This window comes from Limanda limanda, chromosome 3 (genome assembly GCF_963576545.1).
Source record: "Limanda limanda chromosome 3, fLimLim1.1, whole genome shotgun sequence".
In the NCBI taxonomy this organism is placed as follows: Eukaryota; Metazoa; Chordata; class Actinopteri; order Pleuronectiformes; family Pleuronectidae; genus Limanda; species Limanda limanda.
Genome location: NC_083638.1, coordinates 14764581 through 14908759, shown reverse-complemented (window position 1 = coordinate 14908759; position 144179 = coordinate 14764581). Strand labels below are relative to the sequence as shown.

At 39.7% G+C, this 144179-nt stretch overlaps 10 protein-coding genes across 11 annotated transcripts in view; 6 read left to right on the top strand and 4 right to left on the bottom strand.

The window, feature by feature from the left end:
• Positions 1-12890, bottom strand: part of ube2q1 (ubiquitin-conjugating enzyme E2Q family member 1) — a 15260-nt gene extending 2370 nt beyond the window's left edge. The window contains exons 1-13 of the mRNA XM_061067842.1: positions 12198-12890; positions 11696-11800; positions 7186-7308; positions 5930-5983; positions 5611-5751; positions 4882-4966; positions 4230-4290; positions 4050-4140; positions 3897-3955; positions 3748-3796; positions 3518-3613; positions 1994-2060; positions 1-926 (exon numbers count right to left, since the gene is read on the bottom strand). The exon at positions 1-926 is cut by the window's left edge and continues 2370 nt beyond it. Of these exons, the coding sequence (XP_060923825.1) occupies positions 895-926; positions 1994-2060; positions 3518-3613; positions 3748-3796; positions 3897-3955; positions 4050-4140; positions 4230-4290; positions 4882-4966; positions 5611-5751; positions 5930-5983; positions 7186-7308; positions 11696-11800; positions 12198-12356 (1122 nt within the window). The 5' untranslated portion in view covers positions 12357-12890 and the 3' untranslated portion in view covers positions 1-894. The remainder of the gene's footprint in view (positions 927-1993; positions 2061-3517; positions 3614-3747; positions 3797-3896; positions 3956-4049; positions 4141-4229; positions 4291-4881; positions 4967-5610; positions 5752-5929; positions 5984-7185; positions 7309-11695; positions 11801-12197) is intronic.
• A 19607-nt stretch (positions 12891-32497) lies between these two features.
• On the top strand, positions 32498-44261 carry chrnb4 (cholinergic receptor, nicotinic, beta 4 (neuronal)). Its single transcript, XM_061068199.1, has 6 exons — positions 32498-32555; positions 39385-39530; positions 40245-40289; positions 40456-40565; positions 41223-42276; positions 44097-44261. The coding sequence occupies exons 1-6, from the start codon at positions 32507-32509 to the stop codon at positions 44259-44261; spliced, it is 1569 nt and encodes a 522-aa protein (XP_060924182.1). The 5' UTR covers positions 32498-32506.
• Positions 44262-48043: 3782 nt separating this feature from the next.
• chrna3 (cholinergic receptor, nicotinic, alpha 3) lies at positions 48044-55111 on the top strand. The gene is made up of 6 exons (XM_061068196.1): positions 48044-48104; positions 48564-48703; positions 50829-50873; positions 52782-52891; positions 53697-54882; positions 54983-55111. The coding sequence occupies exons 1-6, from the start codon at positions 48044-48046 to the stop codon at positions 55109-55111; spliced, it is 1671 nt and encodes a 556-aa protein (XP_060924179.1).
• Positions 55112-68791: 13680 nt separating this feature from the next.
• Positions 68792-70345, bottom strand: LOC132998643 (UDP-glucuronosyltransferase 2B14-like). Its single transcript, XM_061068369.1, is given in 1 exon segment — positions 68792-70345. A coding segment is annotated over 1 exon segment (1470 nt). The 5' UTR covers positions 70262-70345.
• Positions 70346-71387: 1042 nt separating this feature from the next.
• LOC132998641 (UDP-glucuronosyltransferase 2C1-like) lies at positions 71388-82915 on the bottom strand. Its single transcript, XM_061068367.1, has 2 exons — positions 82872-82915; positions 71388-72973 (listed from the first exon to the last, which is right to left on the bottom strand). The coding sequence occupies exons 1-2, from the start codon at positions 82913-82915 to the stop codon at positions 71428-71430; spliced, it is 1590 nt and encodes a 529-aa protein (XP_060924350.1). The 3' UTR covers positions 71388-71427.
• On the top strand, positions 79752-87946 carry chrna5 (cholinergic receptor, nicotinic, alpha 5). The gene is made up of 7 exons (XM_061068368.1): positions 79752-79842; positions 84810-84961; positions 85409-85453; positions 86371-86480; positions 86687-86864; positions 86954-87649; positions 87788-87946. The coding sequence occupies exons 1-7, from the start codon at positions 79752-79754 to the stop codon at positions 87944-87946; spliced, it is 1431 nt and encodes a 476-aa protein (XP_060924351.1).
• A 1477-nt stretch (positions 87947-89423) lies between these two features.
• LOC132999088 (UDP-glucuronosyltransferase 2C1-like) lies at positions 89424-92058 on the top strand. 2 transcript variants are annotated; one of them, XM_061068872.1, is made up of 2 exons: positions 89424-89441; positions 90487-92058. In XM_061068872.1, the coding sequence occupies exons 1-2, from the start codon at positions 89424-89426 to the stop codon at positions 92056-92058; spliced, it is 1590 nt and encodes a 529-aa protein (XP_060924855.1). The 2 variants fall into 2 exon arrangements, with proteins under 2 accessions (XP_060924855.1, XP_060924854.1); XM_061068871.1 differs by lacking the exon at positions 89424-89441 and having other exon boundaries at positions 90463-92058.
• Positions 92059-93097: 1039 nt separating this feature from the next.
• LOC132999089 (UDP-glucuronosyltransferase 2B14-like) lies at positions 93098-94672 on the top strand. The gene has a single exon (XM_061068874.1). The coding sequence runs from the start codon at positions 93098-93100 to the stop codon at positions 94670-94672; it is 1575 nt and encodes a 524-aa protein (XP_060924857.1).
• An 8615-nt stretch (positions 94673-103287) lies between these two features.
• Positions 103288-133514, top strand: nptnb (neuroplastin b). Its single transcript, XM_061068406.1, has 9 exons — positions 103288-103642; positions 113619-113966; positions 118169-118343; positions 119857-119951; positions 122962-123095; positions 123183-123456; positions 132808-132829; positions 132942-133015; positions 133109-133514. The coding sequence occupies exons 1-8, from the start codon at positions 103567-103569 to the stop codon at positions 133000-133002; spliced, it is 1185 nt and encodes a 394-aa protein (XP_060924389.1). The 5' UTR covers positions 103288-103566; the 3' UTR covers positions 133003-133015; positions 133109-133514.
• A 997-nt stretch (positions 133515-134511) lies between these two features.
• rec114 (REC114 meiotic recombination protein) lies at positions 134512-141948 on the bottom strand. The gene is made up of 6 exons (XM_061068637.1): positions 141847-141948; positions 139322-139411; positions 136629-136712; positions 136103-136276; positions 134932-134997; positions 134512-134673 (listed from the first exon to the last, which is right to left on the bottom strand). Exons 1-6 carry the CDS (start codon positions 141946-141948, stop codon positions 134512-134514), a joined length of 678 nt encoding a protein of 225 aa, XP_060924620.1.
• Positions 141949-144179: the final 2231 nt, after the last annotated feature.

Below are 144179 nucleotides of genomic sequence, written 5' to 3'. Positions count from 1 at the left end.
TCCGGTGTTGCCAGCCTAGCCACCACACATCTCCTGCAGGGAGTGGTCTAGCTGCTGGTTATGATGATGACAGTGCTCGTCAACTTTAGAGCTCAGCGGGATGCTGTTCTTCATCGCGGCCTGTCCCACCCAGGCTGCAAAAGTCTCTTCATCTTCCTCCCCCACTCCCCACCTCAGGGCTTCAAGCTTTAAAAGATAAGGAGGTTTTGAAAGCAAGCTAGCCTCAGCATGTTATTCCAGAGGAGGGATCGTGGCATTACAGAGATAATATATGAGCACAATATTACAGACGCCATCCATGGAGAGAAAAGGCAGTGGTTCTTTCACCACCAGCATTTGTGTGTCCTTTCCAGCCACCACTGCATCGTATCAGGGAATGTCCCACGCCATTCCAGATCCAGTCCGTGGCCAGAGAGGCACTGTCCTGCGACTGGAGCATCACATTACCACTGCTGGAGGATAAAGCCATGCCCAACCTTTCAACTCACAGCCATCAAGTAACGTTGGCATGCTCAACGCCAAAACCAAAGAGGGTGAGTTTGCACATTATTTAGTCCATCGTTTGTCTTGTGAGTACAGAACAAAAGTCGCAAATGGAAAAACGAAGATTGTATCAGACGACAGATGCACATAGAGATAAATATCTGGGGAGAGGACATCCTTTTGAGTAGCCGATGAACGGATGTCAGATACGGGTGTGTGAATGTCTTTGTGTTGTATGTGCTAGTTTCTGGGTGGTCACTGAATTAGGAATTTGGTTTGGAGTTCAAACTCTCATGTAGAGAACAAAAAGGTTTGCAGGATTAAAAAAAAAGAAAAACATAATGGTCGCAAGAAAATGAAAAAGAAAATCTAAGACATGTGGTCCCAGTGCAGGAAAGGCAAAAGTCTGTTTTAGCCATCCTCCTTTGGGGGTGTGTACCAGCCTATGGGACAAAAAGCACAACAGAGAATGACAATACAGTAAACAAAATACTTCAATAAAACCACAATCCAGAGTAACCAGCTCTTCATCCGTGACACAATTACGGTAAGATGCAGATGATTTTTGCCAGCCTCTGGTTGGTGGGAGGACCAGAAAAAGCAGGCTTAAAAGTAGTCAGACCTCAGGCACATATGGTCCAGAATTTTAACTAAGTTTAGTCAGGCTTTCGGTTTTCCAGTTTTATATTCTGCTGCAATTAAATATGGCTCAATGTAGCCTGACAGAGTGAAAGTAATTATCATATTTTTACCCGGACCCTTTTTGAATGCAGTGTGTTTATAGATAGGTCAAGGACAACAAAACAGCTGCATAAATTAAATGCTAATATATGAGCAACTGACTTACCACTGCTTTCTCTCCCATTAAAATGTCAATGTTGATGTTTTTCTCTGTTGATTTTATTCATGTTAAACTGCATATTTATTTGACAGGGCAAATCATTTGTGATTTTGGGCTCACAAAAAATGTTAGGAAGATCTTTGACTTTGAGCATGAATCTAGATAGTTAAAGTTCAAGAACCTTTGAATGAATAATTCTTAGTATTTTTATTGTATTGCATTGTAAGCTCTTTTTATCTTGCTAATATTTTGATTTAAATTTAATTGTTGCACTGCTGAGCTGACTGGTTTATTTATTTATTTATGCTTTTCATCGTAATGTTGACCCTGTGTTAACTGAATATGACAAATAAAGCTTGGTGCAGTCAGTAACAAACAACACAACCAACGTGATGTGGTTATTGTGTAAATATGAATTTGGAGTCACTTAATTGCTATGAGTCTCAAGCATGGTGAAATTTTCTATAATGTACATAATTCTAATATAAATTCATATAGTAGGATATTGACATGAAAGTAAAAATGTGGATTACAGGAGTGAAGTGTGTTTGGAACACGAACAACAGCCAAGGACTAGTTTTCCTCAGCTTGGATGCATGGCAGGGATTTGGTTTCAGTAAACAAGGTCAACGATGCACTCTGTATGAAACTGGAGACAAATACACTCACCGTTCTTTTCATGGATCTGAACGAGGGATTTGTAGGACTGCTGTGCTCTGGCAAGATTGTACTGGTTCTGCATTAAAAGATGAAAATTAAAGTCTTAGAAATGTTCACAATGACAGAACAGGCCAGGAAATGACAGCACTTTGGTATAAGAAAAAACAAACTTATCATCCATCTCAAGAACAAAACCCTTTGTGCGGTACAATATAATGAAAACACACTGTGCCCTTGTTTGACTATTCATTCCAGACTGCTGTCACACACTTAAGACCTGGATCTGCACCTGTAGTTCTACACGTGTCACTGCTGAACCACAGAAATACACACAAGAATCTGTACGAATCCATGATTGGGGAAATTTTCTATTAAACATTTAGTAAAGCTTTCAGATTCATACCCAGGTTTAACTTGGCAAAGATCAACTTTGACTATTGAGCTTTAATGGAACTAATAGTCAGCATTAATATAGATGTGTAGATTGCTGTGAAGTTATCCAGTACTATAAAGACTTGGTAATTTTATGTTTTTTTTGTTGAATCCAAAAGGAGCTGGCTTGTAGATAAAACAAAAATAATCATCATTGACAGTGACATTAAGTAAATTAAAATGTCCTATTAGTGTAGCAGATCGGTGACACTGAGGCTTGTTAATTTGGGGGGGGGGGGGGGGGCTGACATCAGGTGTATGGCACAACCTATAGTGTGACACATGTTGAAATACAGTGAAGGTTGTGTCTAAATCCCAAAACAACCAGGCTTTCAGAAAACATACATGTTACTACAGTATTTTCATATGTAATTATGATTAGAATAATATGCAATTTAACTACTGTCCAGCATTGACGACCTGACAGTGGTTACATTTTCATTTTGGATTTATATTTCAAGCTCTTCAACTGTTGTTAGCTGTTGATTCAACATGTTTGTTAACTGTTGAGTCAACATGTTTTCCAAGATCAAAATGTTTGCTGGGTTGGTGCAATGTGTCAACAGGCATCACTGCTCACAACATGACCTGATTTCCTTACCCTGGTGGTAAAGATGCTTTTTTTGAAGCTTACAGTAATTCACTCTTTATTTTTGTGAATCTTAACATCTTAGGTTTAGACTAACTAAGTAAGAACACCATTTCAATCTAATGAGACGGACTTGAAAGTATCCATGTTTCTTCTGTACTTCACTTATCAAATTCTGAACAACGCCTGTGGCCAGAACACGTACAAAGACCAAGAGACAGAAACTGCATAATGCAGCACAATGATAATCATCTACCTTGGTCATCACAGTCGTCACACACTGCACCTCCCACCCCACTTTGCTTTGATGAAAAAATATGTACAAAGCGAGCAATGGTGGCAGCAACAAGAAGTTGTCGTGCAGCAACACACACAAGCATTATGATAGCGGAAACCAGGCCCCTGTGTCACAGCACTGCCATCGGTGTCCACATCATTCAATACACAAAGGTCACCATTATAACAGGACATTTCCTGGCTTGAAATGAAACCTCCTGTCCTTCCTAACTTACTTTATTGGCTCCAAACTGCACTCTGGCTTTTCCTTTGACTAAAGTGGCATTGATCTGCATGATGACAGACTCAATGGAATAGGCACTGCTCCAACCCTACAATCAGGAAAACACAGTCAGTAAGGGCAGGTTTTAACGTTTTTAAGGTAAAACAAATGAAAATGCAATCAAAAGCAATACAAAAATACAATGCAGTGCAAATTCCCATCAGATGAGGACATATGACATACCTGTTTGGTGAGAAGTTCCATGCACAGGGCACCTCCCCCAAGAACGTAACTTTAGAAAGAACAAAAAAAAAGTAATCCTCTTTTAAAAACAAGTTTGCTGGCAATCTCAACCTCGAACTCAAGGGACTATAGAAGCTAAATGTACTCACCCTCCAGAAAGCACAGGCGACACTACCCGAACAAAGGGTGGATCAAATGGAAAATTATCCTGTAGCAATGAAAAGCAAAACAGTTTATCTACAGACTTCAAAAACTCCCTCATCATTTTGCATGTCCAAAAATACAAAGTCTGTTTCACTCACTTTATATGAGAAGTTTAGTAAAATGTAATCCATTCCTTCCTTTTCCTTTAGCACTTGTAAGTCACTATGTAAGGGGCTGTCAGGATCCACCCTGTTGGTCATAAAATTCTTCAGTTAGTTCATGTTCACAGTGACATCAGTAAAAAAATAAGCATGGGACAAATTCCCAAAGTTACTTACGTCCTTAGTTTGACGTGCCATTCATACAGGCTGTCGTTAACAAGCTCAACTGAGTAGATGCCTGCGAAAGAGATGAAATAAATACGAGAGCTCAGCTATCTCCCATCACAAAGTCAACTAACAAATGTAATGATTTATTCTCCATTTTCACCCTATAAACTAAAAAGGTGATGCACTGAGGCAAAAAATGTAAAGTAATACCTACTGTCTCACTCATATGGTTCTTCTGCCAACGATATCACAACTACCCAACGTCTTATTTAAAAGTTGAAGTAACTGTTTAATTAACTGTTGACTCTAAAATTGATATGTGCTTCATTTTTCTGTTGCCTGGAAAGCATGTCAATGTGATTAAAGCAATTACTAAAGCCTATATGGTTATATACAGTTGGCAGTACTTCAACACAGCCACATGAAGGAAGAGTTCACCTCAGGATCAGTCACAGGGAGTTTTTCTAAATTCTTCTCAACTACATTTACTCTAAAATGCTTTCTTTTGATCGTGTAGGAGTTGTGGCTCTCAGATCTCAACTAGATGTCCACTGATACGTATCTATCATGTAAAGAGGACTGAAATGAATATCACAGTGAGTGGGTTTGCATGTATATGTTTCGGTGTTGTTTTGAGCAGACCTCTGGGTCGTGTACGTACCCGTCTTGTAACTCTGAGACCTGTAGATCTCTCTGAGCTCCTTCATCAGGCGGTCAGACGCCTGCACTGAACCAGACACAGCTCCCTGCGAAATACAAGACAAGTGCAACCGTGAAGACAGAGGACACTGTGCTTTGTAATCCACCGTGGGCGCAAACCTGTCATTTGAACTTGATGTGGACCAACGTCAAACAGAAAGCTTTATTCTGCTTGCCATCAATATTTATATATCTAGAGCCCTTCAGATGATGTCATACTGATCTTTAAAACATTTTGTAAATGTAAAGTAAGCAATTTCAGTGTGCGTTATTGGTTCTATATATATATATATATTTTTTTTTTTTCACATTTCAGATACCAAGGGAGCTCCATAGATGAGCCAGTGAACAGTATGAGCGAGTAGAGAGCCCATCCCAGAAGAAAAACAAATCTTTATTCAAATATGTTTCCTGAAAGGGCAGAAATCAAGAAGAACCTGAAGAAACTGCATAATTTAAGAGCACATTTAAAAACTGGTTACACTCTAAGCTGTCGTAACGTAGGTTTTCCCTGTTTGTCATTCACAAAAGAAAACACTTCTGATAATAGCATTAGCTGAGAATACATCAAATCCATGTACGTTCAAAAAAGGTAAGCTTCATCAAAATCTACAAAAATAATAGAAAAACATTTTCCAAACTATAATCTACATTAAATGCAGGGAATGTACTTTACCGAACGCAGACTCACATTCAAGTGGTCCTGCCTCTGGTTCTTTCTAATCTTCTCCAGGATGGCTAGATTCTCCTTCTCAATGCCATCATCCTCAGATTTTTTCCCATCGACAGGCTCCTCCTCTTTCATTTCATAGTGGTCCAGATCCTCGATGTCCTGTTTGTTTGTTTTTGATATTTTAGTGTTTTTTTTTTAGTGTTGCTGGCTCTTAAGCAATACATACAGATTAGGGATCAACCTCAGGGATGAAAATATGTGTGTATATTGTAAACAACGCATTTGGCACAACACCGTTCAGAAGAATTCATGAAGCCTATAGAAGATGATAACTTACTTCTCCCATCTCCTCCTCCTCCTCTTCTTCAGAAGTGACCTCTTCTGTTCCATGCTGTAAACAGAGATGGACACAGAAGGTATATGAAAATATATTTCAAGACAGTCAAAGAAAGTTTCTAGGGCTGCAAAGCAGCACTGGGCGGGCCCGGGCACATGCATTTTGAAGCGTTGCATGCGTTTTGCCTGAAAAAAATAAATAATGACTGAGGAAATATTGAAACAAAGAGCTATTCAGGCTTGGACTCTGATCATGAGACAGAAGTTTGGTGGTGATAGGACAATGCCCAGTGGAGTTATGACAACATCATATCCTTAGGCGAAGGATGAACCTTCGTCGTACCATAAGGATGTTTACATGGTTTGAGGAAATGTTTTTAATGGCGTGTAATCAAACTTTGACGCCACGCCACGGTCACACTTTGTGACGGGGGGCACCGTTGAACCATTTTGCGACGCCCATTGAAAATTCATCCAGAATATGTAAATTTTCACCACTTTCTAACTTTCAGCAAATTTTGGTAAGAATTTGAGCATGTTAAAGCCCTCAAAAAGCCAATTAATTTGCCAATTCAGTGCTCGGGCCCTAACAATAGTGTTGACAGCATTATTTTACAAAAAACACCTTTACTGACCACGAAACAGGAAGAGGCCATGAATGAGCTTAGAAAACTATGTCAGAGAAGTTCAATTAGGAAAGTACTCCCCTTCACTTCTTTTTACATTTTGTTACACCCTTTGCCCTCAGGAACCTTGAATGCAGCTGATTTGAGCAGGTTTTCCAGCGAATCTGCAGGCAGCTTCTTTAACCCCTCATGATTTTGGCTTCGAAAAGCATTGTCAGCCATTCTTGACCAGGGTGTGCCTCTTCAAATAACACCCAATCAATGGAGGTAGACATCATTCAAGGTGTCAAAACATCTCAAAGATGATCCAGAGAAACTTGAGCTAAATTTCATGTGTTGTATCAAAGCATCTGAATAATCGTGTCAAACTGATGAGTTTTTTCTTTTTAATAAATATGCAAGAAATTATATAATTATGGTGGATTAATGCGGCAAAATGTGAACAAAGTGTGTGGGTCTGAATACTTCTTAAATCACTACAGCCCTCTTTACTATACACTATTATTTTATTATTAGTCACAAGTGGTTTTGAAGTGGGCAAAAGTGTAATAAAAAATATTTATTTAAAAATGCATGATCCCTGTTACGCCATAGGGGAGGTAAGTGTCAAAAACAAACTAGGCGGCCCTGCCTTTCGGTCTTGTCCCACAGGACCCGCAGGTAGCGGCTGGTCCAGCATCTCTACATCGGGATGTTGGGGGAGGTTGTACAGCCGACAAAGATCACAAATGAGTTTCTTCAACTGCTGCAAAAGCTGGAAAAAATACAAACCACAAGATACAGCGTAAGATAAAACATTCAAGATTTTAAATGCAGCTACACAGCAACACCACATGGCAATCATGTGACAGACCTGAAACAAACAACAACACACACGTATGAGAGTTGGCTTCTCTAAAATGTTGAACATCACAGGTTCCTGAATCCAAACATCTGATTTATGATATCTAAGACAGAAGACAATATTATGCTTGGTCCGGTCACAAAGCAGTGTGTGGCTGAAACTGAAATAATAAAACCTTAATATAACTTAGAAATCTATGTTTTATTAGGCCTAATTATTCAAATGACTTTAAAATAAGGATTTAAACCTAAAAACATGATTGTGCTGCAAAAGTCAGCAGGGACACTAAAACTGTTTGTGCTCATAGAAACAGCTGCAATCAGCTACCGTGTTCTGCCACATTTGGTGCAATGCAAATACAGTGAACCACAAAACATCTGTGCAACGGAAAGACAGATGAGTGATCTCATCTATCCAAAGGAAGACAAGGTTTGCCCTTTACCTAAAAGACAACATAACCAATGTAATTTTCTTTATATACACCTACACAAAACTACAGTCTAGCAGAGGCCAGTGCTTCAGCCCCTGCAGCATCTGAGGATCTCAGTGCCATGACAAGCTCAGGACTGTCACAGACTCATGATGGACCATAAGCTCAGACATATCCCAACCATGATATTTCAATTTAATAAACTGCCCTTCCTAACTCTCGCAGGAGGAGCACAGCCAGCAGAAGGCAAGCTAAGGTAAAGGAGCAACTCCATCAGGGAAGAAATGAACCTCCTGCACCTCTAGAGGGAAAAGGGGTATCTCTCCGATAGCTAGACAAAGGTCAATGAGATGAACGTATACTCAATGGTGAAGCTTGAAAGACAAAGTACACATTCTCTGAAGGAGAAGCTCAGAAAAGAGGTTGCTGACGGAGAAGAAAGAAGGAGAGAAGCTCTTTCTGAAACTGCGGGAGAAGAGAACTTTCCGGTCCAGCAAGAAACTGGAGGAAAACAACAACGTGTGAAGACAATGATCATGTAGAGGAGGCTGCATGTTCTTTAACTCGGTCAGGACAACAGTAGCTCCACACAGTGGCTTCACCTCTCCCAGAACCGCTTCACCTCTCCCAGAACCACTCGTAATAAAGATATACGGTATAACTACTACTTATATAAAGAAGATACAATGGTACCATATCTATCATCAAATCAGGTTTGAAACTAAAATAATGTCCTGTTATGAATAGATGAATGTTACATAACAGTTGTGGTATATTACAGAAGCTGCTTCTGAAATAAAATGTAATATTCTGCAGGAAACCATCACTGATGAGCTTTTGCTTATTTTAAAATTAACTGAAGTTACTTCACTGAGATTAATTATTTACAGATGAGGAATGTTGCTTTTAATGTGGATCAGACTGTAAACTGTAAAGAAGTAAATAACCAATAAACTCTTCAATTAAAGTCAAGTGTTGCTGGAGTTTAGACCTCTTATGACTTCTTTCCCCTTCTTCATCAACCTCGGTTAATGGAGATGTGCCAGAAATCTCTAGTCTGCTTATACAATAAAAAAAAAGAGAGACTGGGATATAAGTTAAATTCTTCTCACTACACGTCGGACCAGGCTGTGCCAAACTTAAACAGCAGACACATAATCCCCTGCAACGTCTTTCAAATCTAGGATCAAATGTTATAGTTTCCCGTTCTGACTGATATGTGGAAACACAACTCGTCAACAAGCAGAAATCGCTAATAAGTGCATTTCTCTAGTTTGTGGACAGTTGTCAACTAAACATATCGGATTTCATCACCTTGGGAATCTTGAAAACAAACATTTCACGGCTTTCACTTTTAACATGAAAGCCCAATATTAAAAAAAATTAGCAAAGTTAGGATAAGACATATTATCCAGAAGATTAGTATTCAAATGAAATGCATTGGGTTATGTGGAAAGTAGCCATCAGATCAAATACTCCAAACCCAAGTATAATTTATTTACATTATTATCTGTATTAAATCAAACAAACAATCCAATCTTTATAACCAAGCATAATCAGACTTCAGTGTCAACAGCATGATCCCATTGAAGCCAACCCTGTTTGTGTCCACACTGCTGGTGGTGGTGTAATGAAGTAGGGTTCATGTATACTTGACATATTTTTCAATCAATCATGGTTTGAATGCCAGAGTCTATCTGAGTATTGGTGCTGAGCATGTGCAGCCCTTTACCAAAGAAATACCATCTTCAAGTCTACTTTCAGCATAATGCACCATGAGTCATGACTGAGAAAAAAGTCATCTAAAACTGTTCAATGTACTACAGTAGCTTACACATTCACCAGATCTGAATCCTACAAAAAGTTACGTTGGGATGTGGTAGATTGAAAGATTGGCAAAAAAAATGATGCAATGCAGTCATGTCAACATGTCATGAAAAAATTTCAACATGTTAGGAAATCCATACTTCAAAGAACTGAGGCAGTTTTCAAGACATAAAGAAAAGTTCCTTATGAAGTGCTCGCTGAATGTACAAATAACACTTCATCTTGAAATACACAGATAATGATGATTTTATACGATTCCTAACCAACTCTGCATTTTTGCAGAAGATGATGGAGGTTTCAACTAGAGACATACCGACCCATTCTGAAAAATACTACACAGTATGTCATGCTATGGGTCAATTGAGCTGTCATCAATAACCCTTTAATATCAATAATATTTTTTCCTCAGCTAATAATGAATCTACTGTAAGTACCATTTGACAAAACAAGCCAGCTATAGAAGATGTGAAGTGGCAATCTCAAAGATTTTAATTTAAATAAGTTATTATTTATCACCAAAAGAGTAAACAATGGTGCTTGTGATTATGATGAAAGTACAGTGATGTGGGTGTCTTGCACCATTCCCAGAAAGAAATGCTGTATTAAGTTGCTGCTAATGCAAACCAAGCATTTCAAACTACTGCAGCTTCACACAAATATTATTTAACTGGCAAAACACATTTTGAGTTTCATTATGAAAATGTCACTGAAATTGAGATGTGTCTGTCAGTCAGCTAAGGCCTTACCGCTTTTGTTCAAAAAGCCATCCACAAGACATTGGTCATTATTTGACATAAAAGTGTTGCAGAGAGCGACAGATCATGAAGCAGCAGCCACAGTGAGGCTGCTGGATGAAGAGCTGCAAGCCACACACCTCCAACTTCTCAGTGAGCTGACCAACTCCTTTCACTGTGCCCTGCTGTTCACAGACTCATGCTGTGCGCACGATGAACTCAGATCACATTTGCCCAAAGAGATGGAAAAGGCATCTAAATTCGCAATTATGGTCTGACTTTATCATTAAACCATCATTATATGGTTCATCCAAATCAACAAGGTCTGAATTCTTTGAGATTTCCCCTTCAAACAACAACTTTCACTGAGCATGACTTCACAGGCCTGCGTTCAACACAGTCTGTCCAGAATAGTGTGGAGTGAAATATGAAACGGACTTAAAAATAATATTTTTGTCCTACAAAACAGAGCATGCAGCTTGAATAATCAGGCTAACTAAGCTCAGGATGTCTTCACATACATATTTTTACATAATAAGATGCTTGTCATGGCCATTTTGACACAAAAGGTTGTACTAATGATCCAATGACATGACCGTTTGGCCAGCTGAAAATCGACCTGTCTGTGCTGGCTAGTTACACATGTTCATCCTATTCCTTGAGCACAAAGCCACGTGGTTTTTTTGCAGCACTTTCAACATTTTTGTTTATGTTTGAGAGCACATATGAAAACTGTCAATAAGCCCTGGGTTGTGTAACTAACGGAAATGCAGCACCAAAACGGCAAACATTGCATCACTATCTAGTTCAGATTGGTTGCAAATAAAGTCTCAACTTGTGTACTCTGATATAACAGCTGCACAGGAATAACACCGTCTAAATAATAACCAGCATTTTAAATACGTAGGAATAAAGGAGTGCCAGAAGATTATTTCGCAGCAGAATGATCTGCCTTTTCAGAAGGAGCTCATCACAGCAGGCTGGCATTGTGTCACAATAATGCACAGAAAGGGCCCCTGCTAGGAAGCAGCCTGGTCAATACTTGTTTAACCAATATATTCAGCCTTTAGCAATTTGGTGTATTTTATTTATTTAGTCACATGCTAATACGCTCCTGTCTCTGATTTAACCTATCAAAAATACTTTATACCTGAATCCACTGGGCATCGATATCTAAAGATGATGTATTCTGGCAAAGATTTGGGTTGAAAGACTGAACATCGTAAGTGGATCCTCACACGGTGCACAGATATGAGCACGTTTTCCTCTCTGATACGTAGTGAAAGAAGAGAGTGGGGATAAATACCAGGGTGCTGCCTTTCCTCACATCCTCCAGCCTCTCCAAAACTTGCGCCAAGCTCGGGTCATCAGAGTCCACAAACCATATAGGTGACGTAGATGGATAAGATTCCTAGAGACAGGGGGAGAACAACAGCAAAGAGACAGTCGCATCAGCACGTTGACAAATAGGGGCTTCTCTCATGTCGCAGGGGTAAACAGAGCTGGCGAACTACGTACATTTCGGGGGTTGAAGACATTAGCATTCAGAGAACAGTGCTAGCTTACAGCTAGTTTGGCTTATAATCGTTTTAATGTCGCATTTTAGGAGAAAAGGCCCCACGAATGAGACTGCGTAGCTCCCACTGACATAAACAAATCCACGCAAAGCCCGTCCCGCAGAGCATCAGATCATATCGTAGTGTAGTTAGCCTGCTACATGGCTAGCTAACGAACAAGCTAACTTTAGCTCGCTGACGACCCGACGGGGAAGTGAATTAATCCGGGCACTTGTGTTACCCCCTCCTCACCGTTATGTTACAGTGGATAATTAACAGCTTCTCCCCAGTCACGTTGAACTGGCAGCTCAGCTCGTCGGGCTTCCAGTCAATGATCCGGAATCGTTCGTGGTTTGGATCAAAAATGGACTCCAAAAACTTCAGTTCGGCCTTCAGCCCCGACACCGACATCTTCCGTGCATCTCCGGCCGGGCCGCTGGGGAGGGGGAGAAGTCGGGGCTTGGCCTGGTTAGCCAGCTGAAGCCCAAGTTCCCGGGACACAATTTGGTTATAAATGTGGCGAGGGGGTGACGGGATGTCCCGCTGGATGTAACTGGATACCCGGCCGAGAAGCAGAACCCGGTCAGGTTTCAGCGCGACCGGACAGATCTGCTTATGAAGCGGCTAGCGCTAGCTGTAGCTCCCGGTTAGCGTGAGGGAGCAGCGCAGTGCTCGCAGAGATGCTAGCGACAGATGCTAGCGAGCGATGCTAGCGAGCCTGTCCGTTGTTGTTGTCTTTCCGTCTATTGTTGTTGGCTGCCTATCACAACAACATCCCGGGGCTGTCGCGGTGTTCCCGTGGCCGCCTCGTCACACACCCACCGGACGGTTCCCCGTTGTTTACTTCAGCGGGAGACGATAGCACAGTCCCGGCGATCGGAACTTGTATCCCGCAGCAGGCTCAGTGTTTTCATCCCGGTGTACAACTGTAGCTGCTGGCCTCTGGTGGGGTTTAAAAATGGCGTTGTGCGATCTGCCCGCTCCCGCAGAATCCCAGCATTCAGCGCGTCCTCCTGGTTGATCTCAGGGTGGGAAAATAAAGCAAAGTTTCCTACACTGATCGAACATTCAGTCGAGACAATGGGTATAACTATAATATTTACTTTTTGTTTCCAATTCAATCATGTTATTTTATGATTGACCCAAAATCCATTATTAATAAAAAAAAAAAAGAATGTGTGCTTGCCTAAAATAGACAACTGTCATGTTATGTAAATAATCTTTTGGCTTTGTTTGGCAATTCAATCTAATTGTATCAGGCTAATCTCATTTACTATTCTTATGGTTTTGCTGTGTTTATTTTCAGTTTAGCACAATAATCTGCTCCGGTCTGACTGAAGCCTGATTTCAGTTTAATTTTAACAGGAATTAGTTGTAAATAAATCCAAATCTAAATTCTAATTGGCATGTTCTTTATTCATCAGATTAGTCATAAATTGTAATTGCATTATTTTGTTTTATCTACAGTCTATCTGGACATTTCATCAGATTATTGCATTGAAGTATTTGTTTGACAGAGACTCTATATGAAGGTCAATATGTATTTATACTGTATACAAATATATATATACAACATACAGTAGACATAATAAACACACATCACCACTGATTGTTGTTACGTCTAACTTCCCAGGACGATTTACAGAAGAAATTTGTGAAATACTTCATCTCAATAAACATAAAATATAGGTATGAAATGCAACGAAGTATTCACTATAATATCTTTCACCACTATATTTTAATTGTTGCTCAGGCCAATAATCATTTCCCACGGCCTTATGCCAGGGAGTTGTAAATATATCCACTCTGGTCGAAAGGACCCAGGGAAATAAACTACTGTGGTCCACATAGTGTCACTGTCATTGGATGACTTTTCTTTTGAAGAAACATCTGATATGATATTCAATGTTTCTGCATCAAATCCTCACTGTAGACGTATATGATGTCCACACAGGGGCAGTGTTGCCTTAAATACTTGAACACAAGGTTTGGGTTAGAGTATGGGTGCTTTGAAGACTGTGTTGATGATCATGCTCTGATGTTTTTAAGCCTTCATAGATATGAGTTACATCTCTAGATAATTCATATGTTTTCTACAAATTTCCTTTTTTCAAGATTTTTTGGGCCAATTTCTCTAAACATTTAAGTCTTGGTATATTTTGATCTTTATATTGAAAGTCGGGAATGTTCAGAACTGGGGAAATGACACACAGTCTTTAAGAAGCGGTCTTTTCAGTGCTGTAAGTCCAGATACTGAGCAAAACCCCTTTGTAATTCATCCTACTATTATACATTTATTTGGAAGCAGCTGTTTTGCCCAAAATGCTGTCACCTCTTCTCATGACATCCCCCTTTCAACAGGGATACATTTCTGTTATTTGGCCTTCAAATAACTGTCCTGAGATACTCTGTGGGGGACACAGGCAACTCACAGAAACACAAATGCTACTATAGTGCTTACATTAGTCATATTTTCTACTTTAAACATGCAACACTTAGTGGACTTCAGATAAGATGACTCCAAATGCTGTAAAGGTTTTAGATGTAAACTACAGTAGCGTCAAATCTTGAGCTACATGTGCTGCAGGTGAAGCTTTTAATGTTGAGGGAAAACGTATTGATTTGCCATTTTAAAGGCCAATAAATTAAAAGGGTGGGGTTGTTTGACCCCTTTGTCCAAACCTGGTGATGTGTGTTGGTCTCCAGCTGCAGACCAGGGCCATGTGAGAACATTGATGGCCAGGATCTATAAAGAGTGTTCTCAAATGAACACAGCTCTGTCTCCTTCATCCCTAAACCACTCTGCCGGCCTCACATGCCAACCTGTGTGTATGAGCAGAATATTGCCACTGTGTGCAATAAACTCTTCCAATCAACCTGAACTCAATGAAGTGAGGTGAGGGGATTTGTTAATGTAATGGTTTCTCGGGAAAGGTCAAGGTTCCAGTCTGGAAAATGTTGTAATTCATTTTTGGGGGGTGAGTGACGGGGGATGGAGGTGTAGCTGTAAATTCAACCAGGGTGGTTGTGGTTGAGGTAAAGTGTGCCTAACCTTTCTTTGTGTGAAAATGAAATTGCTGTTTGTGTTGTGCATCAGTATTAATGAGTGTGCACTGCTGTTCATGTGTGTGGCTTTGTGCAGCGAGAGTAGTGACATTCAGAAGTCAGGTTATTGGCCACAACATGATGATATATTCTTAGTAGGACACAAATGTCTACAGAGGAAATATGTAGATGATCAGTTCGATTATAATATAAGAGACTACTTCCAGATATGATGGCAGATTTGTTGAAAAGTTTGTGAAAATTAGGAAACATACTTTATTCACTCAGGGGCGTTGTAACAGGGGGGCCAAATCGAGAAATTCCCTGGGGCCCCGACAATATATATAGAGAGAGATTTCATGATGTAGAGACGTTCCAAAAGGTTGACTCACATAAGCATTGTCCTGAAAGGTCGGAGATGGATTGAAACGCTGTGGGCATGTTTAACCAAAAATTAAGTTTTCTTATAATGTTGGTAGAAATGGACATTCAAACCAGCATTAATGTATTTCATCAGAGAAAAGTCGTATCATTTAGTTCAAAGGGCAAAAAACTCATGAACGTGTGCAGTATCACTTTAAGTTTAATTATCTGATAGTCCTGATCGGTAAGTATGAGGAGAAATTAGAATTAGAAGTTTACTTTCTCCATCGCTCACATACCTTCCTCTCTTTCACCTGGTCAGCCTTATTTCATTTAACTGTCGAATCTGCTGACCTGTGTCGCCCAGGTTGACTTTTCACCAGCAGGTTAAATCAATATTATCCATCAGTGTTGTTGTGTAATTACTCTGTATTGACAGCGTGCTGAGGAGACAGTGGTGAGGGACTGTCCTCTACATGGGTCTGATGTTAGGACGTTGTGTTAGAGAAGATTGCAGTTGTATAACATCCTGCCAAAAGCAATTAACCCACCACGGTGAGCACGCTGCTTCCTTCCTCCGCCGACAAGCTGCTGAGAGGTTTACTACTGCTAGTGTATTCATTACAGCGACATTTAGCCTTTTACTAACATTTGACAAGCAATTTATAAAACACACCATGCAGATATATACTGTGTATTTGCATGAGGAAACACGATCATATTGTATAGGGTTCCTCATTGATTAAATGTACATGCATTTAATTGATGAAGAGGAGCTGTAAATGAAGGGGAGGAAACAAACAGCTTAGAAATGGATTGAAGACCTCAGTGCTATAATTATGTTCCATCTATTTTAGCCTGGGTGTATGTAAAACTATTTTATGTCTTCAGGGACGTCACACATGCTCGAACCCTGTCAGGAAGTCAGAGGATAAACTAGAAATAAATCTCTGGCTTCATTCAGATTGTCTTTTCCGACTTGTTTTATGATAGAGCAGCTGACGTATGGTTGGTCACAGCGTGCCTGTGTACGCACTAATAAAGAGGCAGATTGCTGTTGTCCTCAGAGATTTATCCCGGCCCTCTGTCCTCCATTTGCACCATTCGACCAAAAGTTAATTAAACCCCTTGCTCGTCTCCTCAGTCCATCCAAGACAGCGAGAGCAAATAATTTCCCACCATTTACAACCTTTATTATTTGTTCATGTCACAGCATGACGGCTCCACATGCCTTCATTCCAGCTTGACCTTAAGCCTCATTACATGATGTAAAAGCACAAAAGCATGTTGAACTTTTAAATGTGTTTAAGTATGTACTGGCGTCACCGTTTGAATCCTGGTCTGACCCAAGTTTTTCTATGTGGAGCTTCCCCCCTAAATCCAACACAAGCAGATAGGTGTTAGGTCAATTGGAGACTCTAAAGCGACTGCATTTGTCAATGTGAGTGCAAATGATTGAATGGTCACTGTATGTTGGTCAAGCGATAGGCTGGCCAACTGTTCAGGGCGTATCCTCCTCCTGTCAGTTGGGATTGGCCTCAGCCCTCCAGCGACCCTCAAATGATAAAGGACCTCTAAGTACCTGAATGTTTGTATGGCAAACCTTCGCCTGCCGTTTATTTCCAATCTACATTGAGGAGGCAAATGGTTTGGCTTCACATGGAGGTCAGTTTTGGTGAACTTTGACCAAGGATATTTCCTTTACATTCACGTCTACTTGACCATGCCCAAAGATGTATAAGAAGATGGACGGATGGATACTGGGGCCACATTGAATAAAATAAAAAAATAATGCATTAAGAGTGAGACGAGATCTACTGCACCTCATTGTCCTGTTCTGTCTAATGCTCTTTGTCATAGAAAAGTGTATTGGATATCTTAGATATCTTGGTTTTTTAACCAATTCAGTTTATTAGGCTTACACATAACTGTCTTGATCAACAACATCCATCAGGGCAGATATTCATGATTCATCCATCATTTCTAAAACAACAACCACAGTGGTGTTAAACCAACGTCTTGGAGGGGTTTGAATGTTTAGCTGTGGAGAGCTGAAGTAATTCCTCAACCGCCTACACTGTGCTGACTCACCACATACAGCACGGGGCAGTTTGTCAGGGGAGACAGCACCATTTCCTCCTCCTCCTCCGAGGAGCACTTTTTTTCTTCTGAGGGGAGGACACTTAGCATATGTGAGCAGACACAGAGAGAACAGTTCACATCCAGGACATCTCTGAGTGTACCGTCTGTCCCTCAGATGCCATTTCACTTACAGATAATCTTTATTTGTCTCACACTAAAGGTTGGACAGAGGCCATGTGCTTATTCACGGTACATGACTAAAGCCTCTGTGTGGGATTCACCTCCAGTATGTCTTTACATGTTTATGCTCCAGTTAAAGTTGGGTTACATGTATAGTACAGTCGATTATAATTACATGTGAGAACTGTCCTTGAGACCAAAAGATTAATGAAGCTAAATTAGACCTTTTCACCACTGCACTTCAGTCTGTGTATGGGCCAACAAATGTTAGTTCAGACAGTAGTGGACATTTTTCACCTTTGGAAAATGTAAAAATAGTTTTTCCATCAGGATAAACAGCAAATAAACAAACACTGATGAAACCCTCTTTGTGGAGGCATACAACAGTTCTATCAAGTGCTGATCGTTATTTAATGGGTGTCAAATTAATAATAAAAGAGCCAATGGAGAATACATATTATTGCACAAATTTATTAAATTAAAAAATATAACCTGACTATAGCATGGAAAAAGTGACAGTTGCAGCCTTAACAGCCTACTTTCTTTCTGGAAGGTATAATTTTTGCAAGCAAGCAGAAATTGTCCCCTGGAACGCTTGTCAAGTTTTTGCAGAAAAAGGTCGTCAAGCAGACTGAGTGGAAAATAAAGTGAAATCCTGATATGATGAGACAGGAGGTAATGTACAAAGTGCAACAACAGAAATTATTTTCGGCAGAAAGGTTCAAGAGGTAATGTTGGTAGATCAGTGTTGGTGTGTCCTTGCTGAGCCATAGACATAAAAAGAAAAAAAGAATATGATATGATATACAGATATTAATTAGTGTCATACACTTTTAGAGTCTTGCAAAACATAATTGCACTATAAAGGAACTTGACAGTTCCATGGTTCTTAGTCAACTTAAGTGTTTCTTTAATGAGCCCAAAGAGGACCATTATTCTAAAATAAAGAACAAATCTCACCTTGAACTGCACTAGTACAGCTTGAAGTATCTCAGCAGCTCTTACTCTTCATCAGTAAAAGATTTAAGTTATAGATGGAGTCTGGTTTGAAGGAGGCGTGTACGAGTGTGACACTTTTTATCCAAAAGCACATCAAATAAAAATGTTAGTCAGTAACAGATGTGTCACATTGGTAATTATCACATCTAACACAGTGAATGTAGACTCTCACATGGACACCAATGTTCTGATATAAACCTGATGAAGACATTAGTCTGAATGAGACACTGCCATCTAAACACCATTTTCTGATTACCCTCACCCAAATAAGGTCATAGTCAGAATAAACAATAATCAAATGATGACCTGAAGTATTCTGACCTTAGTCACATTATGAAGACATGTACACGTTTACACATTATAATGTCCTGTTGGAGTTTTAACAACATTCAGCGACATCGACATAAAGAAGTTACCAACTGAAACATACCCTAGGTGTAAACAAGGAAGGAATTATAGCTTCTGAAAAAACACCCAAAATGGTATAAGGTAGCATCGTACATTAAATGGAACAATGTTGGACACAACAGTGGAGTGGACATCAATATTTTAAGTCTTATTCTTAAGGTCCATTGTCATAATATTGGTGTCCATGTTAATGTCATTATGTGGAACTGAATTGACTTTCAGGTGAGGAAAAACAAATCAATCATCAATGCTACAACAAGCGAAAGATGAGAGGGAATCAGCATTGACAACACTATCTATGTCCAGAATTAGGATTTAAGTCTTGAGCTCAGAACAGTACGATGTTCACATTTTCTTTCCATCATGGAACTCAAAGCATGAGTCAATATTAAACCCATAATCCACATTAATGTATAGAGTGGGGAGTTAAGAAGATATTTATTGCAACAGCTATGCTACAGAAAATGAAGACGCAAAGAATAGGAATAGTATGATGACAGCTGTAATATTTTCTAAGTCATGTATTTTTCATAGGTTTTACAGTGTAATGGATAAATGGACTGTGTTGGCTCAGTCTAATTGGATAAGGGTTATCTGTGGAGCATCACTGTTCAGTGGGATCTGTTGTTCCTCATATGGTCTAACCAAGTAAACTGCTGCCTAATCACATTCAAGCCAAAGTGTATTTACTTCCTGGGGCACTGCTGCTCTGGCAAGAGGCAAAATGGACGAGTGGAGGGGGTCTTCTAAATGAGTGCACCACTGCCAGTCTGTCCGTCCTGAAGCTAATACTGTTTCCAGGGCCAGGGAGAGGCCCTGACAATGGGGGAAGGAGACCCAGCTTAAGTCAATTAGCTAAGAGGACAAATATCATCTAAATCATACCCTTGCCTTGCCCTGGGCAACGTGCCTGAAAATGCAAGACACATGCAGCCAGTGACTAGCACTTACTCAGTGCTGGCCAGAGTTATGACTGAGATGCCCAAAGTTAAGCATTCTCTTTCTGCAGCTGTGAACAGAGCACTCACCAGAAGAATTAGAGATCAAACTTAACATAAATCATGAGGGATGAAACCAATAAATTCCATTGCCGAGATCCAGTGTTTTTGTTCACAGCACATCAACACCTGCAGCCCTTATCACCAAAAGCTCCACTGACATTGTTGTTGTTGTTAATGTCAGGACATTATCTGGAGTTCAGTGGATGTTTGAAAGCAGAATTACTAACATTGGTTTATTTGGGATACAACAGCTAATGGGGGAGGAGGAGTTTCCTGAACCAAACACTCCTTGTTGTTTTGTGGCATTATTTTACATACAGATCTGTATGAAGTCTGGAGCCTTGGCTTTAGCTCAAGTTGCACTTGCATTAACTGATTGGCTTCAACTGCTTCATTCATGCCTCTGTATCAGTGGCTCATTCATATTCTGCTTGGATACCAACTGACTAGCGACTTCAAATCATACACTGTATGTATGGGTGCAAAATATACAGCAGCCTTTATAATCTGACATTTCTTAATGATTACTTTGCTAATGGTCAATGCTGTTCACTACAGCTTCTTCCATAGCCCCAAACACCTTACTTGGTATTGTAGTCTTAATTTTGATATTATTCTCAGTTAGATAAGTCTGTTTGAGGGAATTTCTTACGTAGAAGCTCGGGGATGGGACCAATCGATCGGGAGTGCCCTAATTGCAAACATTACCCTAACACTTCACAACAATCATGCTTGTTTAAACTGGCTGTTTGATCCTTTCACTTTCTTTCAAAGGAGATTAGGAGAAAGACAACCTGGAAAGTTCCTGCACCTCTCCTGCTTCTCCTGTGACTATGGGAAGTTGTGGGAACACACAGGGATTTCATACTATGAGAAAGTTTGGGGACATATGGTGTCTGTGCTGGGAAGCTGTATGTGGCAGTCAGATAACATTTCCAGCCAATGATCTGTGATCACAGTGGAGACTTCAAGACGGAGTGGGTCTCAAGGGGAGCAACGTACCATCTGGAATCCTGGGAGCTGGGACACATCCAATTTACCTCTACCTGTGGACCAGTCGGTGGCACCTCTGTAGTGCTCACTAACGGCTACAGAGAGAGTAGATTGGGTCAGACTTGACATTTCAGACTGGTCAAACATCTCTCTGAACTTGAGCAGAGAAGATTTAAAACTTGAGAATACAAGAACAAGCCACGTGGAAAATAATAACGTCTTGGTGTACAGTTTCATACCATTGGCATATATAGATAGAAAATAGTTTGTTCAGGATTTAACCTGAGGCCATGTCAAGCTTTTTTTTGCATGTCCTCATAACTGCATTCTGAATGACCAGGGCCATAAATCATTTTAAGATTAGCCGTCCAGGTTAAATTATGCAATGCTAAGATTGAGACACAAATTTAATCAAGCTAAGGACATCACCCTAACCTTGCTCTGTGCTCTAAGGAGAGGCTCTTACCATGGTGTATAAGTTCATCATCGGAGAATAGAAAATCATTGTTACATTTTATAGCTGGAAGGTTCTTTGTAAGAAATAATTCAGCTTCTTTTAAACAAATATTTATATATTAGACAAAAGGCAATAAAATGCCACATTAAAGAAATAAATTATCTACAAATTACACAACAGGTCTCAAATGTCCAATCAACACTTAAGAGCATAAAACGTTGAATTTATTTTTTTTGTATTCCAAGCAAACATCTGCGTGTTCTGTGGACACTATTTAAAAAAAAAAAGAAGTATTTAATGACTTTTAAAATGAAACAGCAATAAAGACCAGTTTGACATTTTCGCAAGTTAAATGAGTGTATTGCCACATATTCATGTCAGTATAGCTATTCTGAAGCTAGACTCCTCAGCTAATGAGGTTAGCTTGGCACAAAGTCTTGAATAGAGTTAACACATACCTTGTTACATCTGCAAGCAGGTGAGGAACCAAATGTAAATGCCCCATGAGGACAATGTAGAGGTAAAAGTTCAGTCAGACAACTCACGTTCGAACATTTATTGCAGCATTGCAACAGATTTAGTGTTTAGTGTCTGAGTGATGTGATGAGCAAATACTTTTTGACATGGAGCCTATACAAAAATTCACAATGGAAAAATAATTTCTTGGATTAAATTCCCAAGAAGTATATATTGCCTTACCTGTGTCATTTTTATTAATAGCATTTTTACAGTATCAATTATGTGATTTTACAAAATAAAAATCACACATTATTAGCTTCAAGTAGGTAATTTCTGGAAACTTCAAATTTCTATAAAAAACCTTTTGCTCAATAAATTCCGAGTAAGACTGATATGCCTGTGTTCATCTCTCTGACTACCTACATACTGAATATCAAACATTTTCACTGTATCGGTTAAGAGATTGAAAGACTCTCTTTGTGTTTGTTAATTGTCTCTAGCTTATGTTTATTAACTTATCCTTTTATAGGGTTAATGCTGAGGTTAGATTGGGGTACCCCTTTACACTACACATAAAATCTTTTCTTTGTCTGTGTATGAAAGGGTGACCCAAAACAAATATTTTTGCCTCTCATAATATTACCAGCTGCAAAAGCAACACTGGTATTGTTTTTACTTTGTGAGTCTGTGTGCAAGTCCCCAGGTGTTTATATTGCTATCTCTCTGTGGACAGAATTTTTATATGTATTTGATATCAAAGTGAAGGCCGAGTTTGAAGATGGTTGTGGCCCAACAATGGCACCTGAATTACCAGGTGTTTCATTGATAAAAACAAATTTTCCCTCCATTGTTGGCATTATGTATTTATTTTGTTATATGTTACTAACCCTAACCCTATGTACTTACAAGATTTGCAATAGTGAAGGTGATAAATACTCAAGCTCGAAGGGAGCAAAGGAGCCACAGCTGGTGCCAAATCAAAAAAATATTACAAAATACAACACTACTAATTGAACAGAGCGTGATTCAACGTAATCAAAGAATATGAGGGGACAAAACTACATCTAAATACTCTAAGTGGGACCCAAAGTGAGCAGTAACCTCCTCAATGTAATATTTTATAGAAAAATTTAATGAGTAGTGTCAAGGGGTACCCCAATCTAACCTCAGCATTATCCCTATAAAAGGATACGATAATAAACAAAGAGCTAGACATAATTAACAAACACAAAGAGAATCTTTAGCGCTGTGATCAAAATAAATGGAAAATATCGCTGTTGGACAGTTACAGATTCCAAGAAAGGGGACTAGTCATAGAAGTGGGGATAGAAGCATATCAGTCTCACTCTGGACTTTTTGAGCAAAGGGTTTTTACAGTACTTTGAAGTATCCTGAAATGATCTATTCCACAGTGAAAATGTTGGACTTTACTTTGAAAAATCTCCAAATCTATACAGTAAAAATGTTTGATCTCCAGTATGTAGGTAGTCAGAGAGGTCCTCAACACAGGCATATCAGTCTCTCTCTGAACCTTTTGAGCAAAGTATTTTTACAGTACTTTGAAATATCCAGAAATTAGCTACTTGAAACTAAAAATGTGTGACTTTTATTTTGTAAAATCTCTAAATTGATATTCAAAATGCTGTTATGCTATATTACTTCTTGTTAATATAATCCAATCCATTTACTTTTCAATTATGCATTTTGTATATGCCCCAAGTCAACCGTTTATTTTGAAAAAACGCATTGGATGCGTTTACCATAAATGTCAGTATATGCGCGCAGTAGAATTTCTGTGTCGGCTGATTTGACCACAGGTACGCGAGTGTCAGCTGGCTTGACCGCAGTCTTTATCGTCGTGTGATATCACAGACAGAGACAGGATGGAAAGCCTCTATGTGGATATATTTTAGAGCCGCTCCACCACTAACAAACTATCCTCTCTGGCCTGAGGGTATTTGCTTTCAGCTAATTGATGGATGGTCAGATTTCCATCTGAGGAAATGTTGCATCACATCCAATCTGTTTCACTTATTTTGGAGTAACTACCAGCCACAATGCCCGTGGTTGGTTGATTATCTATGCCCTGCGTCATTAGCAGCGGGTCCAGACAGACATGAAGCAATCAGTCGCTTCACCATCTGAACCCAGCCCCCCTCTAGGATGACATGTCTGGGATGATGAGGGGCATCTGTGGTCTCTTGGGTACCATGGATGTGACAAAGAGGCTTCCTCCTCTGCATCCTTCTCCCTGGAGAGTCGGTTTGATGGTAACACAGACACAGAATTGAATCACAGCAACATAATCCTGGTCAAATGTACAGTCGCATTAGCCCAAGCTATCCCCTGAGAGACGGCTGAGATGATACAACATGGAAGCTCCAGCGCCGTCAGTCATACAACTGTTCCAGATAGTTGGTATGACTTTGTCTGTTTTAGTGCCTCTAGTGTTTTATTGTGGTTGCAAGATTTGAAATTGACGCAAGATTAGATCAAACAGTTTGTTTCACAACTGGAACATCTTTTTATCAGTCAGACTGAAGCCATGTTCTCTTTTACAACTATGTTGAACTGACTGATAATGGGTTTCTCCGTTCATCCAGCTGTGGACTCAATCATGTGATCAAGCCTCCCAGTGGGACCACGGTCATCGCAGCACATTACCCATCTCACACTCCTGGTCGGGCCCAGGCGGGTCATTTCCATGTCCAGCATTGATAGCCATTGATTGGATCTGCGCAGCTCTGACCCTACGAGCCCCAGGAGACTTAAAGGTCCAATAGGAGCAGAGTTGCACTGTCAGTCCTATTCTATCATAATTATGTTGAGCCAGGACCACAGTCTCCTGCTCTTCCTGCTCAGACAATTGAGTTTAGCAAAAAAAAAATCTTGATGCAATATCTGTGGCAGACACAGGACATTTCCCATCCAAAATGGACAGAGTGGAACAAAGTACTGAGAAATGCAAAGCAATGCAACCATATAATTTAAAACATTGGGTATTACATTGTTGTGATAAAAAAACAAGAGCCATAAGGCTGAGGGAGTTTGGTTTTGAAGCTTTATTATCTTGTTAGTGGAGTGTGTAATCTTTACTGCTCACAGAAATTGGTAGCTGGCTTCATTTATGGTTCCTCATAAAACACCTCTATAATTTGGGCTGGGTTTAATGCTTTTGTCAATTTTTGTGTGTAAAGAAGCCACACTCTGAAAAAGAAATCATTAAATGTCTTTTCAATATTCAGATATTTATTGGTTTTGATGGAAATTGATATATTGGATGTTGAGGGGCAATGAATGTTTGTTGAGGTGAAGACGTGTGCAAGAGGCTGGTCTGGGAGGAAGCAGTGGTGACTGGGCGGAGGGAGGCCGTCTCATCATTTCACCCAAGCTTATTAAGCCCCCCCCCTGTACCAAGAACGAGACCTGCAAGAGGTATACTGCAACTTGAATAAGAAAGGGATGAGTAAGGGAAGGTGTGTGGTAAGAGGCGTGGCCCTGCTCCTGAACTAGTTAACTTCATCTCAACAAAATTCTTTACTGCTCACTGTCTGTTTTCTGGAACAGGCAAATAAAACCATGAAACAGAAGTTTGGGAAATGTACTGATTCTTTAATATTTCCCTACATCGACCTACATGCAAAATCACAAGATTTGTGTTACTATGACTGACTCATTAACTGATAAATTGATTGTTATTCAAGCTGTCTGATCGCCCCACTAGTTTTTGTTTTTACCTCACGATGACATTGTCGTGGAGGATTTTAAACCATATGCATTTTATGGGGCTTCCTCAGAAGTCTGATGTTTTTCCAGCAAAGGTATTCCAGTTTTGATCATTTAGCATTATCTCTATCTATCCCTATCTGTGTCTTTATCTGTGTCTTATCCTTCTCTTTCTCCGGCTGCTTCCTTTTGTCTGTGTATCTCCCGGATATTGGGTTTATTTCCCCCCCACATCTAACTCTTTCCTGTAACCAAAGAAACAGAAAGAAACGATTTACAGACAGACACAGTTTGCATGTCTTTGCTTCAGTCAATTAAGATCTCTCTCTTGGCCAGAGAGAATTGATTCCAGACGGCTGCGATTGCAGGAATGCATGACAGTAAATAGTGCCTATGTCAAAATGTACAAGTGGAATCAAGTTTACAGCTCTCTTAACACAGGAGGACTGTGGAGGTGGTGTTTTTTTTCTGGTGTCACTTGCAGAAAAAGTTGAACAGTCTCACATATTATTCCCAACACCTGCAGACACACATGTATAAGCATATATGTTGTAATCTCTACTAAATGTTTCAATATTCTGGTTTCCAGTATTTGCAACATCAGCATACAACAAGGAAGGATGACATTTCTTTATTTCCTATAGTTCCTACCGTGTGTCTGCCTTGGACTTTCCAAACTGTGACTTACAATTTGATAAGTCAGCCTTTCAACCTTCAATCCAATTCTGTGCAGCCTTTGCCGGCTAAAATGACCGGTAGAGCTCCTTGACTGTGGGCGACCGGAGAAGGCCATCTCTAAATCAGACTTCTGGGGGGTATGAGATCAGGGATGGCCCAGAACAAATCGATCCCGTCAGGATTTGTGGGGCTGCGCCTCGAGACAGGTGTGCTTTAAAACCTCTCGCTTCGTTGTGACAAAAAACTGAAAGGGCACTGCAGAGTACATTGGGGAGGTCACAAAAACTCCTGCTCTATCTGCAGCTGTCACACAAAACCATTTATCTCAGTCTCGTTGTATGACGTATTGGACGCGACACTCGGGAGCGGTCTCACCTTCCTGTCTATCACTGGGAGGCAGAATACATTAATGAACAAGCTAATCTGTCTTCTCCAGAGACTATTCATTACTGACCACTCAGTCTGACACAACCGATATGGTTCACTGAGATAAGCCCTCCCACCGGCTGCTTATTGCATTCCGCTCACTCCTACAGATTCTGTTACTGTTCAGAAAAAACATCTAATCATTTAAATGTGTGCACAAATGTTGCCCAGCTTGTCCACTATATGTACATAGTATAGATGTGATATGTCAGTCAAAAGTCCCACTGCACTGCCTTTTTAGAAAACATCCTATAACATGGTTTGCTTGCAGGAATATGAATCAATGAACAACGACTAATTACTTTTGTGGTTGCTGTATAATGCATTTTTGTGGTCACATACAATTTGTGGATGGTGCTAGTGACTCAGGCCAGAAGGATGTGCCAAACATCAAATATCTGCCAACGGACAAACCGTGTGAGAGGCCTCAAACCCTCAGAGAGCTTCCAGTGAAATCGGGAGAGAGGAGTTGTTCAATATATTTATATAAGAGCACAATTTCTTCAGGCAGGAGAGAGTGAGAGCTGGAAAGTGACAGAGGTTATAGCTGAAATTGCATCAATTGGCATCTCGTCTGTCTTTACTGGGATTCTGTTATGTGTTCTCTGTGTTTATGTTATAATGTCAAAAAATTAAGGGGGAAGTACTGTTTACTCATGCATCATCCTGTTACGTAAGCACAAACACTCCATTGCCATAAACATTCCACTTACACTAATTCAAGGCTGTTTGTTATCGCAGGTGGTTTAAGATTTCCGACCCAGTTGATGTGATGACACCAGTGTTTTTTTTTATTAGCAACTAAATCTACTTAAGACCTGTCATTTTCTGGGCCACCAAACACAGGATAAGAACACAACATTAACATTTTAGCTTCAGAGTTGATGAAGCAATTAGCAAACAGTTGTTTATTTATTCATTAGTAACTGCACTGCAGACATTTTAATGTCAAATGTCTGCAAGAAAACACATTTTCACTAAAAGCATTAAAAGCAAACTCTGTTTTAAGCCTCACAGAGAAATAGTGAGCCACAGTTAAATCCAACCCAGCAGTTGCTTGTCTTATACCTCAGAGATGTGATTCTCCTAATTGCATGTGCAGGGATCTTTGTGGAAAAGACCTATTGTGTCAAAAGTGTTGCATTATCACATATTGAAATATAATCCATATAATTAATATCAGTATTCACGATGCTAGTTTGCAAATTGGTTTTTACTCTGCAGGTGGAGCCAATCATGATTACTTAATCTGGTCCTATGTTGTCAGTAACAATGCATTACATTCTACAAGAGATATTAATCATCAAGTTGTTTTACTCATTTTAATCTGTAAAGTAACAAGTAACTGTACAACAGTGGAGTAAAAAGATCAGATTTACTTATTGTATACAAAACAAAGTATAAAGTATAGTGAAGTACTTAAGTAAATGCAAGTAACTGTACTTAATTGTACTTAAGTACCTGAGTAAACGTATCCAGATACTTTCTACCAAAATGCAAATTTACTTTTACATTTAATTTCCCCACTCAATATTTCTGAAGTTTGACTGAACTGAAATTAATAGATTTGCATGTCTGTGTGTGTTGAAACAAAAATTGCTCACAGGAATATGTTATGTACACACAAAGTGCTACAGAGTTGCCTTGTTAATGTTGCATTATTAAATATAAACATACATGCATACATGTATGTTTATACACACATGCATACACAAAGAAATTCAACAAATAAATGATCATCATTAACACCAGAACAACTTGCATGAACCAACGAGCCGTGTTGATCCCATGCAGGCTGATGGGTGGTGTGTGATCGATACCATCACATAGGGCTGAGACCCACTGGTGAAGGAGCCAAGCACTCCAGGTAATGAACTGCCTGCGTGATATATATCCCTCACAGGATGGGACTGCAGTGGTTCAACATGGTACTGCAACAGCAGCATTTCTTTGATTAGCCCTTTCTCCACCATCACGCTTCCCAGGCTCACAGAAAAGTGTCTCACTCTCATGCTCTCAGTGTGTGTCCTTGTGTCAACAGGTCCACTGTCACACTGTGTCGAGGCTCCTGCAGGAAGCTCACAGCTCGTAACTTGCACACTGCAGAGCAAAGACAGACCTAAGTCATGTATGTCCCCTCAGATTTATTTGATGTAACCTTTTTTTTCAATTATAATAAAGTTGAATGTGAAAGAACAACACAAGAGAAATGCCTGAGAAGGATATGACACGTGATAAAAATATTTTTACCTTGTTAAAGTTTTTATCCATGTACACATGTATCATGATCATTTTAAGGATTGGATCTGGAAAGTTTTCATGGACCTCCCAGTAGTGTGCCATGGTCCACCATTTCAGAACCACTGCTTAAAAAGAAAAACTAAGATGTTTATGTTTAATTTATGGTGTTTGTTTGGCAGAATACAAAAATATTTTGAAGTAAGTGTTTTTTGTGACTCTTATCTACCTCATTGCCCCCCCCCCAGTGGCATTTTCAGACCCCAAATTGGTAATAGTGACTGAAATGTCTGAATCATCAATGAATAACCACTGACATTATATAGATATTTTATCAACTCGCACGAACTTCACTAAAATGTTCATGGCAATCCTTTCAATAGATTTTAAATTGTTGACCCACTTATGTAACCTAAAAGCAACTGATACTTTCTTACCAAAATAATGTGTCTGAATATTAAGTACAACCATGTAGAGAAACACTGTCAGGGAGTAAGCAGAGTGGGATTGGAACATTCACATGTAGGATCATGACACAAATAAAAAAATACAATTTTAAATAAGATATTTTAATATATATTTCTTATTTTTTTACAGTCTGTATTCCAAGTTAAACAGCATCTCAAGAAGTTTTTTGCAAACCAGATTTTTGAAATAATGGATGATTTTATTCACTTATTCATTGAAAAATTAGTTCCTCGATCCTTTAAGTGATGGAATCCTTGGTTTTGATTCAAAGCCCAAACAATCTCTCTCCTCTCTCCAGAATGATCCTGTCAAGATATTTTACAAAATGTGTCCCTATAAATTGTCATCACTGAGAAATATGATCAAGTAGATGGTCATTTACTAAATGAACTGGCACATTGTTCATTTCAGACCGGCCATGTTTCATAACTCGCCTGTAAATCTCTGCCCGTTCAAAATAAACCGTCAAGATGGCTCCTCGGTGAGAATCAAACTTCAAATCTCAAGTTGATTCAAAATATTAGAGACGTTTGAGCTGATTAGTTTTTTTCAGTATTTGGTTTTATTGAAACAAGATTCTGATCAACAAAAGAATGAGTCACAGTCACACAAAAGTCATATGGTAGTGATTAGCTTTTTAAATATAATTGTCATATGTGGGCTTTCAAAGAAAATACAATTCATCCCCATTTCCTCACTACATGTGAACAGGATGCAGTCACAGTGCAACGTAATCCTGCTGTCTTTCGAATAAAAACATTCCCTATTCCTATATATTATCAAACTGTCGTGCTGCTGTGGCAGTTTGCATTTGGTGTCAACTCCTACTTCCAATGAAGGGAGTAATACAGTTTGCATACAGTGAGTGAAATGTGATTGCAGAGGTCAGGGGTGTGGAATGGGATTATATAGCTTAAGCCTCACAAAACCAGTAAGATGAAGATACATCATATTTACAGAAAAACATCAAAATGTTGCTTTGTCTCTTGTTGATGATGAGCCTACAAAGTCACTTCCGTATATGTCCCAGGCCTATATATTTATATGTCTTGTTCTTCCTCCACTTTAGTGCATGACTTATTTGTTATTGTTGCCATCCATAAGCCCTACAAATAAAGGTTGTTAAAAAATGTCCACAGCAAGAATGCCTTGGTTTATATCATGTTTTCTATCAAAAGTAACACCTGTGCCAGTCAGGTCATTACTTTTTACACATATTTGTCCAAACAGAGGCTTTCCATTGCCTTTCTGTGCAATTCAAAATAGTTGTTACTTTTGTATAATGTTCAAGCCTTAAACTAACCTTAGGTTTTATCAATTTGCAAGCAACTTGAGAACACTTTATAGTTTGAGAAATGTGCATGTACGATGGTACATATTCCATCATTGTGACCAATATGTCTGCTTATATTTTTCTTAAAATATGTCATTTGGTTGAATTTCAGCAATCAGTTAAGGCTGGTGAACTGGATTATTATTCAACAGTAATGTAACATCTTGAAACTTACTTAAATACACTGTGAAGGAACCTTGGATGATTATGAGATTAATCTAAGGGGTCACAAGATGAGTACCAGTGCAATTAATAAGAAAAACCTAAATTTAAAAAAAGTGTTGCTTTATTTTATAAAAACATGTATTATTGGTAAAAACAATACCTCTGACACATTTGCAAAAGAATGAACAAACTGTGAGTCCACCAACTGCCTGATAGAATAAGATCTAACTTCATCAGCCCCTATTGATCTGCTCTCATTGATCCAGAATAGAAATCTTGGGGGGTTCAAATTTATAACCTCAGGAGAGTCCTTGGGGCTGCTCCTGGTGCCTGATACACTTCCTTTACTGGCCATTATAATGAGCCTTTAAGCAGCTAGGCCACTGTAAATCTGCTGCCCTTTAGATTGCACTGCTCCTGGTCTGACTGGACGCAGTGGCACAGGATAATTTACGGCCCTCTCTGGAGCAACACTCCCCACAGCAGTGTGAAGTTGGTGCATTACACTGAAAATATGGTTTCCTTTGGCAAATAAAAAAATGACCTAACTTGAACTAACACACAAATTAGTTCTTTCAAATGAAAGTTTGCAATTGTGTCGATTGTTAGCAGTTGGTTAAACTTAATTAATTTGTATATTGCCAATTAAAGTCTTTTTTAAAGTTGCTCCCTCCAATAATTAAATATTTTCAGTGTAGGGAACAGGCTAATTTCAGCAAGTACTTTTACCTTAAATACTTTAAGTATATTTAAAGGCAAGTTCTCACTTACTTTTACTCAAGTATAAAGGTCAATGTGCTACTTGTACTTTTACTTGGGTATATGTTTGTCCATGATTTGTATTTAAAATATTTGAGTACTTCCTCCATCACTGATTATTTCTAAGCACATTTCAGTTGCTTCTTAAACCATTATTTTCTGTTAAGATGCAGAATCTGCACATATTTGCACTTTATAACCATTTAACAGCGTGTGGGGGCAAACCGTTCAAAAGTGGTCATACTGGAGCAATAACTGCATAAGGGACACATCCTTAACAATCAGTATCATTTCAATCCCCTTCAGACTTGACCTGAACAAAGCCTTTAATCTTTTATTGATTAAATAAATGAATACAACTTTCTCCTGATAGAAAAATAAAGCAAATGTAATATCCAGTGTCTCAATCAGCTGCTGAGCGGGTGTAAAGTTGTAGGAGCTGGTCAGGGGCTGGTGCAGGACCTGCAGGACCTGCAGGGGGACGGAGGGAGCAGCGCGCCAGGGCTGGACACTGCGTGGAGGCGGCGGAGCGTGAAGACCTGAGGTGGTTGCATGGATTTCATGAGGATTTGTATAAAAGCGACCCAGCGGTGTGGCAACAGATCCCGGGTAAAGCATCCGGTTAAATTGTGTCCTTCTTTTCTCCAGGCATCAGCAGCGCAGGTAAAGTGTCCAGACTTTGAGCGCGCAGGGTCCGGTATGTCCGGGGGGAAGAGCGCAGGACGCAACTCCGAGGCATATCATCCCCGAGGACCCCTGCGGAGCAGATGGTGCCGAGAAAATGACTCGGGCTCTCTCCATCCTCGCGTACCTTCTCCCCCTGCTTCACTGTGAGTGTGTCTGGCTTTACTTGTTCATTTTAGACACTTCAAGCATGTGCGTCCAAATGTTTGCGTCAGCCTCCGATTCATTTGGCTGAAACTGCTTCTGTGCGAAGAAGAAGATGTTTTTCGTGTCAAAAAGACGAATAGCAGCGTTTGATTCTCAGTGCTGCAAATTGACAGTGACTGAGATTACCGAATTACAGAGTTGCAGATACCCCACATTTATTGTTTTGGGCTATTTTTAATGACTAAAAATAAGAAATTGCATGGTGATGATGGAAATTTACACAAATGCATGAATATATATCCTCAGAGAATATAAATATAATATGAAAGTGGGATTTAGATGTGATACTTTTGTCTTCATTTAATTCAAATGAATGAGTCAGCTCTGTGATCAAATGTGGCCTGAATTCACCAAATCAGCAGCAGGCTCTCATGAGGTTTAATATGGAAGTTTGTATCACAACTAAAAGCAACAAATACAATCAATGAGCACACATTATTAGAAAGAGCTACCTAAACCTAAATTATGACTTAAAATAACTTTTTAAAACTTTTGTTCTTAAGATGCTTATCTTAACTTCTACAGCCTCACTATTTCACATGATCTATTACCTTGGTGATATAAGTCCCACCTATGGGACCTTACAGTCTGCAACTACTCTGTGGTCTTCGTTAATTGACGCTATACCTAAAAGGTTGTGCACACATATATAGTTATATCAAATTGAATCTTAATCATGTTACAAAGGATGTTCACATATTGCTGTTCTCCTGTTATCTTCTTCATAAAAAGGTGAGAAAGAAACATAAAAACAACATTAATACCTTTATCTTGTTAGTTCTGTTATCACAGAGGAGTAGAAATAGAAAGAAAAAGTGTTTATACTTTAACTCAACATTTATCCAGAGTCTTCATTTCTCTCATGTCGCAGAGTGAAGTACATTTTTGTAGAATATTTTTTTGCAGTGTACTGCTCAGAGTGACCTTATCAACTCCCTCTACAACAGCAGACTGCATTGTATTAACATGCCTGACCTTAGTCTCAATCAACGCAACGTCAGCGGCACACTCAAAAGTTTGTAAAACAACACACACACACACACGCACACACACACACACACACACCCACCACCAGTGGCTATCCACAGCCGGTGATCACAAGTTAGGTTGCTTTGTAAGTGGCCTTCACCTGTGGGTGCAAGGCAGCACTTGTTTGACTCTGGTCTCTGGGGATTTGACCACACACCATCTGCTCAAGTGTCTGTGTTGTGGAGGTCTGACTGTGTTGGATGGGACCTCAGCCAAATGACTGGCAAGGGCACAGTCCTGGCAGCGTGTATTGACCCGGGGGGCCAGAGTGTCAGAGTACCACGCCCTGCAAAGCTCCAGGAGATTGTGGGCCAATAATGACACACACAGTTTGATACTGAGGAAGAGGAGAAGCACAGGAGCTGGGAGTCTAATATCATTCTCCCTTTTACTACTATGCCACATCACCACATAACTTAAAAGAAGCATGCAGTATCAATCCCTTTTGCAGCCTTGAATATCTTTCTGCTGAATATCAACAACAGCAGTGATTCTTCTTCAACGGGCCAATCAGTAAGAGTCTCACCTCATTGCAGCGGTTCCCATGAGTAAGCCGACTCAGCTTCTCTGGACCATGTGGGGGCATTAATAACAGGCTGCATGTAAAGGGGGCAGTGCTACATGTATTCATTCTGCTTCAGAGGGGAAGAGCTCATCAGTTTCAATCAGCCTTGTCTTTACCCTGAACGTGGGCATCATTTATCAGGGATGAGGGAAAGAGTTGCAGTGTAAGTAATGTTGTCATGTTATTCTAAGGACACATCCAGTGGTTTGGTTTTAGGCAACAGCAGAACATGCTGTGAAAACATCTGCCCGTTTCCTAAATGTATTTTAAAATGACTTTAGGGCCCTAAAACTTTAATCGACAGCTGCTGTTTCCTGTAGATGCATGATACGATGATGCAGACTGTCACAACAGAGGAGCAACAGCACTTTATGAGCTGTTCCGGAGATTTAGCACAGGAACAGGCTGACAGGGTGAGGCTGTACTTTTTCAGCATGAGGGATGCTCAGAAAACCAATGTTAAGATGGAGTAGTGGACAGACTTGTAGGTCCCAGACTTTGAGTTCATACTCTGTCAATGTGGGCTTTGTAAAAATGTGATGTTCAAATTCTGACCATGAAAACAAGCAGCATGAATGAACTTTATCTTTACTTATTCCTGAAATCTCTCTCTATGTGTGTCTCGCATATCTCAAGAACCATTCATCTTAGCGGCTTCACACTTGTGATGGGTAATGTTAATGGCTAAGGGGACGTGCAGTGTTGAATCTGGTGTGATTTGGACATGCGATAGATTCAATATTAATAAAACAATTGAATAAACACAAGACCCTTATTGCTTCCTGAAATGCTATATATTGAGCTGAATTTCAGAGCTTTTATTTTGAAAAGTTGTGAACCTGGGTCTGTATCGATTGCTTAACAGACCTCTGAAATAACAAAATAGAAATAGAAATCAATCATTCAAACGTATACATCAGCCACGCATGTAATTCTGTCTCATTTTATGAAAAACATTATATCCTACATAAAACCTTCATTGCAGATAAACCAGGTAGGATGAACACAAAGTTTTCTAACTTGACTCTGCACCACAGTCTTTTTATCAAAACCTCAGCGCACAACGTCCAGAACACAAACAAAAAAATAAGTGACAGTATTTTGAAGAACTGTTTGAGGAGGACTCAGCTTTGGAGCACTAACCTAGGACAAGCCAACAGTCCACTTCAAACAAACAGGCAAGTTTAGAACAGGCTTTTCATAAGTAAATGCAATTACTCCTATGTACACAAGACATCATACCCTACAGCAGGGATGCCAGGGTGAAATTGGACAGGGGGCCAGATTTTTTCAAGCAAGACCTCAGGGGGCCGGATTACACTTTCGGACTGAAAATAAGAAATTGCATCGGCACCAAAATAGCCTCACAATGAGGCCTAAAATTACATAGCCTAAAGCAGGAGACAGTTACCCTCTAAAAACGTTACATTTTCCTATCCATGCAAGTAGCCTACATTTATAAATTAGAAATGCAACAAAATAGACTAGGTGCCAACAAAACACATTTCCTATAAATAACACAAGTGTAAACTGTTAATTACTTTTATTATATTTATTGAAGGCTTGCACATGAAAACAAGTCAATGCAAAATAAGGCCAATTAAAAGAAGGCCAGGCCTAAACGAGTCACAGAAAGAAAGCGCCAGAATAAAGTAGTCCAACATTAGACCATGTGATTGAATATCCAGTAGGAATTAGTAAAACAAAACGGTTCTTGAAAAAATAGGCAAATATGAGCTATCTAAAAACTAAATTGGCTCAATAACAGATGAGGCACATTAACTTTGCCAGTCATCACCAGTCACCAACCCATATTTCCACACACCCATGTTCCTTTATGACACTAGCCTGGCTATCAGTCAACCCCAGCCCCTTTTATTCCCTCCCCCCCCATATCACACTGGAAATGATAAATTGGGAGACCAGCCTACTTCAGCTACTTGTCGAAGCCAGACACCTTTTAATTTTCACCAGCTTGTCCATATCGGGGGACAGTTTCTGGGCAGTGGCTATTTTCATAACATCATTCAGATGTCCGTGCGTCAGGCGATTGCGCACTTTCGATTTATTGATATTCATCACAGAGAAGGCCTGCTCACATAAATATGTTGTCCCAAACATACAAAGTATTTTACCTGCAAAGGCCGTGAGCATTGGGTACTGTGGTGGCAAGGATTGATAGAAGGATTCGATTGCAACAGATGCGTAGTTATCCTTCAACTGTGCGCAACACTGCAGTTCTATCAGTTCCATTTGGATCGCCTCTGGGACCTCGGAAGCGTCAATGGTGAATGGAGAGCGAAAAAGCGCAAAGTCCTTTTCCAGTTCATTAAAAACCGTGAATCGATTGTCAAACTCATGCCTGAGTCCGGAAAGCAAGTTTGCGTACTTGTCCATACTCTGATGATTGACAGGCAGAGATTTTAGACAGGGGAAGTGGGCTGCATTGCGCTTGGAGAGCTGCGTCTTCCATAATGCCAGTTTACTTTGAAAAGCACGAACACTATCATAAAACTCTGTGACGACTTTGTTGCGGCCCTGCATATTAACATTCAACACATTTAGGTGTTCTGTAATGTCCACTAAAAAGGCAAGATCCCTGGTCCATTCTGGGTCGTCCAATTCAACCACAGGCTTCCCTTTACCCTGCATGAACTCGGCTATCTCTGTGCGTAATTTGTAGAAATGTTTGAGCACTGCGCCTCGGCTCAACCAACGCACATCGGTGTGATAGGGAAGGCCATGATGAATGTCGTTTTCCAATAAAAAAGCGTCGAATTGTCTATGGTTAAGTCCTCTTGCTCTGATAAAATTCACAGTGTCAATAACAACACGCATGACATGGTCCATTTTCAGACTCTTGCAGCACAAAGCCTCTTGGTGCAGTATACAGTGAAAGTTCCAGAATACTTGCTCTGGATTAGCCGCATTTACCTTTTCTCTGAACTTCACAACTACTCCTGCCTTTCTTCCTATCATAGAAGGCGCACCGTCGGTAGCCACACTGACAGCGCGACTCCAGTCCACCTCCAGTTTGTCCAGGGCCCCGACAAGGCTAACAAACAAGTCGTTAGCTGTGGTGGTGTCTGTCATTGGCACGACTGACACAAACTCCTCAGTGACATTCAGGGAAGCATCCACTCCGCGAATAAATATCGCTAATTGAGCTACATCAGTCACGTCAGTGCTCTCGTCAAGAGCAATAGAGAATGCGATGAAGGACTTAACCTTGTCTTTTAGTTGACTCTTCAAATCACTAGAAAGTTCTTCAACCCTCTCCGTCACTGTAGGCCTCGATAAGCTTATGTTAGCTAAAGCTTGTCGCTTGTCAGGACACACTAGCTCGGCTGCCTTTAGCATGCAGGTCTTGACAAATGCACCCTCTGAGAAAGGCTTCGATGCCTTAGCAATTTCCCAAGAGATGATGTAGCTTGCCTTCACTGCCCCTTGAAATGAAATAAAATGTATTGTCATTATAGGTATAACGAAATTGAGACACTCCTCTTTCAATAGAGTTGAAGAAGATATTGTAACATCCCCGCTTCACAGACGACACAGAAGTTCTTCTTATATTTGTAACTTTATTAAAGTTAACATGAACATGTCCACTTCTTATTCCTATCTCTTCACTCCTAACATCAAACTCCTAATATTGTCTTTTGCACACTCTGTCTACATATTCTTACACTCATAGTATATTATATGACCTATTGTATAGTCAAATACTTATATTCATATTCATACCTCTACTATATATCATATATTATATCATACTCTCTGTATATTCTTTGTATACATAAGTCTATATACACATATTTATACATGTGTACATGTTATAATTACTATTATTATATCACTATTATTATTATATATACTGTTGCTGCCATTATTACTATATACTGCTTTTATATTGGTATAATTACTATCATATATAAATATATATTATGTTATATTATATACTGTACTATTCTTATATACTGTCTAACAATAACATTACCATCATATCATCAGTACTATTACCATCATCTTGCCACTGCACCTTATCTACCTATTTTATTTTATCTTGTGCTTCTGTTTTTTATTCTTTCTACCTCAATATTTTTTATTTTATTCTATTGTATTGTTTTTTTGTATTTTATTGTATTCAAATGTACCGGCTGCTATGACAACTTAATTTCCCTTCGGAAAGTAATCTATCTATCTATCTATCTATCTATCTATCTATCTATCTATCTATCTATCTATCTATCTATCTATCTATCTATCTATCTATCTATCTATCTATCTATCTATCTATCTATCTATCTATCTATCTATCTATCAACACTCGTCTTCTCCCTCCACTTCCTCATTCACCCCTGACACGCCAACGAACCAGCCAATGAGAGCCTGTCATCCCACACAGCCATTGGTCAAGAACTGTCACATGTCCGGCCCCGACCTATTCACAGACACTCAGGACATCTCAGTACTTATTCAACACGGTGTACTTAGCGGAACATTCATAACAACCACATATCAATCAGTCAAACAGAACAGAACTCAACTATCAGTTCGTTACATATGTATTCAAATAAAACGAACCTTCGTGTGTATCTCGACATTTGGAGAATACGGCTTGCTGTTTCTGTAGCGATGATGCTAGCTCGTTTAGCTTTTGAGTCCGGAGTTGCCCTGTGTACTCGCCGTATTTCTCGGCGTGGGTCTCGTAGTGTCGTTTGATGTTGTACTCCTTTAGTACAGCCACTTGTTGACGACAGATAAGACACACGGGTTTGCCTCCTACTTCCCAAAAGAAATAATTTTCTCTCCATCTATCCTGAAAGATGCGAGCTTCAGTGTCGACCTTCCTCTTCTTTGACATCTCGATCAGCACTACCGGCGCTGCTGCAGCTGAGGCGGGCAGCAGCAACAGACCAACTAACGGAGTCCACCGAAAATTTTAATTTTTTTTTTTTTTTTTAATTCCATCAAAATTAAATTAAAATTTATATTCTCCCCTTATCACCCGCGGGCCGTAACCCTGGCATCACTGCCCTACAGATTCCCTCAACCATCACAAGTTGTAGCATCTCTGTCTGTGCTTTCCTATGTCTCTCATTCGAGCACTACTTCTCTAGTTCTGTAACTTCTGTGTGTGACTGTGAATAATAACATGGAGGATGTATCTCCAGGTAGCCACAGTGCTGACTCCGAGGAGCGGCTCATGAACTGGCTGCTGGGAGAAGATCGCTACAATCCCCTCATCCGGCCGGCGCTCAACAGGGCCGAGAGAGTCACCGTGAAGCTCCAAGTATCTCTGGCACAGCTCATCAGTGTGGTAAGGCACTGGGAGGGTGTGTGTGCATTTATTTACGTGTGTGTGAGGGTTAGACGAGGTGCTGTAGCGACAAAGAGGGAGACGGAAAAAGAATGGCAGAGTGAAAGAAAGAGGATGATAGAAAAGACAGGAGCAAGAGCCGCAGAGCTTTTGAGAGAGCAGTTAATTTCCCCTCCAGCCTGAGAGGCCGTAGCTCTGAGGCGATGGATGAAGTCAAGGATGGATGTGGTCAGCTGTGATCTCTGCCTCTGTCATGTCCAGATTGAAATTTCAGCACATTGCATTAAAAGTGGCCATAAAGCTGTTTAACCCACAGTGATAGAGGCTCCTCTCAGATTTACAGTAGAGGCTCCTCCCTGCCGCAGTCCAAGGCAGCGAGCCACATTCAGAGTCTGCGTTTATGAGCTTCTATTGTTCTGCTTGGGGTAATTGGCATTTTGTGGAATCCCTTTATTAGAATTGTATGTCATGGCAGTGTAATAACAGTGCAGGCACCTTTCACATGCAGCTCCTTGGATTGGAAATTTGAACTTGGAAGAAAATTTTTTTCATCTTGAGTGAAGTGTTACAAACTCTTGATGAGTTATGGTTTGCAATGAAATCAACTCAAATGTAAAGTGCCCCTTCTGCAGGAGATACTGATTCATTCATGTGCAACGACCTCTTTGTAAACTGTATTGAAAAATAATTTTGATCTCACTTTCTTATTTCCAGAATGAAAGAGAACAGATAATGACCACAAATGTCTGGCTCACTCAGGTGAGTGTGATACAACTTGTCTGATGTCCTTCTCCCGACCTTGAATTAAACCATGTTAATTCTTACTCTGCCTCTGTAATTGTGCAGTAAAACATATTTCATTGATAATGTAGCATGTAATTAGAAATGAGCGGGTTTTCACGGCCTGGTCTCTCTGTCTCTGTAGCACTGGGTGGATTACAGGTTATCATGGGACCCGGCAAAGTACGAAGGTATCGACAAGCTGCGTATTCCATCAAGACACATCTGGCTCCCAGACATTGTTCTGTACAACAAGTAAGCACTGACATGAACATTTCTGTATTACTGTGCAATATTTGATCATAACAATATCATAAGGGAAGTATGGGAGTAAAGGGGCCAAAGATTGGAAAGTTTAGCCACTGGTAGGAGAGTATAGTGGCATCTAAACTGGCCACCCCCAACCTGTGGGGGACCTCAGGATAGACCCAGAACTTGGTGATGCCAAGGACGAACTGGAAAGCATAGGTGGAGAGAACGGGACATCTGAAATACCCTACCTGGCCAGCTCCCTCCCAAGCTTGGTTTGATTGAAAACAATGGATGAAAGGAAATGGATTGTATCTAATTTCTGGAAATGATCTTGCGACCCCTCTGTCAGTGCCCCATGACCCAAGGGTATCCCAACCCCTAGTGTGGGAACCACTCGCTGGCACATCTGACTAATAAGCAGTCTCTCCATCCTCACTCTTCTAACTTCTCTTGTTGGGTTTTAATAAACGTAAACAACCGACTCTCTGATGCTCATCAAGAATTTCAATTAAGTGAAGGTGGATTTTGACTTTTACTATCGATTACAACGCTTATTTATTTTATCTTTTCCACTGTGATTGCAGTGTTGACAGCACAAACCTCAGATATTTATTCGTGGGCTCTCTGAAGTTTTCTCTCTCTTTCCTCTGTTTCTTTTAGCGCTGACGGGACCTATGAGGTGACAGTCTTCACCAACGCCATCGTTCTCTTCAATGGCAGTATCAACTGGCTTCCTCCAGCCATCTACAAAAGTGCATGTAAGATCGAGGTCAAGCATTTTCCCTTTGACCAGCAGAACTGCACCCTCAAGTTCCGCTCGTGGACGTACGACCACACCGAGATCGACCTGATCCTGAAGACTGAGGCAGCTAGTATGGATGACTTCACTCCCAGTGGGGAGTGGGATATCTTGGCACTTCCAGGCAGAAGGACTGTCAGCCCTCTGGATCCCACCTATGTGGATCTCACGTATGACTTTATCATCAAGAGGAAGCCTCTTTTCTACACCATCAACCTAATTATTCCCTGTGTTCTCATCACCTCGCTGGCTATCCTGGTCTTCTACTTGCCGTCAGACTGCGGAGAGAAGATGACCCTCTGCATCTCCGTCCTCTTGGCGCTCACTGTGTTCCTGCTTCTGATCTCCAAGATCGTTCCCCCAACCTCACTGGATGTGCCTCTGATTGGCAAGTACCTGATGTTCACCATGGTGCTGGTGACCTTCTCCATCATCACCAGCGTGTGTGTGCTCAACGTGCACCACCGCTCCCCCAGCACCCACACCATGCCTTCCTGGGTCAAGCTGATCTTTCTCGTCAAGCTGCCTGCCTTACTCTTCATGAGACGCCCTAACAACAACTCCGCTCGGCAGCGGCTTCGCCAACAGCGGTGCTTGAGGGCGAGGAGATCAATTTTGGGTCCGGGTTACCCAGTTGAATCCAAAACAGGTATCAACACGTCATCTTCTGCCCTGCTCTCCTCTGACTCTACCATCTCCACCCCGGGACACAAAAATGTAGCTGCTTCAATAGGCTACAGCTACTTCAACAGGAAGGAGGAACTACGCTCCACAGATTATCTTCCTGCTGGTTTCAACTCCACCAACGTCTTCCAGCAGAGTAGGAGCTCCGACTGGGCTGCTGACGTCCAGGAGGCCGTGAACGGGGTTCGCTTTGTGGCCGAGCACATGATGGGAGACGACGATGATCAGAGTGTATGTAAACACATCCATCCATCCATCCGTCAATCCATCGTTCTAGCTTAAATGTGAAGGATAAATGGGAAACGGACAGTATTTATATGGAGCTTTTCTAGTCGTATCGACCAACCATTCACACACTCATTCATACATTTCATGCACTGCTTTGCTCAGACCATATTTGTGCAACTACACATTCGTTTTTTCGGCTTTGATTCCCAGTTCCAAGTTGTGTCTTTTTCATTTTGTAGCTAAAAAAAAAAAATATCACAAAAAAACTCCCCATACACTCTATAGTTGTTCTATACTATTATACTATTGCTAAAATATAGTCAACTAAAAGAGTTTGTCTTCATGGATCGATAATGTAAACAGTAACATAACTTGGTGATCATCAAATTAGTGTCCAGGGTAAAAATTACTTAAAACTGTGTTGATGTGACAGGATAGTTCAATATTTGAGAAAAATATAATAAGAAATATTTTCCTATATTTTGTAAGAATTAACATAAAGACTGGAAACTTGGGTAAATATTGAATCTGCCTGAAGTTTAAAATGTGCATACCAGCCTATGTAAAACACACATAAAATACAACAGGCCTATTAATGTAAAATGAATAGTTTGTGGCTTTAGTGGAGATATGTGCTAAAACTATTCCTTGACCAACAACAATAAGATGCAGTGACCTCCTGACATAGTAATTAGTTAAGTTGCCAGGCAACAAGTGAAGGATAAACTGTTGAGCATTCCTCTGATTGCCTCCTGGCTCTGGCTTCATAGACAAAACATAGACATAAAAGTGTTATTAATAAATGAGACAAAGCAAATAAACACATTTTCTAAAATGCAAATGTTAATAAAACAACTGTAGCACATAATTTTACGTGTAAATGTCATAATAAAATTATCCAGGGCACAAATTTGTCGCTTTAGTTTGGAGTTGAGATACTTTCTCATCAAGCATCCTCCATCTCTTCATCCAAATAAGCTGCATGGACCAAAGGTGTTTGTATTGACGTGATAACATTAACTTTACACTCTGTGACCCCTTGAGCTGCACCATGGAAATCCACTAATCTTAAGTACTGGCTGTGACCCAGTAAATGGAAGTCCGACTTTGGGTAATCAATCGCTTTCTCTGATAAAATCAATAAAGTGGGGGAGGGAACCAAACATGAGAAATGACTAGTTTCAAAACCTACCAAGGACAGAAATTAAAATGGGGTGAAAGGGTCACAAGCTATTTCAGAGTGTGTTTCATCAACATGACCCTAACAGTGACAGAAATTAAATATTTCAGTACCTAGTCAGCATCCTTAAAGGAGACATATTATGCCCATTTTACTGCAGTTGATATGGTTCATTGGGGTCTTAATGAAATGTCTGAAACATGTTTTGGTCAAAATACCACAAGGATCATTTAAAACAGCACCCTTTTACCCTGTCTAAAGCAGCCCTCCTCAGATTGACCTGTTTTGAGTTTGAATGAAGTTATGAAAAAGTACACTGCCCAATAAAGTGTGGGCTAACATTGTACATTATCTGCATGATGTGAGATGTGGAAGCAGGGATATCAATGTGAAGAAAGTGAAGCACACACTCACACACACACACACTCACACACACACACTCACACACACACACACACACACACACTCACACACACACACACACACACACTCACACATTCACTCACATTACACTGTCTCCCCCCTTTTGGCTGCACAGAGACACGACAGACACCACAGCGTCCACAGAAAACACTGATAAAAGATTCTTCAGTCATACAAACCCACTAACTAACCATTTTTGTGATTTCTGTGTATTGTGCAGGTTATAGAGGACTGGAAGTACGTGGCCATGGTGGTGGATCGTATGTTCCTGTGGATCTTTATCATAGTATGTGTGGTGGGAACGCTGGGTCTGTTTCTGCAGCCTCTGTTTCAGAGTCACAACTTTCCAAACCAGCAGCCCAGCTCTGAGACTCCTCGCATCTGAGGAACAAACAAAGACTGAGCAACTTTTGGGTCTTTTTTTTTTTTTTTTTACCTAGCATGGCGCTTTGATGGCAGGGACCAGAGACACTGACATCTGTGGCATCTGTGAAAATTCCCACCAATAAGGCACCTTAGATTGCAGGAGAAAAAGAAAATGTATCATCGTCGGAATAAACAGACTGTAAAAATGTGAGGTAAAAAGTGTGAGGTAAAAATTGATCAAATATCTCCTTCCAGTACTAACCTTGTGGCCTGTAGCCATATAACCCTGCCCAGCCTCCTCTCCACTCAAGTATGCAAACATAACATGTGCTGAACTGTTGCAGGAATATAACAAATACAACAGTTACTGACATTCTTCTGCTGTAAAATGTTACCTAATAACCTTATTTGTATTAAGTTACTGCCATATCAATGAAATGTGATGTGAGATTAAAGAATGAAATAATAAAGTTAAATAAATCAGTGTCCTCTCAGTTTTTAATTAAATGCACAAAGTCCCTCAATAGTGTCTTATAATTGTCATGGGTCCTGCCAAAGAGCTTGGTTAATCTGCTGCCAGTGATTAAGTGATAAAGGAGCTGGTGCTTTCACTGAAGATGTGCCAGTTGGGACATTTCATCACACACATAAAAGACAGCTGTTCACAAAGGATGATGTTCACAAAATCAAAGCTCTCTAGGTGGAGCTGCTGTTGGTTACAGTGTCTCGGGCCACAGACTGTATATAAAGATGGATGACACGTCTCCACCTCCTCCCACTACCGCGAAAGGAAGCCAAACTCTCCGAGATACAAACGCTGCCATATTGCCCATTGGGAGCCAGAGACTACATAGTAGCAATCTGGGGCGGTGGAGCCACAGTAGCATGGTACCGTCGATAAACACATTTAATCACCGTAAGTCAGTGTCAGCTGTCAATAAAAGCAACAAATAACGAATTAAAGCCAGACTTATCATAAAATGAACATACATCAATGTGATAAGAGCTACCCAAAATTACAGAGGCCGTCGCTGAGAAAAATCATCCTATCCACTAACATGGAGGAGGTTTGGTTTATGACCTATACCGCAGCAGGCCACCAGGGTTGGATCAAGAAACTTTGGCTTGATTTTTGGGAGCTTTCATGTCGTCCATCTTTGTTAAGTGTCTGAGGGCTTGTGTTGTTGTGATAAATAAAGCTCTTTACATAAAACATGAGCAAAGAGTATTTGTTTCAGACAATGTAATCTTACTCATCTGTGCATTTACAGCACAGTTGATTTCTGTTTGTAGTCATATTTGCTGTGGAGGCGCAAACCACCATTAGAACTCGATAAACAGTGCTGAGTGGGTTCGTTGGAGATTCTGCAGAATGGTTCTTTTGTGAGAGCTTCATTTAAAATCAACAGATAGCAATCAGCATCTGTGTTAACGACCCGCTTTACTCTAATATTGCATTTCTTCATCCATTGTTTTTTTTTTCCGACTCACCTGTTAATCTGCTGTCAGAGGAGAGAGGGGAGACAGTGCGGTGCCACAGTTAATCCATCAATAATCAATCATTTGCTTCAATCCTGGCAATGGTGGAGGTGGTGGTGGTGGTGGGGGTGGGGGGGTCTTCTTTCAACACTCAGAGAAAGGTCCCATAAATCACAAGCCTTATGTCATTAGTCTTTAATAAGAGACAAACACATACCCACACACACTCCAAGCCTCTATGTTTTCTGACAACGATTTATCCTCATAGATTGTGAAAATGAGGATTCAAACGTTTCACTCCATTTCTTTTTAAATCAATATATCACCAAGTAGTTTGTTAGTCAGCTTTTTGTCACCAAAGTTTTGTGAATTAGGTTATTTAATGTTTAGTTGTAACAAACCATAGTTTTCATTCTGCCCTGTCTGAGAGTAAGAAAAATCCCCACAGCATTATACCTCCTCTCTCTATGTGATATCCTTCAATGACCTCCACACAGGGGGCAATTCTCTTTTCACCTAGTTAGGAGCCTGGTTAGACACCAGATGACGCCCCCAGCACCGGTAGGGATCAGCTGGGCTGAAATGCAATGAGACCTCCCCTTCATCCAGGCGAAGGACAGAGTTTCAAACCACCACACATCATCCTGCCAGCCAGAGGAAAGATAAATAATACTTTACTATATAGCTAGATATATCATTTATTGATCCTGAGGGAATTTAGGAACTATACTATATTGAACTTTACCATAATAATGAGAGAAAAAGCAGAGCTAAACTAACAGAGCTATATCCCAATTAGAAATTGATATATCAGCAGATATACATGTAATTTTACAAAAAACAGCCAATGAAGACACAAATAACTGATTAGCTTGAGGGACTCCAAGCTCTGAACGGTGATGTATAGAGGCTATAGATCTTGTTTGAGGGCTGTTTGGGGATCTAATATGAAATTCAATAATGTGTGGAGAACACCACCTGGGTCCATGTGAACATAGAAAATGTTTGTGAACATCGGCACATCCCTGAACTCTTGGTTTACGGCATCATATACAACAACCAATATAAATCCTCACTTTGATTAGATTTAATTGACAGAGACCAAACAATCACCAACTGTTTCTTCCAATGTTGCTACATCCTAATTGGTGTTCAAAAATGACATTGCCAGATTTTTTACAAAGCAGCCACCGCCCACTTCAACCCAACTAGATGTGGAGAAAAGAGCAGAGCTGCATAGTAACCAAAAACACTGCTCCATTTAATGGTGGTTATGTTTTCGTTGATATCTGTTTGTGTTTTAGGTTTGTTTGTTTGTTTGTTTGTTTGCTAGCATGATTATGCAAAAATACGAGAATTTAGTGACATCTAGTGGTGAAGTTTCACGTTGCAGCAGAATAACCCTTTAGCTCACCGTCTAACTCCAAACATGAAAGAGAACCTGTGTTAGACTTCAGTTGTCACAGAAGGTTTTTAGTTTGTCCAGACTGGGCTATTGTTAAAACATAGCAGCCTCTGTAGAGAGGACCTGCTCCAGATGTCCATATAAAGGGCTCATTCTAGTGTAGAGAAAACAACAAAAATGTCAAATTGAAATGTTATAACTTGGATTATTTTATAATATAATGAGTTTCTGCTAATAGATCCCTTTAACCTAAATCTTGTATACTGGACGTGTAATAGATTTCATAGAGATTTGGTGGAAAGATGGGGAAAAAGGGTCTCGAAAGAACCTATTTAAAAGGGGCAGAGCCAGGATTTAATTTCACATTATAGTGCTTCACTTTTTAGTAGTTTTTTTTTATTTATCAATTTCTCAGGTATTAATTAATTATATATGTAGAGGACTGATATCTTTGAGTGTGTTACACTTGATGCAGCTTGATTGAAGTTAAGTTAAATGGGTGGAGGTACGGGTTCGTTCTAGTTAATTTACATAATATGTAATCCAAACAAGTGCAGCAAATTGCAGTTTTCCATTATACGACTGGTCACTAGTGGTCACATATCACTGGAGCTGGTGGAAATCATCAGTCTAACTTGTAGCCTGTTGTGATAAATGAGACCTTCACACCACTGACCAGTTGTTTTCCTGGTTGTATTAGATCAGTGCACTGTGGTGCAGTGGTGTTCCTGCTGTCAGTGACTGGGTGCGATGCTGACTCTGGCTCAGTGTGGCTCTACCACCCAACCCCCCACCCGTTCTCTTTCTCTCTCCCCCCCTTTCTCTCACGGCAGCTACGGAAGAGCTTTCACTCCTCACTTTATCCTCTCGTCTGCTCCGAGGAGCAGATTCATTTTGCATTTGTCAAGTAAAACAGGATGAAATCCAGTTTGTGCGTCGTTGTGCTCACATCTTCCTTCCTTTTGTTTCTTCTGTCAGGTGAGTTGCCTGTGGGCTACTATTATAACCTCACATCTTACTTTACTTGTTGCTTTTCATAAACGTGTTTATTGCCATATCAAAGTAGGTAAAGATAAATATTATTCATATTATATACCTTGTTTTAAATACATCTCATGCATAACAATAAAATCCGACATTTTAAATAACTTATCTCTTAAATGCTGGCACTGATACTGAAAAAGAAAGCTGAGGTTGTTCATTTGAAATGATGGGTGTATTTTTGTTGTATCTGCAACATGAATCTAGTCACCACCGAATATAAAAAGATACATATATATATATAAATAGTTATTCTCGGGTTTACACACTGAAATGGGGAATCTGTGTAAAATTGGATTTTGTAGCACAAACCAACATGATGGTGAGTTGATGAGTTATATTGAAATACAGCTTTTGTTTAACTCTCTGAACACCTGACCCTCTGCTCTGATTCAGGAGGCTCGTGTTCAGATGCAGAGCACAGGCTCTTCTCTGTGATATTCTCCAGATACAACCAGTATATACGCCCAGTGGAGAATGTGTCTGACCCAGTCATTGTGCAGTTCGAGTTGTCCATGTCACAGCTGGTCAAAGTGGTAAGTAGTCTAAAAAATGTTATTTCACAGAAGTCTATAATTATCTCACTTCTGAATTCTGAACAAATAGTTTATCACAGTAAGAAATGCATCATTCTGCTTATTGAGGAGTCAGGAGCTGTGGCGGATATGAACATAATGTTCTTATTCATGCTTCAAGCCTCACGAGAAGTAGGCTGTACATGGATTTGTGTACTTTGGACAACAGAGTTTTAGACCAGGGGACTATTGGGACAACATCTGAGACACCTGTGATACCCCTATTCACTATCGCCCACGTTGTTTGAGCTATATAACACTGAGGAGCGCACCAGTCTGGCTCAGACAAGATGGGAAATGTCAGCTGTCTGGGCCCCTCTCAGCGCAGGCCGAGGACCATCACTCAATCACTGCCACTACACATGAGCACCTCTCCATTTAACGACGGGTGTACGCAGGAGCTGGTTCAGTGCAGAGCGGCGGAGGCTGGTCAGGCGGCTCTGCCGCTCAAATCAGACAGGTCCAGAGTGGATGTCGACAATTAAGCAAAAAGGCTCGCCTCTGACAAGGATGACAGCTTCACTCGTTAAAAAAGGAAAGGCTTTGAATTTTACTGCACAATAACAAATAAGTCCCTCTACCTATGTTGAAGGACAAGGATCTTGACCAAAAGTCATCTGGTTACGTTATTTAAAAAAAGAGACAAACAGACATTTATGGTTGAATTCACACTTACGGACGATTCAGAGTCTACATTAAATGCCGGCGTCCTTGGAGAAAACACAGTGAGAACTTATTAACTCCACATGGAAAGATCCCATGCAGACAAGCGGGATTTAACTGGGAACCCTCTTGTTGTGTACCTTCTATGCCACCCTACTATAAAGAAGGATCAATTTGCTTCCATTTACCCAGTGTATAAGAAATCTGTATTTGTTCTCTCAGAAGACTTTTATAAGTATTGAATACCTGTCTGAATGTAGACAAGACAATGAGATAGAGGATATTTTATTGCTCTCTCCTTAACTTTGTCAATATAGCAGGCTGTGGATCTCCTGGTGCTGATGGATGACTTTTATTCCCTCAGAACACCTGGTGCACTGCTAAATTAGACTCAATTGTTGTCAGCCTTCCAGTGGAGCTATATGGGCTCATTTAAACTTTCAATAGCTCATCGGCCAGGAAGGCAGAGACGATAGCTACAAGAGAGTCACAAAAAAGCAGTGCACGTTCATGTGTTTTGGGGGCGTAGATTTGATGTATTGGTAATGGTTGCATATTTTAGAGTGTAGTCTTGGTAGTTTTTCAAGGATTACCAACCCAAGCATTAAAGGTAAAGCATTATAGGTAATAGTCGGAAGTTAGCTTAGCATAAAGTCTGGAAACAGGGGGAAATAGCTAGCGTGTTTCTACCTGTCAAAATCTGCACAAAAGCACCATTGAAAACTGCTTATATTGTTTATAACGTACATAAATCAATGTGTAGAGATTTACAATGCAGCAATGCCACTTCAGCATTTTTAGGTTTTAAGAAATCCTGCAGCCAGACTTAATTATACATCATACTGAACCAAACCCACTAAATTCTAAATGAATCTTCCTCAGATCTGACTTGGAACATTTCGAGTCGCTGCTCTCTGACTGATTTGGTGGTGAAGCGCGGGATAGATGATAAAAAAAAAATCACCATTCTCCCCATCCAATTAAGATCATCCTGCATCTATCTACCTGTGCTTTCCAGCCGAGTAGAAGCTCACCAGGACACTAAATGGTCATATGAATTGTTAATGTTACGCACTGGGTCCTGAGATGGATTCATTCCCAGTCAAAGTCACACAAATCCACATCTCTCCTCTCTCCCCCTCCTCAGTCCCTCTGCTCCACCTTTAGCACCCAGTTGTTAGGATAAAACCTGAGGCTGTGCTCCGACCCTCCAACTGTCGTGTGTGTGTCATGCGCCAGGCCTAGAGGACTCAGGTGCGCCTCTCTCAGTCCTCTTGTCTGGGGCATACACTTAGGTCTGACCCTGCAGAACGCATCTGGACTGGATGATTGCCTGTGACACTTCATGATTTAACTTAAAATATGTCAACATTCATTTGTATTTGCTTTGATATCATCATAATCAATTCTGGTCTGTTTTCAGGATGAAATCAATCAGATCATGGAGACCAATCTGTGGCTGAGACATGTAAGTTTATGGTGCATGACTGCAAATTGACCGCAAGCAAGGGCATCAAGTATGGATCCAGCCGTCTGTCATACATTATTATTCAGGGATAGACTGACGGCTTGAATTATTCATGAGAGGAAGCTTTTTAAACACATTGATTCATGATTCATGTGGTGGTATTTTTTTTTTTGGGGGGGGGGGGTCACAGCAGCAATGGCTGCCCTGGAAACATGTCTGTTGGCTGACACAATGATTCATGTTGTTACAGTTGCAACATTGGTTAGCTGCTTGACTGTTGGTTAACATGTTTTCTTAAGCCCCCTTTTCCACTCATCCAAAAACCTACTGACATCGGGCTTTTGTATTTTGCATTGGGAATGGACACAATCAGCATTTACTCCCGGCTCAAATGACTCTGCAGTAGACACAGGATTTTATTGGCTCCACTTCTGATTGGGAGTGGAGGAAAAACTGCTTATTATTTGAGAATTTGAGAATTTGGCTGTACCAAACTACCGATATGTTAGTTCAGACAGAAGGAGAGAGGCAAAGAGATAGAGGGGTGAAACCTGACACTGATAGAGTGCAAACACAAGCTATTACCGTCATGAAGAGGCTAAATAGTGTTTTATGGTGTCTACCATTTAACAATTTTCCAAGCACACGTGAGCTACTCTCCACGTAGTTTATATTTCCCCCCACTGACCATTAATGGTGGTAAACTGAGCCTGGATCAACAAAACTGATTAAACTTCACAGGTTGGTCACATAGACCCAGTCCACTACATAAATACATTTGTTTAATGACTTGATGGTTCTACCATGGAATTGGTCCCTCGTGGTGCCTCTATTTCAAACATGCATAGTGCAGTGAACTGGTTTTGTGTAAAATTAAGCAGCAAAAGTCTTTTACTAAGCATGCATTCATCTTTGCTGGAGCTGTGTTCATGGTAAAGGGTTGAGCTGCAATTGCTCTGTGGTGCTGAGAGATGAAGTGTCCACATTTAAATGTCATCTTTTCTTTAGAGACTCTGAAAGGAGTGTACAAAGGTTTTTTCCCACTTTGCCTCATTTTACCACACTGTCGATAGTGTTGAGTGAAATCTTTACAGCTCTCCGAGGTTACTTTACTATTGTTACTTTATGTGTCTCATGAGTCTCACTGGCTGTCCTCAAGAGAGGGTCAAAAACAGTGGACGAAAAGTCCATAAAACACACTGTAAACTATAGTCTGTCTCATTCCCTGACACACACACACACACACACACACACACACACACACACACACACACACACACACACACACACACACACACACACACACACACACACACACACACACACACACACACACACACACACACACACAAATACTGAATAAGCTCTTTATATGCCTCAGTTGAAAATGACAACTTCCCATTGTTTTAGTGAGGGACATTTCAGAATAAGTCAGAGCCGGTATTTATACCCAAACATAATAATAAGAGGAAATTACTTCTACTTTTTACTTTCATAGAATAAACTTTATAACTTTAATCTTATGGATTAAAATAATTGAATTATATTTTAATAAAATTAATTAATTAAATGATACTGTTTTATAGCTTTATGTTTACAACAAACTTGTTCTTGCACAAAGATGGATCCCAGCTCTTGCTTTTGTCTTTGTTTGGAAGAAACATGGTAGAAAAGACTCACTAATTATCAGTAGGTCTTAAACAGATCTTTAGATTCATCAATGTCCAACACCAATTTGAAACCTATTTTGACAGCATTTACGAAGGACAGAAACTTGTTCATCTTCAGTTTTTCCAATACAGGAAATTGATATTCCTTAAAAATGTTAGCGCATTTGATTAGAAAATGATTTTGTATGAAATATGTACTTGTTTTACTGCAGCTGAATCATTCTGGTGTGTTTTCCAGATCTGGAATGATTACAAACTGAGATGGAATCCAAAAGATTTCGGAGGCGTGGAGTTTATCCGTGTGCCATCCAGCAGGATATGGAAGCCAGACATTGTGCTGTACAACAAGTAAGCTTAACACCACATTAAACATCTGGATCAACAAGTTTATTAATTGCTGGTTAAATTCATGACAAACTGTATCATTCTCCATTACTTGTTTTTTATATTGTATTTTTTTTTGTTTTGGATATTGTTAAGGGGAAGTCATATAGGCAATTTTGTCGAGGTTTAAGGAGCAGAAGTAAGGTAGGAGCCAAGTAAACTCACAACAGGTGTCCTTTATGATAGGTTTTTACAAAAATCATAAACTAAAAATCCATGAACGGAAAACACTGAGATCAAAAACAAAACATAAGAAAACCTCACAAGTGAGGGATAAAGTGAATGAATGACGGCAGGGCGGTGACGTAAGACGACGGACTGACGAATTGAAGCACAGAGACTTATATACACAGGGGAGGCAGGGTTGATTAAACACAGGTGAAACACATGAGGAACAAGTGCAGACCATCACAGGGGAGGGAAACTGTCAAAGACAGGAAGTCAAGGCAGAGACACACAGGGTATAGAACCTTCAAAATAAATGAGAAAACACAGAACTCAGAAAGAAAAAAATGAACACAAACCTAAACACAAGGAGACACAGGAAAAGTCCATCAACAAAAGAGTCCATAATAAAACCTAATACTACCAGTCAAATGTATGGCAACTACAAGATTTCTTAAGTTGATTCATATGTCCATGACACCATAGTCAATTTAATTGTTTATATCCCTCAATGAAATATTCACTGACTCATGTGTCGACTATGTCTGTCCCTCTCCCTAAACCTTCCCTTTGTCCTGCTCACTCTCTTTCTCTGCCTCTGCAGTGCAGTTGGAGATTTCCAGGTTGACGACAAAACAAAGGCCCTGCTCCGTTACAATGGCGACGTCACCTGGATCCCTCCAGCAATTTTCAAGAGCTCCTGCAAGATAGACGTCACGTATTTCCCCTTCGACTACCAAAACTGCACCATGAAATTCGGCTCCTGGACCTACGACAAGGCCAAGATTGATCTGGTGCTGATTGGCTCCACCATCAACCTGAAGGACTTCTGGGAGAGCGGCGAGTGGACGATCATCGATGCCCCTGGTTATAAACACGACATTAAGTACAACTGCTGCGAGGAAATCTACACAGACATCACTTACTCTTTGTACATCCGCCGGCTGCCTCTTTTCTATACCGTCAACATGATTATCCCCTGTCTGCTCATCTCTTTCCTCACCGTGCTGGTCTTCTACCTTCCGTCTGATTGTGGTGAGAAGATCACCCTGTGCATCTCTGTTCTACTTTCTTTAACGGTCTTCCTGCTGGTTATTACAGAGACCATCCCTTCCACATCACTGGTCATACCCTTGATTGGCGAGTACCTCCTCTTCACCATGATCTTTGTCACCCTCTCTATTGTCATCACTGTTTTTGTCTTGAACGTCCACTACCGCACACCACAGACCCACACCATGCCCTGCTGGGTGCGGCGTGTGTTCCTGGGACTGCTGCCCCGGGTGATGTTCATGACCAGGCCAGAGAGGGACCCTGAGAAGGTGGCAGTAGTCGACAGCGTCAACACAATGCATGCCAGACCTTGCTCCATTCATTCGTCAGGCACTCTGCAGAAACAGCACAGGCCTCAGGCCCTGGCCTCCAGCCTGACCAACCGCCAGCGGCTTTTCAACAACACAGAGCTCTCCAACCTCAATAACCTGAACGCAGACCCGAGAAAAGACGCAGGCTCTGGGTTATTGTGCTGCGAGGGCCGCTGCAACTGCTGCTGGCACCAGAGGTCCGGCAAACTGCCTACAGACTCTGGGGGAGGGACTGGAGGACTGGAGTGCCTGGCAGCGCTGACAGGAGGCAATGCTGGTTTGGTAGAGGGGAGTCAATGCTCCAGCTCCGAGTCTCTGGACGTAGGGATATTGTCCCTTATGCCGCTCTCTCCTGAGATCAGGGAGGCCATTGAGAGTGTCAAATACATAGCAGAGAACATGAGACTGCAGAATGAGGCAAAGGAGGTGAGTACAAGTATATTCAAGCTTTTATTAGAAATTACAAAAACATTTAAAAAATCTACTTTCAAGAATCTCATATGTTTCTGCTGTGATTTCCTCACAGGTTCAGGATGACTGGAAGTACGTTGCCATGGTGATCGACAGGATCTTCCTGTGGGTTTTTATACTTGTGTGTATCCTGGGAACAGCTGGACTCTTCCTCCAGCCTCTGTTACTCTTGGAGGACATTTGAGTCACTTTAACAAAACGTCCATCTTGAGATTGTTGAACTGCACAGCAGCCGTTACTTATACAAGTCTTGTCCAGCGGACAAAGGAAAAGAGAGAGTGGATCCAAAAGTGGAATAAAAAAAGAACACTTTGTCAGATGCTCAAATCCTAACGACATGTCTAAAAAAAACCATTGCAATTAAGTCAATATGTAAAAAACAAATTTGCAGTAACTTGCGGGTTGATAACCAACAATCCTTAACTTGGAAGAAATGTGGGGCCACACACAAAAACACGGGATCTGAATATTAGTGACTGATGTTTTGTCAAAAGGTGACATCATGTGGTCAGTCTTTGGAACTACAAGTGAGACAAAAATACTTTCCGGCTGTTTTAAAGGGATATGTCACCCATTTCATCACAGCCTCTATTGTAACATACTGTAATATCTGTGATATCAGTTGTAGCATTCCCTGAAAGTTTACAAATGAAAGTTAAAAAGCTCAAAATGCATTAGAGAGCTGCTGTTTGGTTTTGTCCAGATACCTTCTGGATCTGATTTACAAATGACTGAATTGTGACTAAAGATATGCTGAAAATATTTGACGTTTAAAGAGACATTTTAAGTGAATGTACATGATTGAATCCTGTTGTAGCCATGTTTTTCTGTAAATACATTTACATTGTTAATTGTTAATGTTAATGTGTTAATGTTAACATAGTTCACAGATGACGATTCAATTGTAGATTCTGACATAGTTCAGAGACCAAAGCTGTGGGATGTAGTTGTCATTCAAAATCTCTGGCCAAAACACAATTTTCTATGTGTACTAGACAGTGTGTGCTGCCGCTATAACATTAGCTCAGTGCATAGAAATTACCACAAGTCTGTTGACCACAAGTTTATCCCAGAAGAAAATTTCAACTATTATATTTTATTTATTTACTTATTTCTACATTTGGTTTATATTAATTCCAAAATCGGTAAAGGGGCTTTGGGTAACTGGCAAGTCGCTATATAAATCTAATTTATCATTATGATTATTATTTATTTAAAGAATCCATTCAGATGGGTATCACAGCCTCCATGTAACAAGCTATCAGATACACTGAATTGATGCACTACTGAGAGTCTAAGCACTCTGCAGGGGGCGCTGATTGTCTGTACGTCACTTTTTGATTCTTATCAAAAAGCAAAAAATCCAAGCAGATGGCAAGCCGTGTGATTGCAGGGAAACCAAGCCCGTATTTAATGTAAAGGCAGCAGAGAACAGACAGATATTCTCTCTGTCACATCTGATAAGAAATAATTTAATTTGAGGTGACGATGTCACAAACTGAGAGCAGTGATATATACCCTCAAATAAATTTGTTTCTAAATGCATCAGTTAACAAACTCTGCTGGTTACATCCTGCAAAAACTTCAAATAAAAGGAAAGGGAATAAAACATGTAAAATATGTTAGATGGAAGCTTGTGTTCAGTGTGATACATTTAAAAATAAATGCAAAGCTGTTTTGGAAAAGTAACTGGTGAGTTTCTTTGAAAAAAACACAGGAAGTGGTTCATTCGAGTTTCTGCACATGTGCTAATACAGCTTTTATGTAGGTGTAGACCGTGCAGAGGGAGACAGTCCATGGTTGTCACTTCACTTACAGTCATGAATACAATTATCATTCTTATGTGTGAGTATTCACAACTTTACATATTTCACTATGTAGCTGTTTGTATTTTTAATTCTGTGAATTTTTGCTAACAAATTAAAGGACAGAGATTCTACTTTTTTCCCTCAAGGCGCCCTTGTAAAGCTGGTTAAAAGCCCAATCCCCGATGAGCCTAATGGTGAGCCTTCGTTAATTAGGTGAAATCTTGGAGTATTTTGCATTGTATCGTTCATCAAAATGATGTTTGTCTCTGTCCGATTCAATGGATTTTGCAGATATTTATCCAGCGAGGGTCCTGTCCCAACAGAAAAGCATAAGCGAGAACAGTGACCTTTATGTGACCTGCAGCACCTTTGGCAACAAGAAGGACTCCAGTATTTATGTGTATTTGTGTAAGGACGGCCGAGGAAGCAGTAAAATGACGCACAAGCAAGATCAACACGATTCCACCTTCGTCGTGGACAGTGTTGGCCTTAAGGACAGTGGAAATTACAGCTGTGTTTTCTCCAAAACGGATTATCCTCCTTCTGAAGTAGCAATGATTGGACACAACATCATCCAGATCCAGGTTATAGGTAAATATTTTCTTCATTTTAAAAGGCAACATGTCGAACTCCACTCATTTTCTCCCTCTGCCATTCAGCCAATTTCCTCCCTGCAGACATTTCCGTGGCCGGGGTGTCGACAGTCAGTGAGGGAGAAGATATTGAATTCAGATGTGCTGTTTCTGACGCCTTGCAAACGCTCGGTGACTGTCAAGTCATCCAGTCTTACCTGAGGAAGAACGAGAGTTTACTACAAGTGACAGCGTTTGATGTTGCAAGGAGGGAGACAACTTTCTTCATCAAGGACGCCGTCACAAGGGACTCGGGTCACTACAGCTGTGTGGTGCTGCCGTCCCGATGCATCCAAGAGCATGAAAAAACCCTCTATGGAAATAACGCAGTGTTGATCCAGGTCGAGGGTGAAGGTGTGGACACCTCATGGGTTCAAAATGAATATTATTTATTTTTAATAGGACTTTGTTTTTCATTTCAACTGTTGAAATATTTTGTCCCATAGTAATGTTCATGATGATTATTTGTTTTCCAGGGACTTTCTTGCTCCGATTGATGGTCGAGGGTGGAGTGATCACTCTGTTGCTGTTATTGGTGCTCTGTCTGTGGCTAGTCACTAACAAACAAGGTCAGAGGATTAGAAGGGAGTCAACAAGTAAAACTATAATCAAATCACAAACAATAATAAAAAATACATCTGTTCCTTTTATTTAGTTGTAATTCTATGTTGTATGGCTTCTCTGGCTTGTTTCACTAACACCAAAATATGACTTTCACATTCACAGAATAAATGTAGTTTATATTATTTCAAATTTCCGTTTTTCTTTTCAACAGGCTTCAAAGTTTTCTTCAAATCATGGTGAGTGATTTCATGTTCAATGCTGTGCAATGAATTCAAGACTCATCCTAAACCTGTTGTCACTGCTGTCTGTATGCTCTATGAACATTTTTATAAGTACATTTAAATTTACTTCTTTGACTCTGAAGTGTGCCTACCTGTTTGTGGTAAAAATATTTAAACTTGTTAAATATCAGGGCTTTGTGTGTTGTCTTACAGCTCAGGGAGTCGGCAGGTCAAAGCAGACATGTTGGAGGAAGAGCAGCAGCAGATAGAGGGAGAATATCAGAACATACAACATGGTAGCTATGCTAAAACTGCTCCTTTTCTATCATTTATATGAAAATAACCAACAATGACTTGAAAAGAAAACATGCTGGGTTCTATCAAGTTAGTAAAAAAAAGAACAAAGATACCTCCCAAGATAAACAAATCGCTAAAATCGTTAGGAATCCATTCATCCATCATCTACTGCATCATCAATCCACCATCAATCTATGCATCACTTTTAACAACTGTTTTCCAGGTTCCTCTTAATGTCACAACAGTGTCTTGTGGTATTTGTCAAAGTTCTTTGTGAAAGTCTTAACAGAGCTATATAATATTATGGTAACTAATTTTTGTTTAGCATGACATGTAGAAAAATACATAAATTTATAATTAATATTATGAATTACATTCATCTATATTCATTTAATTTCTTCAAATGTTTTCAATTATCAGAAGCTTTCAGCATGGAGGAGGAAGAGGGGTAAGAACATTACCATTTATTTAAATATAAATTATACTTTAGTGTTTCTTTTATGGACAGGTCTGGTTTGTTACATCATGGAGATGGAATATTTATTTAATATAAAAAAGTAATCAGATTTTTATCAGTTAACATCTGTTGTGAAGATGAGATGAAATTACTCAACTTGTGAAGTTTTCCTTGTCAGGTATCAGGCCAGTGGGGCTGCTGACGACATGTCTTCCTCTGACGAATGGGAGGAAGATGAAGATGAAGAGAGAGTATACGCTTCTGTGGGTCAGTGTGTTTACGTTTTACAGTTAAGTAGTTTTTGTTGGTAAAAGGTCAAATAGACACGCAGATGAGAGATATGATGAGAAGCTATCACACAAAGCAGCTTGAGTGAAGAGTGGGAAACATGAGAGGTAGAGTCACTGTTCTTGTTGTTTAGTTAGCTGTGTGTATGTTCATTCTTTACTGGCACTGCTCACTGACAGGGGGACACAGACAGGGAACAATAACTCTACAACACTATGTTGTCCTCATTGAGTGTCTGTAAGTGAACTCAGTGCGTCTCAAAGGAAAACCACATCTCCATTATTAGCAGCAGTGCTTATGGTGCTTACAGCCTTGTGTCTAATTCTGTCATGCAACATGTTCAACTATTGCAAACTCTCTGCTTAGATGTTAACCTTTCCACCACAGATACACCACCAGTCAACCCAACAAGTTTGTATGTGTTCGTCGAGAAAAAACAAAAGTGATCATCAGCTGGTTCTACAGCCAGTTACTGTTACAACTGGAACCTGCCTGTGTTACAGATGTGCTTCATTAGAGTAAAGCGACATCACGGTTCAGAGTGAATAAAGGATGATGTTTTCTGAAAGTGTAAAGATCTCGACACTTTCACAATTCTACGTTTAAGTAAAAAAATGACTTGTCCCTGTATTCAAGTCATTAGACGATTCATTGAAAAGTATAGGTGTGCATTTCTTTTTGTATGATCAGCAATTTATAAAGTATCAATTTGTTTGTTTGTATCCTTGAACAATGAAAGTGTTGATGCCACAATTCTGTTGATTCATTTTTTTGGGAATGAAATCAAATCTGCCACAAACATTTACCAGCTTTAAAAAAACTTTTTAGATCTCTATTTTCAGCTAGCTTCACCTAATCACTTAATCTCACACTGTTTTTAATGTTCACCCTTTTTGTGCATCTCACCTCTTCAGTTTAGGCTTCTGGCATTTCTGTAAAGCACATTGAGTTTAATGAGCTCTGTGTATCATCATAAAATAAATTTGCTTAAATAGTGTTAAAATATTTCCTCTCCATGTATTTAATCAAACTCGCAGAATGTATTCTCTTTTGAATCCAAAACATGCACAGAATAGCATGTGGGTAATTATACTAATACAAATTACAATGCTGATTTTTATGAAAAAACAAACCTTTTTTTGAGTTTTTTCTGCATTCAGTAACTATAGCTCTATGTTTTCTGTGTTGGTAGCAGTGTCCTAACCTGCTGACAGGCATATATATTCCAGCAGTAGTTTGTATGTTACTGATAGCAGCCGTGCTGAAGCTGGTGCTAATGCTATCTCAACTTTCCTGATACTGCTGTTGCTTTATGTTAAAAGCTAAAATATAGGGTGGCTAGCAAAACAAGATTTTGTGTTATATCATACTTTATCTTTTACGCAGCACAGACTTTCTTAGATAAATTAAAGACCTGAATGTTGTCTATAAATAATAAATCCATTTTATTAAATGTGTATCAATTGTCTGAATGTTTCAATCTGATATAGTTTATCTAGAATACAGTATGTGATGTGATTTGTCACTAAGAAAAAATCAATCAATCCTCATTTTAGTCACAAAGGAACCTGCCTGCATTTATGATAAACCTGGTGTTTCCTCATGAAAGTTCAATGCTAGAGTTGAGTGACCTTCTTCAGGGTCAGGAGAGTTGCTGTGACTGTGACGACTCTTTCAGAGAGATCAAGAGGAGCAGCCAACAAATTAGTCAGAGCGCCTTTACCTCCCCGCTCTCATTCCTGCTGCTCTCCTGTGGAAAATACAACACCAGCATCTACGCTGCCACCAATAACAAGAAGCAGCCATGAACAAGGCTGTCTACCACGTTGTCTTTACTGATATTACCACTAGGAGGAGCCAATGCTGTAAATAATACATTCAACCTAAGCACATAGAAGATTTAATGCTCATGTAAACTTGGTATTTATATCTGCCTTGTATGTTTCCTCTCTAACATAACAATGGATTTCTGTGTAAAAACTCTATAGTGCATATATAGAAACCGGTCTTAAAGTGAGTGATTGCAGAATAAGCTAAAAACAAACTCACCAGATAACAAATGTTTCTCAGTCAGCATTCCTATGTGCTTCCTGAATCTAGATTGTGTCCCACAGTTTCCACCCTGCCCTTATCATCTAATCTGTTTGTCATAAAGCCAACTATCACTCTGCATAAAACAGTGGTGGGAAGTAACGAAGTAGAAATACTTCGTTTCTGTACTTAAGTAGATTTTTCAGATATCTGTACTTTACTTGAGTATTTATTTTCCTGAAGAATTTTTACTTTTACTCGTTACGTTTGAGCACAAATATCTGTACTTTCTACTTCTTACATTCTCAAGACTGGCGCGTTGCAGCGGAGGTTGGCGCAACGTGCATCTTTACGCACGTCGCACCTCTCTCTCGCTCACTCGCTGCCAAAGCAAATATTGGGAGTAGTTGGTTTAAACAAAAACTGTTGGCAAAAAGACTATCATTGGTTGGCCGTATCTACTTAGTCTTACACGTCCACGTAAACCATACAAACAGATTTAAAACAATTTGAGATGGAAAAACAAACAACACGACCAATTATATAAGCAAACGCAAAAACAACTTTCAGCCAACACAACAAAAAACAAACACTGTGTCGTGGACTACTGCATATTCACGCACACAATTCATGTTTTTTAATAGACCTCGCCAAATGGAACCCTGGGTAATCAGGCCCAGTTTTCCACTCACTATAATGCCAATATAATTTTTGCAAAGATATCATATATCTATATATTGCCAATTCCAATCCTTAGTCGCCCTTTGTGCTGACTCAACACAATTTAGAAGCTGTTGAGTCTTTATATATGTATTGTACAAACTGGCTAATGTGTACAACTTCAACCAGGGTTGTGTCTTCACTTTGCCGTCCCTACAGGCAAGATACCCTACAGGTGTATTGTCCCCCTGCTGGAAACAAATGCAAATACAAAAGCAGGCCCATTCAGTGAAGATAGTCTAATGATAAATAAACAGGCTTACTTGTAGATGAGTGGACAAGCTGGTGGGCAGGTAAACAGGCAGGTAAACATCCAGGCAGATACAAAATACAGCTAATAGACACAAAAGGTTCATAAACCGACGAAGAGCTGCTGACAAAGGCAGCTGTAAATACTGGTTTGGGTGATGAGGGAGGTGGGATCAGGTGCGTGGGCGAGGACGGAAGCTGCGGAACAAGTGGAATTTTGGAACCAAAATTAAATGACAAATTAAAGAAAAGTGTGGGGACATCAGGTGGAGACATGGAGAAGGGCAGGTCTGGGGAGATGACAGAGAACACATGGCCAGGGAGAAGTGGGGCTGGTTATTATTTTTTTTTTTTCAGGCAAAAGGCAAAACGCATGCAACGCTTCAAAATGCATGTGCTCGGGCCCGCTCAGTGCTGCTTTGCAGTCCTAGAAATTTTAGAAATTGTATTTTATAGTTGGTACTTTCCAGGGTTGAGCAATCCTGGTTTTAGTATATATTTGATTTCATTTAGGTAATATCTAAGAGCTAGTAGTAGTCAATAATTTGGTTGAAAGAACATTTCTGATTGAACAACTGATCGATCAAACTCTGGTTGTAAATTATTGTTTCAATCGGGTTCCAGAAAAAAACTCAGGTTTTAAGAGGTTGTTGTTAATTTGATATTAATATTTTTTATATTAATATTCTGAAAAAAAATTGATAACCAAATTTATTGAATGCCGAAAGGCACACCATTCAATGGTGTCATGTTTAATATATCAATTGCACAACATCTATATTCATTTAATTCTTCTAATGCTTTCAATTATCAGAAGCTTTCAGATTGGAGGGGGAAGAGGGCTAGGAACAAATCCATTTTAATATAAACTGTACTTAAGTGTTTATTTTTCTTTTAGTGTTATGCACAGGTCTAGTTTTTTACATCATACAAATGGAATATTTAATAAAAAAAATGTATCAGATTTTTTTATCAGTTAACATCTGTTATGAACATGAGATGAAATTACTCAACTTGTGAAGTTTTCCTTGTCAGGTATCAGGCCAGTGGGGCTGCTGACGACATGTCTTCCTTTGACGAATGGGAGGAAGGTGAAGAGAGAGTGTACGATACTGTGGGTCAGTGTGTGTACGTTGCACAGTGACAGTAGTTTTTGTTGGTAAAAGGTCAGATAGACACGCAGATGAGAGAGATGGTGAGCAGCTATCACACAATGCAGCGTGAGTGAAGAGTGGGAAACATGAGAGGTAGAGTCACTGTTCTTATTGTTTAGTTAGCTGTGTGTATGTTCATTCTTTACTGGCACTGCTCACTGACAGGGGGACACAGACAGGGAACAATAACTCTACAACACTATGTTGTCCTCATTGAGTGTCTGTAAGTGAACTCAGTGCGCCTTACAGGAAAACCACATCTCCATTATTAGCACCAGTGCTTATGGTGCTTACAGCCTTATGTCTAATTCTGTCATGCAACATGTTCAACTATTGCAAACTCTCTGCTTAGATGTGAACCTTTCAACCACAGATACACCACCATTCAACCCAACAACTTTGCAGGTGTTCGTCAAGAAAAACTAACAGTGATCATCAGCTGGTTCTACAGCCAGTTACTGTTACAACTGGAACCTGCCTGTGTTACAGATGTGCTTCATCAGAGTAAAGCGACATCATGGTTCAAAGTGAATAAAGGATGATGTTTTCTGAAAGTGTAAAGATCTCAACACTTTCACAATTCTACGTTTAAGTAAACAATTACTTGTCCCTGTATTCAAGTCATTAGATGATTCATTGAAAAGTGTAGGTGTGCATAGTCTTTTTGTATGATCAACAATTTGTAAAGTATCAATTGTTTTGTTTGACAACATTAACAATGAAAGTGTTAATGACCCAATTCTGTTGATTAATTTCCTTTGGGATCAAATCTGCCACAAACATTAACCAGCTTTAAAAAAATCTTTTAGATCTGCTCTATTTTCAGCTTCCTTAACTTAATCACTTAATCTCACACTTTAAGTATAAATCACATGTTTTCCACTGTGTCGGTAGTGTTTTTTTTTTAAATGTTTTTAATGTTTAGCACTTTTTATGCATCTCACCTCTACAGTTAATGCTTATGTTATTTATGTAAAACACATTGAGTTTAAAACCTCTGTGTGTATAATGACCAGACAAACAAAAAGTCTTAGGTGCAATTTGAAAAACGCGACAGGAAGCCTGCTATTTTGCATTTAGTGGCCATTTTGGCCATATTCCACATTTTTACTTTGAGGTTCTTGTAGGGTTGCAAATGGGCGGAAACTTTCCGGTAGATTTCCGGAAACTTTCCATGGGAAACTCCATGGGAAGTTGAGGTCGGGAATTTTGAAAAAAAAAACAAAAAAACTACGCAAATTAAACGCTGAGCAATAAAAACATCATTCAAAACTCTATTTTAAAGCTGATGGAATGCAGCACACACTGCACGTTGAATTTCAACCCTGCACTGTGCATTCTTCCATCACATGCACAGATAATTCCCAGCATCCTGCACACTACAGCACTATTTAGGCCTGCTGTAGTGTGCAGGACTAGTCAGGTAAGTTTCAATGATATTACTGGGGGAAATATATTAGCATGCTGATTGAGGATTGTTCATCTGTTCATCTAGTCTATTTCCATTAATTTATCCATCAATTGTAAAATATTTTCACAGACAATTCCAATTGTTTGGCTTACTATTTATATCTCTGGCATTGCATTAGTGTTTTTTTACAAACTTTTTTCTGATCTTATTCTACAGAACAATGCCACGTGCACTATCTCATGCGTGGAGACCTTTCACCCCATCCAATTTAGAAAGAAAGGCTGTGTACATTTGCAAATACTGTGCAAAGACCTATATTAAGAATGACATAAGATGCAGAAGCATATAGTCAAGTGTCCAAAGCTTCCTCCTATAACAAAACAAAATATTTTTATTTATGTCTGTATATGACAAGGTAAATACAGTTAGTACATTATCCACAAAATTTCCAGTTTATTCCCGTTAATTCCCGTATATTCCCGTTAATTCCTGTTAATTCCCATGGAAAGTTTCCAACTTTGAATATTCCAGGACTTTTGCAACCCTAGGTACTTGTATCAGGGCTTACAGATGACTGTCATCACAACAAGATGGAGATACAAACTAACTCAAAGATCGATTTTTCTTCACAAGGTGTGAGCGTGGCGTGGCGTCAAAGTTTGATTTCACGTAAAATCTGCATCTGGACCTAAATATTTTTTTATAAAAAGGATCATAAATTGGTGACACATAATGTGCTATTTGGAATTCTGTGAAGCCAAAAATCATGACGTTAAGAACTCTCTCAGAAAAGCTCATTTATCTGATAGCAGATAGAGCCTGGAAGTTTTTCGTGCCTTTTGTATTAGCTATATTGAGTCAAGTGGAATCCAACAGGCAGCTTATATCTATCTAACTACTGTTAGTTGATTCTTGTGAAAATGAAAATGTTCCAACAAAGTGAAATCTCCCTTAAAATATTTCAGTTTATACTTGTGGATTTCTCCAGACCGTAGGGTCAGACCTTCATCATGTCTAATCCAACAACACTTATGATTCAATCTGATATTACTTATGATTAACCTGTATGATAGCAGGGATGTAAAATCATGTGTATGATGTTTTATATCATGGCTGCAGCCAAAAGTAGGAAGTAGACACAAAATCTAAAACAATGTGTTTTTATTGTTTTGTAATAAAATTATTTATTTATTTAAGTAAAACCCTCAGGGATTTTGTACAGTCATGTCAATAGAGTATAATCTTAATAAACCTGCAATCTGGGTATTTGAGTGAGTTGAGTATTAAAGTGAGATGAACTCTGTTTACTGTAACATCTCTCTACAAATACCTTTAACATTAGACAGAACATAAATATTTGAATTTTTCTGTTTTGACATTCACAGAAAACCTTTAATGGCTACAAATTCAATACCTTAATGCAGCTCAAAAAAAAGTGCCCTTTGTTAAAAAAGACTGCAGATTCGCAGGTAAATACGCCCTTTGTTTCTGAGGACTTCCTCAGTCCACAAGGATTTTTGTCTGATTCTCTACAGCTCTCTCACAATCTCCACTTGCAGCAGTAGTTTATTTCTTTATTTCTTAGTATTTACAACATTGCCAAAGCCTCAGTTAAATCCATTAAGTTAAAAAATTGGGGCAGAACCTGTAGGTTCATCCTGTGGCAGGGCGTATTCAAAACTTATTGTATGGCCCTCAGGAAGTTGTTGTCTTTATCCTCTTTGCTCCCCACACTTTGAGAATAGGGCATCATATCCATATGCAAACAAGTGTGCACACACAACTGGAACTCATCCAACCCTTAGACAACATTATTTCCTTTCATGAGAAATTAACTTTTCTATATCCTCGACAGTGTTCTTGGTCAGAGTTCATCACTCTCATGATTTTGTGAGGTAATTTAACTAATACATCCGATACATTTTCGAATGCAAAAGGTCTCCAGAGACATATCCACATCTAAGTATTATGGACAGCTTTAGGGGACGTGTCACGAAGCACACTGGCAGCTCACTAAAGACAAAGATACAGTTCCAGGCTTCATATCCAAAATGACACAAGTGACATAGAACTGACCCTAAGTTTTCAACTCTAGTACAAAGTTTATTGTGACATTCTTAATTGTTCCTTAATTATGCAAAGGTGGACATTTCTGCATTTTTTAAACCTATATGAAATTGATATACCCACAACCTTGTTTTAATCACTTCCCTTTGTGTGTTTTTAGACTTGAAAATCAAGATCATTCTTGTAGTAATGGCAATCTTAGTGCACAGACTGAGAATCAGTAGAAATAAGTAAACGAGTATAGTTATTATTTGTTTTAAATGGTGCACAAGCCATTCCAAATCAAAGATACAGTAAGTTAAAATAAATAGAATAATTAGCATTCATTGCCTGAAGCGATATTATTATTAATGATAATAATAATCATGATAATGAAATCTCCAACTTCTCCACATCAAAATAAATGTAATTTTATGTGTTGTATTATGAAAACATTTGGCTATCAAAATACAGTTCATAATACAAAATCCTACAGAGACACATATTGAGGCCTATATTACACACAGTGTTATGCTTATATAAGGGCCCATTATAACCCTGGCATGTCACTTTCATATTTTTATATGAAGTTGGATGTTTAAATCAATTCAAGCCTATGGCTTAGATAATGTAAGAACTTTAGTCCTCAATATGTTGCAACACCGGGGAAAGAATTTATCCATTGTGGTGGAGTTGGTCAATAAACGCAGTTCTAAGACAAGCTGTCTTTGAAAGTGTAATTGCAAAGCTTTCTTCAGAAAGGATCACACAGGCAGGGTGGATCCTGAATGAGATGCAAAAGTGAAGTCTCTGTGCGTATTTAGCGAACCTGACCACAAACAAGAGGTGGGTGAATCTTTTGTTCTGTGTCTGGAACTTATGTTCTGTATTGGTATGATATGAAGGCTGCAACCGTTCTGTGTCCCAGAGGAAAATGTGTGATGTCTGATAAGGCCGCTCCTTAGTCAGCTGGGTTCCTAGAACAGGGGGGTCAAAGGCAGTTTAACCACAAGATCAATTTCTTTTAGATAACTTTCTTACTATTGTTAGAAATCTAACAATACTGTGCCACAGCGAGAGCGAATATGTAAAAAGGGTTTACACATGCAGAGGTACATTCCTTTATTCCACTTAAAGAGGACCAACAGTTTATAGAGGTACAAAGCAGATGAGTAAGCAGTTTAAAATTTAAACAATGTTTTATTTACTTCCAGCTAAAGCAGCAATGAAATGTACAGTATGTTCCTCCCTCTACCAAATGTTAAAGTTATCTTTGTGTGGAGCTGAAGTTACAGAAATCAGCTTTCATATTCAAATTAAATCAGCATGTATATTTTTTTTAAATAATGCACTAGCTAGTCTTTAAAAGAACACACACATCAAGCATATAACATGATTGTATACACAGAGTACTAAGTACGTGAAATAACAATATTGTAGGAATATAGTGAGATGACTTTATTCATCATTCAACATACAGGATGTGTTTCCTCTTGTGAATATAATAATTATCAAGCACTGAATTATTTAGATTTGTTGTTCAACTAGAATCAAACCAACCCAATGATTTTTTCAAACTGCCTTTACCTTCTGTTCTCAGACAACATTTAAAGCTTGAACACCTCATTAAGGCCACAAAAGTGCATCATCAGCACAAGTTCAAGTCACAGTAGCATCACATCTACAGTGTGGTAGGAAAACCACTGCAGTCTGAATATCTGCAGAAATAAACTGCTGATTGGTAATGTGCCCTTTTGTTTACAGGCAAAAATAAATGTTGACGCTATAACACAACATTTTAATCAAACAGACTTCACTTAACAAGTTGATAGTCAAAACTCATTTTATTTTATTTTGTCCATAGACAATGATTAATGTGATGAAATGTACAGTTAACCCAAAGGACAGTCCAACACGAAACACCTGCTCTTTCAGTGTTCAACTGATCATTCAGACTAACTGTAACATCTGAAAAATCCTTCCTTGTTAGTCAGATTTGAGTTTTCTTTTGATACACAATCTGAAGCATGACCATACGATTCCAGCAAATGATAACAAAATAACTAGTGCAACTGTTATCAAGAACAATATGACATCTACAGAGTGGTAGGAGTACCAGGGCAGTCTGTAGGACTCCGTTCTCAGGTGAGCTGCACCTTTGTGTCTCATGACAAACTCTATCCAGAAGAGGGCAGTGTCCAGTGGTTTCATTGGCTGATCTCTGTGCAGCCTGGACAGTCTCTGCATGTTCAGCCCATAGGAGGACTCAGTCAAGACTTCCTGAATTCCCTGAAAGAAGATGTCTTCATTCATAGTAAAAAAATCAATTATCTTTCCTGCTCCTCTGACTTTAATTCTGAATAGATTATCATGTTGGTCAAAAATCAGTGGAAGTCCTAGTATAGGAACTCCGTGATAAATAGCCTCTTGAACTCCGTTTGTTCCCCCATGAGCCACAAATAGTTTAATCTTTGGATGTCCCAGGAGGTCATTCTGTGGCATCCAGTCGACGAGTAAAGTGTTGTTGCCCAGAGTGGCCGGTCTGTCCCCTTTGTACCTCCAGATGACTTTCTGAGGTAATTTAGCAAAAGCTGTAGCGATCTCATCAGCTAAGTCCTGCGGAAGTGTGCTAATAAAAGTCCCCAGAGACATGATGATGACTCCATGTTCTCCAGAGCTCTGGACAAAATCCTCCAGGTGTTGAGGCAAAGGTTTTGCAGGTTTACACTGGAACCCTCCCATGTAGATAACATTAGGCATGGTGGGTCGAGGGAACTCAAACACAAAGTCCACTCTCATCAGCCACAGGTCGGCTGCTTGAAACAGTGAAAGATAATCTGCATCCAGACTTTAATATTTTTTAATAAAGGGATCATAAATTGGTGACACATAATGTGCTATTTGGAATTCTGCGAAGCCAAAAATCATGACGTTAAGAACTCTCTCAGGAAAGCTCATTTTATCTGATAGCTCAGACCCTGGCATTGGAATATAAGACAGAGGAGAAGGTGCAATTGAAAAATGGCCTTCACCTTGACCGGTCCATCTGACATTAAAAACAATTGGCAACCTGAGGTAGTGAGCAAGTATAACACCCAATGGGCTAAAAGGGTCTGCGAGGACAAGGTCATATTTGGCATCCTGCAGTGACTGTATTAGATCTTTGTTTTCAAAAAGCACCTCAAGCATTTTGCACATTTTTTGATTCATCTCAGAACCCTTTTGCATTAGTTCCATTTCCAATTTAAAACGTGTCCAGGCAGACTTCCCTTCCCTCTGGATATTCAGGAGTTGGGCCACAAACTTTGTTAAAAAATCTTCATCAAATCCGGACTCAGCATCAAGTGTGACGGAAGTATAGAATTGGGATGTTTCCTTGATATACCAGCTGTCGAATGATCGCAGAACAGAAACCTGGTGCCCCCTTGAGTATAGTTCCTCTACAATGACATTCATGTTCACCCAGTGGCTCCCGTCCACTGGAACAACAAGCACTTTGCCACCATAAACCAAAGGTGCATAGATCAACCAGAGAGTGGTCACAACCCAGGGATAACCCATCTTTATTCTGAATCGGGGGGGAAAAGCAAACGGTGACTTAAATTATATCTTATCAAACACATACTTTTCAATACAAGTAATGTTGTCATCAAAGGGAAAGTTGGTATCACTAATTCTTAAATAGAAACTGCATTTTACACAAATTAAGTCTATTTAGTACTTTTGTTTTTAATAATTTTCAATACTCAATGCAGCATGGTATATATTATAACTTAATTTTGTCCGTATTCAAGCAATTGCAACTGTACCAGAGAGAATAAAAACCATTTGTTCTTGCTGACAATAAAAAATAAAAAATGTACTTCTGTGAATACACACTTTTTGATTGCAAAACAGCTACAACGTCAGCTATTACTGTTAGCTAAAGTTTTAAACATGTTGATTCTACCTTTATTAGTAGCCGGTGTGAAGATGTTTCAGTCTTCCTCCTTTGCCAGAGAACAGATAATGTGCTCCAGCCCACCTGGAAGGACTTTACCACTGCAATTTTATGATCTGGCACGCCCAGGTGATACAATAAATTATGGAGGAAAGGTTGTTCATGGTGATTAGCTGTTAAGCAAATATCTGTTACAGAAACAAATTACTGTAAACAAGAAACTTTAAAAAATGGTCAGATTAAATTCATATGTCAAACATAACAGTTTGCTTATTTCATTGTGGGACAATGTGTTGGTGGCATGACCTGATAGTGTGTTTGTGATCTATAATATTTCTGTGTGTTTGTTGTAGAGTCTTCTAAAAAGTGACACTTTTTATATCTAATATTTTACTCACTGTAAATGACCGAAAAGCATTAACAGGTTTATTTTGTTTATAGTCAAAGTTAAATTTTAAAATGACACTGCATAAGATTAGATGACTCTGCCTAATACAAAGTAATTAGACTTCACTCAGCAAGTTGGTTGTCAAAACTGATAGGTACTTTTATTGTTTAACTGTTGTTAAGAAGGAAATTTACAGTCAACTCAAAGGACAGTCCAAAACTAAAACAAGTACTCCTTCAGTGTTTAGCTGATCATCCAAACATCTTAACCAGTTTGAAAATATATCCTCCCTTGTCAGTCAGATTTGAGTTTTCTTTTGATACACAATCTGAAGCATGACCATAAGATTCCAGCAAATAATAACAAAATAACTAGTGCAGATGTTATCAAGAACAATATGACATCTACAGAGTGGTAGGAGTACCAGGGCAGTCTGTAAGACTCCGTTCTCAGGTGAGCTGCACCTTTGTGTCTTATGACAAACTCTATCCAGAAGAGTGCAGTGTCCAGTGGTTTCATTGGCTGATCTCTGTGCAGCCTGGAGAGTCTCTGCATGTTCAGCCTGTAGGAGGGCTCAGTCAAAACTTCCTGTATTGCTTCTAGGAAGTTGTTGTGTTTGTCCACTGTGGCTAATGTAAGAATCTTAGCTCCTCCTCTCTCTTTCAGACGGAGCAGGTTGTCGTTCTGGTCAAAGTACAAAGGTAGACCCACAACTGGGACTCCGTGATAAATAGCCTCTTGAACTCCGTTTGTTCCCCCGTGTGAAACAAATAGTTTAATCTTTGGATGTCCTAGGAGGTCATTCTGTGGCATCCAGTCGACAAGTAAAGTGTTGTTGCCCAGAGTGGCCGGTCTGTCACCTTTATGCCTCCAGATGACTTTCTGAGGTAATTTAGCAAAAGCTGCAGCCATCTTGTTGGTCATGTCAGCAGGAAGTTCACTCACTAAAGTCCCCAGAGACATGATGATGACTCCATGTTCTCCAGAGCTCTGTACAAAATCCTCTAGGTGTTGAGGCAAAGGTTTTGCAGGGCTACAGTGAAACCCTCCCATGTAGACAACATTAGGCACAGTCGGACGTGGGAAATCAAACACAAAGTCAGTTCTCATCAACCAAATATCTGCATTAAGCACCAACTGTTTAAATTCATTTTCAGGCCCAAGATATTTGTCACATATCTTCTGGTATACCTTAACTGCAAAGTGGTAAAATATTTGATTGATAAGATATAAAATCATATTTTTAACTCTCTGAAAAAAGGTCATTTTATCATTATTGCCAGATCCTTTCATAGGAACATAGGATACGGGTGATGGAGCAAGAGCAAGTTGACCATCTAGAACTAGCAGCCAGCGAACATTAAAAACCAGAGGAAGGTTTAGATATTTGGCCAAAATGACTCCAGCTCCCAAAGCAGGGTCAGTGAGTACCAGGTCAAACTTGCTGCCCTCAATGTTTCTCATCAACTCTCGGTCATCTAGCAGTGTTGATACAAATTCCCCCACAACTTTGTGAATTTCAGAGAAGCAGCCTATCATTTCTCCAAACTTTATCAAGTGAAGTGTATCCAACTCAAATTGTATTGCCTTGGATAAGCAATTTGTGTAGAGCTCCTCATCCACGCCCCTCTCCACTTGGACTGTGACAGTGTTGTAATGGGAAGAGTTGTTTGGGATGTAAAAGCTTTTGCTTGAATGCACAACAGTGATATTGTGTCCTCTTGAGTGCAGGGCTTGAAGTAGAATATTCATGTTTAACCAATGGCTGCCTTCCCAGGGTAACACCAAGATGTTTCCAGCTTGACAGACTCCGGGAATCAGGATGAGCAGGAGCAAAGCCCTGCAGCAAGCGATCATTCTCATCTAAAATAAAAACAATGTAAAGTTAGTTAACCAAGGTTAAAACGATATCACTGCAAAAGAAATAAAGTCTGATCATTTCAAAGTTTGTTAACACAAATACTCGTAATAGAGTTGCAAGCCATCAATGACCAACCATTATTGTTATTTCTTCCATCTATCACATCCATTATCTATTCTGCCCTTTAGGGTCACAGACGGGTGCCTGAGCCAATCCCAGCTGATATAGGGTAGCAGGTGGGGTACACCTTTGACAGGTCTCCAGCGTATCACAGTGCCAACATACAGAGACAAACAACGAGTATCCCAATGGTCAATTGATAGTCACTGATCAACCTAATCACCAATGTGCTTGGACTGTGGGATGAAGCCGGAGCACCTGGAGAAAACCCACACATGCAAACACTTCACAGAAAAACTCCTGTCCACCTGGAATTCAAACTAGGGAGCTGCTTGCTGTGAGGCAACAGTGCTAACCACTGGACCCCTGTGCTGCTCTGTTATTTCTCACTTTTCTTATTTGTTTTCAAATCAAGTTTATTTATGAAGCACATTTTAAAAAACATCCAGGGTTGACCAACGTTCTGTACAATAGTAAGATCCATTAAAATAACAATTGAATGAGAGAAGATAACAATAAAGCCATAGAATAGTAAGAGCCACCGAGTAAGCTTGAGTCATCAATTCAAACCCTTTATACAAATAGACTTCATGCAAATAGACCACGTACAAATAAACTAACCGGGCTAAAAACAAGTAAGTATGCATATAAGTAGATAAGACTTAGTCAAGGGCAGTTATAAGCCCCGGGCAGCCACCGGTAACCAGTGAAGGGAGCGGAGGAGCTGTGTAGTGTGAGTGAATTGAGGTACTGTAGGTTTAAGACCAGTCGAGCTGCTGCATTCTGGATGAACTGCAGAGGTCGGACAGCACCAGCAGGTAGACCTGCGAGTTGCAATAGTCTTGTCCAAATCCAGAGGAGATCAGTGCAGTAGTGACAACCTTTAAATCATTTTAAGAAGAGTGGTATGGGGGAGTCTGTCTCTGCCTGTCTCTCTCTCTATCTCTGTCTCTGTCTGTCTCTCTGTCTGTCTCTCTCTCACACACACACACATACACAGAGGCGTGTGCTGAGCAAAAACCACAGGACAATGTTCAACAGGTAAAGAAAACCGTCCCATGTCGGACCACTCTCCTATGATAAAACAAAATGTTGATGTATAGTGACATCATCGTAAAAAGCTTCTGTTATTTATTTCCATTTTTAAGGCAAACCCTATGTAAACACATTTCAGAACAGGAGCTGGCAGTAGACACTCCTTCAGTCCTACTGTCATTCAATTGGAGCCAGTTATTTATTTTCTGGTGTTTCACATCTTGGAGCCAATCAAGAAGAGACCTAACAGAGACCTTACCCCTTTTTCTATCATTGCAACCCTTTACTTTCATCAGTTCAAAGTTTTCAATAATTTTTTCACAAAAAATACTCTTACTGTTACTCAACTCTCAATTCTTTTTGAGCTAAACAATCTGTGAACATGTTGAATTGATGTCTAGTCTAAGTGTATTCACAGAAATTTGCACAAATAATGTTTTTTGTTAGATTTTGTGTTAATTAAAACACTTTGTCAAATTGTCATTTTAGCTGCTTCCACCCCAGCATATAGCATGCTAGCAACATATACACATACTACATATTACATTCTTAGGGGTTCTTACTGTAGACTGCCGTATGTTGTTGCTGAATGTCCCACCTGAAGAATAACTGTGTGTCTTGGACAGGAGAAACCAGTCTGTATCCACCCACAAAAAGGGGAAGAGCTTAACTACATATTAGCCTGCACCTTAACCCAGAGTGATAATAATAATCATGATCATGAAATCTCCAACTTTTCCACATCGAAATGAATGTAATTGTAAGTGTTGTATTATGAAAACATTTGGCTATCGAAATAGTCAATAAAAAAATCCTATAGAGACACATATTGAGGACTGTATTGAGCACAGTGTTATGCTCATATAAAGGCCATTATAACCCTGGCATGTCACTTTAATATTTTTATATGAAGTTGGATGTTTAAATCAATTCCAGCCTATGGCTTAGATAATGTAAGAACTTAAGTCCTCAATATGTTGCAACACCGGGGAAAGAATTTATCCATTGTGGTGGAAATTGGTAAATAAACGTGGTTCTAAGACAAGCTGTGTTTGAAAGTGTAATTGCAAAGCTTTCTTCAGAAAGGATCACACAGTCAGGGGGGATCCTGAATGAGATGCAAAAGTGAAGTATCTGTGCGTATTTAGCGAACCTGACCACAAACAAGAGGTGGTTGAATGCAAAGGTACATTCATTTATTCCACTTAAAGAGGACCAACAGTTTACAGAGGTACAAAGCAGATGAGTAAGCAGTTTGAAATTTAAACAGGGTTTTATTTACTTCCAGCTAAAGCAGCATTGACACTGTACAGTATGTTCCTCCTTCTACCAAAAGTTAAAGTTCTCTTTATGTGGAGCTGAGGTTACAGATATCAAGGGCTTTCATATTCAAATTAAATCAGCATGTCAAACCATGAATAATTTTTTTTAAATAATGCACTAGCTAGTCTTTAAAAGAACACACACATCAAGCGTATAAAATGTTTTTATACACAGATTACTAAGTACGTGAAATAACAATATTGTAAGAATATTGAGATGACTTTATTCATCACTCATCATACAGGATGTGTTTCCTCTTGTGAATATAATAATTATCAACAAGTTAATTATTTAGATTTGTTGTTCAACTAGAATCAAACCAACCCAATGATTTTTTCAAATTGCCTTTACCTTCTGTTCTCAGACAACATTTAAAGCTTGAACACCTCATTAAGGCCACAAAACTGCATCATCAGCACAAGTTCAAGTCACAGTAGCATCACATCTACAGTGTGGTAGGAAAACCACTGCAGTCTGAATATCTGCAGAAATAAACTGCTGATTGGTAATGTACTCTCTTTTGTTTACAGGCAAAAATAGATGTTAACATTATAACATACACAGTGTTTCCCCTAGGTTTACAGCTTTTTTGGGGGGGGGGGGACAAACACGGACACAAAAACTTAAAGGAATCATGATGTTAATGTGTTTCTTTTAATGATTTTGAACTGTACATTGGATTTCGGCGCTGACAGGCTATTCTGTAGTGCTCAGACGTCATGTGTTTGTCCAGTTTGTCCCTTCTGTAGGACTGGAAGGGAGACTATAAATGGCCGGGTCTGGTTTCCTCTCACAACTGCCTGTTTATGCTGTCTACGTATTCGACAGAACATTCCTAAAACCAGTGGTGTATAAAGTACTTGAAAGCCATACTTGAGTAAAAGTACAGATATCTTTCTTGACAGTGACTCCGGTTAAAGTAAAAGTCACCCGTCAGAAAATGACTTGAGTTAAAGTCTTAGAGTGAGTTGCTCATATTAAATGTACTTAAGTATCAAAAGTATCTGGTGTTGAAATGTACTTAAGTATCAAAAGTAAAAGTACAAGTACCAAATTTTATTTCAACTGACTAAAAAATTATAACAACACTATATATATAATGTATAATTTTACAAATTTTGAACCCGAGATGCTGAGGTTAAAATAGTATTGGACAATCGATCTGAACTTCTAGCGACAACAAAGAATCAACACAACAGAATAAACAAGTGCCTCTTGATTCTACCTAAGAACAAGAATAGACCAAATTAACCTTTTGTGTCTATTAGCTGTATTTTGCATTTTAACTGCCTGGATGTTAACCTGCCTGTATACCTGCCCGCCAGCTTGTCCACGCATCTACATGTAAGCCTGTTTATTTATCATTAGACTATCTTCACTGAATGGGCCTGGGGTTGTGTTTGCATTTGTTTCCAGCAGGGTGACAATACACCTGTAGGGTATCTTGCCTGTAGGGACGACAAAGTGAAGACACTCTAAGTTGGGTTGAGTCAGCACAAAGGGCGTCTAAGGATTAATTTGGCAATATATAGATATATAATATCTTTGCAAAAATTATATTGGCATTATAGTGAGTGGAAAAAATGGGCCTGATTACCCAGGGTTCCATTTGGGAGGTCCATTAAATAAATGAATTGTGTGCGTGAATATGCAGTAGTAGTAGTCCATGACACAGTGTTTGTTTTTGGTTGTGTTGGCTGAAAGTTGTTTTTGCGTTTGCTTATATAATTGGTTGTGTTGTTTGTTTTTCCATCTCGACTTGTTTTAAATCTGTTTGTTTTGTTTACGTGGACGTGTAAGACTAAGTAGACACAGCCAACCAATGATAGTCTATTTGCCAACAGTTTTTGTTTAAACCAACTACTTCCAATATTTTCTTTAAGAAAAGTTAACCACTTGCTGCTTCGAGCTATGTATTTATGTGCAGATGTTGACACGAAGCAGGAAAGGGAAAACGAATGTGAATTGAAAAAGGAATACCTTCAAAAAATTATGTAAAGTCACCTAATAAAAGCCCTCAAAAAGCCAATTCATTTGCCTGAATAATAATCCTTACATTTCCAATAGGGCCACATGTCTGTCAGTGCCTGGGCCCTAATAATAAAGACTGAACCGAGCTCCTGCAGGAGCAAGAGAGCGAGAGAGAGGTCCGCCGTGCGTAAAGCTGCACGTTCCGCCAACCTCCGCTGCTCAAGTAACGAGCCAGTTTTGAGAATGTAAGAAGTAGAAAGCACAGCTATTTGTGCTCAAATGTAGCGAGTAAAAGTTAAAAGTCGTCAGGAAAATAAATACTCAAGTAAAGTACAGATATGTGAAAAATCTACTTAACTACTTAAGTACTTCCCACCACTGCCTAAAACCAAAAAGAAAACTGAAATAATCCCCAACTAATTCTCTATGAACTGTAATTTATCTATCTATCTATCTGGCTATCTATTTATTTATGCATGCATGTATATATGTATGTATGTAATGTATGTATTTACTGACTTCCATAAGTAACCTGGATTGCCGGAATCCGGAAACATTTTTGGATCCGGTACTTATGTTTATCTCGTCTACACGAAGCCCTTTCAGGAAAACACGGAAACGCTGCAGTGGAGTGGTTGAAGTCGCTGTAAAGACGTCATGGAGCCAGGGCCGGGTCTAGACAGGCATGTATGAGGGGGCAGCCACAAATCTTGAGGGGGCTTTGTGCTTTATTATATTATTATTATTATAAATTGGGATTTAGTTTGAGGGGGCACAACATTTATTTGAGGGGGCCAGGCCCCCTCTTGCCCCTGCCTAGACCCGGCCCTGCATGGAGCATGCGCTTAAAGTGAAATTGAAACTTCCGTCTATAATAAAAATCTTTTCACGACAGATTTGCCGGTTTTGAACAATGGTGCGATTAAAATAGATTAAATAGTGGTAGAAGGAAGTGACGAAGCGTGGTTAATAATGGTTCAGGCTGAGGTTGCGAGGCGAGGTGCGTTCACGGTTAAATGCAACAAGCGGAGAAAGCAGAATCGCGGGCTGACCGGCGCTGAGAAATGCGCGTCCCGTGAGAACAGCCAGGCGCCTGCGCGCTGGAGAACTGCGCGGCGCTTCGGCGTCCTGTGTAATACTTAAGTTATCAAGATCAGTCTCGTACAACCAGGGGGGGGTATTGCCCCTCTGACAGCCAAGCTGGGTCAGAACCTGTCATCCGGTGGTGACTGAGCAGATTCTTGTCTTCTCAATGCAGGTTTGTTAAGAGACAATTAGAGATCTTAAATCTTAAAAAAATCTAAACATGAATTTCTTTCATTTCAACATCTCTAGGTCCCACAAAATGTTGTCGCCATGGAAGCACTCACAAACAAACACACACACACACACACACACACACACACACACACACACACACACACACACACACACACACACACACACACACAGAGAGAGAGGCTGTGTAGAACTAAATGTAGCATATTGTGTGGCGTTGGACATCAGGTAACATACTGGTTGTGCACATCAAAATGTAAAACGGAATCTCAGTGGCAGAACTGCCCTTGTCGTGCTGCAGAGGAGATGCATGGGGGGGGGGGGGGGGGGGGCCGCTATCACAGACAGGCTATCCCTGTGAATACAAGGATGCTTGGAATAGGGGAGGGAAAGGTGGTGGTGGTATTCGGGGAAAATGAGGCGAGCTCTCTGAAGGAAGAGGAGGAGGAGGAGGAGGAGGAGGATGTGTTGTCTGTGCACAACTGGAGGCAGCAGGGATTGAAGCAGCATCTGTATGAGGCGAGAGAAAGAATCTGCACGGAATGGAGGAGAGCTAGAGCAGCACTGACGCTGTCATCAGGACACCTACCACTTCATCACTACCACTGGCGTTCTGGACTGCATGTTAATGGGAGAGACTCAGAGCAGGTATGTTTCCATGGCATGTTTTTACAGCATTTGCATGCTTTATTACGTGAAATATGTTTATTACCATGAAGATGGTGCAGATTATCAAGGTGAGCGTGTAGGATACTATGCTGTATATTAAAAGGTGTGTGATTTAGGTTATTTCGATTTGTTTGTTTGCTTTATATAGTTATTCACTGAGATCCATAGATGTGATTGAATCTAGATTTTCCAAAGGGGAGCAGAGATGTTTGATTTGAGATTTGAAGCCTTATCTTTAGGCATGTTTAAAGCTCGGATGATAACTCGGTGTACACAAAAGCTGCTGCCCCATTTAACATTTATTTTCCAGCTCTGTGATGCCCGAGGGACCAGTGGAGTGGATCCATTTCCAACCTCTGATATGATGCTGAGAGCAGGAGGGGCAGCCACCTTCCTCGCACTGCTGCTGCTGCTGCCGCTGCTGTGCTGCTGCCACCTGTGCCACTCACTGCGTAAGTGTCCCATGGACTGGGAACTGTCACTCTGGAACATAATGGGCTCAGTGTGACAGATGGGATAGTGGAAGATAAGTTGGATAGACAACGTATATGTTACCAAGAAACCAAGAGAGAAGATATAAAAATTTCCAGATGGACGGTGAAGAGTGAAGGTAGCTTGCTGAGTTACTCAAACAAAATGCACTGACTTACCTGATGTTCAGTGCGCCAATATGGTTTCCAGCAATTTATCCATACAAATATATATATATATACATATATATACATCTACTATAATTTTAATTGAAGTAATGGCCTGTTTAGCTCAGTCGCATGTCAGTAGCATCATATGCCCTTTGTTCATGCTACAGCCATTCAACTGATAGATTTATACTAAGTCCTTTAAACTTCATCTTTTAACCAGATGAATGATTCATTATGATAGTCATCAGACGACTGGATCTTAATTTATTTGAAAGCGAGCTGACAAACGTGAGCAGCACCTGAACAGCAGGTAATTACATATTGTCTATTAACCGCTAACCCCTTCATATCTTGAATTTCCCCTGAAAAAAAACAGAAACTCAATAACTGAAAATTTGCAAGGGAGATTTCTGCAACATTTATAATGCAGGATCATTAATGCAGAAATCCAGGGAGTTAATAATAAACTAATATAATGTTCAATCTATATTGGATAATGGTAGTGATGGGAGATTTGTGGCACTTTAAAATAATGAGCTTGCAAATATTCTTACATTCCCAGTCATATTTACAACTTAGATACTAAATATCTACGAATCAAATATTTGTAAGCATTCAAAAATACCAAAATGTCTGTAAAAACCATATAGGCAGAAACAACAAAAACTAGGGCTACGTTGTAGCACTAACGGGCCCGAGCACACGCGCGTTCCAAGTCTGTTGCGGTCGGGGAAGAGAGAACGTTGGATGAGCAAGCGCTCGTCTCCGCGTTGCATGTGTTTACGCGCTGTGGCAAGGATAAACGCTTCACTTCCTGTAGCCAGCAGGTGGCGCTGTGATTTTAAGTCATGTTGTCTCTGCAGATGTCTTCAGGTCGCGACTCTTGTCTTACATGTCTAGTTTGGACTTGATTGAACCAAATATGCCTGAGATACAGTAGCTCGTGTTTCGATGGCGTGTAATCAAACTTTGACGCCAGGCCACGGTCACATGGTATGAAGAAACGTTAAAATTCCAATAACTTTAGATCTCCATCTTGTTGTGAAGACACTCGTCTTAATTTGAAGTTGATCCGATGAAAGCTCTACGACAAGTACATCAAAGTAAAAATATGGATTATGGCCAAAATGGCCACTAAATCATAAATGGCGGACTTCCTGTTTGGTTTAGCATATGTATCCAAGAGACTTATTTCTTTGTCATGACAAGGCACATGTCCCTGTTGAATTTTGTAGATGTAGGCCAATCGTAGTGCCGGGGCTGCCCTTTAGGGGGCGCTAGTCAGTTATTTTGCCACGCCCATCTCTTAAACCCATCTGACAGTCTTCAGGGGGGGGCTGTTGATACACACATGTAGTTTGAGGGAGATGGAACCTTGTACACCGAAGTTATAACAATTTCGTGTGTCATGGCGAGTTGATGAACTTTGATGCTACGCCATTAATATGGCGTTTGACGAAAAGTCACAATTATCTTATATCTTCATTATCAATCCCTTAAGACCCATTCGCCACAGTTTGACATGGTTCCGCAAAGTGGATGAGGAGAAATACTTCCAAGTGTATGACGTACCAAAAACAAGACATTTCCTGCTGCCACCAGGGGGCGCTGTAATTTTAAGTCAGGATTTCTGTGTTGTTGTCATCAGGTCGCGACTCTTGTCTTATGTGTGTAGTTTGGACTCAATTGGACCAAATATGTCCGAGATACAGACGCCCGTGTTTTGATGGCGTTTAATCAAACTTTGACGCAACGCCACGGTCACACGCTCTGACGAAAAGTTGATTTTTTTGATAACTTTAGATCTCCATATTGTTTTGATGACACTCGTCTAAATTTTAAGTTGATCCGATGAAAGCTCTACGACAAGTACATCAAAGTAAAAACGTGGAATATTGCCAAAATGGCGACTAAATTCAAAATGGCGGACTTCCTGTTACGTTTTTCATAATGCTCCAAGAGGCTTTTTTGTGCGTCTGGTGACGATACACAACTGGGTATTTTTTTTGTGAGGATCGGTGAATGCTAAATGAGGGGCTTATCCGTAGGTGGCGCTATTGAGCTATTTTGCCACGCCTATTTCCAAATCCTACAGAATATGGCCATTTTCACACATTTCTAACTTCCTGCAAAGTTTAACAACTTTTTGAGCATGGGAAAGCCCTCAAAAAGCCAATTCATTTGTTCCTTTCAATTTCAATAGGGCCTCCCACCGGAGGTGCTTGGGCCCTAAATACAATGTGTGAACACTGCAATCATGGCCATGTGATGAGCTGTTAGATGTCTGGTGGGCAGGTACGGAACAGCAAGTATGGAGAGTTGTTAGTGCAGACACAGATAAACTGTGAAAACCCGCTGGAGAGGAACGAGGAGAGGAGCTGCTGTTGCCATGACAACGTGTATATATTAGTATGCATGAATGATTCCTGTATTTTTTCTCCTCTGCTTGATTTTATAGATTTCTATCTCTCTCCTCCTGTTAATTAATCGTATTCTTCTGCACCAGGGCAAAAGCAGGAAGCATTAACTAAAGTATCTTTCAATATATCTCAATGGTAAATATGAATTTGACGCAGCACTAGGCGTAAACTTCATTTCCACAGCTACTTTAAATGGGATTATTTCATTACCTAAAAGCACATTAGTTGTATCTCTGTTTTAATGTATATCTCACCTACATTGATCATTCTTTAAAACAGATTCATGTACAAGCCCACAGCTTGGTGATTGTGGAGGTAGAGCTGAAGAGATGATGAGTAGGCTGATTATGGGGTCATTGATTGAGGGTGTTGCATCCTTGTCCCTATTGATCCAGTCACACACACCCTAACAAGGGTGACACCATACATTTGCCGCAAGTGTTTTGGTAGATTTCCAGCCACATTCTTCCATCCATAAATTGGGTTTACAACCGTGTGGGTGAGTGATTTAAAGAGCATTATGAAAGATATTGTGTGTAATTCAAACTTGTAATCGATACTTTCTTCTAGGTATTGTAGCTCTGCCTCAGCAAGACAATGCATCAGTTTCATACTTTAACTCGAATTTAGATTCATCATACAATTAGCAATTAATGTTCTTTTTCACATTGACAAACCTCCAGTAGCTGCAAAAAACAGGGAACAACTAGGCCTGTCGCGATATGCAATAAATCAATTAATTGCGCGATAAATTAAAATGAGCGATAATTTTTTGCCGGCTGCAATAAATTCAGGGATTAAAGTTTTCCGTCGCTATGACGGATTTCCGTCAACTCCGCTCGCATAAGGCTAAAAACGAGATCGATGCAGATCCCATCCGGCAGTCGGCCGCGGCTGCCGGTGGACAGACTCTTGTCTCCGCGCTGCCCACGCCCCGCGTGCGTCAGGGCTCCCGTGCAGGTGTGGGAGGATCTCCTCGCGAGCCCTCTCCCAAGCGCTGGCTGGCCCCCGCCGGGCGCATTTCCTCCGTGGTGCGCCGCGACGGCTCCGGGTCGGCTTGGAAAGGCTCGGGGCGGGAGGAACGGAGACCACGGCGAGAAAGGTTTCACAAAAGCGTTCGGGGGGACGAAGGCGGGCGGAAGCCTGCCTGCGACAGCCCCAGCCGCGGAGACACGGGGGTCTCCGAGTGGTCCACCGAGTCCACCTCGGTACACCGAGGGTGTACTTGCATTATTATGCCATTATCATTATATAAGTTGAAAATGGTGTCAAAACGGCAATATTATCGCTTATCGCAATAATTTCTGGGGCAATTAATCGCACAGAAAAATGTGTTATCGTGACAGGCCTAGGAACAACAGTGTTGCTCTCCTCTCTCCTCTGTCAGGTTTGAAGCACTGGGCAGCATCACAGCTACTGGCTGAATTACGATTTCATAGCTAGAAGTTTTTACGTAACACGCATGGCATTAAACTTGTGTGTCTGTCTCTCAGACCCTTGCTGTTGGGTATTTTCCGATAAAAAATGTAACTTCAGTCCCACTGCATTTTTCTACAACACATTTCAGCCTCGAAAGCTCTTTACACATTTGCACAACAGTTCTATAACTGCGAAACTTTATAACACACTCCCAAACCTAATTTTGTGGAAATTGTGTAGAAGCCAGCAATCACAATGTACTTCCATTGGAAATATTTTTTTGTGGTTACTTTTACTCTTGTTATCCCAAGATCCACTTGTGATTAGTGATGTTTGTGGTGAATGAAGGAAGGGCATATGGTAAAGAGTAGACCAAATCCCTGCAACAATGTCTACAATCTAAACTCACACTACTATATTTTGTAGTAGTAGTTTATGGATATACTATATATATATATATATATATATATATATATATATTTATATATATATATATAGTAGTTCCCTGGGATTACTGCCTCTGGGTATATTATGAATACAAGACTGTGACAAGGCAGAATAAAATTAAAATTGGGCTGTAGATCATAGATGGCAATCAACTCATGTAAACAACACCAAACACTCTCCACTCACGACTGCTACTTTCAAAATCATCTTTCTTTTTGATAGTGGCTCCATTAAAGAGAATGAACTGCTGTAACTGATCTATCAGGAACCCTTATCCCATTGTACTTCATATTGAGTGGGTGTTTGGTTTGATTTCTGTGTCTCTCGAGACCAAAGCTTTACCACAGAGGACATATCCAGAAACTCTCGACATAAACTCTGCAGTAAGGTCAGAGAGGTGAATGCATCGCTGTTCTAGAGAAATAATAGAAACAGAGCTGGACAGTAAATGTGGTAATTATCCGCCATGGATAATTTGTTCTTCTGTTTCAGGGGTACCAAAGATCTCATTGTATGCTAAGGCAGAGGACAAGCTGTTTCGATACCTCTTTGGAAGCTACCAGAAATGGGTTCGTCCACTTGAATATCTAAACCAGACGATCTGTGTGAAGTTTGGACTGGCCATCTCCCAGCTAGTTGATGTGGTGAGGACACAAAAGCACTGATATGGTTTATGAATATGTGTCACTGAGGTTTTAACTTCATGGATGTAAAACCTAATAAGGCTGGAAGACAGAATGCTATTTAAATTATTGCTCAATAGAAATTTCCATATCGGCCACCTATTAAAGTTGATAATTAGGGCCCGAGCACTGATCAAAGGTCAGGGAGGTCCCTATTGTTATTGTAAGGATTATTATTCTTCTTATTATTATTATTATTCAGGCAAATGAATTGGCTTTTTGAGGGCTTTAACATGCTCAACTTCTTACCAAAATTTGCAGAAAGTTAGAAAGTGGTGAAAATTTACGTATTCTGAAGGAATTTTCAATGGGTGTCGCAAAATGGCTCAACGGTGCCCCCGAGACCCCTGGAACGTGTTCACATTGACCGGTCTTCACAAAAATCGATATTTGTTTTTGTCATTTTAGGATGAGAAAAACCAGCTGATGACAACCAATGTGTGGATGAAACAGGTAAGTATCAAAAACTGAAACAGCATATTATTGCACCATTGGGAACCTTTGGGTACAGTTCTTAGCGTGTCAGTGTTTCTTTATGGCCATGTAAATGCACTAACAACATCTGGCTTTTATGGATTTTTGAGGCAACCAGTTGGCCTCTCCTCGCCACCTTTTTAATCTAGCCGGATGGCCTTTAGCTAACACCTCCCATCCATATGAATCCTTTAGGCTATGCGCCCACGCACCTGCCTCCACAGGCCACATCCTTTCCACTGTCAGCCTTATTCATGGTCTTGGCTGTCATGCATTTTATGAATTATCCCCCTGGGCTATAGGCTGGGCTGGGCTGTTCAGGTCAGTTGCTCCCTTTCACAGTGATGAATTGCATCATGCAAAAAAAGGGGTGATGGAAGGGCAGTTGCCATAGAAACAGAAAGTCTGATTTTCTTTCCCTCTCCTTTTTTGTTAAGGAAACAAATAAAAAAAATGTTTCTTCCAATAAACTAATAAACTTGCTTGAGTATTCTGTCTCCGGGTACTCATCATGTTTATCATGTGTAACCCAAATCAGATACATTTGCTATGAGAGTTAGCCAAGCTAGCTGTTTCCAGTCTGTATATCAAGTTATAGTTTAGCTTCAGCTTTAGCATTCAAGGCTCAAGATGTTTATTGTCACTCCGGTTATAAAAGTATAATCACTTGAAAAACTTTTGCAGGGAAGCTCCATAGTAATAACAAATCAAGTTGTTAGGTAAATCATAAAAGAGCGAACAATAAGAAGAAGAAGATAAAATATACCGAATATTGAGGACACATGTAAGGAACAAATGTAATTCAGACATTAGATTGTTATCAGCCTTTTTCATCTAACTCTCAAGTGAGGAAATAGGACTCAAACTTACTCATTTTTTCCTGTGTGTGTATGAAGGAGTGGACTGACATGAAACTTAGATGGAACCCTGATGACTACCTGGGCATCAAAACTATCCGTGTCCCCTCTGACAGGCTGTGGCTGCCTGACGTGGTGCTCTACGATAAGTATGGAAAAATTATACAGATGTATATTTTATAGAATACCTTCCAAATTATTCACTAAAGTATGATACACTTTTAGAATGGCTCTGGTTCCGGAAGTAAATTTCCCAAATTATTTTCACCATTGACATTTAAGAAGAACTTGATTAAAAGAATTAAACAGTTGGCAAAAGCATTTATCTCTAAGAGGATTTTTTGGTCTTTAACAGCTCTGATGGGCGTTTTGAGGGAACTGTCACCAAAGCTGTTGTTAAGTATGATGGAACGATATCATGGACACCACCAGCCAATTACAAATCAGCCTGCTCCATTGACGTCACCTTCTTCCCATTTGACCTCCAGAACTGCTCCATGAAGTTCGGCTCCTGGACATATGATGGCTCCCAGGCGAGTCTCTCCTCAAAAGCATGTGTACATTACATTTAGCGTTAGTTAAGACCAGTCAGTGACATGACATTGTCCTCCTTATGTATCAGGTGGACATCATTATGGAGGACTTCCACGTAGACAAACAGGACTATTTTGACAACGGTGAATGGGAGATAGTAAAAGCCACAGGCAGCCGTGGTCTGAGGACAGATGGCTGCTCTTCCTACCCCACCATCACCTACTTCTTCATCATCCGCAGGTTGCCTCTTTTCTACACCCTCTTTCTCATCATCCCCTGCATCGGCCTGTCCTTTCTCACCATCCTTGTCTTCTACCTGCCCTCCAACTGCGGCGAGAAGATCTCCCTCTGCACCTCAGTGCTGGTGTCGCTCACTGTCTTCCTACTGGTCATCGAAGAGATCATCCCGTCCTCCTCCAAGGCCATCCCTCTCATCGGGGAGTACCTGGTGTTCACCATGATTTTCGTTACGCTGTCCATCATCATCACAGTCTTTGCCATCAACATCCATCACCGTTCCTCCTCCACACATCACGGCATGGCGCCCTGGGTGAGGAAGATTTTCCTGCATCGACTGCCTAAGCTGCTGTGCATGCGTGGCCATGTGGACCGTTATGCCACCGCCGGAGTGGTTGGGGCGGGAGGAGCTGTAGGTCTGGGTATGATGACGGATTCAGCACCTGGACTCACCCCCCTGCTCTACACGAGACGTCACCTTCAAGCAGCTTTAGATTCTATTCGCTACATAACCATGCATGTGGTCAAAGAAAATGAGGTCAGAGAGGTGAGTTTGTTGGATTTTGTGTAATTGTTCATCTGTGAATGATTGTCTTCATGGACAAATATTCACCCTGCACTGTTTGTTGCTCAGTTGCTTCATGTTTGTCCAGCGACTGACGTGTGCTTTATTTATCTGGTGCAGGTGGTACAGGACTGGAAGTTTGTAGCTCAGGTTCTGGATCGAATTTTTCTGTGGGCCTTCCTCCTGGTGTCGATCCTGGGTTCTGCCCTCCTCTTCATCCCAGTTATTTACAAATGGGCCAGCATCATTGTCCCTGACCATGTTGGAAGTTACCTCTAAGAACCACACATTGGAGCACAGCGACCACAAATGGATTTAAAGCACATTAACAGCCTACTGTGGATCTCCTGTGAGAGACTGAGATTACTGGTGTGATTCAGGCTTGTATACACACTCAACTGTGCCAGAGGTCAAGATGCAGATTTGAGGCCTCACTCGCAGCATACATCTCACAGAGACCTGTTTTTTTATTTTAGAGAGATAATGAGATATTTATTAAGTTTAATTTAAAGATAAATTAAAAAAATCATTTAGTGTAGGTTCATTCGGCCAGCCACATTTATTGTATGTTCTATAAATAATGGCATCGCAGAGTGCAGATTAGTCACTGTGGCTGGAAGAGGGTCATTGATAAAAAATGGCAGGAATACTTCCTTGTGATGAATGTATTGATTCATTTCATTTCAAAACTATTGTATCCCTGGCAATTACAATGCAGCTTGCAGCCGAGATCAATAGACAGACACACACACACACACACACACACACACACACACACACACACACACACACACACACACACACACACACGCACACGCACAATAGTTAAAGGAGAAAACATTCATTCTCATTTGACATTATTCTCTGTACTGATTGAGTTTGGAGAAATAGGGCTTAATTCAAATAAAAGTTTAATTTGCTTTTCTGGAGGCCAATTCTATTTCACAAATCACCACTATAAGCACATGCCCCTCTACGGCATGGGAAACAGTGGGGACTCTTTTCCAGGGACTTCAAATGATCCAGCCAGCTCTTCCTTTTAGAGGAAAAATTCTGCATTCTCTGGAAGGAATGTAAGAGGAATCTTGGTAACAGGTCCGTAAAGAGATACTGTGCATTAACGATAGGTTTAGTCCACTGAAAATTAGGACAAAAAACCTACGTCCAACTTAAGCGGGAAAAACCGATCATTTAACAATTCCTTATTTGTCTTGTTATTTGATTAATGTTGCATGCAGATGCATCCAATTATTTGATTTAGAGACATGTACGAAAGGCCCTCAGGGCCACTTTATTGCTGATCACATCTCCAGGAACCAGGGTGACTCTTGTGTTTCAGCAGCTGAGCAGCTCTCAGCCTGTGTAAGACCCTGAACTGTCTCTCAACACAAAAACAACAGCAACAAAGGTTGGGGACTGAATTGAAGAAGTCTGTTCGGTTCCTTTTCCAGTTTTCACGACACTGAACCCAGAGTCTGTGAATAAAACTGATGACCAACAGACAAAAGTTTTAAGGTATTTTAACTCCTAGGTTTTCATAATGATGGGGAGTCTCTTTGCCTGAAATACAAAAGCTGTAATTCACATATAGATAAATAAATGCATTCTATGGTGCTTAATTTATTCAAAAGTAAAATTTTGACTGTAGATCAGAGAACAGTAAAAATTGGTTGGGTAGAAAGGGTGGGATTTTTGTTTGCACATAATTCCAGCTACTATAGGTAATGATAAATATGTTTTCATCGTACTAAATTTGATGCGGCTGCTTATTTGTGTTTTGCATGAATTCCTTTGTGGATTTTAGTTGTAATCAGTGCAATATCTCACTCTGCTCCAAGGATATACAGTATGTTCAGACAAAATCAAGATATACTGATGGTCATGGGAACTAGAAAGAAATGCTTTAGATGAAACATGTACAGGACTTTTTAACATCTAAATTAGTAACTATTTTAGACATATATTTGCTGGTTGTTATGAGAAAATATAATTTCAGACATCCAAACATTTTTTAATCTGTGATAAACCTTATTTAAGATAAGGTAAACCATTAATCCCTAGCCAGGAAATTAACTGAAGATAGTCAAAACTAGTTTGACAAAACAGTGACTGAAGTATAAAAACAGATGAGAATAGGAGAAAAATAGAAAACTTAGCAATATGTACATACTGTAATATGTACCTTTCACTACAAACAGAATATTATTGGTCAAAAAAGTGCAGTGACAGGCTGATTTAGGAGGATGTATACTGTAAATGTGCATATGTATAAGGATAACAAATATATGTTTAGACTGATATAGAAGTATATAGAACGGTGTAGTATACAATATGATATGAATATAAAAATGCAAATATTAGAATTGGAACATATTATAACGATAAGATATACAAGTAATGTGCAAAAGGACACATTTAAACAAAATGGTGCAGGTAATGGAGAGTTGTTGTGGTGCTGAGCAAAGTTACAGGCCGTGCTACATAACTGCAACACGTCTCTGCCCACAGCTTCAACAAAGAGATCACATTGTTTCCTCATTCCTATAGAAAGGCCCAAAGAAAAGATTAACGATAATCCACTCCTGTAATCTATCCTGGAATTTGTAGTTACGCATTCTCTGCTACCACGGATATTTCACATCCACATCTAAGGAATACGCATATGCACGCTCTGAGCTACTTCATGTAAAGCAGGTATGTTATAAATCTATCTGGCATGTAATTTAATACCATTGAATTCTCCTGAATGTATCGACGGTGAGTCTGAGTGTATTTATTCTCTTCTCAGGTTTGAGATGCAGCCTGATGGAAACACTCAGACGTTCCTTCTCCTTTTATCTGTTGTCTTCCTGACATTGAGAATATGTCACGGGGGTAGGATCTTGATTGTACCTATGGAGGGAAGCCACTGGGTGAACATGGATATCGTGATTAGAGCGCTGCACTCTCGAGGACACTCCATCGATGTGGTTCGAACCGATGAGAGCTGGTACATCAAGGACGACTCTCTACACTACAACACGAAAACATTGTCTGTCACTGAGACCTTCAATCACGACTTCATTAACCCCATCGTGAAAAAGATCATCGACATAGAGAGGGGGGAGAGCTCTGCTCTGACCTTTGCGAGTTTGCAGGTTGAGATGTTTACTGCCATGTTTAACATGCATAGAATAACATGCCAAATGGCAACTGTTATGTTTAAAGATAAAGACTTTATGAATAGTTTGAAGGAGAGAAAATATGACCTGGTCCTCACTGATCCGGCCTGGGGTGCAGGTATAATGTTGGCTCACGCTCTTCAACTACCTCTGGTTTATAACGTGCGCTGGATAACAAGCGGAGAGGGACATTTGGCAATTGCACCTTCTCCTTTGTCTTACATCCCGATGACCGGCTCTGGCCTGTCAGACAAGATGAGTTTCATACAGAGAGTAAAAAATCTTTTTTTTTTTGCCATTTGGCAAATTCAGGATAGATTTTTAATTAACGCTCAATATCAAGCAGTTTGTGACAAGTTCTTTGGTCCAGAAGTCAGATACAGTGAATTACTACAAGGAGCCGACCTTTGGCTGATGAGAGTGGACTTTGTGTTTGAGTTTCCACGACCAACTATGCCTAATGTTGTTTATATAGGAGGGTTTCAGTGTAAACCTGCTGAACCACTTTCTGAACACCTTGAGATGTTTGTCCAGAGCTCGGGGGAGCATGGAGTCATCATCATGTCTCTGGGGACTTTTGTGAGTGAACTTCCTGCTGATATGACCAACAAGATGGCTGCAGATTTTGCTAAATTACCTCAGAAAGTCATCTGGAGGCATAAAGGGGACAGACCGGCCACTCTGGGCAACAACACTTTACTTGTCGACTGGATGCCACAGAATGACCTCCTGGGACATCCAAAGATTAAACTATTTGTTGCTCACGGGGGAACAAACGGAGTTCAAGAGGCTATTTATCATGGAGTCCCAGTTGTGGGTCTACCTGTGTTCTTTGACCAGAACGACAACCTGCTCCGTCTGAAAGAGAGAGGAGGAGCTAAGATTCTTACATTAGCCACAGTGGACAAAGACAACAACTTCCTAGAAGCAATACAGGAAGTCTTGACTGAGCCCTCCTACATGCTGAACATGCAGAGACTCTCCAGGCTGCACAGAGATCAGCCAATGAAACCACTGGACACTGCCCTCTTCTGGATAGAGTTTGTCATGAGACACAAAGGTGCAGCTCACCTGAGAACGGAGTCCTACAGACTGCCCTGGTACTCCTACCACTCTGTAGATGTCATATTGTTCTTGATAACAGTTGCACTAGTTATTTTGTTATCATTTGCTGGAATCTTTTGGTCATGCTTCAGATTGTGTATCAAAAGAAAACTCAAATCTGACTAACAAGGGAGGATATATTTTCAAACTGGTTAAGATGTTTGGATGATCAGCCAAACACTGAAGGAGTACTTGTTTTAGTTTTGGACTGTCCTTTGGGTTGACTGTAAATATCCTTCTTAACGACAGCTAAACAATAAAAGTACCTATCAGTTTTGACAACCAACTTGCTGAGTGAAGTCTAATTACTTTGTATAAGGCAGAGTCATTTTAAAATTTAACTTTGACTGTAAACAAAATAAACCTGTTAATGCTTTTCGGTCATTTACAGTGAGTAAAATATTAGATATAAAAAGTGTCACTTTTTAGAAGACTCTACAACAAACACACAGAAATATTATAGATCACAAACTCACTATCAGGTCATGCCAGCAACACATTGTCCCACATTGAAATAAGCAAACTTTTACATATGAATTTAATCTGACCATTTTTTAAAGTTCTTGTTCAACAGTAATTTGTTTTTGTAACAGATATTTGCTTAACAGATAATCACCATGAACAACCTTTACTCCATAATGTATTGTATAACCTGGGCGTGCCAGATCGTAAAATTGCAGTGGTAAAGTCCTTCAAGGTTGGCTGGAGCACATTATCTGCTCTCTGGCAAAGGAGGAAGACTGAAACATCTTCACACCGGCTGCTAATAAAGGTAGAATCAACATGTTTAAAACTTTAGCTAACAGAAATAGCTGACGTTGTAGCTGTTTTGCAATCAAAAAGTGTGTATTCACAGAAGTACATTTTTAACTGCCATTATATATTGTCAGCAAGAACAAATGGTTTTTATTCTCTCTGGTACAGTTGCAATTGCTTGAATACGGAAAAATTAAGTTATAATATATACCATGCTGCATTGAGTATTGAAAATGATTAAAAACAAAAGTACTAAATGGACTTAATTTGGGTAAAATGCAGTTTCTATTGAAGAATTAGTGATACCAACTTTCCCTTTGATGACAACATTACTTGTATTGAAAAGTATGTGTTTGAAAAGATATAATCTAAGTCATCGTTTGCTTTTCCCCCCCGATTCAGAATAAAGATGGGTTGTCCCTGGATTGTGACATCTCTCTGGTTGATCTATGCACCTTTGGTTTATGGTGGCAAAGTGCTTGTTGTTCCAGTGGACGGGAGCCCCTGGGTGAACATGAATGTCATTGTAGAGGAACTATACTCAAGGGGGCACCAGGTTTCTGTTCTGCGATCATTCGACAGCTGGTATATCAAGGAAACATCCCAATTCTATACTTCACTCACACTTGATGCTGAGTCCGGATTTGATGAAGATTTTATAACAAAGTTTGTGGCCCAACTCCTGAATATCCAGAGGGAAGGAAAGTCTGTCTGGACTAGTTTTAAATTGGAAATGGAACTAATGCAAAAGGGTTCTGAGATGAATCAAAAAATTTGCAAAATGCTTGAGGTGCTTTTTGAAAACAAAGATCTAATACAGTCACTGCAGGATGCCAAATATGACCTTGTCCTCACAGACCCTTTTAGCCCATTGGGTGTTATACTTGCTCACTACCTCAGGTTGCCAATTGTTTTTAATGTCAGATGGACCGGTCAAGGTGAAGGCCATTTTTCAATTGCACCTTCTCCTCTGTCTTATATTCCAATGCCAGGGTCTGAGCTATCAGATAAAATGAGCTTTCCTGAGAGAGTTCTTAACGTCATGATTTTTGGCTTCACAGAATTCCAAATAGCACATTATGTGTCACAAATTTATGATCCCTTTATTAAAAAATATTTAAGTCTGGATGCAGATTATCTTTCACTGTTTCAAGCAGCCGACCTGTGGCTGATGAGAGTGGACTTTGTGTTTGAGTTCCCTCGACCCACCATGCCTAATGTTATCTACATGGGAGGGTTCCAGTGTAAACCTGCAAAACCTTTGCCTCAACACCTGGAGGATTTTGTCCAGAGCTCTGGAGAACATGGAGTCATCATCATGTCTCTGGGGACTTTTATTGGCACACTTCCGCAGGACTTAGCTGATGAGATCGCTACAGCTTTTGCTAAATTACCTCAGAAAGTCATCTGGAGGTACAAAGGGGACAGACCGGCCACTCTGGGCAACAACACTTTACTCGTCGACTGGATGCCACAGAATGACCTCCTGGGACATCCAAAGATTAAACTATTTGTGGCTCATGGGGGAACAAACGGAGTTCAAGAGGCTATTTATCACGGAGTTCCTATACTAGGACTTCCACTGATTTTTGACCAACATGATAATCTATTCAGAATTAAAGTCAAAGGAGCAGGAAAGATAATTGATTTTTTTACTATGAATGAAGACATCTTCTTTCAGGGAATTCAGGAAGTCTTGACTGAGTCCTCCTATGGGCTGAACATGCAGAGACTGTCCAGGCTGCACAGAGATCAGCCAATGAAACCACTGGACACTGCCCTCTTCTGGATAGAGTTTGTCATGAGACACAAAGGTGCAGCTCACCTGAGAACAGAGTCCTACAGACTGCCCTGGTACTCCTACCACTCTGTAGATGTCATATTGTTCTTGATAACAGTTGCACTAGTTATTTTGTTATTATTTGCTGGAATCGTATGGTCATGCTTCAGATTGTGTATCAAAAGAAAACTAAAATCTGACTGACAAGGAAGGATTTATCAGATGTTACAGTTAGTCTGAATGATCAGTTGAACACTGAAAGAGCAGGTGTTTCGTGTTGGACTGTCCTTTGGGTTAACTGTACATTTCATCACATTAATCATTGTCTATGGACAAAATAAAATAAAATGAGTTTTGACTCTCAACTTGTTAAGTGAAGTCTGTTTGATTAAAATGTTGTGTTATAGCGTCAACATTTATTTTTGCCTGTAAACAAAAGGGCACATTCCCAATCAATAGTTTATTTCTGCAGATATTCAGACTGCAGTGGTTTTCCTACCACACTGTAGATGTGATGCTACTGTGAATTGAACTTGTGCTGATGATGCACTTTTGTGGCCTTAATGAGGTGTTCAAGCTTTAAATGTTGTCTGAGAACAGAAGGTAAAGGCAATTTGAAAAAATCATTGGGTTGGTTTGATTCTAGTTGAACAACAAATCTAAATAATTCAGTGCTTGATAATTATTATATTCACAAGAGGAAACACATCCTGTATGTTGAATGATGAATAAAGTCATCTCACTATATTCTTACAATATCGTTATTTCACGTACTTAGTACTCTGTGTATACAAGCATGTTATACGCTTGATGTGTGTGTTCTTTTAAAGACTAGCTAGTGCATTATTTAAAAAAAAATTATTCATGGTTTGACATGCTGATTTAATTTGAATATGAAAGCTGATTTCTGTAACTTCAGCTCCACACAAAGAGAACTTTAACATTTGGTAGAGGGAGGAACATACTGTACATTTCTACATTTTTAAAAGGTCTAATGAAAATTTACTCAATAACAACTCAGTTTGTGCTTACAGCAGACACTTACATCTAAGGTACAGCCCGACATGAACTTTATGCATCTAGCATCTGCCACCATGGTTTGTACATATTTGGCAGAAATTGATCTTGTGGTTAAACTGCCTTGGACCCCCCTGTTCTAGGAACCCAGCTGACTAAGGCGGCCTTATCAGACATCACACATTTTCCTCTGGGACACAGAATGGTTGCAGCCTATATATCATACCAATACAGAACATAAGTTCCAGACACAGAACAAAAGATTCACCCACCTCTTGTTTGTGGTCAGGTTCGCTAAATACGCACAGAGACTTCACTTTTGCATCTCATTCAGGATCCACCCTGCCTGTGTGATCCTTTCTGAAGAAAGCTTTGCAATTACACTTTCAAAGACAGCTTGTCTTAGAACCGCGTTTATTGACCAACTCCACCACAATGGATAAATTCTTTCCCCGGTGTTGCAACATATTGAGGACTAAAGTTCTTACATTATCTAAGCCATAGGCTTGAATTGATTTAAACATCCAACTTCATATAAAATTGAAAATTCCTTCAGAATACGTAAATTTTCACCACTTTCTAACTTTCTGCAAATTTTGGAAAGAAGTTGAGCATGGTAAAGCCCTCAAAAAGCCAATTAATTTGCCTGAAAAATAAAAATAAAAAAAATAATCCTTACAATAACAATAGGGACCTCCCTGACCTTTGATCAGTGCTCGGGCCCTAATAATCCTTACAATAACAATAGGGTCCTCCCTGACCTTTGATCAGTGCTCGGGCCCTAAATATAAATAAAACTGAACTTCCTTTGAGCTAGTTGAGTATCTGGAGCAGCACATTTGTGGGTTTGATTATACTCTCAAAATGTCCAGAAAAAGAGAACTTTCATGTGAAACTCGCCAGTCTATTCTTCTTCTTAGAAATGATGGCTATTTCATGCGAGAAATTGCGAAGAAACTGAAAATGTCCTACAACGGTGTGAACTACTCCCTTCCCTTCAGAGAACAGCACAACAGGCTCTAACCAGAGTAGAAGGAGAAGTGGGGGGGGGGGGGTGCACAACTCAGCAAAAAGACAAGTATATTAGAGTCTCTAGTTTGAGCAATACACGCCTCACAGGTCCTCAACTGGCAGCATCTTTGAGAAAGATGCTGGAAGAGGCCTGACGCCATCTGTCAAGCATGGTGGAGGTCATGTGATGCTCTGGGGCTGCTTTGGTGCTGGTAAAGTGGGAGAGAAGCTATAAAACGGAACTTCCTTTGAGCTAGTTGAGTATCTGGAGCATCACATTTGTGGGTTTGATTATACTCTCAAAATGTCCAGAAAAAGAGAACTTTCATGTGAAACTCGCAAGTCTATTCTTGTTCTTAGAAATGATGGCTATTTCATGCGAGAAATTGAGAGGAAACTGAAAATGTCCTACAACGGTGTGAACTACTCCCTTCCCTTCAGAGAACAGCACAACAGGCTCTAACCAGAGAAGAAGGAGAAGTGGGTGGGGAGGGGGGTGTGTGTGCACAACTCAGCAAAAAGACAAGTACACTCCTGATCAAAATGTTAAGACCAGTTAAAAAATTGCATGAATTTGCATTTTGCACTGTTGAATCTTAGGAAGGTTTTAAGTAGAGTTTCAAAATGCAAAAACAAATACACCTGTGTATCGATTTTTGTGAAGATCGGTCAATGGGAACACCTTCCGGGGGTCTCGGGTGGTCTCGGGGGGCACCGTTGACCCATTTTGCGAAGCCCATTGAAAATTCCTTCAGAATACGTAAATTTTCACCACTTTCCAACTTTCTGCAAATTTTGGTAAGAAGTTGAGCATGTTAAAGCCCTCAAAAAGCCAATTCATTTGCCTGAATAATAATAATATTAATAATAATGAAATAAAGATACACGATTCAGACCCAAAAAAACATGACAACAATAATAATAAAAAGTAAATTTTCAGCACTTTCTAACTTTCTGCAAATTTTGGTAAGAATTTGAGCATGGTAAAGCCCTCAAAAAGCCAATTAATTTGCCTGAATAATAATAATAAATAATAATAAGAAAAATACAGTATCAAAATCAAATAAAATTTCTAGGGCTGCAAAACAGCACTGGGCGGGCCCGAGCACATGCATTTTGAAGCGTTTTATGCGTTTTGCCTGAAAATAATAATAAAAACAAAGATTCCTTTGATATTTGACCGGCTCAGCATCAAAGGATTCATGGTCGATGTATTTACAGGACATCGTGTTTTAATAGCCAGAACATCGTGATTTCATGGCGTGCAATCAAACTTTGACGCCATGCCACGGTCACACCGTGTGATTAAAAAAAAATGTGTCAGTCAGCTTTTATCTCCATCTTGTTGTGATGACACTCATCTCAATTTGACGTTGATCCGATGAAAACCCTGGTACAAGTACATCAAAGTAAAAATGTGGAATATGGCCAAAATGGCCACTAAATGCAAGATAGCAGGCTTCCTGTTGTGTTTTTCAAATTGCACCTAAAGACTTTTTTGTTTGTCTGGTCATGATACACCTGTATATCGATTTTTGTGAAGACCGGTCAATGTGAACACGTTCCAGGGGTCTCGGGGGCACCGTAGAGCCTTTTTGCGACGCCCATTGAAAATTCCTTCAGAATACGTAAATTTTCACCACTTTCTAACTTTCTGCAAATTTTGGTAAGAAGTTGAGCATGTTAAAGCCCTCATTTGCCTGAATAATAATAATAATAAGAATAATAATCCTTACAATAACAATAGGGACCTCCCTGACCTTTGATCAGTGCTCGGGCCCTAAATATGAAAGTGACATGCCAGGGTTATAATGGGCCCTTATATAAGCATAACACTGTGTGTAATATAGGCCTCAATATGTGTCTCTGTAGGATTTTTTATTATGAACTGTATTTTGATAGCCAAATGTTTTCATAATACAACACATAAAATTACATTTATTTTGATGTGGAGAAGTTGGAGATTTCATTATCATGATTATTATTATCATTAATAATAATATCGCTTCAGGCAATGAATGCTAATTATTCTATTTATTTTAACTTACTGTATCTTTGATTTGGAATGGCTTGTGCACCATTTAAAACAAATAATAACTATACTCGTTTACTTATTTCTCCTGATTCTCAGTCTGTGCACTAAGATTGCCATTACTACAAGAATGATCTTGATTTTCAAGTCTAAAAACACACAAAGGGAAGTGATTAAAACAAGGTTGTGGGTATATCAATTTCATATAGGTTTAAAAAATGCCGAAATGTCCACCTTTGCATAATTAAGGAACAATTAAGAATGTCACAATAAACTTTGTACTAGAGTTGAAAACTTAGGGTCAGTTCTATGTCACTTGTGTCATTTTGGATATGAAGCCTGGAACAGTATCTTTGTCTTTAGTGAGCTGCCAGTGTGCTTTGTGACACGTCCCCTAAAGCTGTCCATAATACTTAGATGTGGATATGTCTCTGGAGACCTTTTGCATTCGAAAATGTATCGGATGTATTAGTTAAATTACCTCACCAAATCATGAGAGTGATGAACTCTGGCCAAGAACACTGTCGAGGATATAGAAAAGTTAATTTCTCATGAAAGGAATTAATGTTGTCTAAGGGTTGGATGAGTTCCAGTTGTGTGTGCACACTTGTTTGCATATGGATATGATGCCCTATTCTCAAAGTGTGGGGAGCAAAGAGGATAAAGACAACAACTTCCTGAGGGCCATACAATAAGTTTTGAATACGCCCTGCCACAGGATGAACCTACAGGTTCTGCCCCAATTTTTTAACTTAATGGATTTAACTGAGGCTTTGGCAATGTTGTAAATACTAAGAAATAAAGAAATAAACTACTGCTGCAAGTGGAGATTGTGATAGAGCTGTAGAGAATCAGGCAAAAATCCTTGTGGACTGAGGAAGTCCTCAGAAACAAAGGGCTTATTTACCTGCAAATCTACAGTCTTTTTTAACAAAGGGCACTTTTTTTTTTAGCTGCATTAAGGTATTGAATTTGTAGCATTTACTATATACCCATTAAAGGTTTTCTGTGAATGTCAAAACAGAAAAATTCAAATATTTATGTTCTGTCTAATGTTAAAGGTATTTGTAGAGAGATGTTACAGTAAACAGAGTTCATCTCACTTTAATACTCAACTCACTCAAATACCCACATTGCAGGTTTATTAAGATTATACTATCTTGACATGACTGTACAAAATCCCTGAGGGTTTTACTTAAATAAATAAATAATTTTATTACAAAACAATAAAAACACATTGTTTTAGATTTTGTGTCTACTTCCTACTTTTGGCTGCAGCCATGATATAAAACATCATACACATGATTTTACATCCCTGCTATCATACAGGTTAATCATAAGTAATATCAGATTGAATCATAAGTGTTGTTGGATTAGACATGATGAAGGTCTGACCCTACGGTCTGGAGAAATCCACAAGTATAAACTGAAATATTTTAAGGGAGATTTCACTTTGTTGGAACATTTTCATTTTCACAAGAATCAACTAACAGTAGTTGGATAGATATAAGCTGTTGGATTCCACTTGACTCAATATAGCTAATACAAAAGGCACGAAAAACTTCCAGGCTCAGAAAGTGAAAAAAATTTGTCAAGGTTGAAAACTTGAAAGTAAGACAGCAGTACTGACAATTTAACAAAGTGAAATATCACATTAAAGGAAAAGGTACATATTTCAGGTCATGTGCTTATTCTCTTTCTTGTCATGAATTAAATAAATGAAGCTGGAATCGCCAGCCATTTGTTAAGTTACACATAACAGTGTGTAAAGAGCTGTCTGTAGGTGGTTACATGCTGGACAACAGATGTTCCAATTCAGAGGTTGCATCCTTTGCCCTTCACAGTCTTTAATGGCCACACCTTTGTAGAGCGTTTCCGACTCTCTGGTTTGCAGTGGGTTTCCTATCCTTGACCACTGACAAAACTTATCACATTTACACTCTGGTTTTGTAAACATGAATCAAAGCCTTCCTTACATGTCCAGTCTTTATGCTAAGCTAAGCTAACCTTACAAATAGTTGGTTTGTAGCTTTCTTAGACTGGGACATGAAAGTGGAATTAATCTTATGATCTAATTCTCAGCAAAGAAAGGTGCCAAAACTACAGTACAGACAGGTAAAACCAATACCTTGTGACTCATTAGATGACCACAAGCACAGCTCTAGGGTACATATCAGCTGATAATACAAAAAAAATATATCCATAATCGTATGGCCTCATACAGCAGCGTCATTGATCATCAGTGAAAGTATGATAATGGAAAAATACTGCACGTATGAACAATAATTATGAGAAGTCATTGTAAAGTCTGTTAAGGGTATTTACAAAGTGTCCATGCCAGCCGGGCAGGTGAGGTGGGCGGGTTAAGTCCTCTCATGATGTCCTGGTCCGTAGAGTGCTCATCCTGAGCACAGTGAGCTCAGCTACATCTGAATCCTGCATTTCCACCTCTTGTTGGCAGCTTTCTCTGATTACATACACTATGAGACCCACACAGATGAAAATGAGGAGGATTATGCCTATAACCTGGGGTATAAAAGAGTGAAGCAACACTTTGTTTAGTAGTTATCATGAGATAAGGTGTAATTCTTGCTAACACAATGAATTGAATAAATATTTTAACAAAGGTTATAGCTTGATATTATGCAAATATTTTCTAAAGTTCCTACTCTGAGAGAGGAGTATGTTTTTACTCCACTTATTCTACATAATCTTCTTTAAATTATAAAACATTCCACTCACCTGAGAAAAAACAAACAGCTGCTGCGAGCGGAGCATTAGTTCTTGTAGGGTGACATCTCCCTCACTTGTTGGCTCACACCACTTCTGCGGAGCTGCCTTGTCAACTAGTACAAATCTACCCTCCCAGTTTGTCATAGCACAAGCAAAGTATTGTCCATCGAGGAACAACAGAATCAGCCACACGATAGCAGGAACAAAACTGGAGAAGGGAAAAGTTTTACAGCACCGCGTTTCACATCTGCCTCCTTGAATGATCAGCATCAACGTGAATGCCATGACGGCAGGAATGATGAAGAATGCTGATGAAAACACTCCGTTCCATGTAGGATTGCAAGGACACTCAAACTCCAGCTCCACCAGTTTCTCTAGTCCCATGAGGATGAAGCCAAACGCCACATTTGATACCAGAGGACTGTTGCTAAGTTCATTTTTCAGCCTGGTAAGCCATTGTTGTCTACTTTCCATACTAGATTGACCGAAAAATGAAAGCAATCGTTGTAAAAAGCCCAAAAGAGGGTCCACCGTTGTGAACACATTGGCAACAGCTAAGTGATGCGTAATTAATGCATCCAGGGGTAAGTTTTACCCTCGGGCAAAACGCCACACGTCCACTCTGATTGGTTTGGAACAAAGGAGGGTGTGCCGTCTGCTCTGACATTTCTCAAGCTGATTGGTCTGTACAAGGTTTCAGGTGGGGTTACATTTGAAATGTGTTCTCCCATGGACAAACTGGAGGGAGGGCTGTAAAGTGGAGGGAAGTTTGTCCAGCAGTTGAGCACAGACTGCAACAGTCTAGCAGAAAACACATGCAAGTAGGTGTAGGCATGTAACAAAGGGGCAGCTTTCACATCACAGTATTAAATAGTATTATGGTCACGAAATAACTCTACAACGAAACAGCTTTGGTATTTGCAACAAATGAAAAGATAATAAATGATAGAAAGGTCTGAAGTTAAAACTTACTCCCAGAAGCCTGGTTATAACATGAACATATTTTGAGCTCTGGAGGTTCTCCCCCTGATTTTCCATTTATCTGCAGTTTAAGAATGTGGAAAGCAAGGCGACTCTTTTCAGTTTACCTCCACTGGCCACATGAGGTCGCCCGTGCAGCAGCACAGGTTAAGCACATAGCGGATTACAGGAGGCCATGTTGGTCTTTCAAGGGGATGTGGTACATACAGCCTGAGCACACCCAGGCCACTGACGTGATGACATAATTTATAAATGACCTCAGCGAGCTCAAGAGCATCACCATAATCTCCTCACATTCAAATCTGACAAGAGCGATTATTTAGGGGCTGTGCAACAAGCTTGGTGGGGAGGGGGGCGGGGGGAGGTACAGGACGCGAGTGGTGGAAACTGCTGCAGTGATTTCACTTCATCTACACAACCACTTGCAAGTTTGGTTGTTGTTTTTTAAAAAAAATTACAGCCCCCTTAAATATTTACCAGTTACTCTATATGCTTTGACTTGACCGCTGGTCATGAAACCGCTGACCATTTTTTTTGCATCAATATTGCAAGAGTAAGGGCATCCCATTCGTTATCAGTGTGAGGGAACACCTTATTGCAAATGGCAGAAGAAGATATGCACCTGTGTCCTCGTCAAGATTACAAATGGAAGCGTATCTGATGTCAGGGGAATACAGGCTGGGAGAGCCACAGCACAACCGCACACGCAACATTAATCACATATATAGGTGGTAAACGTGTGTGTATCCACGGGGACGAGCGCATAGGGTACGCGCAGGTTGTCGCTAGTGTCCCACCCGCATCCGAGCCTCTTTTTTCCTGTGGTATTAAAAATAGACCGGTGCTGATAACACACTCCTGCTGCGGCTGCATCACTCCCCGTCCGGGATCATATTGTGCGCCACTTTCATTTTAATCACCAAACCGTGACCGTGACAGCGCAAGCGCGCATCGGTCTGCGCATCTCTGGCATCTTCATCACCACAGTGTGGACAACCTCCCTGACATCCAGAGACCTCTCCTCCGCGATCCGACGAGGGCTTCATCTGCCGCCTATGGCTGCTCGTCGTGGGCATCCCTGAGCCGCTGGCCTCGTCCCCGGACCGTTCCCCCTGCAGCTGTCATCTGAAGGTCTTCGAATCAGGGAGACGTCTCTATACGATCAGCGTTATTTTGTATCTTTTTTCTTTTCTACATCATCACCCTTGAAGAACCCGTTGATATGCTGGGCCCATCTCTCTAGATCTTCCGATCAATACACCCGAGCTCTCATCCCACCTCCCGTCCGCCCGAGACCCCTGGTCCTCTCATCGAGCCCTTGACGATGCATCCTCACGCAGCCATGCTGGCGATGGTCCTCCTGGGGAACTTGGCGCTGCCTTTCGCCTCGGCTCAAAACGGTAAGAGACTGACAGCAGATGTGACCCTCGACATGATTGTAAACAGCGCGTTGATGGGAGGGGGGGGGTGTGGGTGGGTGGGGATGAAGTGACTTGACTTGAGCGAAATGTTCCCGGAGAGGGTTTGTGAGAAGGACTGCGATAAAAATCCTCTGCTGAATATTGTAGTTTCACACACAAACTCGACAACAAGGCCCCGGAGTCAGATTCAATCGGTGACCACCCGGTGCAGCCCTTTACGGATCTGTACACTCCAGAGAGAGAAATCTGACGTGTGTTTGATCTATTGCGAGCACACGAGTAGCCACACCAGCCTACGAGTAGCCGTGCCAGGACCAGCTGTCACTTTCGGGACAAGTCAGATACGTGGTCAGGTTTAGTTTTAAGTCGACACTTAGCGGTGTTGCTTTGTGTCTGAGGTATGCACCTTCCTGGGATTCGATCTGAATATGTAAGCTATATACAGTAGTAGCCTTCGGGTCGCCTGAGGCTGTCAGTGTGCAGTTTGTTTAGTGGAGGGGGGGTTGGGTAGCAGAATGTGCCAGGCAAGACAAACCTGCTCTGGATGCAGATCAAGTGTGTAGTGAACACCACACACAGGATATAAATGCTGCTATTACCAATTGATTGTGTCACCAGTGTTGGATCTGGCTACTACATTTACTACAGCCACATTTCCTCTAATGACTTGTTCTCTTGCCCAACTGGTTCAGTGTTCAGTTAGAGCAAACCTACATACACAATTAATCCTCATTTTCTTAGTGGAATCATCATTTAGTGTGTTTGAGCACCAGATGTTTATTCTGTTGTTGACATTTATCATCAATTTCAAAAGCTGTTTTAAAGTCATCAATGATAATAAAACAAAATATAATTTGGTTGATATAAACATAGGCAACATTCTGTTGGGTGTGCCCGGCTGTCCTCTGATACAGTATGTGCTGTTTTCCAATTCTGTTGAATAATGTTCACCCAGAGGTGCAAAGAATCAGCAGATATTCATGGCATGAAAGCAGATAATTTCCAATCTTTATTCTTTTATAATTTTCCAAATTCTGAAAGATCAACATCAATGGGTTCCTCAAGCAGCCATGTGTTAAGTATGTAAATTAATTAATATATTTCAGTTTTTGTTCCCTTAAGAAGCTGCTGCACCCACATATCAAGGCCTCATGTTGACATATCAATGCCACTGACAGGATCTAATCCCCCTTCAGAGTAAAATAAAGCCGAGAATTAGCCTGCCTTGCTCACAATTTTAATGCTTAATGTCCACCTCTTCTTTGCTAGGGGATAATTGGACACCCACTATGCATATTTTGATGGCATGATGACACGTTTGTGAAAAACCTATGTCCACCACTGCCAAACCCTCTTAGGACTTAACATTTGCAAGTATCTCAAAATGAAGAATTCTTAGAGTCTAAACAATTTAAATGTAATTAATAACTACACCATTTTTGTAATAGGCAACCGGTACACAGAATATGCAGAAAGGAATGCACATCATGTAACAAGAAATCACAGAAGTAGCCTACGACTTCAGCTTGTGAGGAGTCTACGCAATCTGAAATACTACAGCAGTTATATAACAAAGTATCATTCCTTGAATTCCTCTCTGTCTTCTTTAATAATTTCTCTGAGGTGCTTGAAGTCTGTGTGCTTGCACTGTCAGGCATTCTCTGATCTTGCTATCTGGAAAATCAAATATCCAACAAGCCCTCTATTGTTTGATTACATCCAAGCAAAGGCATTCCAAGCACTTCCTGTGGTCTCTGCTCAGCATTAGTGCCTGTTCACTGAGGCCCAGATCACACCACAGAAACACACAAGCAAACACAGGCCCATATATACCACCAGTAATCAGTGGGCGACAGACTGGTCAATAAATCTGACAGGAGTTTATGTAGAGATTCTAAATCCATAGCATACATACAGATGCATTTATTTTCTAGTAGACCTGGCATTTAATACAGATTTGACCACAGCTGTAATAAGCTGTTGTTACTGTTTCACATCCCGTAGACCCAAAAGCCATTTTGCTTCTCTCTCTCACAGTTCAGATTAAGGGTAATCGGTGCATGCCGTCTTACCCTAGATTTTCCTGGGATAATACAGAGTTCAGGGAATGATGGCAGGAAAATAATAATTATAAGTGCTTGAGATGTAATTACCGTACCTGGGAAGAAAGGGAAATTCATGCCAATTTTTCCTCACATTTAGAGAAATGTAGGCTTATAAACTATAGGTCTCTGTGACAGATATTCCGAGGACTGTAAATAGCATCCATCCATTCTGCCCTGTTTCTATTTTTACCACCGAGACACAGCACAGAGAACTGTGGCTTTAAGGTCCTTTTGTGAAAGTGAATCCATTAACTCTTAATGGACAGCCTCCTTGTGCACAGCTGCACAGCCTTCTAAAGACTGGGAACTCTTTACGCAGAGGGATGATGTGATCTTTATGCAAAGTAAATACAGGATGCTGAGAAGGTAGCAGCCTGTGTCAGGACATAAAGATCAAGACGAGATAACCTCGAGTCAAGAGCTTATATTATTACGTACTTTGTGTTTGTTTTCTGATTACAGCGTGCAAGTTAGCAATTACAGGACTGTGCACATAAAACAGCAAAGATTAGATTCATGATGTGGAGAAAGCTATGCCCACGTGTATTGCAATATGTACTGCAGGCCCACGCTGCATTTTAAGATAAGCTTTCTGCAGTTATTTACCATTCGATCAATAGGCCCACATGATGCAGCAGCTTGTCCATTATCATGTTACTGTCCAGGCTGTGGACAAAGTTACATTCGTGAGTCTGGAAAATATGTTGGAGGACTCAGGCCAGCTCTTACCCTGAGTCATGCTTGCCCACTGTGAAAACTGATATGGACTGCACTGATTAGCATCACTGTAGTAGGCCATAAAACCCACCGCAGGTACATACCGATGCACTGCTATAAGGGAGCCATTTGTCAAGTGATAGTTGCGGCTGAACATGCATGCTCATTATTACCTTTTTAATTTCAACAGCACTTGTATTCATGCAATTAAACACTTTATAGCTGGAAGTCTAGCCACAGCCGTTTAGTACTGGCTCTTTGTTTGAGAAACTCAGGTTAGGTGTTCTTCACAAGAACAGCTATGAGAAAGAATAGTTAAAGAGGGTTCTTTCATTTAAACCTGGTCATATTTGTTCCCCTCGTCTGGGTAATTTAACGACGGATGTAGCAGACACAAGGTTGCTTTTTCCTCTACAGACTAATGCTAGCTGGTGTTCAGGATCTAAGCTGACAAATGGTAATTTTTGAAAGTATGTAGGAGATTGGGGAATAGCATTTGTCACCCATGAAAAAAACCAAACATATTAATGGTGGAAGTCATTACCCTGGAGGTGTAGTTTTTTCTAATTTTAGAATTATCTTGGTACAGTATTTCATTGATGAATATCAGTGTGCTGTGATTTTATCATGTGGTTTTATCTACGTGCTTCTCGGGTTATACATCAAATCATTTGAATTCCCCTGTTTTGACCTCTGAAGAGAAGTAGGAAGTGTTCTCTGGTTGTGATTAGGGAATAGGATTAGAGCATTTCTACCCAGCACAGGGGTTATTGGGATTTAAATCTCACTAAACTGTTGCCTCTCCACTATGATTGGAATGACAGACCAGTAAAAAGAAAATGGTTGGCCCTAATGTCACCTTTTTTCTGGAGATTGAGATTTGCAAATAACTGCAAAATTTTGTCACAATGTGCCACCACAGTGACATCAAATTTAGTACATTAGTGGTGTGATGAAGTGAGTCAGCCTCTCTGACACAAATGTAGCTGCAAATCACACCCTTGGTATATTTTAAGTGTAGTTAAATTTCTGATTTGATCAGTATTACTTCTTTTTTTTCTGACAAAAATCTCTCTGTTGTTTTGCGGTTTTCATCGGGGCAGATCAACTTAGAAAAAAAGAGTTTTAGCCATTGTATTTCATAGTTATCTAGTTTTATAATGTGCACATTCTTAAATCACTACATTAGCTTCTAGGAGCAGAAAATGACCTTCTGGTTTTTGTGTATTGACCTAATGCTACTAATGACTATTAAGAGTTATTGTCCAAGCATTCAAAGCATATACCAATCTTGATTTACAGAGACTTGACACTTGGTTGATGCATTTGATCAACCATAGTTAACATCTTGATAAATCTAATTTAAGTTTTACATTTTTTAATTATCAATCAATTAATTTCATTACATTTTATTTGTAAAGGGCCAAATCGAAATAACTAAATGATTGCAAGGCTCTTGACATAGTAAAATTGAGACCTTTCTGTATATAATTGATTTATTTAATTTAATTGTGTGGAAGTTGTTTTAGTTATTCAGTGGCGAGCAGAGTATGTTTTGGCTTCCAAACAGAAACCATTTTATATTTGGTATCACTGAAGCCTCTGGGTTTGATATTCCTACAAGCTTGACAACGCCATGTTTTCAACAGCCAACCTCTTTTGTATCAGCAAGAAACAATGTAAACTGGACCGATTAACCAGTACAGTTTCGGTTAAATCCATTGTGAAGCACATTGACAGTGTAAATAGAAACCACTGGATGTTTGGTAGATAAGTAATATGTCAGAAAACTTAAGCAAACCTTGAATATGATCACATTTAGTTTAATATAAAGTATTTATCCAGTGTTATCTGCCCAATGGTTATTTAAAAAGTAGAAAAATAAAAACAACAAAAACATATCCTATATACATGCATGGTGAAAAGTTCCCAAAAATATTATGGCTGAATAGCACACACTAACTGGTGTTACCAATTATTCCTTAGGGTAGCGTTTTCTTAAGACGTGGGCAATGACATTTTATATACTGACAACTTACTGACTGACAAGTTAGGGCCTTATTACTCGTACTAGGTATTTGGTGACATGGACACACCCTCGGTACAGTTTTGCCCAACTTCAATACAAAATGAAGAGTGAATAAGCAAAAACAACTCAAAACACCTATGTGGAAATATGGGGTTTTAAAATTTCCCTAAATCATTCACATAGTTACATAGCCTAGTAGTAGCTTGAATTCATTTTGAGTAAATCAACAAAGCTTTACTCAGAAGTAAACATTTACAAAGTACAATACAATACTAGAGGCAATATAGAAACCTATAGGCTATATAAGTGAAAGATAAGAGCAGTCTAAATAATAGATGCCGCTGTTATGTGTGCTTCATACAAATGACCTGCAAAGGCATAGATATCTATCATGGTACCATGCAGATGAAACAAAGACACCCACAACCTCAAACAGCACATAACCAATTGGCCCTAGGGTTTTTCCTGCTTGCTGCTTTCTCTGTTGGTATTGTGCGACTGTGGACAGGAATCCAGGTTGTAGGCAAAAAACTGAGTCACACTCAGGCTGCATGGTGGTGGTGGTGTGTGTGGCGAGCTGACAGTCCTCAGGGGATCTCTTTTCTCTTCCTACATCAGTGGAGTATGTAGGCTGTAATGACTGTGACTTCTATACAGCCTGAGACAGTATGCCTTGTCACTGAAAACTTCAGGTCATTTTGTAATACTATTATGCACACCATACATGAGTAAAGTGAGCCAAGTGAGCCAAGTCAGACATAGCACTCTGAAGGACTTAATTAATTTTGTGTTGAATAATTTCTCTTAAACCATCCAATTATACAAACATTTGAAAACCTTGTTTTGAGCAACGCCAAGAGAGAAAAGCCATACCCCTTATTGCGTCAAAGCACTTATTTGTTCCAACTATCATATAATATAATTTTAAGAAAGGCTATATTCAGCAAGAAACCCCAGCACAGAAATATCTGCTGAGGTAATATTTTACTTTCTGTTCATTTTTGTCGCTACAAGCATTTCATTGGTCTTAAAAATTATTCTTGGATCATAACAATCCACCCACACCCAGCGGCCACTGGGAAGGGTTAGTTTAAACAGAACGTTCCCATGTTAGCTCTGCAAATATTAACAATTAGCCACCTATACAGCTAAGCAGCTGCAATACACGTTGGCTGTATAGCAACTCATGATCCAGATCCACATTAAAAGTCAATGGGAGGGTGTATTTGATCCTAAATAATAGATTTTAGGGGAAAAAACAGGACTGAAGCCACATCTACATTTCAGCAAGCTCAACTCAGCTTTAATGTGATTGTTGATTCAAGTTCAAGCCATACTTCTAACCACTGATGTTCATACTGTTAACATGTAGAGGAATGCTAAAACCAGAGTTATAGTAACGTAAAAATAGCTTTTTGACTTTTTAAAAACAAAATATACAAGATGAAGTTGTGATAACAGCAGTAAATTGATCAGACTGCAGTATTGTTTGATTTTGCTGTCTATTTGCTGTATATGGACATCAGAACAATGTTAATGTACACACACATACACCAATCTAAAGTGAAACATTTTTTTGTTGCATTTTCATGAACAAAATGATTAGAACTAGTCAACCCCCTGCTCATTCGCACAAGGATGTCTTCTCATCTTTATTCTACTGTACTTTCTCACCAAGAGGCTGAGATCTGTCCACCATCCGCAGTCCCATTCTTTGTCACTTCTCATCTCCCGGCAAGCATTCAAATAAATGAGCACCGGCTGGCTGTTTAGTGCTTTGTTTTCACTTCCAGTGTAGGCTCCTTGTTTAAAAAGACACGGAGATTGGGTCTGTTCATTGCAGAGTGTTGTCTTTAATTTGTTCTCTGCTTATTTTTCCTCAGAGCCTCCTTGGGCTGATTTTGCATTAAGTAATCTGTTTCTTTTTCCTGATTAAATTTGTCATCACCTTGGAGGACATTCAGCACTTTCTTTTTTGAGCTGATACTGTAATTAAGAGTTCTATAATGCATGGGAGACAATGCTTATCTGTGCTGTGAGCTGAGCCTACTGTCATACCCATAATAATAGTAGAGAATCCCATATGAAATTGTCAAACTGAAAATACTGCTTTAAAAGTGTGGGCGGAAAGGCTTAGATTCACCCTCTGGGATTATGTGGTGAGCTTGATGGGCCCAGATGTTTCAAGAGAAAAGAAACAAATGCTAATTACTCTGCATATCTCTAGGCATCGCACAGGGAAACACAAGTTGTAAGAACCCCATATCCGCCGACACATCTCCAAACAGTAGAAATTCTCGTCATAATCTCTCCTTGCTATCGTCTAATTTATTTTCATATGACTGTGAGTCACGAACTGGTGTTGGGCAACAGACGTGTTACCATGGCACTGCTTGGAATCCATGTATTGTTAAGTATGTGAAATATTTTGGCTGTACTTTGACAGCCGGTTTGAGAGCAGTGCAGAGAGAATAATGTTGTCAAGCATTGCAAACATTGTGGATTATAGCATTAAGGACAATTACTGAAGAAACCATGTAAACCATCAAAATTTATATTGACCTGTCAATTAAATTTCAAACGAAACTATTTATTTTGATTATAATTGGCCTCGCTGTTCATTTTGCGAATGAGCTGAAAACTGTAGTTGTTTACACTCCTTCCTTCGACATCTCTGTCCATGTGCGTCTGATACCTTGAACAGGGCAGACAGATCTGGGAGGGTCTGGGAGCTGTTTAGACAGGACGCACATTCTACCACTCTAGAGACCACAGGCCCTTTGTTAAAATTTCCCTACAACAATTCAGGGCAAAGTTAAGGCAAGGTTTTTTTCTGATTCATCTAAGCACATGTGGTATACAGCTGACAGGCTGCAGGGGCGGCAGAGAACGCTCTCTGTGATCCAGGTGATTTGTCATTAGATAAGGTTCATTAAGGCTTGCAGTGTGTTGTTAGGGTAAGCGCTGATGTGGAACAAGGTCATGTATCAGGCACAGACATAGCATAGTACAACACAGTTGTGGTGATAATGCTTATGGATCCCATTTCATTATGAATTTGACTATATTTAAGAGTTTAAATATATTTCCAGCTCCACGCAGCAGCAGGGTAATCCGCTAGTGTTAGAAAACTCGAGGCCGTTTCCACGCCTTCTTAAGATTGAGTGGCACAAAAATGTCAGTTCATTCAGTATTGATGGAGAAGGTGGTTGAACTATCCTTTACATGCAAATTTTTAAAACCTGCTGTTAAAGACCAGCTTATCCAAAGTTAAAGCTGGTTGACCCAATTTCTGGTGTTAACAGCAAGAGCTGATATGGATGAAATGAGATGAGGTTTTATGCATACATATACACACACAGAAAGTTACACTCTATATTCAGAGGCTTGTGTTTTAAAAAGAGCAGAGTGCAGTTTGTCAATTGCTGAAACTATGTTGGCCATGGTTTGTGTTTGTCAGCCCTATGACAGACTGGAAACATGTCCAGGGTGAACCCTTCTTCCTACCCAGCACGTGCTGGGAGACACTGCAGCACCACGGGATCCTAAACAGGATAACCAGGTGTAAAAAAAAAAAAAATTTTAATTAAAAGCAGTCTTCCATTTACCAAATTTGATGAATACTGACTCATATTTTTATGGTTGGTGAAATATAATTTATTGGTAAATATAATTTTGTTGCTTCCGTAATGGAGACATTTTCTTTGCCTCAAGTTTCCAGATTTTATTGACAGGATATTCTTAAGTTAAGAAGGGTCAAATAAAAACAATATTATTCTGATCCAGAAGTAGCAAGACACAGGGTATTGGGAAACAATAAACGGGCATTTACAAAAATGGCAGTTGTATGTTGTCTCACAACGTTTTCTAATAGAGAGGAGCAAGTTTGATGAAGTGATCAAGCCAGGCACAAATGTAATAGAATGATGTGATGTGAGTGATGTGTGTGAAACAGAGGAAAGGTTTTTCTAAGCACAAGGCATATCACACACGTCATTAAAGACCCCAAAAAGTGATTGGTTGGGGAACAGTCTGTCCTGGCACAACACAGCAAGGATTTGTGATTCCATGATCGCCTCACACACATGACGGAGTGACCATCTTAAAGGACAATGACCAGCGCATACCTCCGCCAAGGGTAGCGGCCTATCTTGCCGCCACTTTAAGAAAGTGAAAAAAAATCCTGGATCTACTCATTAATCTGGATCTGCATCAATGTAATAGGTTCTCATTTGAGTTATGCCCTGACCTTCCTCAAAATGAGATGGAATTTGGGTCAGTAAGTAGTAATCCTGCTTACAGGCAGTCGAACAATAAAAACATGTTCCTTGGATGAGGTGAAAATATATTTTAGTCTGATGCTAGCAGCTCTGGTGGATGCAATACGATGCTAGTTGACTTATGTTGCTCACTTTACCCAGGATGTCAATGATTGTACCTTTTAATTTCTGTAGATTAAGTGACATTCATTCCTCTGGCAAAACTGAAGGAAAAAGGCCTGACGTAACTGGTTTTGATGAAGTTCACGGTCATTTGCAGTGCTATTTTTTCAGATCTGACAAATGTGTGGCAAACTACGAGTGGAAGGGAGGAGGGATTGTTCAATTTGACAAGGCACCCTGAAAAAAAATACTTTAATGTTTGACACAGATTAAAAATGTTGAGAATGTTCATATAGGGTTCCCCTTCACTATATATCGTAATCAAAGTGTTTTCATCAAAGTGCTCTATCTAGCAAATGAAAGGTACACTTCAAAATCCTTTTTCACTTACTTTTATAAGATTAAGTATAAAAGCAGAATTTGCTGCTGAAGACTTGGGACTGGGTGACTATGACTTTATCTGATAGTTTTATGGCCTTAGTGGGCCAGGGAAGCCTGATGTTGACAGGACTGGATTTAGGCAATCACTAACCTTTTTTTTTCCACCTATCAATGATTTGAGGGGCTTTTTTATTTGCCTTTAATCATCCTCTCTTTTGTTTGTATGTTCTGATCATATTTGATTTTCTTCTCCATCCCTTAACCTTTCTACATCTTCTTACTGCTCTAACCCTCTTTTACCCTTTCCTTCCCTGCCATCCTGATACACTTTTCCTCTCCAGCTGGGTTTGTGAAGTCGCCCATGTCTGAGACTAAGCTTACGGGGGACACCTTTGAGCTGTACTGCGACGTGGTCGGCAACCCCACACCAGAGATCCAGTGGTGGTATGCTGAGATCAACCGAGCGGACTCCTTCAAGCAGCTGTGGGACGGAGCCCGCAAACGTCGGGTATCTATCAACACGGCGTACGGCACCAATGGGGTCAGTGTGCTCGGCATCACGCGCCTCACACTGGAGGACTCTGGGACCTATGAGTGCCGAGCCAGCAACGACCCCAGGCGCAATGACCGCCGACAAAACCCTGCCAGCACCTGGATCCGCGCCCAGGCCACCATTTCAGTGCTACAGAGTGAGTGGTCTATGTCCCGTAGTACCTAGGGTGGTAAACAAACCACCGATCCCCTGTCCCAACCACTCCACCCCGTAAAAACCTGTCAAGAGCCCTTCCTCTCTACAGCAGTCACTGGCCAGATACAAATAAAACAAACAACCACGAATTTATTCATATGCATTTTTAATTTGGTTTTTATCGTAGTAAAAATAGAAGGGCAAAAAAATTCCTTATGCCAGTGGTTACATTTTATGTTGTTTTCATAAATACTGAATTGTGTTTCTTAATTAAGTTTGGAAAATATTTATGTTCCCTACTGAACTCTGTGAACTCCCCATCTCTCCCCAAATCCCTTAAGCATCTTGTTGTAAATGACCACAAACCCAGGAGCTTTACTCAGTCTCTATCTACATTTTTCTCTTTCCTCCCACACAAAACCTTTGTCTCAACTGTATGTGTCTTTTTTACAATATTCAGATCATTATCCCTTTCTCTGTATCCTAGTTTCACCCATTTCCTATCTATGGATTTGCTTCTGATACCTATCCCTAAACATAATGTTGTGTCTTTTACGTTGTGTGGATTGTTTTATTTACTTCAAAGCTCTGCCTGCTAGATGCACCGGAAACCTAGTGGTGCTTTGAAGTAATGGTGCTTTTGATTTTGCTTTCTTACTCTGGGCACAGTGTAAATGGGACTGTAAGAAGACACAAGGAGGGATCAGTTGAGGTGTAAAAGAGTGATTCCTGCTGTCAATTCTTCCCTGATAAAAGCAAACATTTTCTGTTTTCAAATTTGTGTCTGGTAATCCAACACAGGATGAGACCACACAGGGGCCTTGAGTGTCTCATTTGTTGTTCAGATGAGACAGAGATTTCACCTCTGTAAAATAGTTATTTTTGGACTTGCCTGTGCTATGTGTAACCTTGTGCCTTCTCAGCCCTTAAGAGTGTGACTATGAATCAGTAATGACATTATATCCTTTAACTCTCTGCTCAATGAAGACAAACATTCAAACGAACTGAATTTCAACTGGACTCATCTAATCTGTGCATGCTTCAGTGCTCTGCCCACTGGAGCACAGGGAGATGTGGAATGTTGTTAGTCATAGTGAAGCTCTCTGAGAAGCTTAGAGGAGTCTGATCATTGCTGGCTCTGACAAAACTCTTTACCCCAGCGGAGCACTATTTTGATTAGGTGTGGCAATTCCTACTTCTATAAGAAGTGCAATGGACAGTAGCTATTCACTACATATATTCTGTCATTACTGAGGAGTAAATATTCTTTGCATATACATGTAATATCGAAACTGTTACATGTATATAACTGGCTATACATAAACCCCCCTTGAAATGAATGTATAGTTTGTAGCTGGGGAAACATGCCAAAGTCTGATTGTCTTGTTTTGGGCTATTAGTTATGCAAAATTTAGTTTGTGAATGTGAATAATTCTAGATCAGTGTACTCCCCACCAGTAAATACATATGCAATATCTGAAGCCCATTACAAAGCTTTATCATTACTTTTGTATTTGGCATTTGAGCAAATTCAATAAATGTTGAATTTTCTAAAATGAATGAATAAAACGCATGCATGCATGGACAACATGTTCTGAGAAACACCTTTCAAACATGTGCAACATGTACTTAAAATTATACTGTACCCAAATCTTTTGATTAGCTTTTTTGATGATATCAATAATACCCCTCATGTTTAAAGCTACAGCCAGAAGCAGGTTAGCTTAGCTTATCATACATTTGCGAAATGCCTAGCTTGTACGGGTAAAGATTAGAAGACCATATTTTTAGATTGCGAAATTGAAGTGAAATTTATACAAAAAACAATCTTTAAAAATGACAATTTGTGATTTTATAGGGGGTTATGTGCCAAATAATTACTTGGCTGGTATACTTAATGCTAATCCTATCCCACAGGTTACTGACGGTGGCTTCATATGTAGTATAGAGGATATATAAAAGGTATATCCTAAAATGTAACTTTACAAAGAAGAGCAGCTGTCATCAGCTTTAATTTAAATGCCAGAAACAAGGGATTTAAATTCAAAAGATTGCATTCCAGTATCAAAATAGAGTATTTTTGTTCAATACACTCAAAAATTTTACAAGATTAGCAACAGAAATAAGTTCTGATGTCAGACTACTGAAGTTAGCATGCTAACCACCAAGCCTGAGCCTGTCCCATCTCGTAATATCACATTGTACCTCAAGAGGCGGTAGTGAGTCGCTGTTGTGTCCTCACACCAGTTTGCCCTCAGTCCAACATGAGAGGAAGAAGAAGTTGCAGCTGTGAAAAGGTTATAAGCCTGTGCTGAGGCTGTTTTCTCCATTGAAGAAAAAAAAATGTTTACCATTGGAATTTATCACGCCACACGATTCCTGCATGGCTGGTTTCTTTGTGAAAAAATGAAAAAAATCTTTTCAGCGTGTTTCATCCTCGAATACAGATTTTTCATTTAGTATCACTTTTACTAATTGCATTGATCTCAGTGGATTTTGAGTACAGATATATTATACACTTATAAACCAAAGAGCTAATCTGTTTTAAAGTGATTACTGTTTCAACAATCATATTGGTATGTCAAGTGTTCTCATATTTGTACTGGAAAAATACAAACGTGTGGGGCAAATCAGACATAAAAATGCATTGAAAATTGCAAATCCTTCTTAAGAATAGATTGTACAAACCATTTAGATGTTTAGGAAACTGCTTTCTCTGTGCCAGCTGAGTTACTGGCCCCTCTCACTGGAGTGCACCTCTTGTAATGTAATGACCAACAAATTCACAATTTAAGGCCTGCCTTGCCTCTTACGATGACATAATGCCTCATAAATATGACGATACACGATGTCTCAGCTACTTTGTTTAATTTAATTTGAAAAACATAAAAAATAAAGTTTAATAAAATAATTTTACTGTAATAAACTACCAGATGACGTAGAGAAGACCATATATTTGTACTGATAACGCAGTAATTTTAAAGAGTATCATTATGTAATAAATGTCAGTCAATTGGATACAATAATCAAGCGGAAAGAGGAAATCAAGTTTCGCTACGTCTTGACTGATTTAGAGCAGTATTTCATATTTAGTTACATTCTGATATGGCGTTGTATTATCCAGCAGCTACCACATTTTAAGATGTCACACTGTGTCCTACAAACAACCTTCAGGTTAAATTGCCTGTGGACCACTGTGCCGTGTTTGCTAAATGTTAATTTATGTACCTCATGTTGTGTGTGTACGCATGTCTCAAAAGAGACTATTAATAGTACATGTGGTACTGCTTAGTGAGACCGATGTAAAGGGGGGAGGGAGAGATTTTCCCTTCAGCTATAGAGTCTACAGAATAGCAAGATGAGGGTGGCATGAATGCTAATAGACGTCACATGCCAGTCTCAGCAGCCCTTCTTTCCCCTCTCCTACTTTTTTTTCTTGCTAGTGGCCTTGCAGCAGCAGCCAGTAGTAGGATTATGATGCCTCTCTCCTCTGCTCCTCCCCTCGAGGGCTCCGTCGTTGCCATGGTTGGCCCGCCCTGGAAGAGGAGGAGGGGCAGGGCAGAGGGGGCTTTCTGCTCACTACTGAAGGCAGAGCAAGGGGCGCCTCGCTCTAAGATGACACCTCCCGTTTCCCTGAATGCCCTTGAAAGGTGGACCCTGGTATTGTTTAGTCACCAGTGTGCTTAGTATTTTAGAGGCTGGAGTACTTCAAGCAGGCGTACAGCATCACTGTAAAATGTCAGAGGACTGTTCAGTGATGACATTGACTTGCAAGCTCAGAAAAGGCTATATTACAATGACACATACAATTACTGCAGTTATCAGCTACACAGTATCTTCTGTCAGATATGGTAATGGCATCTGCGCGACTGTATTGTACATTTAAAAAAAAAATGACAAATGTAGTGCTCTGAAATGATAAGTGTGAGGAAGGTCTAATCAAATAAATTTAATTGAATTTACTGGAGGCCATTAGACAAACTCAAGATAAATGCTTGACAAGGCATTCCAGCCATTTCATTTACTTATTATGCCTATGTTTATTTGGTCTGTGCCCTTCTGTCTTCACCTCATAGATACCCTCCTACACATATTGTATAAAAAAAGCATTCAGCCTACAGCTACCACAGTACGGGAGGAAGAGTTAAAACAGCGTTGAGCCCCAGTTCTGTGATAAGGCTTTTGACTGTGTCTGTCTTCCAGAACCAAAGATCAATGCCTCTGATCAGATCATCCTGTCAGCGGAAACCTCAGGCAAACCTGTTAACCTGCAGTGTAACCTCACCACTGCCCACACCCCTCACAAGGAAAGCTTCTGGATGAAGAATGGACAGGAGATCACCAATACAAGGACAGATCAAATGAACACATCGCACAGGTGACATATCCTGGGAGAAGTCAAAGTGGATTGCTCTCAGCAATGGAACGGAGAAACATTTGTCAGAACATGTTAATAACTAGACTTGCTAAGACAGTTAAATGATTGGCCTCAAGTTTGAATTGGGAGTGTTGTTGAGATCCACAGAAAGAGTAACTCAGGTTTGTTTTTCTGCTTGAATAACCAACCACTGGTAGTTGCTTGTAAATGGGTCAAACTACAGCACTGCAGACTTTCTCTGCTGTATAATAAGTAGTGTGTGTGTCTTGTGCATTTTCCAGACATGGAAGATACAACAACTCATTAAAAGCTAGATTGTTTGTACAATTAGCTTCAAGCCATTACTAAGGCAGTTCATAAACACATTCTAATATATTTTTAAAGGGAAATCTTCTGCCAGAGTTGTCTTTTCAACAGGAAAAATACATTGACTTGAGAATTCTTATAGCACCGAATCTTGTGGCTAATAGTGTGCTATTGATGGCTATACAAATCTCAAACTGGGAAATTAGACAACTTAGGTCACTAGATTTTTTAACAAGCTACCACAAAATATTAGGACATTGAAATTTAGACTAGAGAATGGATACCCAACCTGAACCCATTGTGACCTGTTGGCACCATACAATTTTTTTTTAATGATATTCAGGTTTGGTTCTGGTCTGTCGTGTTGGCTGGGTTGATGTTTTACACTGCAAATGTCTGTATTTGCACAAAACATGCCATTAACCACAGGGGACACAGTAACTTAGTGTAGCTTACATTAAATGCTCGGGTTGGGTTCGGATACAAAAAAACCAGAATGCCTCTTGGTATTGGGTTGGGCTCATACAGACTCGGACAGAAAAATGCAGCCTGAGCTACACTCTTATGCTGACAGTGAAGTTTATGTCTCATAGCTGTTTTTGTCTTAATTACTCTGCGATATATTGAAATAGTCAAAAGGCAGCACTTGGTAAGAACCTAGTCATATATGTTTTAAATATCCCTACACTGCCACTGTTTGCATTAATCCTGAGTTTGTGGATTTCAAAACGCCCACTGTCTTAAACCCAATGATGAGCTATATCTTTGCATCTAAGTAGAACAACTCTATTATTGACTAAAGTACCAACTAGTTGTTATTTCCCACTGTCACACAGTATAACCACTGGAGCACAAAGCTACTGTCGCCTCTGTAGACTCACCACAGACTCTGCCCACCCACAAGATAAGACCAATTGGTCACTTCCTTGTCACATTACATCAGTGATACTCTGGAGATTACAGCTAAAATGCCTGTGGTGCCTTCCCTGCAAAACTCAGAGCTGCTGTTCCGTAATATAACAATGTAATGGCAACATTTTGTCTCCCATAGACTTGAAGGCCCCTAAAGCGTTCACTGCTGTAGTGGGGAGTAATTACTAGAGTCAAACTGAAATCAGTTGACTTTATTTACTTTACTACTTGCAATGTGAGTGACTGGTAAATGGAAATAATGGAATAAAAGTTGATGTGCTGTGTTTTGTTTCAGAATCATTAAACCACGAGCGGACGTTTCTGGGGAATACATGTGTGTGTTCACATTTGACATGGCACCAAATGCAAATGCAACAATCGAAGTAAAAGGTAAGAATCCTCTGACAGCTGAACCTTTTGTGATACAAATGAAACATTTCTCACTTAAAAAAATGTTTTTCACTATTAGGAAATTCTGGAGAAAAAGCCCTGGCCCTAATTTTAGCTCAACACATGATGCCATGATAATGTTGTCCGTGGTTTTCTGCTGAGAGAATGCCAAATTAAGCTATCCTAGAAAGGTTACCCACCTCTCAAGCTGTGCGGAGGGAGATGTCGTTGACAAAGACGTTTGCATCCATCCAGCACAGTGGCGATGACAGGGAGCAATCCTGAGGCTGTTGTCACTCTGAGCTTTCACTGAGAGGACAGCGTAGCAAAATGGACAGGCACTGCTGCTCATGCTCACCAAAACATGCAAACACTCGGTTCAATAGGAGGCATTCTTCTAAGCAGTTTAACCATTTAACAAATTAATCTAGTGGTTAAAAGTCTGTACGTTTCTTTTTTATTCATAAGAGCTAATAATGGTGAAATTAGAAATAGTTAAGTACAGTTCTTGCTGTAGCTAGAAAAGCTAATAAAAGAACTACTGTGTTGGTTTCATTCAAGCTGACAGCAAAGCCATCAACTTGAGTAACGAATCTTCTCTGAGAAAGGGCAAGTGAATGCCTGTTCAAGAGAAGCTTGGCTGTGTGTAGCGCTTAAGCCAATTTGCTGTGGCATGGCTATGGTGCATACTGAGCATGTCCTGCCTCTTATTCTGCGGCTGTCTGATAGCGCTGCCTGATTACGTAACATGGGTGATGACCGTGTGTGTTCTGCTTTTACGGGACCGTGGGATGACGGTCCTCATCACCATTCAAACTGAAGTGTCCTAACCATCACTGGACTGCAGGCCAGTGATTGTTGAGGCTTGCCATCTGTCCCCTGGAGAAAAAGTCAGTGTTTTAACTAAACTGATGCACTACTCTGCCCTTAAAATAGCTGAGCATTATACGTCAAAACATTGTTACAGTAATGTTTGACAGTTAGAGCATAGAAGGATCTAAACAAAGCATGTTCTTCATGCTAAATGCTCCTGTGATTTGCTAGAGGTGTGCGGGATCTTTTGTGACCCAGGTAGCAAGACCACTGTTATGCTAGCCAGTTTTGCACTGCGCTTCTGGCAGCAGTTCACTGAGATCCCTCGCCTACAGTGTCCTTGGCACACTCATCCTTGCAGGACTCAGCTCAGAGGCAACAGATGGAGGGCTCTGTGATGTTGTAGGATTAAGTCTCTGAATCCTGTCCCAGCCATCTCGGTGGCGGGAGAGGAGTTTATTGTCTGTGATACTAAGCTTCCCACAGATACATATTTGGTACCTGATATTTGTCTAAATGTTTAGCACATTGGTTGAAGAAAACGTTTGAACAAATAACTTCTCAGTATAGTGCAGAAATAAATTAGACTATAAAGATTTTTACACAAATTCTCAAAGTCACTTCAACATAAAATGTGGAAAGCATCTAATTAAGGATAATGACTTAGAGTTTGATTTAATGGCTCTTTGAAATCCAATGTCATTTTACTTTACTACTAATTTCTAGTCTTTGTGACGGACTTGACCTTGTGTATCCTCAAACGTCCCTCTCACATTCATATTTCACTTTACCGCTGTCTAGCGCAAAGATTTAATAATGACAATAATCAGTCATGAGTGTGAAATTAAGGTTCCTGCCTGTGTCAGAGCCACTCTGAGGGCTGTCTCTGTGCTGTCACTCACTGACATAATACAGTTAGGATACGGCACAAATGAGCTTGGCCACTCCTCTGCTCAGGGAGCATGTGTGCACCATAATTAGAGTGGGGTAATGTCACCAAAGAGCTCAGACCCCTCCTGCTCCATTATCCAAGCGAAACTGAAAAATGCTCATTCCAGGCTTCTCCCTTATCCTGCATAATTGCATGGAAGGAATTATTGTCATTTTGAGGATTATTAGAAAAGCAGGAACAGTTATCTTCCTGATGCTGCGTGTCATTAAATGGAGTCTGCGTCTCTTCGTTGAGAAAGACTCAGTTTGACTTGGCATCTGTTGCAGTGCTTCATGACATTTGTTTGAATTAATTTAATTCCCTAACCTTTGTGTTGCTTTTTTTATCATTGGTTCATTCATTAATAAGAGACAGTTTACAGCAATTTTCTTTGGCTGAAACCCCTTTTTGTTTAATTCACTGTGGAATTAATTTGAATGGGAACATCTGGAGGCTCTTGTATCATACTGATCCCCCTCTTCCATGACCTCATTATGCATTGTAGGGAAATGCTCCAACCCATTCCAGAGTGTTTTTCCCGTTTGCAAAGGCTGGATTTACTAGAAATGCTCAAATCTATTACTCAACACAGAAAACTGTTTTTTTATCAAAGGTCATTTTGCAAGCATTACACAACAACCCATACGGTTTTCGACAGCAAGCCTTTGTCAAAAGACTAATCAGAGCTTTAGTTACTGACAAAGTAATTTGTGCAACATTTTTTAATTAAAGGAACTACAATTGCAAGTGCAGTAATAGACACACATGTACCTCAGAATATGAGATAAATACCTCTATGTCAGTGTTTTGGCCTCTTAAGAAAGAATGATTTTATCTTCTTCAAGGAGAAGATTGTAGAGTCAAGTGGAAATGAGGACAGGAAATGTGTAAAAACACAAATTCAGTAAATCTGTGTCAGATCCTGCAATGATGCAATGACATGACTTAAAAGTAAACGATTACATGCTTTGTACATGATTAATACAAACATCTGAAAAAGGCCCACTAAGCTTCTTCGTTACTGCAACAGCTTGAAGTTATGACACTGAGCTGCTTCAGTGAATCTGCCCCACTGTAGAGACTCTTAATTACACTCCTCTCCCTTGCATAGACGCCTGAATAACACCAATTATTACCATAGCCAGAACAGCCAATCATGCTTTCCTTATTCATGCCATCTGGTAAGAGTTTAAACGTTTCTCTGAATGGCTTACCTCTGCCAACTCAGCTAATTATCAATTTTATTTATTTATTTAACCTCTACAGCAAAACCTGATATCACCGGCCACAAGAGGAGTGAAAATAAAAACGAGGGGGAAAATGCAACAATGTACTGTAAGTCTGTTGGTTACCCACATCCCACCTGGACATGGCGTAAAGTGGACGGAACATCCTACATGGTATATGTACAGATACACACACACTTTATGTCTATTTAATATATATGGAGAGATTATTAACTTTGAGGAATGCTCATTGTTTTGTAGGAAATTGACAACTCTACTGGACGCTTCTTCATCTCCAGCCGAGACAACTACACAGAGCTCTACATACTAAACCTGGACATAGAAACAGATCCTGGGATATATGAATGCAATGCCACCAACGTGATAGGAAACACAGCTGATACCACTATTCTGCGTGTGCGCAGCCATCTTGCACCGCTTTGGCCTTTCCTTGGAGTGCTAGCAGAGATTATAATCCTAGTTGTCATCATTGTTGTGTACGAGAAACGCAAGACGCCGGACGACATCATCGAGGGTAAGAAATCTTCCCTGTTACTATGAAGGTTGATATCACATTATTTGTGTTCATATTTCAAAACCGCAATTCAAAACTTTGGCATGGTGCGTTTCTCTGGTGTCTGATCTTTGTTGTATTAAAAGGGACACATTCGATTTGTCCTGTAAATATGACTCTGACACTTGGTTTTAATGTTGATAAATCCATTAGATTAGAACAGGGGTCACCAACACGGTGCCCGCGGGCACCTGGTCGCCCGCAGGGACCCCGCGAGTCGCCTGCAAGGCATGCTCTAAATTAAAAAAAAAAAAAAAAAAAAATTTAAAAATTTAAAAAAAAAAACGAAAAAATAATTACATTTGAAATTTAAAAAATAGTCAGACCGCCATCTCACTCTATGCCAGTGATACTCAAACAGCTAGGGCGCGCGACCGGGAGGGGAACATGTGTGTGTGTGTGTCCAGACAGCGCACACACACACACACAGGCCCCGGGGCGCCGCCCCCAATCATTCGCTCAGAGCAGTGATTCTCAAACTGTGTGGGGCGCGCGACCGTTAGGAGGAAATGTGAGGCGCAACTAATACTAGAGCTCTTTAACGGCGGAGCAGTAAACAAATCGCTCTTTCGCCGTAGCCAGTGGTCGGCAGCCCGCGGCTTCAGCCCCTCTGCAGCGGCTCCCTGTGCAGTGACGCGCACGTCGCGCACACACTAAAGGCCGATTTATAGTCGTTTTTTACGCACGCACGCAGCTGCGTGAGGCTCGCGTCGCTTTGTCGTATAGTCAGAAAAATTGGCTGACGCAGGCAAGCCGCAACACGGCCCCCGCAAGTACGCGAGGGGCGTGTTGCGTCGCTCGCGTGCGTGCGTGCGTCCGTAAAAAGCCGAGTATAAATCGGCCTTAACGCCGGCTTCACACCGGACGCGTGAGCGTCGCGTAAACGCTAGGCTGTCACACCGGACGCGTAAGCGTCGCGTAGATCCCTAGCACGCCGGGGCCAGGCTGCACAGCGGACACGCTGAACTCCGCGGCGGTCATCCTGCGATTACTCTCCGTGATCACACATACAGCTGATATTTGTCATTAACGGCAACGGTGTCCCAGCATTTGTCCTTTTTAATGTACAACACGGCCGAGGATCGTACAGCTCACTGTACTACTTCTCCACTTATTAATTTAATGTCATCCATCTTCAAGAACTTCTCCGCTGTTTGCTCCGTTCAATGTCGGGTGTCGAGGGTAAATTACGTATTCTCCACTCAAGCCTATGTGGAGAGTAGGTAGACAACCCCCCCCCCTCTCTCTCTCTCTCTCTTTTTATCTTTATGACTGCTTGTGTGTCTGTATCCGGAGGGGCGGAGGGGGACATTTAATAATGTGATTGGTAAAATTGGTAAAATTAAAACTCCAGGACAACAGAAGGGGAATACAAACTATGGGATGCATATTTTATCATTTATATCATATAAAATATGTCCCCAATATCGTTTAAAATCATTTTTCACTGTGTTTCCCGGAGCGCTACGCTCGTGTCAAGCGCAAAAAATAGACTCGACGCCGAAACGATCGCTGCACGACGCGAGGCAGTTTTGGTGCAGCGCTGCACTTCAGCGTCCGGTGTGGCCGGCACAAGGGATTTACATGGGAGTGGATGGGAGCCAGCTGTTATTTAAGGCTTGGCGGTGCGCTTACGCGACGCCTACGCGACGCCTACGCGACGCCTACGCGACGCCTACGCGACGCTAAGGCCGGCTACACACCGGACGCTGAGTGGAGACTTGAGTGGAGAATACGTAATTTACCCTCGACACCCGACATTGAACGGAGCAAACAGCGGAGAAGTTCTTGAAGATGGATGACATTAAATTAATAATTGAAGTGGAGAAGTAGTACAGTGAGCTGTACGATCCTCGGCCGTGTTGTACATTAAAAAGGACAAATGCTTAACCGTTGCCGTTAATGACAAATATCAGCTGTATGTGTGATCACGGAGAGGAATCGCAGGATGACCGCCGCGGAGTCTAGCGTGTCCGGTGTGCAGCCTGGCCCCGGCGTGCTAGGGATCTACACGACGCTTACGCGTCCGGTGTGACAGCCTAGCGTTTACACGACGCTAACGCGTCCGGTGTGAAGCCGGCGTAACGCGTCCGGTGTGTAGCCGGCCTCAGGCCCGGGGCACCGCCCCGCCCCCACCCACTCGCTCAGAGACACACACAGTGGAGAGCATCGTTCACGTGAGGCAGCCGGTTAGGGACAAACAAGAGACAGTGTTCAAAAACCAAGTTGAAAAGAAAGTACGATGAAACCTGTCTTGCTCTTGGGTTCACAGTCAATGTGGTAGGACATGAGGAGAGACTAGTGTGTATTTTATGTCTGAAAACTCTATGAGACCAAACAAATTTAGAAGACACTAAGAAACATTACACCCTGTTACATGCATGTGTTCTTTTTGGTTGAGCTTTGTCATCTTTGTGACAAAGTGATTTTAATTGAATTAAATTTTTCTCTATTTTTTAAAAAGTACAGACTGATGGAGGAATGTAGTGATAAATGTCACCAAGTTGAAAAGAAAGTAAGATGAAGCCTGTCTTGCTCTTGGGTTCACAGTGAATGAAGGAGGACATGAGGAGAGACTTGTATGGATTTTAGGTCTGAAAACTCTGGCAGCTGACAGTATGAGACCCAAAAAATTAAGAAGACACTTAGAAACATTAAACCCCAGTGATATGCATGTGTTATTTTTGGTTGAGCTTTATCATCTTGTAACAAAGTGCTTATAAGTGGTTATTTGGTTATTTTTTATCTACTTTTGAAAAGGAACAGACTGATGGAGGCATGTAGTGATAAATGTCACCAAAAGTACTTCAATTAAGTTGAATTTAAGCAAAGTTGAAACAGTTTAACAGAAATAAATGTTGCATGTATTAATATATCTGTTTCCTACAATCATTGTTGTGGAAATCATTGTTAATAATTATTTCGAGGAATAATTAACATTAACTTGATCAGACAGTCTCTTCACATATATTATTAATAATATTAAAAGGTGATCTGTGCAACTCTGTTATTCAGGACGTTTGTATCAAACAAGCAATGGTGTATAAAGTACTTGAAAGTCATACTTGAGTAAAAGTACAGATATCTTACTTGAAAGTGACTCCGGTAAAAGCAAAAGTCACCTGTCAGAAAATGACTTGAGTAAAAGTCTTAGAGTTGCTCATATTAAATGTACTTAAGTATCAAAAGTATCTGGTGTTGAAATGTACTTAAGTATCAAAAGTAAAAGTACAAGTACCAAAATTAAAAATGCTAAGTGCTTTTTATAGTAGGCCTATACAGACACAAAACAACCCAAAATTGTTCAGTTCAGGATTTATTTCAACTGACTGAAAAATTATAACAACACTATATATATATTGTATAATTTTACAAATTTTGAACCCGAGATGCTGAGGTTAAAAAAAGTATTGGACAAGTGCATCTGAACTTCTAGAGACAACAAAGAATCAACACAACGGAATAAACAAGTGCCTCTTGATTCTACCTAAGAACACTAGACCTGCCACTAATAGACCAAATTAACCTTTTGTGTCTATTAGCTGTATTGTGTAACTGCCTGGATGTTAACCTGCCTGTAATCCTGCCCGCTAGCTTGTCCACTCATCTACATGTAAGCCTGTTTATTTATCATTAGACTATCTTCACTGAATGGGCCTGTGTGTGTGTTTGCATTTGTTTGAAGCAGGGGGACAATACACCTGTAGGGTATCTTGCCTGTAGGGACGACAAAGTGAAGACACAACCCTGCTTGAAGTTGTACATATTAGCCAGTTTGTACAATACATATATAGGACTCAACAGCTTCTAAGTTGTGTTGAGTCAGCACAAAGGGCGACTAAGGATTGGAATTGGCAATATATAGATATAATATAATATCTTTGCAAAAATTATATTGGCATTATAGTGAGTGGAAAACTGGGCCTGATTACCCAGGGTTCCATTTGGCGAGGTCCATTAAAAAACCTGAATTGTGTGCGTAAATATGCAGTAGTCCACGACAGAGTGTTTATTTTTGGTTGTGTTGGCTGAAAGTTGTTTTTGCGTTTGCTTATATAATTGGTTGTGTTGTTTGTTTTTCCATCTCCACTTGTTTTAAATCTGTTTGTTTTGTTTACTTGGACATGTAAGACTAAGTAGACACGGCAAACCAATGAAAATCTATTTACCAACAGTTTTTGTTTAACCAAATACTTCCAATATTTTCTTTAAGAAAAGTTAACCACTTGCTGCTTCGAGCTATGTATTTATGTGCAGATGTAAACACGAAGCAGGAAAGGGAAAACGAATGTGAATTGAAAAAGGAATACCTTCAAAAAATTATGTAAAGTCACCTAATAAAAGCCCTCAAAAAGCATTTCATTTGCCTGAATAATAATCCTTACATTTTCAATAGGGCCTCACGTCTGTCAGTGCCTGTCAGTGCCTGTCAGTGCTCTGGCCCTAATAATAAAGACTGAACCGAGCTCCTGCAGGAGTGCGTAAAGGTGCACGTTGCGCCAACCTCCGCTGCTCAAGTAACGAGCCAGTTTTGAGAATGTAAGAAGTAGAAAGTACAGATATTTGTGCTCAAATGTAGCGAGTTAAAAGTCGTCAGGAAAATAAATACTCAAGTAAAGTATAAATATGTGAAAAATCTACTTAAGTACAGTAACGAAGTATTTCTATTTGTTACTTCCCACCACTGGAAACAAGTAGCCCTTCGTACTACTCAGTACCTTCGAAGTAGCTCTCAGTCTAAAAAAGGTTGGTGACCCCTGGATTAGAAGTATCAGATAAGAAATATAGAGATTACAGTTACAATTTCAACTCCCTTTTCAAGAGTCCAGTTGCAAGTATCAGATCTGACAAATACAGGCTTGTTTACAGAGGCAAGTAAACTCTTCAACCATCAGGTTGCATCAGCTCTCTGAGGAGATATGTAGTAACGATCAAAAGGACTCTTCTCCTTATCTGATGTGGCCAACACACAGCAAACCTTTGAAAGAGTTGGCTGTTTCTGTGCTGTACTAAGGGCAATGTTAACCAAACATCTGTGTTCCATGTTGATGGGCAAATAACTGTGGGGGTCAGTCTGATGAAGCTACAAAACACATCACACCCAGTTGACTACTTAATTGGTCACTATTCTTTTCCCCTCACCCCTTCTTTCTAAATGGCAACATAATCTAAATGGGTGGTACGTGAGAGATCCTGCATGGTTTCAGATATTGTTATTTCTGTCAATTTCTGTTTTTATGACACTCCATCCAGAGACAGTACAATCTTAGCCTCAATATTGTTGAGCTATTAATGCAATAAATTAAGTTTATTTTTACAATATGAAAACCTGTATCCATTCAGTTTCATTTCCATCAATTGTTTAATGGTTGTTGGATTAAATAGAGTATATGACTGAAGAGTCGTAAAATCTTGTGATAGTAAAAGCTCAGTTGGAATTTGAACATAACATAAAATATATAATTATGTAAGCAAACTTAATGCCATAGTTAATGTTTTGAAAGAAAGAGAGGGGAAAGGTCAATTGTACTGTCTTGATTCTTGTTGTTCTTGGTTTGTACCCTCGGGGGTTGAATGCACTTATTGTAAGTCGCTTTGGATAAAAGCGTCAGCTAAATGAAATGTAATGTAATGTAATGTAATGTCAAACCAGGTCCAAACCATGCTTATAGGCGCACTAGGTAGGTCATCTATTTTATCGTTTCCAAAAATGACAGCAAATATACAACTGACGAACATTATAACGCTAATATTCAATTACATATATTCAAATCCAAATCAACCAACATGATTTGATTCAGTTTCACAATTATCTAGGTAACTACTAGTTTATTGATATAGTTTTTAAAACAAAAAGTTAGAACTCTCAAAATTATATGTGAGATTCAAATCCTTGATGTACCTAGTAAAACAAGTAGATGACAGAATTAATATAATTTGATATTTGTGCATAGAGGTAGTCACTGGCACTTACTTACTACTTTGCTCAAACAATAATAGTACTATGTTCTTTTTATGATCACTTTCACATGGCCTTGGCACCATGGTTGAAATAGTTTGCTGTGCTGCCTGCATTGCAGGACACTGACAAACGTAAAAGTACAAAACACTGTTTGATACACTCTTTGCTCATTCTGATGACTCCGATAGTGTTTGCAAGAAGCATAGTAAACATTTCCAAGCACTCAATGTTACTGCCTCAAACAAATTGAGCTTATTGTCACCTTTTAGTCTGTAGGCGGACGGGTAGACCCGGCGAGTCAAGCAATATTAAAGCTTTAAACCACCAGTATCACTTTTTTTATATACTAATACTCCTGAGAATGTCTACTGTTATAAATACTTCAATGTCTGCAACACAAGATGACCCTCAGTTTTTAATTCTAATGTACAGAATAACAATGCACTCTATTCAGGCCAGTCGAGTGGTGGTATCACAGAGCAACTAGAACCTTCAAAGGCTCCTACTCTTGTGGTCAATTGCGGGCACAGCCAAGCATCTGCTACTTTGGACTGAACATTATGCATTAGATATAAAAACCACATCTAACGTGGATAAAGAAATGCAATGTAAACACAGGAATGAAAAAGATGATAGATAATCAATACCTTGTTGACTATGTCAAGCATTCAGCAATTTGAGCATTTAGTTAAAATCAATTTAGTTTAGTTAAATGTAGCTCCCTATATATCAGCTCAGTTTTTCTGTCTCGTAAACAAAGTGGGCTCTGCTTCAGGGAAAGACAAGACTGTGACGAGAGGAAAATGTCCTGAAAGCCCAAAGGCATCTCCAGTCACCCAAGGTTCAGTCTGACCTCTACCCCTGTGTCTTTGCTTTTTACTCCATTTTGGAATGAAACATGAGCACAAGACAAAATGCAAAACCACAACAGTCACCCCATTAATATGAATTTCTCTAGCAGGGCAACAGTTGCAAACAAAACTCTAGTACAGAGTAAACAAATAGAGCTGCAGGCAACAGCCAGCTCTTTCTTTCCTCTTCTTCTCATTTCCCTCCTCTTTACTCTGCACATAATTCAGTTGAACTTCAGTCAATCAGAAATGGTTAGTATCGCTGGCTAAACATGTCTTAATCATTTAACAGGGTCCAAAAGAGTGTTTACTGACACTTCACAGCACACATAATAACCATATAATAGGTATAAAGCTGCCACTTAACAGTATCAACATATTAACACATTTTTCAAATTATCTCTTAATTTTAATAAACAGTAGAAAACAGTTTGTTATAGAAACCTGAAAACATTTCTTTAAGCTATTAATTACTAATCACTATTTAATGTCAGATTTATTTCTTTACCAAACAAAGACACTATGGTGGTTAACCACATTCACAATATAGTCTTTATCATTTATGTTTATCTATTATATATAATGGCATATATAATGTGTAACTTCTTAGTTAACATTGGATAAAATGTATGACATGCCCTGCATATGGTACATTATTTTTTGTGACCCGGTAGTGATAATTAGAAAAACTAAAGCTTTACTATGATGCTTGCTGAAATTACATGCACACACACACACACAGACACACAAACACAAGCCACACTGCTTGAGTAAGCCCTGTGCATGGCCGCTCGTTTGGTTTCATTTACCGGAAAAATGAAGCGATTAAGGTGGATTATATTCACCATGTTTATGCCATTCAAATCAGGAACAAGGACTCCCTGCTCACGAGGCACAGCTTCTTGAAAATCTCCTTTTAGCATCCCATATTCCCGGAGGTTTTGGCCCGTCTGCATGCATCATGAATTGTGGTCTCTTGATTGCTTAGCTAAGTTTGAACACTTTTATACTCTGCAGCCAAAGGGCTCTGAGGCAGAGGCTGACATTTCTATCTTGTGTTTCAAAACCGCATGCTAAAATTACAGATTTCACCACGTGATGATTTTGCTGAATAAAAGCTCACTCTGTGTAAGAAGACAAAATGAAGGCAAAAATGTCCACCCACACACTGTATTTAAAGTTACATAAAAAACAACAGTGATTATTTTTAATCAGCTAACAATCTCACACAGTAAAACAAACATCTGTTATTTAATCAGTGATTGCAAAGCCTTTTACAGTAAAGAAAGCTTTTCTGGTTTTTATATATGAGGTGTAAAAATGGTGGGATATGCCGACAGATGTTCCTCCTCCAAATGATCACAGCGTCATGTTTTTGTCCAACATTTTAATTGCCATAATCTGCTCCATATTAACGCCATGGAATGCTGCCAATGCTGCTTATCTCAGACATATAACTGCATGGAAAATAACTCTGTGACTGGTTACTTTCCTGCTGACACATTTCCATCTGTATGCCAAACACCAACCACCTTGTCAACCCCCAAGGCTTCCGATCTTCGAACTAATGTGTCACTCAGTGCAACCACTCACTATTATACACCACTTCTCCTCCCTGCAGTCTCTCCTCTTATTGTGGCAGCGTACTGTACATTATGTACTGCACTGTTGTATGGCAAGAAATAGACTTTTACTATTGTCTCACTAAGAAAAATGGGGATTCTCATGAATGTGTCACTAATTTGAAAGACATTGGTATTGAATAAAAACATCAATCACTGTGCTTTTAATTTGTACAGCCTCTAGATGCTGAGATGCCATATAGTTGGTCCTTTCAGAATTACTATGAATGCTTTATCTGATATGAACTGAAATCCCATTAGATCAGATGGCATGTGAGGTTAACTTAACAATGCTTGGCGATATAGCTGTGGCTGTTTATGAGATCACGACACAATTGTTTCTTTCATTGAAGCCTGTCTACTACAAATATGTCACTGCTGACCTTTTACCCCAAGTATGCATGTTAATATCTTCGATGCACACTGCAGTTTTCAAAAACCTTGTCTAATACAAGACCCTTTAAAATCCAGAATCGTGTGTTTGCTTACTCGTTTTCCTTCTGAGTTTGTTTGTCAGACACACAGCTTGTGCATACAAAAGATGTTCAGCAGCTGACTCCTGTGTCTCTGATGCCACCGCACAACTCCGCCACAGCAGTTTTCTATTATTTCTGTGCTTTCAGCTGCATTATCACTCATAATTAGTGTTCACTTGTTTGAAGGATTTGAAAACCTTTCTCTGATAAATTTCAGGTTTCTGATCATTAGTGAAATTACAGTAAACTAGTATCTGCCTGGGAAAAGGGAAAACTGTCTGCGTTGCAAAGTCAATTTTATTAACAGTAAAATGCATTGAAATATGAAGTACAAGTATTTTTCTCTTCATGTCATACTTGACTTGTGTTGTTTTTGTCCCAATTCCACCCTCATGACATAGACGATGAACCAGCAGCACCAATGTAAGTAAATATCATATTTTTACATCTGATCTTACAATTCATACTCAGTAGCTACTGCAATGTGAATTTCTATTACTTTTAGGTCACTAAATCATAACTGCTTCTGCCCTAGGAAAACAAATTCAACAAACAACCACAAGGACAAAAACATTCGCCAGAGGAATACAAAATAAGCAATTTACTCAAGTAAGACACTGTTGTTGAGGGTTGAGGCTAAATATGGAACTCACTGTGTGAATTTGTTGGAGTTAAAACTTTCTCTTGATTTTCTCTTCACAGGTGAGATGGCTAAAAACTGTGTTATTGTGACAAGATGAAGGTGTCAGCGGTGGATAGATCTCCAGGCAGTTTCGAATATAAGCATATCTTGTCTCTTTTTATGAGAAACAATATCAGCATAACACTGGCAACAAAAAGAACATAACGGCTGTCTTAAGCATGCCTTATTCAGTCTTACGTGGAGATTTCAGGATGACGAATAATGACTAAAGCCACCTCAAAGGTGTACACATTTTTAATGTGCTGTTGATGTCTCCTTTATTGATTTCATCATGTCCTCGATTGAGGTAATCCCTTTTGTATTACATATCATGTACAATGCATGCAAGATTATTACGCAATAGGATACTCAGAATAGACATTTTCTGTTGTTATCCCCCTCGTGTGGCTTTTTTTGCATCCAAAATGACCTATGTTTTTTATGAAGTCAATATATATATATAGATATAAATATATCTATATATATGTGTGTGTGGATATATATATATATATATATATATATATATATATATATATATATATATATACATATATATATATGGAGAGTTATTCTTAAAGATTTGTACAGCATATTATGGTCAGTTAACTATGTTTGATTTTGTGACAATAAGTCCACTTTTAACCGAACTTTTATTGTGAAGCAAGGGCTTCATTGACTGGCAGTATTTAAATTTATTTATTCAATTGAGAGTGATTACAGAAGATGACTACTGTGTGTTTAAATATCTAAGATAAAACGTGTATTACTTTTATTTTCTTTCCAAAGTAACTTAGGTGTCTTGTGTATGTTGATGTATGAGTGTTCAAATAATAGGAAATCTGTAAAAAATATTTTTTTTTTATATTCCCCAAATTCATGAATTGATTTTTATTTTCTATTTTTTCTCTTTAACTGTATAGCATGGCTATAATCCTATGCAATATGTATTCTTAAATAGATATATGGAGGGCGGTTTGTTTTACTCAGTGAAGCTTTAATATTGTGGGATCACTTGGAAGCTGGCATAGCAAAATTCACTGCTGTAGCTGCATGACTCCTGTTTCAATACAATGTATCCATGTGTGTGGCGGTGGGAATGGACCGGCGTTAGGGTTGGGTCAGAGGGACCAGAGTATATAGCCACAATCAAACATGAGTGAGACCAATATTTTCTTTTCTGAATAAAAAGTTTAAAAAATTAATCCAGATGTTTTTTTGGCTTTGCAAATTCTTCTCTATCTATCTAACTAGCTAACTAGCTAACTAACTGATTTCTTCTCTTTGAGCCATTCAACTAATATGTAACAACAATGGCAGTACAAAACACTCCACCACCAGGTGCGGCCCACACAAACTGTAAAAAAACAAAAAAACATTGCACTAACTTGACCTTTTTGCCTTCAGCTGTTTTGGAAATTATTCACTATTGAAGCAGTTTCTTCAGCTCCTCCTCCACCCTCTCAACAAATGCAGGAAAGCTCGGATCCAGCAAACAAACATGAAGAATTGGCTCCAAGTCACCTTCTGCCAAAGGACAGTTTCTATACACTTGAGGCAGTGTCACTGCAGCCTCTCCCAGAAAGTGCTGTGGGAAGGGAAAAATATAATATTTCAGTGAGTCTGAAAAGAAGAAACGGGTAATTGAGTAGCCTTTGTTAACATTCATCATTTGAAGAAATTAAGAAAATTAATGTAACTTAATAGAAATTTGCATAAACCTCAGAGGGACTAAATAAAAACATTTAGCTCATTATCTACAACTAATATGTTACACTATACTTTTAGTAGTTGTTATATCTCTATAACCTTCTGTTTACTTCCTCTGACTTTTAACAATCAATACCTCTGTCAGACGCTTGATGGACACTGATCCTTGAACAACCTCAGGCTCAACTCTCACAGTCTTTTCCTGCCAAGTTTGCCGACATCCAGGTGACACATACAAAGGAAGAAAAAAAGATGAAGAACACGGTTGAGAACACCACAGGGTTGAGAGGCCAATCAATGGCTTCATTACTAATTGAAAGATGTCTATCCCTCAAAGGCCTTTCCTCTTCACTGTGAACTCCTTCAGTTGGTCTGTTTACTAAAGGTCAAATTCAAGCCCACGGCAGAGTCCATTCCTTTCTCAGTCCTTCGTGTTAAATGCTGTGAAGCCTAAAAAGCTTGATCTAAGGTTTTACTCAGAATCTAATTCCAAAATTAACCATTTGCGCTTGAGTGTTTTAAGTTTAGAGGTAAACAAAAATGTAATGACATATGTAGAGTGTATATTTCAGCTGTTTAAATGCTTTGTTGACATGTATTTTTCTTGTTTGCTTCAAGATGTTGGGAGTAAAATGTTTCATTTAGAATGTTAATTATCTTAAATGTTTAATTTAACTTAAAAAAAAATATATAGTTATATGTATGTAAAAAGGTTTTTACTGTTAAAAGCAATATTCAGATGTATTTCATCCGTGGCTTAATGGCAATGCCACTTTGGTGGTTGTATTCAAGAATTAATTTGATTATTGTTCTAAATTTCGGTCTGTGTACATGTGTGTGAGTTTGGGGGGAGGGTATACTGTATTGCACACCATAGAGCCTATTGCACTGTGATAAGCTAATGGATCATGCAAGTATAAAGCCCAGCTCACTACACCTACTGCAGATTAGAATCACCTCTAAGAATAGGATGGTACTGTAAATAGCGCCATCTAGTGATGATGATTTGGTCTCTGTTGATGAAGCTGACTAAAGCATAGTGTTGATTATGCATAGATAAATAAATAACTGGTTACAATAAACATGTACAAAATACTATTAAAGACATGGTGACATGGAGAGCAATGTCCCACTCTCATCATAGGAGAAAAAAGCACTGACTCCCAGCTTCAAGTTACCACTAATGTCATAGTCAAGTTTTTGGGGGATTTCTATAGGCAACACATTTGACCAAACAGCTGATATTTTTGTGTCAATGCTGGTTATACAATAAAGACATTTTATTTCAGAACTGTAAAGTGGGCAACCTGAATCACTGGTGCGGAGACCTCAGCGGGGGGTTGATTGTGGGATGGTGGGGCGTTGTCCTGAGTGGAGACAGGCATGTACTCCTTCACTTTCTCGAAAGCACTTGAACACTCCTTTACAGCCTCCTCCCTGCTGCTTCCTTCAAACTGCATCCTTATCATGCTGCCCTCTCCCTACAGAAATTTAACAAATACATTAAAACTGTGTATCATATTCTAATGAAAACATACTCTTGTTAAGATTAAAACAAAATTGGTGTAAAGGAGATAATTCATGCTTGATCATTTAATTCAACAGCAAATTATACAAGTGATAATTTAACAATGGGGAGGCTGTAGTAGCAGTGAAGAATCTGAATAAACTATATACAAATTCAATATTCCAAACATCAATTATCATTAGTTTTCCACTCTAATTTGGTACGGAATAATAAATATAAGGATCCTCGTCTGACAAAGGAATTAAGGTTTGAGGACAGACCCTGAAAAACGACTTCCCGCTGTGGGAATGCATCTCATGACTCACCTTCATAGTAAATCGAAGCATCAGGTTATCAGATTTCTGCTGTATTTTAAGAGAGTCTGAGCCACAGATCAACGGGATTGTGGCCTAAGAAAAGACAAAAGAATAAACAGCTTTAGCAGCAAGGACACAAAACGGTTTTATCCACAGGCTATGATGGCTGACGAATAACATCAAGGCAAAATTAATGTAAAAACATCCTCTCTGATTTACACTCAGTCATTAAAGGACAAAATAAAGTGATACAAGAAAGGTAACAGGAAAAAAAATTGTTCCCTGAATCTGCCTGCAGGGGTCTCTATTTACTCAGTAACAGCTGAACCATAAGTTTGAGGGTTAAAGCTCATTCTCGTGCACAATTATACAAGCAGATGATTATAACAGCAGCCTAATATTGTGACCTATTTTGTTACATTGACTTTATATATATATATATTTATTTATTTTTAACTTTTTAACTGGGTATATCAACAGGGATTTCTGGGCAGGTGCTTACCACCATATGGAACTGATAACACTATTATGTTGAGTAATTAAAGGGGGACTCATCTCATTCAAGCATCTCGGGTTGCAGTACAAAAAGCTGCTGGGAGAAATATTTAATTGTGGAAAAAAGACAGACTTGTAACATTTGTGGATAGGAAGTTCAAATGATTTATTAGGTTAAAATGTTCTTGGATGTGGATTTGTGCTAAAATGTTTGGCCACATGCATTGTTTGCTTGAATAAAGAACATTTGACAAATTTAGGAAAAGCCTGAATAACTGACTGTAGAATATAATGTATTCAAAAATACTCCTACATAGGGCTCACTCTATCTATCTACATGGTTTAGTGAGCAATGGATGTAAAATGCTCTGACACCTCCCTCAGCCTAACTGAACAGCTTTGGGGCTCAGCAGCATCATAAAAGCACCAATTTAGGGAATTTTTCCAAGGGTATTGGTAAAGGTTCACTTCTAGACTCATATCGTGGTGGGGTTTTCCTTTAATTTTAAACCTATATGCAGCAAGAATGAATGCAAGATTGTCCAGATTTCCAGCATGAAACATCACAGATATTTCTTTGCCGGGTGATGCTTGTTTAATTCAGGAGTATCCGTATTCTAAAGCTCCTCCGTCACCCCTTGACTTTCTCTAATACAGCAAATTTCATCTGTGTTCAGACCAAAGTTTCAAAAAAGTTTCTTTCAGTCCTTATCGTGTAGCCTATGGGCCTGAGCTCTCTGTACTGAAAGTTCCAGAGCATTCACTGCACCAAGCTATAATAGACCAGTCTATCATCCTCAGTGAAAGCTCTCTGCAGTCTGACCTGAATACCTGTCTGGATCGACACCCTGGCACAGCAAGATAGCTGTGTCCCCTGCCAGAACACTATTAATGAGACACTGAGTCGTCCCTCCAATTTCTGTTATCTGAAGGGCAGGGAGCACGCTTTAATTTCTAAAGGCCACAATCACTAGTAAAAACACCATATTCATATTCTGCTCTAACTATTTTACAAGCTTAACCAGACTTACACAGTAGTATAACACAGCCACACTGTAGATAATGGTTCCCTGTAGGAAAAGTTGAGTTACCACAGCGTGTTTGTTTGTGGTGACTCCAGTGGTTTCTAACAGTCCACACCTGGTGTTGGCCTACTTGTTAAAATTTTGAAACAAGGCTAAAGTAGTTTAAAGTTCTTCGCACCCCCTCCAATAATAAATCGTTTGACTTATTGTGTATGCGAATCCAAATCATACGGCCTGACTTCAACAGTCCAGCTGCGTCCCCTAAGATTTCCGCTGAAATGTCAGCCTCTTCAGCAGAATATCTAATATGGCCTTCCTCGATGGTTTTATCCGTTGAGCATATTTCTCAGAAAATCTGCAGAGACAATGGTGCACTGTCATCTCTTTTGCCATTTTCTCAAGGGTGTTATTGAACATGCTCATGTACACCAATCATAACGTCCTTTTATAAACTTAGGCTATAGGTAATTTCTTTAAATAAACTGCGCATCCCTATCAAAGTTAAATATAAAGACAAAAGGCTAGAATAAATGTACTGGAACAAGATACACGTACAGTCCTCGTAGAGAGAGGCAAAGCAGTCATGTCTCCAGAATAGCCATTTCGGACAAGCATTACTATTAACTAAAATTATTCATATTCGATGTCCCCTCCATATGGGGGAGGACAACCAATAATAACAACTGTGACGTATTACAAATTGCCAGTGTCAGAGCATGACATTCCCAGCTGCAGCCTGAAATGATTTCAAGCTATTCCCCTATAGCCACAATTAATTTTTTGAATTACACTGCTTCAAGTTGAGGTATTCTGCAACACCGTGCTACATGCACTGACAAATGATACAGTCCACAGTCAGAATATAGAGAGCGTAATATCTTGTGAACGGAAGGTTTGTATGTGAATATGAGAATGTGTTGTTGTTCCCTGCAGAACTGGACCACCAAATTGAAACCAATGATTTCTGTGTATTTGTGAGACTGAAGTAAACTATATTTTAATTTCTGCCATAATTTTTATAATCTCTGTACATGCTATTTTGTACTACAAGCTTAACATATTTTAATCTACAATTACTAATCTTTCAGGGTACATACCATATGGAAACTCCTAATCTACGCCTAGTTTGATTTTTTTGTAAGGGAAGCAACAAAAAAGAATCTTATGAGAAAGTCGTCCTACCAAGCATTCCTGTCCTTGCAATACCAGCAAATATCCAGGTTCCACAATAGTGAGGGCAAGTCCACGTTTACTGCCAATTGCTTCAAATACCTGGTGAAGAGAAGAAAATGTTAACCGGAATTACTGCATTAGCGAGTGATTTGTTTACCTGATAAACACATGACTGCTCTACACATACACTATGGAGTGTGTTTGGTTACATGAAGATGTGAATTAGCTTTTCAAATAAAGAGAAATGAGGCAGTTCATTAGAACTGCATTATCCGACTCAAATGTTTGCTCAATTTGCTTACAAATTATATGTAACTGTGTGTTACACCCTGCAATGTGGTACAGTCTATTGGGTGGAGTGTAAATGTACCCTAACTCCATTTGAATCAGTAGTTTGGGATTCATGCCTGTTATTGGAGTGCTACTTTGACATGGATTATTCTAGGTATTTTAGGTCGATTTCAGTTTCCCAGCCATACGTCCCTGTCATTACTAGTAACATGCAGCTCCAGCTTGCCATCTAGAGTCTGATACAGTTGATGAAAGAGAACGACACATTTCTTTAAGCTACACTTCCTTCCCAACTGAACACTGACAGAAAATGTATGATTAATATCTGTGATATTAGCAGGCAAAAGATATCGACACAGTCACATTGAACAATAGTTGTTTCGTCTATGACACATAATTCAGCCTGCTGTTGCACGTTTAGAATTTGTTACTTTATGGAGATATTTTCTATATATTCTATATTTAATAATATATTTGTGTTAATGTAATAATTTATCTTTGACGATGTGGATATTTGTAATGAAAATAGCAAATGTACAATTTGAAGAACTTTATTGTCTAGAAAAACATGCTGCATCAGAATCTTTTCTCCTCAAACTCCCTTAAGATGTTAGTTCCCTCGCCTTCATGTAGAGTGGCCAAAGATTCCCAAGGCACTTGCAGATCGATATAAAGGTTCATTCAGTCAATTTCTTACAGGCATCTCATACAGGACCTACATTGTTGTGCTGCAGCATCCAGTTTTAGCTGTAACCCTACTTTAATGTATGTTTTTCCCTTTCATAAGTCTGACTAAGCTTCTGTCAAATTTACAATCTATTTCTAGAGATCTGTTGTTGTGTCTACAAGGGCATGGGAGTATCAAATCTGAATTTAAAACAGGCCTGGGAATCACTGCAGAACTGTTATACTTGAGAGTGAAACTTCAAACAAAGGTCTTATCAGTCAACATGAATTCTCTACAACATGAAGTGGAAGAGGCAACTGCTCTGAAGTCTTCTTTAAAGATTCCTAAATAAAGGCTGTGTAAATTAAAGCTCCTTTCCTCATTTTCACTTCATGGTTTAGACAAAGAAAGCATTTCCCCGGCTACAATTTCAGTGCCAGCTGTATGATACGTTTTTGTTGTGTAGCTGTAAACATTATCTTTTAAAATGTGGCCGGATCAGATTTCTATGTGAACTGGCCATGGCCCTGCTGTGACTCCCATTCGCAGCAGAACAACAAGACCTCACACCCAGCAAGCTGTGCTCGGATAAAACCAAGGAGAAGAAGTCGGTAATAAACATGGAGGCCAGAGATGTGAGCGTTTACAGTTATATTTTTCTCTTGATAGGAGTGAGCTAGGATCCCATCGTAACCAAACCGGTTACGATGGGATAAAACCCCTTAAGTCTAAAAGACCTCAAGATGTCTGAAATCTCACTGTCCCTCAACAGACTACCTCCGTCGCAGCTGACTTCCATGTTTGTTTTCTATGGGAAACTCCCGCCTTCCCCTTCACAAGATTATGATTGTTGTTGTAGAGTGACATAAAAGTGGTATTGAATTCCAAAACGGGTCACGTGGTTGTTCCACAAATCTGATTTATAACCATAATTGAACGAGGCCAAATCAAAAAATTTATCTTTATATTTGAAAAATAATAATGTGGTATTTATCATTATAATTATTTTTATAGACTGATATGAAAAACATTCCTCTTGTTTTAATTGCCACTGCTTGGCCAGTTTAAAGGTAACAATACAAGCCAAGAATACAACAATGAACCCTCAAATTACGACTTGGAAATGGATAGAATAATAAACCAGAAAATATAGAATTCATGAGACATTAAGATTTAATGTGAAAAATAATTTGGAAAATGGGGAGGGAGCTGAATAATTTTGACTCTGCAATGCAGAGAATGTTTATGATTGTATTTTGACTTCAGGAGAGATGAAGATAATCATGATGAAGTCTCAGTTCAGGGAGTTTAAAACCAGGCCACCGGCGCAGGAGTCTCAGCTAGCTCATGGGCTCCAGGTCAAACTCCACTTATAATAAATTACATTGATTTGAATTCATATACATGCTCCCACAAGTTGAGCCAATTCACCTGCAGTGGCAGCTGAGTTTGAGAGCTAAAGCTAAAGGCTATGCAAAGCTAAGCTAACCGATTTTAGCTTGATGGGAGACAGCTAATGTTAGCGGGCTAGCTAGCATAAACCCCGTCCAGTAACTGTGCAGTAAACCCCCGGTACCTTCCAAGGCTTTGTCCCTGTGTCTGTGGCGCCCGGAACTAAACGTCCATAACGCTTCAGCCTCCACACCTGGCTGCTGGCCGGAGCCTGACTGGAGGCCATTTTGAAGTTTCTGTGGAAAACCAGGAGCTGCTGCTACTGACGACGTGAGAAGGTGAGGATAGTCTGATGTTGTCTGTCCCTTGTCTGGCTGTGTGACCACACCTTCCTCACCTATGAGATGTAACAAGGCGAAGTGTAAGTGTATAGATAAGTGTAAGGGTATAAATAGATAAGTAAGTGTATAAATAGATAAGTAAGTGTATAAATATTTAAGTGTAGGTGTATGAATATATAAGTGTAACTATAAATAGATAAGTGTATAAAGATAAATGCAAGTGTAAATAGATACGTGTAAATGTATGAATAGATAAGTGTAAGTGCATAAATAGTTACGTGTATAAAGGTAAGTGTAAGTGTATAAGTAGATAAGTAAGTGTATGGATAGATAAGTAAGTGTATAAATACACAAGTTTACATGTATAAATAAATAATTGTAAGTGTATGAATAGATAATTGTAAGTGTATAGAGTAAGTTTATAAATAGATTGGTGTATAAAGATAAATGTACGTGTAAATAGATAAGTGTAAGTGTATAGATAAGTGTAAGTGTATGAATAGCTACGTTTAAATGTATGAAAAGATAAGTTTAGGTGTATAAATAGATAAGTGTAAGTGTATATAGATAGGTGTCAGTGTATTAATGGTTAAGTGTATGTAAATAAGTGTCAGTGTATAAATGCCTCACATGTCCTAATAAGAGGTCTGACCCAGGGCCTGTTCTGTCTCTCAGTTTGCTGCAGCACATTGACCTGCCTGTGATGGTGCCTCAAGTTGAAGGCCACTATGCATTGGATGTATTATTGAAGTAGCCTAAGTTGTGGATATACTACGTATGGAAAGCATTTGAAACACACTATAAACGGTTGAACATTTCCCCCGGTTCCTCGTGCTTTAAGTGGTGTGCCATTAAACACACCACCATGAAGTTAATTTTATAAAGACAGACATTATTTAACTGCTATAGAACACAAATAGAGCCCATGTAAATGTGTGTAAAAGTAAAAAACTACGTAGATTCTATTGAATAATGTCTGTGTTTCATGAGTATAAACCAATGCTGGGCCATATGTTTCAAAATGTTATCAAAATAAAAAAATCATATAAATCGGTATCAATATTTATCAGGATGAATGTCAAATTATTCTGTCTTTCAGTGTACAGGCTTATTTCTGAGTGAAGGTTGTGGTAACCTGCTCACTAGGCAGAGAAGGACAAACGTTCGGCAAACAACGATAACAGTAAAACCATATTATGTGTTATATCTCCTCACTGTGCTTGCACAATTCACAAGTAGTAGTAGTACCTCTGCCAAGAAACTGTTATATTTTCACCTGTGTATGTTTTTTAGTTAGCAGGATTATAGAAAAATGTCTGAATAATTAATCATGAAACCTGCTTGAAGGAGGTGGTATGGGTCAGGGAAGAACTCAGAATTGTGGTGTGGATCTGGATCACGGAGGAAGGTCCAACAATTAAAAAAAAAAATTCTTTAGGAGAAGAGGCCTTTTTTTCGTTGGATCTTGATGTAGAAGATCAGGAATGTTTATTGGAGTGATATTTATCGGTGTGTGCAATTTGGTGCAGATCAAAACAATATCAGACGTAGTGAATTTAAATATGGTCTCAAAAGGAGACTATTGGACTTTGGGTTCTCTGAATGCCGTTCTAGTATCAATATATATTGAACTTTTGTTATGTTGTTATTGATAAAAATGATATAGTGGTGTTATTGTTTTATTGCCCAGCCCTAGTTTATACAGTGTAATAGCTGACAGTTTATAAGACAATTGGTATTCAGGAGTCAGTTTTGAAACGTCACATAGCTCTGGATGTAAATGAAAGGTGGACTTGTTGGAGCTTTCGGCAACATCGCATGGTCTTCTCCAGCGATTAGAGCTGGCCTATGTCTCAGCAAGTGACCTGCGTGTGGAGAACATAATGGCAGATGGTCATGGATGGATCTGAGATGTCCATCCTTCTCCATCCGACCCTGACAGCTGGTTGATGATTTCACCCGTTGTCCAGTTGAGGCTGTGACTTGACTTGACCTGGTGAGTTTGCCACTCTGTTGGGTGCACCACCAAATAATCTTAAATAGTTTAAGAGCTGTATCATTTTGACTTAAGACTGTTTTACTTCTTTATTAAAAAATAAACCAGTTGCCATTGCTGTTTTACTTTAAGAATTTGAAAAACAACTGGATATGTTTTCTTTCAGCTGGGTGAAGGAGG

What these genes read in the sequence shown, in the direction of transcription:
- chrnb4 (XM_061068199.1), top strand. Translation starts at nt 32,507, where the DNA reads ATGACTCGGGCTCTCTCCATCCTCGCGTACCTTCTCCCCCTGCTTCAC. An exon ending in TGGCACAGCTCATCAGTGTG is followed by an intron (nt 39,531 to 40,244) that starts GTAAGGCACTGG and finishes TCTTATTTCCAG; the next exon opens with AATGAAAGAGAACAGATAAT. An exon ending in CAAATGTCTGGCTCACTCAG is followed by an intron (nt 40,290 to 40,455) that starts GTGAGTGTGATA and finishes CTGTCTCTGTAG; the next exon opens with CACTGGGTGGATTACAGGTT.
- nptnb (XM_061068406.1), top strand. Translation starts at nt 103,567, where the DNA reads ATGCATCCTCACGCAGCCATGCTGGCGATGGTCCTCCTGGGGAACTTG. An exon ending in TTTCGCCTCGGCTCAAAACG is followed by an intron (nt 103,643 to 113,618) that starts GTAAGAGACTGA and finishes TTTCCTCTCCAG; the next exon opens with CTGGGTTTGTGAAGTCGCCC. An exon ending in TGGACGGAACATCCTACATG is followed by an intron (nt 123,096 to 123,182) that starts GTATATGTACAG and finishes ATTGTTTTGTAG; the next exon opens with GAAATTGACAACTCTACTGG.
- chrna5 (XM_061068368.1), top strand. Translation starts at nt 79,752, where the DNA reads ATGATGCTGAGAGCAGGAGGGGCAGCCACCTTCCTCGCACTGCTGCTG. An exon ending in CCACCTGTGCCACTCACTGC is followed by an intron (nt 79,843 to 84,809) that starts GTAAGTGTCCCA and finishes CTTCTGTTTCAG; the next exon opens with GGGTACCAAAGATCTCATTG. An exon ending in GGACATATGATGGCTCCCAG is followed by an intron (nt 86,865 to 86,953) that starts GCGAGTCTCTCC and finishes CTTATGTATCAG; the next exon opens with GTGGACATCATTATGGAGGA.
- LOC132998641 (XM_061068367.1), bottom strand. Translation starts at nt 82,915, where the DNA reads ATGTGGCTGGAAATCTACCAAAACACTTGCGGCAAATGTATGGT. An exon ending in ACTTGCGGCAAATGTATGGT is followed by an intron (nt 72,974 to 82,871) that starts GTCACCCTTGTT and finishes CGCTTGCTGCAG; the next exon opens with GGCTTTGCTCCTGCTCATCC.
- LOC132999089 (XM_061068874.1), top strand. Translation starts at nt 93,098, where the DNA reads ATGGGTTGTCCCTGGATTGTGACATCTCTCTGGTTGATCTATGCACCT.
- rec114 (XM_061068637.1), bottom strand. Translation starts at nt 141,948, where the DNA reads ATGGCCTCCAGTCAGGCTCCGGCCAGCAGCCAGGTGTGGAGGCTGAAG. An exon ending in TGCTTCGATTTACTATGAAG is followed by an intron (nt 136,277 to 136,628) that starts GTGAGTCATGAG and finishes AAATTTCTGTAG; the next exon opens with GGAGAGGGCAGCATGATAAG. An exon ending in CCATCAAGCGTCTGACAGAG is followed by an intron (nt 134,674 to 134,931) that starts GTATTGATTGTT and finishes CCCTTCCCACAG; the next exon opens with CACTTTCTGGGAGAGGCTGC.
- LOC132999088 (XM_061068871.1), top strand. Translation starts at nt 90,463, where the DNA reads ATGCAGCCTGATGGAAACACTCAGACGTTCCTTCTCCTTTTATCTGTT.
- chrna3 (XM_061068196.1), top strand. Translation starts at nt 48,044, where the DNA reads ATGAAATCCAGTTTGTGCGTCGTTGTGCTCACATCTTCCTTCCTTTTG. An exon ending in CCAATCTGTGGCTGAGACAT is followed by an intron (nt 50,874 to 52,781) that starts GTAAGTTTATGG and finishes TGTGTTTTCCAG; the next exon opens with ATCTGGAATGATTACAAACT. An exon ending in GACATTGTGCTGTACAACAA is followed by an intron (nt 52,892 to 53,696) that starts GTAAGCTTAACA and finishes CTGCCTCTGCAG; the next exon opens with TGCAGTTGGAGATTTCCAGG.